Source organism: Crotalus tigris, unplaced genomic scaffold, assembly GCF_016545835.1.
Source record: "Crotalus tigris isolate CLP2741 ecotype Arizona unplaced genomic scaffold, ASM1654583v1 scf7180000024437.13266115, whole genome shotgun sequence".
Lineage (NCBI taxonomy): Eukaryota > Metazoa > Chordata > Lepidosauria > Squamata > Viperidae > Crotalus > Crotalus tigris.
The window spans coordinates 6,109,472-6,245,794 of NW_024100606.1; the positions used below are offsets into that span (position 1 = coordinate 6,109,472).

The 136,323-nt window shown below is 40.2% G+C and overlaps 3 protein-coding genes and 3 pseudogenes across 4 annotated transcripts; 3 read left to right on the forward strand and 3 right to left on the reverse strand.

The window, feature by feature from the left end:
* The first annotated feature begins 12,236 nt into the window (after window positions 1-12,236).
* AREG (amphiregulin) lies at window positions 12,237-29,205 on the forward strand. 2 transcript variants are annotated; one of them, XM_039331584.1, is made up of 6 exons: window positions 12,237-12,953; window positions 14,621-14,803; window positions 21,779-21,965; window positions 23,336-23,494; window positions 25,836-25,933; window positions 27,401-29,205. In XM_039331584.1, exons 1-5 carry the CDS (start codon window positions 12,950-12,952, stop codon window positions 25,921-25,923), a joined length of 621 nt encoding a protein of 206 aa, XP_039187518.1. In that variant the 5' UTR covers window positions 12,237-12,949; the 3' UTR covers window positions 25,924-25,933; window positions 27,401-29,205. The 2 variants fall into 2 exon arrangements, with proteins under 2 accessions (XP_039187518.1, XP_039187517.1); XM_039331583.1 differs by having other exon boundaries at window positions 12,238-13,137.
* A 33,737-nt stretch (window positions 29,206-62,942) lies between these two features.
* On the forward strand, window positions 62,943-70,102 carry LOC120302691 (annotated as a pseudogene).
* A 2,653-nt stretch (window positions 70,103-72,755) lies between these two features.
* LOC120302692 lies at window positions 72,756-74,932 on the reverse strand (annotated as a pseudogene).
* A 22,924-nt stretch (window positions 74,933-97,856) lies between these two features.
* LOC120302735 (uncharacterized protein K02A2.6-like) lies at window positions 97,857-101,362 on the forward strand. The gene has a single exon (XM_039331594.1). The coding sequence runs from the start codon at window positions 100,066-100,068 to the stop codon at window positions 100,918-100,920; it is 855 nt and encodes a 284-aa protein (XP_039187528.1). The 5' UTR covers window positions 97,857-100,065; the 3' UTR covers window positions 100,921-101,362.
* A 12,010-nt stretch (window positions 101,363-113,372) lies between these two features.
* On the reverse strand, window positions 113,373-115,985 carry LOC120302696 (uncharacterized protein K02A2.6-like; the record flags this gene model as incomplete). Its single annotated transcript, XM_039331520.1, has 4 exons — window positions 113,373-113,406; window positions 113,509-114,458; window positions 115,097-115,242; window positions 115,310-115,985. Coding segments are annotated over 4 exons (1,806 nt in total), but the record flags the coding sequence as incomplete, so codon positions are not given.
* Window positions 115,986-118,340: 2,355 nt separating this feature from the next.
* Window positions 118,341-119,198, reverse strand: LOC120302767 (annotated as a pseudogene).
* Between the last annotated feature and the right edge of the window lie 17,125 nt (window positions 119,199-136,323).

Genomic DNA, 136,323 nt, shown 5'->3' on the forward strand with positions numbered 1-136,323 from the left:
CACTCTCTGACAAATTTATTCATTGTACTTGCTATCTTTTCTTCACTGGAAAGGCTTCCATTTTGTACAAAGGAAAAAGGCGAGGAAACTGGGAGGAGATGGATATTGTGATCGTTGTTTAAATTTAGTCTCCTCTAAAAGGATAAGGATTTGAAAGACAATAAAGATGGAGGAAACCGGCATAGATATTACTTATAAATATATTTTGGACAAAACTTTGGAAAATACGGAGAAGATAATTGCTTGCTCAAAGGAGATTTCTTTGTATCGACGAAGCAGAGCACAAGGACTAAGTGAAACATCAGCTTATGTTCAAGAGACTTGTTCTCCACTTACTGAGTTGGAAGAAGTTGGATCATCAATTGATATTGGAGAAAAGACTTGATGCCAATGGACAAATAATCCACGATAAGGAAATGGAGGATTTTACTTCAGAAGAACAAGCTGGCTTGCAGACGCCATTTGACTTTGTGATAGAGAAAAAATCATGGGAAGAGGAGCAGGGTTTGATCAAAGAGGACGATATAAAAGAAAGGATTCTAATTGAAATTTATACATTGCTAAAAGAAAGGGGAAATGATGTTCTGCCACGAGCTATTCAGACTAGCTATAACTTTTATATTAACTTAACAAAATGCACAATGGGAGTTTCTTTTTTGGTGTGAATAGTGTGGCAGGCAGAGGCCCGATTATGGAAACCTATTTAGAATAAAAAGAAGCCCAGAATAAGATATAAATATTAAATTTGATTATAGTAAGATGGTAAAGGTTTCATAGCGATCCAGACTGATTTGGATTTGGAATTTGTTAGAAGGGCTTTATATGTTTTTAATATTAAAAATGGTACAATGAGAAAAGGACTGAAATATGGGAAAAGAGGGAATTAATTATTGGAGATTTGGAGACACAGTGAAAAACAATAGAAGACTGGTAAGAAAGAGAAGAATTTATTTTTGGAGTTAATAATGCTTAAATAAATAAAAACCACTTGGGGCACCTGAATAGTAAATGAATATATTAGCTTAAGATTAAATATTTGCAAAATTAAGAAAGCATGATACAGGATTTTTGGGATGGTTAATGAGTTTGTAAATTCTTATTGATTAATGAAATTTATACAGAGTGATATATTCAATGAAAATTTGTTTTAGAAATGTTTTAATGAGCCTATAACAATATAAATAGACAGAGAATGTTAGTTTATTTTTAATTATATAACTTGGGTGAAATGTTATATTAGTGAATGAATTGGTTTTAGAAGGATAATGACTTGATTATAATGTTTTTAAATAAATTGAGTTCATTAAGTTTAAGTTTAAATGTGTGAAGAAATATAGGTTTTTATAGATTAAAATTTTTATTGAATAATGCAGTTGATTGTTAGATATAATAATGAATGAATTCATTTGAAAATGTATTAATTTGATTATAATATTCTATACAGATAGAGAGGGAAATTTTTTAAGAGGTATTGGTTATATATGTACTACGTTATTGCCTGTTTTTTTAAAAAATGGATCACCATGTTTCCACGTGGGTTCTTAAGCTGTGTTGGTGTAATATGGAAAACTAATAAAAATTGTTTTGAGAAAAAACTGGACAAAACTTACAAAACCCCTAGTGCAGTTTCTAAACTAGCCAGCATTTTGTAGAAAACTGGGTAAAGGCACATTTGCTTTGTCCTAAATGTGAAAAGCATGGACAGAGAATACATAGATACAGATCATAATTTCATTTATTTAGTGGAATCATTGCAGAAAATTGCTGATATAAAAGTACTTTATCTTGTGGCTCTTTTTAAGAAACTGTGACCAACAAGCTGCCTTTCAGGTTAATTCATAAAGATAGGTATTCTGTTAAGAGTATAATAAAAAAGTTATAGAATGTTTTTGCTTTATTCTGGAAATAAAGAGCAGGATTGTTTTCTGAGTCAGCTTGTTTGGGCTGGGACAAAAATATTAGTTAAAACTAGATCATTTTAAAACAGATTTATTTTAAAATAAAGTTACAATCTCCCTGTTCTATTAAAAAAAGACTATATTTAGTTGACAATAATTAATACGGTAAAAGAAACATACCGTGCAGTGTTTAGTGTACTGTACTTCCTAACTGCCATTATTTTCCATCAAAGTCTTTAAGAAACAAAATATGTAATATTTTCTAAAATTTAATATCAATATTTTATGGGAAACCAACTGACATGATAGTGGCTGTCTGTCCAATCTATAGTGCTTTAGATATTAATGTTTACACTGAGAACTAGAAAGTTCTGTTCCTCATTGGGTATTGAAACAATACCTTCAATTGAGGGTTATCATTTAATTGAAGCTCCAAGGATGACCAAACCTTCTCTCATCTGAGATAAATGAGGCAAGATATCAGAAGTTGTGAGAAATTAATCAAGGTTAATTTCCACTGCATTAAAGACATTATTGTCATGTTGCAAGGTTTGAATGGAAGGCTGAATGGAACAGTGGCCATGATTCAGTAGTCCAAATTTTGGCTGTATAGGTTGGTTTTGTACATACTATCTTCATCCTAAATTGACCCAAATCTCTCTGCCTGGGACCATGGACAGCAGCTGTTCATCTGAGTAGCTAAAAATGGCCACACTACAGAACCAAGATTGTGCCAGCCATAATCTTCAATATTCAGTGAATACTATAAACTGTATTATCATTATTGAGCTTCAGTCACTTGGTCAACTTCCCACATGAATATTGCCAATTTTATCTTAAATTGCTTAGATGTGCTTTCACAGTAAGGCCTTAACTTAGCTCAGGTTACATTCAATCTCTGTTACAGTAGCTGCAATAACATGTCCATGCAATTTTCTAGACAAAAGGATTGAAGTGGTTTCCCTTTGCTTTCTTCTGGGATATTTATTCAACTTCTTAATATAGCTCTCAGGCTTGGGATTTCCTTGTTGTCTCCCAGCCAAATGGGCGTTTCCCTTTAAAAGTTATTGCAATTTATTTCCTACTTGCATTTCCAGTATTTTACTTTATAGTAAGAGATGCAGTTTGGATAATACACAGAGCTTGTTTTAACAGTGAAAGCAAAATCTCCCATGCTGCTTTATAATTTCAATTGTGCTTTACTGATGCTGTCATGCTTTTGCAGAATCTTTTTGAACAGTAGATAGTGAGGATTAGCTGTTGTAGCAAACATTACCACCAGATTAATTCTGCAAGAAAATGAATTCATTGCCTGCACAAATCCTATAAAAATCTTGATTGAAAATATTGTAGCCTGGTAATTTCTTGACCTAGATACCTATTGAAAAGATTTGGTGAAGGGAAAATTAGGGAAAATTGCAAGTTAATACTCCTCTCTATTATCTTTTAAGAAAACAGAAAAGGGCTTCAAGGGAGTGGATTGATTCTCTTCTCCCATCCGATATTGACATAGGTGGTAGGGAAAAATCTGAAGAAGTCACACAACTTATGGCAGTGGTGGCGAACCTATGGCATGCGTGCCAGAGGTGGCACTTGGAGCCCTCTCTGTTGGCATGCACACCATACCCCAAAGATGGCAACCATCCCTCTTCAACCAGCTGCCCATTAACTCACTGAGGTCCTACGTGCCTGGATGCATCCAGCATGGCTGGTTTGCCTCCCCCCCCGTCCCATCCCTCCTGGCTCGCATAATCTCCTTTTTCTGGGCACGACCCACTACACGGCCTCCTCAGCTGTCATCTGGCCATCCAGCTCAGAGGTAGCTTCTCTGAACTACTGGTGGCGGGCTGCGGAGCCCCAGAGTGGGGCTGTGGCTGCTGTTGGCCCCCATACACTCTCTGGTCTCTCTGTGTGGGGGCTGATAGTGTCAGGCAGTAACCGCCCTGACCCCTGCCTCACCTTGCCCTGCGACAATGGCACTCCTGCCCTGCCTCGCCTTGCCTTGCCTCACCTCATCCCACAGGACGAGCTTCCTGCCCATTGCCCCACCTGCCAGAGATCCCCTGGATCTCCCCCAACCCTGCCCGGCCCCCACAGGCATCCCTCCCATGAGCAACATTGAGGTGACCACACCTACCTTGGCCACACCCAGTCTGCCATGACCACAGCCACGCCCACCCAGTGGGCCAAGCCCACCTGGCACCCGGAGATAAATAAGTGGGGTTTGGGTTGCGATTTGGGCACTCGGTCTCTAAAAGGTTTGCCATCACTGGCTTATGGTATTTCAGAAGTAGTTATCTTTATAAAGGAGGGGAATACCAACTGACTTCTTGTGCTTCTCCAGGCCTTAATAATTTCCTTTTTCTTTTCTGCCCTGGTATTGTGCTTGTTTAAGTAAAACATTCTTTCTTGCTCTCTTTTGCTGACATTTCTTCTTCTCCCTCCTGTCAATAAATGGGTCTTCAGATACTTCTTTTTCCACTGGGGCAGATGCTTCTTCTTCATCCTCAGCATGCCTTATTTAGCTGGACATTAGGACTGTGATGTTGAGTGTGTCAGCTACTTATCTATAAAATTTGTACATTTATCTTTAATACCTAATTTTAAAAATACCAGATATAGCAAAGTCTTATCAAAACCTGTTCTAAACATGAGGTAAGGAAATATGCCTTGTGAGGTTTTCTTGATTCCATACCTGGAAGTTTCCACCCATCATATGATTCTTTCAGGCCTACAACATTCAGAAAGTTGGGGGTATCATACACTCCAATTTTTAAACACATTTTCTTCCTTGTAACATACTTCCTCAGTATTGGTGCTGCTAAGATTAGGTTAGTAAGTCCTATGTCATTGAAAATTAGGAGCATGGACTAATAAGTTATGATGGGAGACATGGAAAATTAGGTGAAAGTCTAAAGATAATATTTAGAAAAGCTCTAATTCTGAATCATAGTTTAGCAGGTTTCCTCTATCTCATTTGCCTTTAACCGGAACAGTGAGGAAGGATAAGTTATGTTTAAATGCCAGGTCAATCATGTGCCACACCTGAGGACCTTCAGTTCTCATCTACATGTTCAAACAAACTTATCTGTATGCACTTGTTTCATTTCCTTTCATTTTATACATTCCAAGAGTAAAACTGAATAATTAATAACTTCATTAATAACTTCATTATGTAAGCACAAGCAATAGAACTCAGTCAAACTAGAGTCTTGGACTTTAAGAGAGCTAATTCCAACAAACTTAGAGAGACCTTTGGAAGGATTCCATGGATGAGAATCCTCAGGGTGGGAAACAACTCAAGAAGCTTGGGAAATTTTGAAAAGTGAGATTATAAAAGTCCAGTCTAGCACAATACCAATGAAGAAGAAAAATAATAGCTCTCAAAAGAAATCAGCATTGCTGCATAAAGAACTCTATGATAAATTGAAAGACAAAAAGGACAAGTATAAAAAGTGGAAAGAGGGGCATATAACTAAAGCAGAATATCAGCAAATAGCCCGAGCCTGCAAAGATGAAATGAGGAAAGCTAAGGCTCAAAATGAACTAAGGCTTGCAACAAAAGTCAAAAATAACAAAAAAAGCTTCTTTCAACATGTAAAAAAAAGAAAAAGGTTAAGGAAATGATTGGTTCACTAGCGGGAAAAAGTGTCAAGAAGGTGACAAGCAACAGGGAGAAAGCAGAACTACTCAACTTGTTTTTTTGCATCCGTATTTACACAAAGGGAAAAAACAGTCCAAACTATCAAAAATAGTACCGTAAAAAACAGATTAGAAACACAATTTAAGATAGGCAAGAAAATGGTAAGTGAGCACATATACACCCTAGATGAGTTCTAATCACCAGGACCAGATGGACTACACCCCAAGGTTTTGAAGGAACTGGCAGATGTGATCTCAGAACCACTGAACTATATCTTTCAAAGATCCTGGAGCACTGGGGAACTACCAGAGGACTGAAAAGAGCTGATGTAGTTCTCATCTTTAAAAAAGGAAAAAAAGTGAATCCAGGAAACTACAGACATATCAGCCTGACCTCAATCCCTGGGAAGATCTTGGAAAAAATAATCAAGCAACGAACACCTAGAAGCAAACAAAGTCATTACCAAAAGCCAGCATGGGTTTGTCAAAAACAGATCATGCCAGACAAATCTTATTGCATTTTTTTTACCAGGTGACAAAATTAGTGGACCAGGGGAATGCTGTGGATATAATTTACTTGGATTTCAGTAAGGCATTTGATAAAGTAGATCACAACCTACTACTTGATAAGATAGAAAAATGTGGTTTACACAGCATCACCACCAGATGGATTTGTAATTGGCTGACCAGCTGTACTCAGCGTATGGTCCTCAATGGAACTGCATCTACATGGAGGGAAGTGTGTAGTGGGATGCCCCAGGGCCAGTGCTCTTCAATATCTTCATCAATGATTTGGATGAGGGGATAGATGGGGAACTCATCAAATTTGCAGACAACACCAAGCTGGCAAGAATAGCCAACGCTCCAGAAGATAGGCTTAAGATACAGAAGGATCTTGACAGACTTGAACATTGGCCACTATCTAACAAAATGAAATTCAATGGTGAAAAAAGTAAGGTTCTACATTTAGGCAAGAAAAAGTAAATGCACAGGTATAATATAGGTGGTACCTTGCTCAATAGTAGCAACTGTGAGAGAGATCTTGGAGTCCTAATGGACAATCACTTAAATATGAGCCAGCAATGTGCCGCAGCTGACAAAAAAGCCAACACAGTGCTAGAGTGCATTACAGAGGAATAGAAACAAGATTACGTGAAGTGTTAATATCACTTTACAATGCCTTGATAAGGCCACACTTGGAATACTGCATCCAGTTTTGGTCATCACGATGTAAAAAAGATGTTGAGGCTCTAGAAAAAGTACAGAGAAGAGCAACAAAGATGATTAGGGGACTGGAGGCTAAAACCTAAACAACAGTTGCTGGAATTGGGTATGTCTAGTTTAATGAAGAGAAGGACGAGGGGGGACATGAGAGCAATGCTCCAATATCCCAGGGAAGAGGGAATCAAGCTATTCTCCAAAGCACTTGAAGGCAGGACAAGAAGCAATGGATGGAAACTAATCGACCATTTTACGGGGGTCGCGAAACAACGCGATCCGCCATTTCCCCCCCCAGTGGGTGGCGCCGCGCATGGGGGGCGCTGCACAAGGGGGCGCCGCGCATGGGGGCGCCACGCAAGGGGACAGTGCCGCGCATGCGCGGCGCGTCCGTGTGACGGGGTCGCCGTCACACGAAGATTGAGAATCGCTGCTTTAAAGTATCTCAGGCACTTCCCAGAATTAGCTTAGAAATACCCCGAACAATCCTTTAAAATAGGGGAATAGCATATTCCTTATACTAGATAGAGACCTGGAACTTTTTGGCTTATCTAAGGTCACTAGCAAGTTCACAGGTGGAACAATTGACTTAATTCACAGGTGCAACAATTCACAGTTCCTTTCTGTGGTTCACATCACCATTTACTTTAGATGAGCAGAAAATACTTCAGGAATAGAAAAATTAAGGACAAAAGGCAAAAATAGCACTGGAGGAAAGAGGTTTTTAAGTACTAGCCCCATTTGTGATTCCCTCATTTGCAGCCACACATTTCTCTGAGTTTTCCCTAAATTAGATTCTTAACTGTATGCTTCCTAGTATATCTGGTGACCCCATGAAGGAAAAGAATGATGCAACCAGCCTGTGGGTCAGCAGTTTGACACCTCTACTATATAGGAATGTTTACTGACCAATAACACAATTGTCCTTCGAACTAAATAAACTGAGAAGTTTGTTTAGGAACAACTTACTTCTCTAATGTGGCACCATGAGTGAGTACAACAAACTGACTTCCAAATGAAAATTATTATTCACATGGTGTTTTGAATGTGTGATAAAATTCAAATTCTAAATGGTTTTGTATAACTAACTCTTACTGTTAGGAAAAGCTTTGAAAAATATGATAATATATTACATGCCTCAAAGACAATATATTTATCATTAAGATAATAAACTTTGAAATACCATACAAAGTATATATATATTTAAAAATACAGTCTTATAAAGCTCAAGGAAACTTTGATTTTGCAGTAAAAAAAAATTAGGTAATAATTTTCTGGAATCTATCTTTGAGAATACTGGCTCCATTCATTTACTGAGCCAGGTGTTTTTAACCATGCTTTGTTTATAAGCCCTAGCGACCAAACTGATCTTGAATTTTTGAAAAACTGAATTTTGATATATTTTCTCATGCTAAATCTGCATTATGAGCTAACCAGACTTTAAAATTGATTTTTAACAAATATGGAAAATTTGAATATACGCTGGGATTGTTTGCAGACTAATTAGTTTCACCATTTCCTGTGCTAACTACTGGTAATATTTTCAACTAAAAATATATTGACATTTAAATTTGATCAGAAGCATTTTTAGCTCTAGGAACACCAACAAGGATTAACAAATTTTATGAGATCAAAAATCCCACAATTAATTTTTGATAAACTTTATCAAACTTTACTGATGCTGAGATAAACACCTAGGAAAAAGCTTATTTCCAATGGGAATTGGAAGGACATGTAATAATTATATTGAAAACACTGGAGATATTCTACCATTAATCTAAAGAAATTAGAATCTTAATTAAGCATACAAATATTTTTCCATACATTTTGTAGAGCAGACATTGAGCATCCAGGAACAAGTGTGGACTTGTGAATGAATGAAGGAGCTATTACAAATTGCAGAAGACTGTTCTGCAGTTTCAGGGGAGGAAGTCAGTGGTTTTATTCACAATACAATCAGAATAGGAGTAAGAATTGGAGTAAGAATATACTTGGGAAAGATTCATATTCCAAAGCCCAATCTTTTCAATCTCTGAAGAGTTAGAGTGCATTGCTTTCCTATCAATTTAAATAGATAACCAGCCATCCCTAAATCACAAATTTAAGACCAGTCATCAACACCTTTTACCTAGTCAAGAGTTTGCAGCTGACCATGATATGATTTTCAGAAAGATTTTGACAATGGAATAGTAAAATTATTAAAAAAGAAGCTATGTGCCATTTGTTGTCCTGGAACAAGTTACTATTAAAACTATATGGTAAAGGTTAATAATCAGCAGTTTCTATTGTTCAGTTCTGAAGGTGAATGAGGCAGGGATGTCCCGTCATCCCTGCTGCTTGCTTCAATCACCAAGTATTTGACAATAGCCCTTAGAAAGAATTCTTACATCAAAGAACTGTACTGTAAGAATGCCAGCCTAAAGTCAACATTTATATGGAGTTGTTTTACAGCAACAGCTTGGCCATGGCTCCTTGACAACTTACTAAAGAATTTGGACCCTCCTGAAATATAACTGAAACGTGAACAAAAACAGAAACATATGATTATTTTATGAAGAGTACTCAAAATCACTATTAATTATATTTCCTTGATTTAACAAAATTGAAGCCATTTTACAATTCAGTTCTTTTGTTTTGCAATAGTACATACATACTTATGTTTTTATTCTGATCTATTCACCCTAACTTAATGTCTCTAGATTGCAACTAGCCACCCTCTGTTGCCATAACCTTGGGAAATTGGGCATGAAAGATATACTCTGCTTACTTTGCATTCCAGAGATATAGAATTATTATTACACTAGAATTCTCTTTTTGTTCTTAGAAACCAATTTAACTGACCAGGATCTAACCAAACAAAGTCTGTTACATTTTATTTTATTTTTATTTTTATTAAAAAAAATTTTTGAGTATGTCAAAGCCCTGGGCTGAAAAGTAATAGGTTAAGCTTGATAAATAAATGCAGTATATTAATGCCTACTTTGACAGAATATTGATGCTGCTTTGAAAATTCAAAACACACACAATAACAAATATGGCATCTGTTCATCCTAAATCTTTGATCCCTCCCCTTCGCAAATTCAGTGTTTCCATTTATAGGTGAAGAAAATGTGGTAACCTATATCTAGAGGAAAATGACACAGGAGGAATGGAAAAGAGAAAGGTGCCTCATATAAATGAAGCTCCTACTTACTCTGTCTATTTTGGCTGGACTTTCTAGGGCTACTAAAATGAATCTTTCCTAACCGGGAAAGAGATGAAAGCCATTTTGTATGCATCAAGTGTCTGTGGCCATTCTCGTTAACCTCAAGGAAAGGTGAAGGAAAGTTTCAAGAACAAAACAATAGGGCTTTCTTTTTGGGATGCTGGCTGTGGAATTCTGGGAGTTGAAGTCCACATGCCTTAAAATTGTCAAGGTTGAGAAACACTGGACTAGATTAAGGGATTATGAGATTGCCTGCAAAATGGCTAGGATCTGGTCTGCTGGTCCCCTGTCCTTTTAAGACCTCTCCCTTAACCAGTCCAGCACATATGTTTCTATAAAGGCTGAGTAGAGAGGCAGTTGGGAGCTGCCTGGTCTTAATGTGAGGGAAGACAATTTGTGTTAGTTTGGGGAAACTCAAACAGCCTTCAACAACACAGGCAAATGGAAGAGTTACTGTTCTCTAGAAACAGGTTTCATAAAGAGAAATAGTGGAAGAACAGAAGTTGTAGTAGAATAGGGGAGCAGTGGTATAGTAAACTGTGAGTTCTAGCCTTTAAACACTCGTGGGTGTGTTGCCCAGAGGCCAGGTGGGATTGGGTTGGCTCTCTTGGAGTTTTGGAGCTCATTAACGTGTATACATAAAGGAACCCGTGACAAGGTGCTACAGATTTTCCACTCAATGAAGATTGGACTCAAAAAATAAGAGTCAAGAAGGAACTAAGATGGGGGGGGGTCAACTATAAGGGCCCAGTTGAAGTCTAAGACAAGGATGGAACAGAAACAGAAAGAGAAGGAACCTAATATACATAAAAGGACTATCAAAGAAACAGCAGAGAATGGGAGCAATGTCAAATAAACCTGACCTTGGCACATAGGCATGTTGCTGGAATCACATTGTTTGCTTGTATCCTGATGCTCAATACAGCATTGTTACATCTTGAATGTATAAAGAGTTAGAATTAGAGGATGACCAGCCATTATGCTATTAGATATAGAGGCCCATTATTTTTACTTTACAATTTTTACACATGCATGCACACACACACACACACACACACACACACACATGCAAAACTCATATGTATTTCATATGTCTAAGAAATAATATTAAGTGGTGCTTATTTTCAAATAAAAATGTATAAGAACTGAAACGTCAGGATAGCAAAAGAAACGAAGAACCTTGAGTGGAACTAAATAAACTAAATAAATCTTCCAATAGTCAAAATAAGTCTTGTAACATTGGAAGCAGATACTGTACTTAGGCAATTGCATCCAATTTCAGGGACATTCTTTGCGAGATGTATATGTGTCAACAGCATCAAAAGCTATCACGGTCATTTATAAATTATAAATGCTAAATTGCATGTGCTTCAAATACTAATACTATGGGTCTTTTTTCTTTGTCAAGTTACAGTACTGCCTACAGAACTGGAAGAAAATAGCAACAGCACATAGACTTATATATTGCTTCACAGTGCTTTACAGCCTTCTCTAAGTGGTTTACAGATTCAGCATATGGCCCCCAACAATCTGGGTCCTCATTTTACCAACCTTAGAAGGAAGGAAGGCTGAATCAACCATGAGCCCGTCAGGATCAAAAATATACCAGAATCACATATGCTGCCCCCATTGCCAGTTCTTATCTTAGCTCAGTTGTCTCTTTCCAGTACCTGTAGTGCCCAGGTAGAGCTTGCATATGACAAAACCTGAAAGGTTTTATGCACCTTCATGCTGCCTTTGGATAGTTTCCTAATATGGGGAAAACATTATTTTAATGTTGCAGCCAGGGACATCCTGATGGGGAGGCACAAAAATCAAACTGGCAGCTGCAATTAGGCCATTTTTTACACTCTCATGGCTATCCTTGGGCCAGGTAAAAGTTATTATGGCCTGTCTCATTCATAGACTAGAGCAGTGGTTCTCAACCTGTGGGTCGGGACCCCATTTGGGGTCAAACAACCATTTCACGGGGGTCACCAAACAACGCAGTCCGCCATTTTTTTCCCCCTTTTCCTTAGCTGTGCCACTCCCTTTTATTCTATTGGCTTTTGAAAGCCAATAGAATAGACTCTCTTGAATAGAGTCTAATTCTATTGGCTTTCAAAAGCCAATAGGAATTGTCCAGGCTGTCTCTGCCCTGATGAGCCCACCAAAAGTCCCATTCTGCAAACGGTGCTGCACCAGTTGAGTAGTCCTCGACTTACGACCGGTTGGGGGGTCGCGGCATTAAAAAGGTTGAGAACCATTGGACTAGAGAGATGAGGGCAACATCCTGACAAGGCAGCCAATGATATTACCAGGCTATAGTTGTACCATGATTAAGTGCAACTCAGAACATATCTTATGCTACTATGCAGTGGATGATGAAAAGTGTGATGTGATCCTCAACTACAGTGCAGCTGCCTCCCACAGGGAAATAATGTGAAGATTAGGTTATTTCTTCCTTCCACTTTTTTAGTCATTTCAGATTGCTTCTTGAGTTATAGGGCTGCATGCTGCCTGGGGAATTCTGGGAGCTAAAGTCTATGCATCTTAAAATTGCCAAGTTTGAAAACAGTTACTGTTTCCACAATGCCAGAGGGAAAATGCCTGGAAAGGAAAATGTGGCTGGAATCTCCCCAAGTCCCATGACAATCCATTCTGAACATAAAAGGGCTACTGGACGGCCTTATCCTTCAGCTCCCTGGGTCTCATCTAGTCGATCTTCCACTTCTGTATAGCTGAGAAGACGTCTACAGCCATTGGAGACTACAAGTAAAGAGCGTGACCCTAGATGACTCATCCGACGGCTTTCCATCTTGCCGCTGCCGGTCCGCCTCCGCGACTTGCTCGCTCTTTGCGCCACACGCAACTGGGTGATGTCTACTGACCCGAGGCGCACCTGTTTCCTTCCCCACCCGGCTGACGTCGAGCTTCATCTGACCGCCCTGCCTGACTGCCGGCCTCTCAGTGGTGGCGGCGGCACTGCATATATATCCCTCACTCTATGGGTATGGAGTATCTCGCCGCTCCGAGCTTAAAATACGCCAGGCGCCAAGGAAGTCCTCCTCAACCGCTTCAGCGCGCTTTTCGCCCACTCTTTGCTAGGCAAACTGGTCCCCGAGGACGCTCCTTTCCCCTCAATGCGTGCCCCGCTCTTTCTCCTCCTCCTCCTCCCCCTGCTCCAGAGTCCAGGTGAGTGGGCGGATAGGCGAGCGAGCGAGCGACGGACCCTGTCGAAAGGCGGGGCAGAGGGGGTGCGAAGCTTCGGCGGCCACATCAAGGGCGCTTGACCTCAGGATTTGGAGAGTGGTGCGTTGCTGGGATTAGGATCGTAGCTCGCTATAGTTTTCTGAATTGGGCTCTGCTTTCTCCGGTTTTTTCACTCTCGGAAAGTTATGGTGGAACTACACTGCAGTTTGGAAATAGGAGGCGCCCGAAAGGCTGAGGCGCAGCGGCGGCGGGGGGGGGGGGAGGAAGTACCTTCTGCGTTTTCTGCCAACTTCTTCTCTCTCCCCCACTTCTCAATTTGTCTGTGTCGTTTTAGGTATTTGAAAAGTCGCTTAGGTGCAATGGTAGCCTCTTTGAAACTATCCTAGAAATCTCGTTGCTGTATTTGTTATTCGGTCTATTGAGTTTATATCTATTTTACCTCCCGTTTCCATACCTCCCATTTCTCTCTTTCACCTTATGGTCCAAGGACCCTCTTAAGAACAGCTTGGCTAAGTCACAAAGTTGGAGATCTTTTTGCTGAATGCGGAATTACAACCCAGCTCTCTCTTAGTCTGATCCTACCTAAGTTTCCTTGTACCCTTGTAGGTTTTACAATAACAATATTTTTTCTGCGGATACTTCTTGTTTATTTTCCACAAATTAAATCACAAAAGGATGCAATCTTATTTTCCTTTACTTTAAAAAAATCAGGGTGATGAGAGCATATTGTCTGTAGCAGGATTTGAATTAAGAGGCATTGTTTACACCTCACAGTGTTGAATGGAGCTTAATTCAAAGTGATTCTTAGTGAGTCTTCAGGTTTTAAATGGTAATTTCATTTCTAGAGGAATTTTAAATAAATGATTTTAGATTATGATTTTAGAAAAGGATAAAGCATGTTGCAAACTTTAAATCAGAATGACTGGGTATTTATTTGTGTGGTCAAATCCATTGTGTAAATATAATTTGGTCCTGTACAAGGATGCCTATTTGACTGATCAATCTCTCAGAAAAATAATATCCTCTCTGAGGATATTAGTGCAGAACTACAGCCAGCACTTCACATTTCCAAGATGGGTTGGGTGGGGGGAAATGGATGAATCCTCTGGGGATCATGATTGCCACTCCATTCTATGTTCTCCGAAGCGGTTTTGTTAAAAGTATATGTTTAGCTCAGGTTAGTACTCACTGTAGGAGATTGATATTTCTTAAAAAACCATTGCTAAGATTCTGGTTAATGGAATGCAATAACCTGGAAGTTGGCCAGGTAATTTTAACATTCTGGGACAATCTAAACAAATTCACATTAGAAAAACTGAGAGCTGTTTTCTGAATGACTCACTGTGGGAATAAGAGTAACTACATGTGCAATAGCTGCCAAGTGTAATTTTCAGATAAACACCTCTCTGCTAGTTTTGCCTGACTGGCTAGAATGGTATCCATTTCTTTCATTTCTCTTCCACAGTCTTCCAGCATGCTTCTGGATCAGAGCTAAATGTGAGAAAAGATGAGCAAAGCATGCCCAACTTCAACACATTCAACATATCTTCCACTGATCAATTATCATCAGGAATTGAGGCTGAAGAGACTAAAGATAATGTGAAGGAAGTGAGAGAATCTCAGTTCCTTGTGAATGATGCAGGAAGAGGTAGGTTAAAATATAGAGTGCCTGCCCATCATGTTCCTCTCATTTGGGACTGAGGCACCAATGCAATTTTTATAAAGAGCTGTTGCTTTGTCTCTTTTAATAAGGCAAGGGCTTTCTTAGAATTTACTCTTGTAGAACCCTATTCTTCCTTTATTTTTATCCATGCAATCCAGATAAAATGGATTGCAGATAAAAATGGATGTACGGTGGAAGAGAATATTTATAGCCCAGGATTGAACTGAGGAGTCCTTGATGCTCTCTGAACTTGGTGGTTTTCTTGAAGATGTTTCATTACTAAACTAGATAACTCAGAGTACTTCATGCTTCTCAGAGCATTGATGATGTTATCTAATTTGGTAACGAAATGTCTGAAAGAAAACCACAAAGCTCAGAGAGCACCAAGGATCCCAGAAAATGGATATGTCTAAGAAGGTATTTAATAAACTTATATCTGCACAATGGAGTCTTTATGAAAAATGCTGGGGTTTTGTTTCTTTTTCCCTTTCTAAATAAATCAATAGTCTCATGCTTGTTGTTAAACAATTATTATAATATTAATCATCTGAATGATTGGGTAGCACTTTCCAAGAATTTGAAGATTCTTCTATAGCATATATATCATTGGCAAGTAAGAAGGAATTTTGGATGAAAGGATGAAGTTGGTTTCTGAACCCCAACCATACCTCTACAATATAAATTTAAGATAATGTTACAACCAATCTATTTTTCTCAAGATATCCTGGGAACTTTAGTATTTGGTACTTAGTATGTGCTTCAAGAAGCTCTGACAAAATATGTCTTTCAAGAAACTTTGGTGAAGCTAAAAATCCCAGAACATTTTTTTTTACAAATAGTTAATAGTATACAATTACTGTGTTCACGATGTAAGTTTCAACTTCTCACTGTAGTAAAAATGGCTTTTTGACCAAAATGAAGCTTATTTACTGAGGAAGAAATAAATGGATTTTACTGTCTCCTTGAGATTTAAATCTTCAAAAAACAAACAAACAATGGAATACTGAAATGAAATATAAGGAATTATTCTGTTTTTAAATAGTCTGTATTGTATTAGATCATCCAACTTGCACTATAAACATACTTTGTCCAAACCCCCATGTAATATGTATTGGAGTGAATGGAAATTTGAAGACATAAAACAAGCCTTTTTAATATTACTATATTGTTTATTTTGATTCTTCAAAATCATAATAGCGCTAGCAATAGCACTTAGACTTATATACCGTTTCATAGTACTTTACTGCCTTCTCTAAGCAGTTTACAGAGCCAGCATATTGCCCCCAACAATCTGGGTATTTGTTTTACTGACCTCGGAAAGAGGGAAGGCCGAGTTAATCTTGAGCTGGTGAGAATCGAACTCTGGCAATCAGCAAAATCAGCCTGCAATACTGCATTCTAACCACTGTGCCACTACGGCTCCAAGTTAGAAAGAGATAAGCATCTGCCAGCAAAACAAAGAGGTGTATAAAGTATATAAAGGAAACTTCTCTGCTGTAACGCTGGTTCTGCAGAACATTTTAATTCTTCCTCCCACCGTGAGGTTGCCCCCATCTTTCTGTCCTGAAGATGCGGGTCTGCCAGTTGGCCTGGGAACCCTATGGAAGAGAATCTCACTGGAGATGGTTATTGGACTAATTAACTGACCCCACCTCCCGCCTGCACTTCCTGCCCCCCCCATCTAACCATCTTTAATTCATATTGTTGTACTTTCATTGTTTATTTGTATTGTTTCATTACTTTACTATTGTCATGTTTACATTTTTATCAATTCTTCTATTTTACTCTTGTAAGCTGCCAGAGTAGCCCCACAGTGAGATGGGTCCCAAATAAATTTAACAAACAAATAAAATATGTCAATAAAAATAAATTTAATTTGAGACATGTTCAAATAAAACCTGAATTTATTTCCTCTGATATAACTTTAGGGGGAATTAACTTTTTTCTGATTTATATTTCTTTTGAAGTAGTTTAGTATCAGCCATTCCATTCTACTTCATTTGGGCTTTCATTGCAATATTAAGAAGGAATTAATATTCATAGTAAAATGGACTTTTTTCCATTTTTCCATTTTTCCCATTTCCATAAGAAAAAGGCATATTTTCTCTTTGAACTTATTGATGGATACTTAATGTGAATGAAAAAATTAAGAGTTTAGATATTAAAATCAGATTGGATCAATTTATCAGAATGTAGAAAATCAGAAATTCAATCAAATATTATTTCTTAGGAATATGAATATAATTTATTGTCATTAATATATACTCATATTTCCCAAGCCAATGTATTTAAGCTTCAAAGTATTTGGTTCATAATTTTTTTTTCTAATTGAGTCAAATTGAATATCTTTCTTATAAATCATTTGAGTTAATAATTGCATGTTTATGCTGGTTGCGCTACAGTAGTTTTAGCAGAGCTGGTCCTGGAGCAGCATTTCCAACTGCTTCATCTTTGTTTTTTACCTCTGTTTTAGAAACAAGGGGAAACATTAGCTTTACTCCCATTCTATTCACAGATGTCCAATATTGATGGCAAAAACTGAAAAAGGAACAGGAAGTATCAATTAGTGTACCAAGATTTTTGAGATATCAACCAAAAAGGAGAGGGAGTAGCAAACCACAGATGGCCCTGGTTTGCTATGTTATTTGTTGTGCATTCACTGGGTGAGTGCCACAAGCATCATTACTACTTCTCAGTCGTGCTTAGGATACCCGTGAACATGGACAGAAGAACAGGCAGTGAAAACACTCAGAATTCTTAGGATCAATGTACATCTCTAGCCTAAAGCAGCTGTGGATAAAAATATTAATGTTGCCCAATAAGTATTTGTCAGACAAAATGCAAGAGAAAAATGATATGAATTTTAATTACAATAACATAAAGGAGTCAAAATGTGGTTAACCCAAGGCCCACACAACCATGGGGTTGACTGGCCCCATGCGAAATGTCCCCTTCCTGTTTGTATTAAAAACTGTTAATCCCCAGTCTTGGAATGCTTCATCTTCTGAATTTTTTATAATGTTTTAAAAATGTTAAAGCCTTTAATCCTACATTATTCTGATTTTAATTTAATTTTATTGATGATAAAGGGTTAGAGATGGGCAGTTAAGAAAAATGACGTATAAATAAATATTTGCAGCACACTTTTTAAATCATGGACATTAACTCAAGTAAATATTTTTGTTGAATAGGTTAATTTAGTTATCTTATTCATGTAAAATAAAGTTTTAACAAGGAATTAGTATCATTTATTTTAGGATGACAAATTATATTATTTGTATCTTATTACAAGTATATATATATCACTTTTCTTCTAAGCGATCAAGATGGCGTCTGTGGGAATTTTCTATCAGGTTATCCATACAGTATTTAGGTCAAGAGCTACAAATGTCACCAAATAGGATCTAAGTAGTGCAGGATCAAATGAAGACTTAAATCTGATCTCTCAACTTTTAGTTTTGTTATTTTAATTGCATGGCATAAACCCAGTTGTTTAGATTGCAAGACCCTGCTATTTTAAAAGAATATTCAGCATGTTGTTTTATGATCTATTCTGATTATACTGTGTAATATACAAAAGTTTCTGTAGGGTGACTAATCTGGATTACAATATTTAAAAATATTAAAAGCAAATGTTTTGGAAGTTCTTTTATACAAAAGCCAACTTCAGCTGATTACCTAATATTTGGGCTTACATAGAAACAATTCCTGTAGTTCCTCAGTTCAGTCCCATTGGAAAACTATACTTACTTAAAGATAGACGTTTCTATAATGTTCAATTATTTAAGTAAAAGAAGGAGCTAAATATCTCTTTAAACTGAGATATGTTTGCTTGAATATCATGACTGAATTAAACAGTTAAATCAAATTGCAGAGTAAGTAGATTTAGTTGGATGCTTTAGAAATTATCAATGTGTTGGCAAAGGTGCTATTAATGCAGAATATGCATGCAAATTTCTTTGTACTTAATTGAAATTAATCAGACTTAAGTAAAATTACATAGCTGGAATTATATGCTTAATAGAATATTGCATGTAACCTTTGCTCTCTGATGCTTGAATTTTGTAATTTGTTTCATGGCCTTTTCTCACTACTCATTTAATGCATCACTTAGCCTTAACTATCTATATCTATATCTATATCTATCTATCTATCTATCTCTGTCTCTATCTAATTATATATACTATTTGCCTGTTATATATTAATGTTTATCCCTTTGGATAGTGATTAAGTAAACCAGGATAACCATAGTTCCTCCCTAGATGTACGTCTCATCACAGGTTAGTTGACTTCCTTCCCAGAAAGAAGTTATAAAGAGTTATGGTGTTTACAGACTTTATTGATGTGGTAATTTAAATAGAAAAACAGATTCTTTTCTAGAACAAGAAGGTTTGGCACAACCCTTCACATTTTTGGGCTAGAGCATAATAAGCAGAGTCTGTATGATCAGGAAGGAGCTCTTGGGTTGCCAGACCTGTTCCTGACAAACTGCAAATAAGAAAATGCCTCCTTCACAGAATACATTTTTGGCACATATCAGATCAATCATGCTCTCTAAGTCAGATATAACATAAAGGGCTGCTATGAAAATAAAACTGAAAAAAAAACTATTCCATATTACTTTGGACTACTTGGGAAAAATGGATTCAAGCCTACAACTTTGTGATTATGCTCATATGTAATGAGGGAGAATTCTGGTGTATTATTCATGAGTTCCTGACTCATTCTCTCCTATTTAGGTCCTTCTATTATAGAAAGAGCTTAATCAGCCTTTATATGCCCTCCAGTTGAGTAACAGCAAGTTCCCATCATTCCCCAATAGTTACACTGGAGTTATAATTTAATACATCTTGAGGGTATTAGATGTGAGGAAGGTAGGTTAAAATAACTGAGATTAAAAATTCACTAAGGTTTTTGACCCAATATGCCTCTTCCAAGACAAGGGTTGTAGGTCCTTGAGAACCTGTTCACGCAACTTGATAAGCTAGAGGAGACAACCTGGAGTCCCCAGATGTTTTGAACTACAACCTCCATAATCCTTGCCATTGGCCATGCAAGCCTCTTGGGATTTCAAGTCCAAAACATCAGGAGGCCCTCAGGTTGCTTGCCCCTTGTAGTTTAACCACTCCTGCTGATGGGAAAAGCCAAATGGACACCATAAGGGTGGTATATAGTGCCAATATATAATAACCAAGAATCATCAAAATGTTAGAGTTCCGCTGCATGTGAATGTAGGTAGTGTTGTGAGTTGGCCATAAAGCTTTAACATTAAAGGCTATTAAACAAAACCAGAAGTTGTTTCATTATGATTTCAAATCACCTTTGAGCTAGAGAATTGACTATACCCTACCTGTAAGTGGAATCATGTCAGGGAGAGATGAATAATTCATTCAGACTGTTTATGCTGATTAGAAATGAGAAATCTATTGCAAATCATAGTCTCAATCCCACAATATGCATTTTTGAATAGGCAGATCATTGTGAAACCATGTCTAAAACCACATAATTATCTACTCTGATTTTTTAAACCCCTCTGAAATGCAAATATCTTTGGGGTTAACCATATTACCACACCTCATTACAATTGTTAAATGTCTATTTAATTTATCTTATTGCTGAGCAGTAGTGTTTATATTATTAGTTTTGACTTTATTGCACAGAGAAATAAGAAAAGACTGCCTATATTAAAATGTTTTGCACACTGACTTTAATTACATTTAGAAAAACAGAAGTTATTACAAATCCCATTTCTCTTTCCTGCTTTTGAAATTTTTAAAAATGTGAAATAATTGCACCAAATCAAAACTTTACTTAAATATTTATCTTTATCAAGATCATCAATGAATTCTTCTTATTCTTGTTCACTCCAGAGATATAGCTAACTCTTGCTTCTAATTATGAGAACATGATATTTCACTGACTAGAATAGCAAATTGACTTTAGCATGTAGAAAACTGCATGTTTTCTTGAATTTGTTTTCTTGTTGCAGTAGAATTGCTGGCACAAACCATAGTTGCATAATATGCTTAACCCAGTTAACCATTAGCAATGGTTCTGGCAATATGTCTTCACACATCAGAAGTCATTTTGGGAATGCAGATTCCCATTAATTTTCTTCTGGAAATGCCTGCTATTCCATGAGCTTTCTACAAACCATTGTCACTGCTGATCGTGGTCCAGCATCCTAGGGAAGAAAACCAATAGCAAAGGAGACTGCTATCCCCAATCACAGTGACTCACTGCGTTTAAGATAAATGTTGTAGAGGAGCTCCAAGTTGTAACTTTGTAGATGAGGGTGGACAACTACTTTTACTAGGCTACAGTGTTTGCATAAAATAGCTAATGGGGCTAATGGTTCATTAAGGGCTAATTAATACAAACCTGGGACTGTTTAAGGTAAATCCCAGAGTTGACTAAAATTTATGGATTTTCATGACAAATAACCACTACAGATGAACATAGCCATTGTGTACATATATGCTTGGTTGCAATTATGACAGCTTTATAACTGTACTTGCAATCAAAGTATTATTATGATCAGAACAACAGCTATCTGAGATTAAAATCTTTCTTCCATCTTTCAGCCAATCCAAGCCCCTTTCTTTGAATTACCTATATAATAAGGCTAGTAGATGTCTTCCGGTGAGTTCACTGCAGCAAAGACAGATGCCAATTTAGTCTGTTGTTTTTCTTGGCATGTTTCCCTCATGCAGGGTCCACTTGTTTTTGCACAGTGCTCACCTAGTTTTTACAGTGAAGCTGTCAGTGGGCATTTGCAACAAGGGTTTTGTTTATCAGGCAGATTTCTACTCCTTTGGGCAGAAAGGCTCAAGGTCACTCAGGTGGTTTCTGTGCCTCAGGGATTGCTATAACTTAGGTCCTCCTTCTCTTAGACCAGCATTTTGAACACAATAGCACTCTGTGTCTCTGCAGAAATTAAATATAATTAATATTTTACAGAGAAACCACCCATTAAGAATCCGGCAAATTTAGATGGTGGAAAAAAGAACCCTAACAAACCCAAAAGAAAAGGACATGAGAAGAAAACTAAAAGGAAAATTAAAACTCCATGTGAAGGAAAATATAAAGGTTTTTGTGTTCATGGTGAATGCAGATACATCGAACAATTTCTAATACCTGTTTGCACGTAAGTTAAATTGCAAATATTGATAAAACTGTTGGTATCTCTATTTTGGTAACTAATATGTTGCCATAGATGGCACTTGAAAATATTATTCTCTCACAGAGTTATTAATAGAGTGATGAAACAGGATATATTAAAAATATTAATTCCCTAACCACCAGTGTTCTGGAAGCATAAACAAAAAGTAATATAGTGGCTCTGGTCACTATATTGCTTGTATGTATACATCCTCCATTAATCTGGATTGAATTCACAAGGTGTAATTTTTTTGGTTGGTGTATGATGAGTTATGTGCAGCAGGCATTTATGGCTGTAAACTATGGTTTATGACAGTGCAACAAATGAAGTTTATCCCGAGTGAGCTGCAATGAAACTTCAGGAATCTGGAGATGAGTGCTGCTAGGCCTTTGCTCAGATAAATGGCATATACCCCATGAAGTGAATTTCTGTGATTTTCTCAGAACTTCTTGTTCCTCAGGGGCAAATCAAAGACCTCTAGAAGCCCAACGAACGTATACCAGTGACAGAACCAAGTTTCCGGGTTTTTTTGGTAGGGGGGAGGAGAACTAACATACGTAAGCTCCATGCACTATTCTGTAGCTGAAATGCTCCTGTTGTTATATTACTACAGGTAGTCCTTGACTTATGACCGCAATTGGGACAGGATTTCCAGTCGTCAGTCATTACGGTTGTAAGCTGATGCACCCACGTGATTGGGCCTGATTTTACAACATTTTTGCAGTGATTGTTAAGCAAATCACTGTGGTAATTAGGTAAATCCATGATGGTTAATTGAGCACCATGGTTGTAAGTGCAAACATATTCTTCTGAATGACTTCCCCCCCCCCAGAAACTAGCAAAAAAGTTACAAATCATGTCACATAATCATGGAATACTGCAATGGATTATAAAGGCAAATCAGTTGCCGAATTCTCAAAATGCAGTCATGTGACTGCAGTGTGTGTGTGTGTGTGTGTGAGAGAGAGAGAAACATTTTACAATGGCCTAAAGTGGCTACAAAACTCTCATTCCGGGCCCATCATAATTTCAAATGGTCATTAAGTTGCTGGTTATAAGTCAAGGACTACCTATATCCCCGATTCAACTAAAATGTCCCACTATATGCATAAAAGATCATGGAGTTGTTGCATTATGGCCTCATATGAAAATGAAGTTGCCTTTCCTGATGTTTTCCACCAAAATTATCAAGAATTGAAACTATTGTTTGAATTTGAAATTAACACAGAGGGAATTAAGCAGTGGAATACAGTGGATGTACCTGGAGATACTTTGAACATCATTTCAGTTTTCTATATAGGTTTAGACTAGCAGTGATGCACAAAATAATTGTGCATTTCATGATTTACTTTCAGATGCCACCCAGATTACTTTGGTGAACGTTGCGTGGAACAATTTTTGAAGACAAAAAGGACCAATAATGAAACTAGCGTCTTAAAAATAGAAGTTGTGGTAGCATCAGTTTTCTTTGCGGTGGTCAGTTTTGCCATCATTATAATTATCATCACTGAACAGTAAGTCAAGTTATTTAAACCCCCTAGTTAAACCAAGGAAAATAATAAAAGTAATAAAATAGTGGCAAAAAGACTGATAGATATCTGTGATACTTAATGTACTCAACAACAAAATACTAAAGTTTTGTAAAATTGCTTGCTAGAATTAGGATTTTTGGTGCTAATCGATACTTTCTAAATATACATTTATGAAACATGGTCACTATATTCATACACTGGTGACTCCATTTTGTGAATATTGCAGTACACTCGAGTGAAAAGTATGTGCTATAATATATATATTAAGAAACCTTTCACAAAAAATAGTATTTTAGAGAAAACGTACATCACAGTACATATATAGGTTGAGTCAGAAATAGGATACAAAAATGTAAATTGGAAAAATGTGAAACTGAGTTCTATCCTTAACTTTAATTATATGGAGTAATACATTGGGCCAATTTTGTAAAGCAGTATTTACCTCACTTTACCTCCAAGAGCCATTTGGAACATCATAAAATAATGAATAGTGTAAGCGGACAGACCAGTATGGACACACTGAAATTCAGCATATCATAATCCTGGAGATTAAACTATATTTAACAGGTGATTATTTCATTAAGTCAATAAGAAATGAGCAATGGAAACAGCTAATGTATCCTTTTGATTTTATGAGATATATTAAGCTTGAAATTGATGAAACTTAACATTTAATTTTAATTATTTCAGAGTGTTTACTCTAGCTATGATTCAGTTTGGATCTAGTCCTATGAAGTAAATGTATCAGACAAGCCTAATTAAGGTATAATAAATGGTAGATTGGTGACTTCCAAAATTATTAGCAAGTATGGTTTTCAAATAATTAACAAATTAAGGCTGTTGTGTTTTTGGCTGTTGTGTTTTACTGTGGAAAAATAGTCTTGTAACAGAATTCAGTGGCAGGAGAAAAGTGAAATTTCAGCACTATTTAATCTTATTTAACTGAGCTTTATGTTTGGGACCATTAGCAAATGCTTATTGCTTTAAGTTTCACTCCTGTGAAATAATGTTTTAGCTGCTATCAGCTGCTACCGATCTTAACAGCACATCAGGTTCCCCATATCACCATTATGTAAAGTCTGTTACTGAGCTACTTCATGTGAGGTCCTGTAGATTTCATATCAAGGACCACATAAACTAAGTTTCCATACTGCAGAACTATGACCATTTTATGTTTGTGTGTTTGTACATACACAGACACACACAATGATATTTGTAACCTATAGCTCACAGATGAAATCTCCACCTCAATTAAACATTCATCTGGTGACAATTGCAATGGCAAGGATTTGGCCCCTATCATTTCTCCACCACTGCACAGCTCTCATCCTAAGAGGAATTATACTGCACTTGAACCTGTATCACTTCCTTTCCCCAGTTGCCTCCTTTTCCCAATCATTTGTGTTAATATTTTGCTCAAACTGTAGCCCATTTTATAGCAATTTGTGGCACATGCAGTAGTCCAGTCTCTATCATCTAAATGCTGGCCGTGTGACAATATTATGCATGTAACACATTGCCTATCTTAACATTTAATAAATAATTTTGACTTAGATTCCGATGTAAATTGGTCATTACAGTTTGGAAGCTTTGGTTCTGTGTTGCTGAACTTCCCTACCACCACCCCAAATTCCTAATTTTGCCATTAAAGTATGACTTTAAGGTAAAAATGCTAAAGATGAGGGATGGGAATGTGAGGTCCCGCAGAAATAAAATGCTTCCATTCCCTTAACTTTCTTGAAGTCCCAAAATTGTGAAACATTGGAACAAAAATGTTCTCCTCAGGTGATAGCATTGTGTCATTGCAAGGCTTTTTTGAGACTTATTGATCATTTGAAATCTAAATTACAGGGCCATAAGTAGGAAACTGCTCGCCCCATTGTTCAACTGGACGTACCATTCTATTTATGCAGAAATTCTGAAACTTTAGTCTATTTTAATTCTTGCAAATTTAATGTCTGGTTTGTTTGGGGTTTTTTAGAGAAAGAATGATCTACTGTTTCTTTTGCTTGTTAAACATGCCAAACTCTTTTATATCCAAAATAGATGCCCCCCAAATTTTTAGGCTTGGAGGAGCATTTGAAATGTTGACAGACTGTTGTAATAACAGTAGTTGCATGGTTAGATGAGGTTTGCTCATTCAAAAGCTTTGTACCATGGTGGCTTGGCGACTCACAAATGAAAAAAATTAAATGGAGCACGGAACCTGATATGTCACAGTTTTTCTTTACCATGCCTATAATTTAAAATCATTTTGTCCTTGAACAACGTAAATGCAAAATAATTCCACAAAGTGATGGAGATGGGTGTTTTTATTATTCAGGGTAAGAAAAAAATGCACTAACTATAATGAAATTGAGGAAAGGAGAAATCTCAAAAAAGAAAATGGAATTCCCAGTAGTAATGTCTAAAAAAATGAAGGTAAGGATTATTTTAACTATATCTTACACTATTCTTCCAATTCCAGAAGTTTATAGCTATTTGTTTTTTCTTTATCAATGCTCTATCATATTATGAGGCTATGTGTTACAGCTGACACAATTTAGTGACTGAGCTACATATATCCATACAAGATATCCAAAACAGAAATCTTGTTACTTTTTAAAACTCATCCAATGAATTTAAGAAAGTCATTATCTTTTAGCATGAACCTATTTTCTAATACTACCGTATGGACATATTTCACATTTGAAATAAAGAAATATACTCTTTTTCTTACAGGTAGTCCTCAACTTACAACCACAAGTGAGCCCAAAATTTATGTTGCTAAATGAGACAGTAGTTAAGTGAATTTTGTCCCATATGACTCCAGGACACTGCAACCATCATAAATAGGAACCAGTTGCCAGGCCTCTGAGTTTTGGTCACATGACTGGGGGTGCTACAAGGTCGTCGGTGTGAAAAACGGTCATAAGTCACTTTTTTCACTGCCATTGTAACTTCAAATTATACCAGCTATCACTAAACAAGCAGTTGTAAGTTGAGCACTAGCTGTACTCTACTTGCCTAGTATCCCTATCAATTATTCCACCTTCTTGGAGATGAGCTTCATGAGAGGCATAAGGGCCTTACTTAGGATACAAATAAGTCTTTCCTTTATGTGTAACATAGAGCATTTTCTGAAAAATTGTAGAAGCTATACAATCAAGCACTATAATTGCAAAGATACTTGATAAGTCATCAAATGTACAACATTTCTGAGGCTTAAAAAAAACAAACTCTCTACCCAGCTGACTGATAACTGCATCCAATAATGTCTATCCTGCCAGCCAGAATTCTGACAAGTTTTGCAAAAGGTTCTTGGTTGAGATGGATGGGCAAAAATTAGATTAGTTCAGAAATAAATCATTTTCATAATTCAAGTTATAATATACATAAATACCATATTTTTAGAGTTTGTTACCTGTCAGTATGTAAGCACAGAGATTTCTATTATCATAAATGTGCTTTTTATTGAATATAGTATGTTCACACAGCTGAGTGGCTTGATAATTTTAAAATTTTATATACAGGGGAAAAATTGAGTTATGATAAGTTTATCAGATGGTCCCAGATGATGTTCAGTTTGCACAGTCACCTCCCGTCCCATCCATTCATGTCAAGAGGCACCATTTAAGGTGCTTCTGGATTGAAAGGATTAACCATGACATCACCATTGCCTGGGGGATGCTCCTGGGGGCTCCTTTCATGTCCAAGTCAAGGAGTTGGAGCAAATGACAGGAGCCTACCACCATGCAGCAGCTCTCAGGTCTCGTGTGTGGGCTTTGCTAACCTCCAACCATAACACCATGCTCCTTGTATAGTCACCCAAATCCCTGAGTTATCCCCAAGATCTTTTAACAAAATCTAAGTTTAGTAGTGTATGTAATGCATGCCTCCTTTGTTCAGCTTTCCAGAAATCAGTGTCCCATCTGCTAATGCCATGATTGCCTCTTCCAAAGAATAAAGAAGCTGTCGCTGAAGCACATACTAATTCATGGAGGCATCTCTGAAAAATTCAAATCAAGAAATCAGAGCAAACCTGAAACTTTGTTTGCCATCAAGCCAGAGGTGTGCTGCAAGGAGGGTGGTCCTTTCCCCTCCCCTTTCTTGGCGATTGTCAGCATGCAACTGCATGTGCAGGAATGAACAGCTTTGGTTTCACAACAGCCAGCACACCAGCCAGCACTGCTCAATTGTGGGAGAATACCAAATGGCCGCTGCCCCATATACTTCTCTTTTTTTCTTTTTCTCTCTTTTTTTTTTTTTTGCACATGTTACCTTTCACAGAAATGAAAGGTATGTGAGAAATGAGAGAGTATGTGAGAAAGCATTAATCTGAAAGGCACTTGTGATTGTATTCTTTGCTGTGTTCCACACACACCCATGAAGGTGAAAGGCAGAAATGGAGCTGCTTTGAGTAAGTCTCTCACGCTGCTTAAAGAGCTCAATGACTCCCAACCGGGACAAACGGTACAGGGCGTGCCTTGTTTCTCCCACACCTCCAACCCTGTCATCTGGAGGATTCCCGCTTGCTCGATGAAAATGTGCCAGGCCAGAAGTGCCAGTGTTGAATGCAGCTTTGTCTCATTAGAAAGTACATAAGCAATTGGAGCGGTTTCCAAGTTGCTGCTCTGGTTTTAAAACATGTGTTTGGGGAGATGCAATCAGTTTGCAAAACTACCAACCAACTGAGTTGTTTGTTGGTGGCTTTGTTTCCTGAGATTAGTCTAATCCTTAAGATCTGCAACATAGCTATTCCAGAATATTCAATTTTCCCTTTTATGTTTTAAGGTATGTTTTCAGCAATAAGAATTGTGAGATTTGGTTAATGTAAAGACTTTATTTTAAACAAATGCACTGTTATTGTTGTTTTCTCATGCTTGTTCCCCCTGGCTCTTATCTACTACCATATCAATATTCTAGTAATTTCACACGTAACCAGTATCTGCATGGCCAACCTGTCTTTTTCTCCCACTTAGCTCTAAGTTAAATCCTACATCAATCCAGCCACCACATGCTTTTGCTTGAGTGAACTGCAGCTGATGAAAGCTTATGCCCATTAATAACCCCTTTTCCAACTAAAAAATTCTATCAGACTCCAGATTTCATACCAAACAAAAAAAATTAACTAACTAGTGAGAACTGCTTCTCCCCCATCTTCTGTGGGATGAAAGAATTGCTGTGAGCCAAGCTTTGCTGAAATTGAGTATCTTCTACCATATAAGAGCAAATAATGAAACTATGGAAATATATATTACAGATACAATATTTATTAAATAAAACAAAGATCAATGTGAACATACTACTGTACTATCAACTTCCATGGGATTTTTCTATAAAGAGTATTAAAAAGCAAGATAAAGCATCTTGAATTTAGTTTGCAATATTATTAGCTTCAATGTTTTCTCTACAGATCTAAACCGCTTCCACAAAGAGGTATTTTAATTCAAGTTTTAGTTCTATGCACATGTTTAAGTAAACTATGAAATGTAATGGGAGTTATATCAAAATAATCTACATAGCCTTATGTTAGCTGATAGTAACTTGTATGTAAGATAAACATGGTTTTTAGATTTTTTTTTAATGTAAATATGTAAGTATAGAGGTTTTCTATTATTGTAAATGTGTTTCTTATTTAATATATTCACACAACTCAATGACTTATTTATTTTATAATTTTTCTACAAATAAAAAAACTGAGTTGTAATTTATATTGTTACTTGGTCCCAGTGCTCTTTTCATTTGCACTTTCCCAAAGCAGCACTTCACATTAATACAATCAGCACAATTATTGATTTTCATATCAGTTCATCCACCACAAATGCATCCCCTGAGACTGTTTATTTGCAGAAGGTGGTAGAGTTGCTTATCTTACCACCATTTCTTTGGTCTCCTCTTCAGATTCCAGGCATAGAAAAGAATAAATCAGTTTTTTATGTGTAATATAAGCATATATAAGGCAGAAGGGGGCAAATCATACCATGCCCCATGACACTGTGTAAGAGATATCACTGATATATCTGCATCAGGTGTGGGAGTACAAGCATAACATGATAAATGTATCATTATTTTCATGTCTTTATGCTTTGTAAGAGTCCTCTGTTTAGATAAAGTTTATTCTTAAAGAATGGAAGTCTTTGCTCAAAAGCCATTGATAGAAGAAACAGAAAACCCTAACTACATTAAGATTTAGCAAATAGCCAAAACATTTCTATTTTCTTAACCAATTTTTCCAAGACCTCAAAAAAACACTTTAAAGAAGGAATCCCAAATTCTCTGAGTAAATGTATTCCTTAAGTTACCAAGACAGTTGGGATTGGGATAGCCATCACTGAGCGATATGGTTATAAAGTGCAATATCATGTGACCACATTACTTAACAACAAGCCCGGCAACCCCAGTTGTAACTCCAAGTCACACAGGTCGTTAAACAGAACAGGGAACGCAAGGTAAGGAACATGGAAATGTTCAGGGGGTGGGGGGAGGCTTCAATTGTATGCAAGTTGTGGTGCTGAAACATGAGCTCAAGGAGGGCAGCAAAAGAGGGTGTGGGGTGCATGTGGCATGTGTGCTGGGAAATGGGCCCAGGGTGTGTGTTGTGAGCTCAGGGAAGTGAGAAAGGAGATGTGGGGTTTGTGTGAGTGAGTGAGTACAGGGAAGCCATGGCATGACACTGATAGGTGCAAGCAAGCAAAGAGGAAAGAAGGATGCAATTCATGCAAGCAAAGGAAGGCCTGTGAGGGGAGATATACTCTAGCAGCCTTTGACTTTTCCTGCCAGCTTCCTCATTAACTTTGCTTGTGGAAAGCCAGCAGAGAAGGTCAGCAAGAGCAATTACATGACTTTGCGATGTTGCAAGGTTGTTAAGTACCAAATTTTGTGCCTCTGACTGCAGGGGCACTGCAATGGCCAGAACTTTGAGGACTGGGTATATGTAACTTCAAAAAAATCTCTGAATGAAGGATAATAACTTGAGAACTACTTGTATTTGAACAACTATGGTACAATAATTTCTGGCATTGTTTCGTTCCCATTCCCTGTAAAAATGATAGTTCTTTTGTATAGTTCTTATGCATTGTAATGGAGCTTATGGAAGAGAGTGTGCACTCAGAAACCAAAGAATAACTGGGAACAGCCGGCACTGTGAAGCATTTAAAAATTCTGATGGACAGTGACTGTGGTGAAACTTCCCCAGAGCTATTATTCTGATACTTGTAGTCTGGCTTGGTTGGCTCACCCTGCGTCTCATCAGAATGATACTGTATTATGGGGCACCAACCCTCTCTTAAAAGAGCAAGTAGAACAGGAAAAACAGAAGGTGAGCTGCCAATTACAGTGTTTCAACAACTTTTTCTCAAGAAAGCCACAAATAGCATTTCAAATTAATAGTTGTCATCCTCCTTCAGCTTGTTTTGGACACATCATGCCATTGGCTGGAGGTTGTCTCCCGTATAGAAAGAGTGGCCTTGTTGTGGTAGAAGCCCTTTTAAGGCTGAAAATCGTAGCTCATTTGCTTCCCAGAAGTCTATTGATTCTAGGATAGTGGATTTTCTGATGCTAATCTATGGCAGGTTGTCTAATTAAATAAATATTTCTATTCTTAATAACAACAGGATAATTCTTTCTCCAGTACATTCCCAAGAAGTGAATCAGCTGATCTAACATGAGTAGTACTGCAGAGTGCCATTTTCTTACCTTTTCAAAGGTGAATTACAGAAATTAAGATTATTGAACTGGTGCCCAGGGGAGCAGATAGGATGGAGGGTAGGCATCACAGAAGCAGAACCAAGAAAAGGGGGTGTTACAAATCCCTTTTTCTTGGTTAATTTGTTACAATTAATGTTACAAATTAATTGTAAAATATCAAAATACCAAATTTGAGTTGCTATTTTTAAAGACTTTGTTATAATAAAGTCACTTATGAAACCATAAGCTAAAAGGCAATGATTAAAGATTGGATTTGTTTGGATGTTACTGAATAGTTTAAAATGCAACCATTAATATTTATGCATGCAGAGATATGTATTCATTGTGCCTGACTGGCTATGTAAAAATATAGTCTAATACTGTTACCCATTCCTTGCATTTATCTATCACATACAAATTCAGACTTTGAAAAATAATTCTGTATTTTAACTGATCTCCATTAACTTAAATCTCTCTCATTATATCTTTGTTGTCTTTCTTCTTTGCTCTAAGAAAGAAAGTTTATTTTCAGTGTGCATTGGAAACATCTGAAGGCTGTGGAGATTTACCCAGGATCAATTCATTTCTTCAGTACATTAAGCAGGTTCTAGTGAGAACATACTACAAACCAGTGGTGGGATTCAAATATGTGAATAATCGTCTCTCTGTGTGGATGCTGCTTCTGGAAGTCCATTCTGGGCCTGGGCAACAAAAAATTAGCTACCGGTTCTGCCGAACTGGTGCGAACCAGCTGAATCCCACCAGTGCTACAAACCCTGTAAAATGGCATTCATACTATTCACTCTTGTTCCAATGTGAGGACCATATTCTGACCAGACTTTTGTGCAAGTCTAACAGTACAGCATGACCCAGGCTACAACAGAAAGAAGCACGTTTTCACTGAAGACCTATATTTCTGATAATGTAGCCTTCTGCGAATGAACTTTGTCTTCAAGTTAAAGCAATTTCTTGGCCAGATCCCAACCAGGGGACTGTAGATAGACTTGGAATCCTTCTGCAAAATAATTTTAACTATAGTTTCCCTGACATCAACAGTTCTACTCTTTCATGTTTAATCTAACTCTTGCTTCATAATATGATGTTATAAATCAAACAGTAATTATCAGCCAAGGATTTCCATACAACTATATGAAGACAGTCCAGTATTCTAGGAGGTGTTTTATATATATGTGTGTGTGTGGGTCTTTGGTTATTCGGGTTTTCTCCTGTGTAAAATTGGAAGTGTCTTGGCGATGTTTCGACGAAGTCCCATTCGTCATCTTCAGGCTGGAGAAACTGGTATCTTGAATAGAAATCCATTGCATTAATATTTTTTGTGGACAAAAATATTGTTAGCATATAGTAATTAAGGCATTTCATAAATAAATGCCTGGGGAAATGCAAGACAGGATCAAAGGAGAAGATTAGGCTGCTTGGTTCCCATAAGAAATGAATATTGGCCCAGTGGACTTTTACTTCTAAGCAACTGCTTCCTACATTTCACGGGGAAAAAGTAGTTTTAATTCATAAGAAAGTAGGAAGAAGGATTCTCTTTGAGAAAAACAAAAAAGAAAAATAGAATTAATCCCATCACTTTTGGTTCATTGTTAAAATAAGGAGCTGATTGATGTTTTGCTCTGTAATTGTTTTTCATCTCAGTAAGTTTTTCATTTCATTCCAGGATGATTTTTATCATCAAATCAACCACAATAAATTTCTCCTGTTCCTAGGTTATCTTTCATTTAATTATAAATATTTTCAGGCCTTTGATAAGAGACTTCAATAAAGAGAACAATGTGGGATAGACAGTGATGAATTTGCAGTGCGTTGACCACCTGCACTCAGCATGTTATCCTTAATGGAATGTCATCTGCATGGAGAGAAGATGCAGTGGGGTGCCTCAAGGTTCTATCTTAGGCCCAGTAATCTTCAACAACTTTGTAAATTATCTAGATGAGGGGATAGAAGGGGAAATCATCAAATTTGCTGACAAGATCAAGAGGGGTGGGTGGGAATAGCTAACACTTTAGATAATAGACTTAAGATTCAGAAGAATTTTGACAGGCTTGATCAAGGGGGGGATAGCTAATACTTTAGATGAGTGGTGGCGAACCTATGGCATGGGTGCCAGAGGCGGCACTTGGAGCCCTGTCTGTGGGCACACATGCCGTTGCCCCAGCCTTGCCTCTCCCCATGACCTCCTCTCCAGCAGCCCCCCTGAAGGAGAGTTGCCCTCGAGTGTGGCCCACACGGAGCAGCGCAGCCAAGGACATGGCAGCCAGGCAGCGTAGACAAGACTCTGCCCTCACACCCCATCATGCAGTTGATGCTGCAGGGCGCGGACAGAGGGTGTGGCCACCATAGCACTGTTGGGCTGCCTGGGCGATCTGCGGTGGGCCCTGGAGGCGGTGAGTGGTCCTGTGGGCAGGTGGGGTGGGGCAGGGCGGGGCATGGGGAGCAGAATGGGGGCAGGGCAGGGGGGTGGAGTGGGGGCAGGGCCAGTTTTTGGGCACTCGATCTCTAAAAGGTTTGCCATCACTGCTTTAGATGGTAGACTTAAGATTGAGAAGAATCTTGACAGGCTTGAGCCTTGAGTTCTATCCAACAAGATATAGTTCAGAGGTGAAAAAAGTAAGGTATCTGGCTCAACAGTAATAACTGTAGAGAGATCTAGGTGTCCTAATAGACCTAGTATGAGCTAGCAATGTACTGCAGTTGCCAAAAAAGCTAATGCAGTCTTAGGCTGCATCAATAGAGAGATAGTGAAGTGAAGTGATAGTACTACTTTATACTATACTGTTGAAACATTTGGAATATTGGATCCAGTTAGGGTTATTATAATGTAAAAAAGATGATGACATCCTACAAAGCGTGCAGAGAAAAGCAACAAAGATGATTAGTGGATTGGAGGCTAAACCATACAATGGATAATTGAAGAAACCGGGTATGTCTAGTCCAGTGGTGGCGAACCTATGGCATGGGTGCCAGAGGCAGCACTCAGAGCCTTCTCTGTGGGCTCATGTGCCATTGCCCTAGCCTTGCCTCCCCCCACGACCCCCTCCTATCCAGCAGCCCCTCTGAAGGAGAGTTGCCCTCAAGTGTGGCCCACATGGAGCAGCGCAGCCAAGGACATGACAGCCAGGCAGCTAGACAAGACTCTGCCCTCACACCCCATCATGCAGTTGACGCTGCAGAGCACGGGCAGAGGGTGTGGCTGCCATAGCACTGCTGAGCTGCCTGGGCGATCTGCGATGGGCCCTGTATGCAGTGAGTGGTCCTGTGGGTAGGTGGGGCAGGGGATGGGGGGCAGAGCAGGGGCGGAGTGGGGGTGGGGCAGGGAGGTGGGGCAGGGGCAAGACCAGTTTTTGTGCACTCGGTCTCTAAAAGGTTCACCCTCATTAGTCTAGTCTAACAAGAAATGGACTAAAGATGATACAGTGGCAATCTTCTAGTACTTGAAGGGCTGCCACAGAGAAAAAGGGGTCAATCTATTCTCCAAAGTACTCGAGGGCAGAACAAGAAGTAATGAGTGGAAGATATTTAAAGAAAGATCCAGCTTAATACTAAGGAAAAATTTCCTGTCAGTGAGAACAATCAATAGAACATCTTATTTCTATCACTGAAGGTTTTCTAGAACACCATTTGTCCAAAATGATATAGGGTTTCCTGCTTGAGCTTCTGCTTCCAAGGGTCCTTCCAACCCTATTATTCTATGTTCTATGAAATAGCAATTTTTTTGAAAAAACTAATGCCTCAGATGGTGAAGGGACATTGATGGTTTTATTTCTATTAATTCTGAAGAATGGGTGAAAAATCCTGCAGAATGGGTGAAATGCTAGATAACACAAGGAGGCCAAATGTTCTTATTTTCAAAAAGGAAAAGCAGGAAGTACTGATCAATCAGTTTTGTATTGCTATCTGGAAGGATTCAAGAGCAAACGTAACACTATTGTTCCAGATATTTTGAAATCAATGAAGTAATTATAAAAAGAATAGATTTGCTAAGAATACATTTTACTTCATGTTGTTTCTAATCTTGTTTCATTTTTCTTTTCCAATTTTCATAGTAGATTTGTTTGAATGCTATTGAAGTACAAAATTTGACTTCTATAAACACTTGAGAAAATACCATGTGGCATTCTGATAAGCAAATTAATTATGAACTAGATAGATGTGAACTGAATGGTTCTGTGATAGGCTTGATAATTCATATACAAATCCATACTCATGAACTTTAATGGTTTCCCATCAAACTGGAGTGAGGTATCAAAATGTGATAGCATATAGTTCAGTCTTTGGTTCAATACTTTTTAATATTGTCATTAATTATTTGAAGATAAAAGAATGAAAGCTTATCAAATCTACATGAGACTTAGTCCTGGATGGGATAGCTAGTTCAAGATTATCTTGGTTAATATATTAGCAGCATATTCTAGAAATAACAGAATGAATTTTAACAAAATGTAAAGTTTTTCATCTATAAAATAAAAGAACAAAATCAAATCAAATAAATACTATTTTCAGGGTAAAGTTGGTCACATGCTGAATCTAAACCAGTAATGTGACATGGATGTTAATCACAGTTTTGAATACATCAATAGAAGTATAGTTTCCAAAACAAGTAAATAATAACTCATGCTTCAATTCATATGCAGTATTATATTCAGTTCTTGACTGTATCATTTCAAAAAGATTCAAAAAAATCTCGAATAGATGCAAAGAGAATTGGATAGACATTAGGTTTTATGAGGAAAGACTAAAGAAACTTGGAAAGGATTATTGAAGGGAGATAAGATGATATTTTTCAAGTATTTGAAGATGTCATGTAGCAAAAGATCAAGATTATTATCTGTTGTCCCCAGATGCTGAACATGGAATATAAATTTAAATTAGAGGAAGACAAATTCCAGCTGTCAGTTAACAAGGACCTCCAATAAGTAAGAGCAATTTACAATTGAACCAATTTCTGAGGTATTTGGTTAGTCCTCCTCACCAGATTCATTTAAGCCAAGGTTGAACAGATTTTGGGTTGTCTTAATGGCAGGTCGCCCAAAGCAGCCCAAATGGTTTCTTCCAATGGTATAATTCTTTGCTTTATTTGCACAAAGCAGAGCTTTGAAGGGTTCCTTCACCTCATGAAAGATTTCTATGAAACACTCCTTTGAGGCTTTCTTTGTGAAAGAGGTGCACCCCCCTGAGTTTTTAAAGAAAAAGGGATACATTACTTTGGTTCCCTCCCTGCAAGCTTTGACTAAGGTAACTATTCCAGTTGTCAAAAGAGGCTTCTGATCATTTATTGCCTATCAGTTATGGCTGTGAAATGATTTACAGTGCCTTAGTGAAGGCGAAATGTGAAAGTCTCATGCATCCACAATAGGTCACTAGTCCTAAAAGTGCTCTGAGCTTCTTTAACATCTCTCCTATTTAATTTATTGGATTTTCCCTTTCTCTGCTGTTCATTCTACTAAAGTCCTTGTGAAAAAAAAATGTTTCTTTCATTGTTGTTCTGTAAGAGAAAGGTCTTCTTTTCTGCTGATTACTCTTAACTGTTTTTTATTTATTTAAAACACTTTATGCCATATTTCAGTTGAAAATACTTATATAATATATAATAACAAAGCAATAATGAATAAGACAGTTTCTTCTCTCATTCCTTCAGAAAGTTATCTTTCCAGAAGTTGCTTATCTTAAAATGGAATACAGGAGTCCATGGGATTAAAATAATATTGTTAATACTGCTGGGAATTCTTTGTCCAACATAACTTACAGTAATATTAGTTTTTTTATCCAATGAATCACATTACATGATATGATGTGATAGACTTCAACAACGAATTACTATTTCCCATCCTCCTCCCCACAACATTTTCATACAATAATATTGGAATTATATACATACACACATACACACAAAAGCTATGATGGCGCAGTGGTTAGATTGCAGTATTGTAGGCTAACACTGCTCACACAGCCAGGAGTTCAATTCTTTTGATCCTGAATGGCTCAAAGTTGATTCAACCTTCCATCCTTCCAAGGGCAGTAAAATGAGGACCCAGATTGTTGGGGGCAATACGCTGACATTATAAACTGCTCAGAGAGTGCTGTAAAGCAGTATGTAAGTCTAAGAGCTATTGCTATTGCTGTATTATCTCTCTTTTGGTCATGCTAGTTTCGTTCAATTTCATTTCCGGTACAGAAGGCTAGAAGGTTATCCAGTTCCTCCTGTATAGCAGTATAAGGATCTTCTGGTATGTGCCAGCTTTGTGGCAGGAAGAAATTTCATTAACATGCTCCAGTCTTTGATGCCAGGACCATTAATTAAAATATTGTATAAGATGGGTCTCGTAATAAATTCCTGAGGAACCTGCTTAGTAACTTCTGTTTGGAGGGAAAAATCATTCTTCTGTTATTTAAAAAAGTTGTCATAGTCTCATCAGCTGATTCTTGCCTGGTCTTAAAATAATTTATTAATTTTTATGTTTCCAATTAAGTACAGATTGATGTTCTTTTATTTGTTGAATTCTAGACAGAAATAGCTATCATAATTAGGTCTCTTGGAAAAGATAGCATGACAATTATATTTAACTACGGTACTTAGTGAGCAACATACTTACTTGGGGTGTTTTAGGATTATCCGACATAAATGAAGTAGTGTTGGGTTCCAGCAGTGCAATCTTAATAACATTTGTAAAAATGAAGAACTGCAAGGCAGAGTATATGTACCATATAAGGACACTATTATAGGCAGCATAAGCAACAACTTCACCCATGTCACTTTAAATTGCATTTGAGCAGCTTAGATAATCTGATGGCACAATCATGTACGTCACATTTAGAAGTCCAGGTTTCTGAAGTACTTGTAATTGGGCAGGGTTGGAAATAATACACCTTAGGTTTTGCAAGCAGTAATAATGTGGTAAATAAAATAGTAGGAAAACAGACTAGGCCTCAACTATGAAAGCTGATGTTTTTGTTACTTCATCTTTTGCAGTGTGAACTCCTGAAAGCACCTTGTTTTTCTATAGTAATAGCAGGCTCAAAAAGTATTGTAGAAGATCCTAGGATTAACTGCAGATACACACTCAAAGATGTGAGTCAAGGAACATGTGCTCTCAAAAGGAGGCATGCTAGTCTGAAGACATAGGCAGATATATCTGTATCAATGTGCTATGCTGCAGTGCAGAAAAATATGCCAAAATAAATTGCATTGCCCTGTTGCATTGTCCATAACACTACTCCAGTTTTAATGAAGGGACTGGTTTTAATGAAGTTGGTGAATTCTCCTGGATTTGTCACCCTTCCAATAAGTTTCACCTGCTTTGCAGGAAAACCATCCACCAATCACTCTTCTTAACATATTTTGGGCAGGATGTGAGTGCCTCGGAAAAGGATGAAGGAAAGAGTACAAAGCTAATGCCCCCAGATAGCTCAGCTACTAGGTCACAGAGGCAGAAGCAATGTAAACAAACTTTATCCTGGCTGGGACTAAGAGCACCTAGATGTATCTGATGGAGAAGGTGCAAAGGAATATAAGAAGGCAAAATGACAAATCCTTCCCCAGATAATAAAACAACAAAAGGTACAGCTATGAGAATGTCTCTGTTGGTGGAAGCAGGATTTATACAACTAAAACAAGAGTAATGGTTAAGCAAGCTTTTAGCCTAAGATCCAATACATTATATCCCATCAGATTCTCTTCCTCCTCCTCCTCCTCCTCCTCCTCCTCCTCCTCCTCCTCCTCATCATCATCATCATCATCATCTTTCTTCTCCAAATAAAAAACAAATTATGATTAATTTAAATTGTGGCTGTCCAGTGAGATGCATCTGAAATACATTCAGGCAATAGTAAGTATAAAAGAATTACTGACAGGGTCAGAGAATATCAAAGGTGTCATGCAGAGCTCAATTGCAGCACAGCAATTTTAAACCAGCTTTATATGTGATCCATCTTAAAAATAACAAACTTTAGAGATCATAAAGAAACTTCCACAGTTTGATAACTTGCCATTAGCAGTGCTGGAGAGTAAATACTGTGAAATCTGATGTGCTGAAAAGACTCTTTCCCTGCATAAATAGAAACACTCTATCATGGGATTAGGTAAAAATAGATTATATTTTTACCTAAAACTTGTGGTGAGTTATTAACACATCTTCATCCATTTCCAGGTCAAACAAAGAATTCTGTGTACAGCTTCTTTTGGCAATAAATTCTTTTGGCAAATAAAGATCTCAGCTCTTGGTGTTGCAAATTGTGTAAACTGTAGAATTTGTTGACAATAAAGCACACTATGCACAACTACAAGCCTTTTTATCATGCATTCTGTATTGTAATTTGTATTAAGGTACATATTGTATTTTAATGAAGTCTAGGCCAGTGACCTGTAATATGGTTTGAATGAATTGATTAAGGATGCTAAATCATTTCAATAGCAAAAATTATGTTGAGAGAAGAGGGAAAACTTGCATTAGAATTGCAACAGCTAACAACAGTTTTAACCTATTTTTGGTATTAGTTGAAGATAAGACTCAGGCAACATCATAGAGATATATCAGATGAAAATGGCTGGAAAATATTCATGCCATGGTTAAGGGAATGTTGGGATGAGCTTCAAGATAGCAAAGCATTATTAATTTGCTAAAAGAGGCACATGATTGTTGTGCAATCATGTGCAAAATATTTCAGATTACCATCAGGTGGCTAACAAGAAGAAATGAACCCATGTTTTCTTTCAGCGGATAGAGACAGGTATATCAGGGATATGGAAGTTACCAGATTTATCTGGAGGAGTCAAACCTGCTTCCTAAACTTTCAAGCTTTGCCTCTTGAACTTTGATCTTCTTTGCCCTGGTTCTCAGCCCACAAGGTCTTCACCATCCAACTTTTCTTGTAGGAGTGGTTTGGTAATAACTTTATTTTAAGGAAGGGATGAGTCATGGAATAAAAAAAAAAAATGCATAGCAGCAAAGTGTTTGTGGTCTTCAGCCAGATTCATTAGATGTTTATTGCTCAGAACATATTGAAGAATCAGGCTACATTAGAACTGACCCCCCAACTTATATACAAAGCAAAATTGTCAGGCAATATGGCTGGAAAATATAGATGGCAGTGAAAATGTATTTGGTAAAACTGGATGATTCCGCAGATCACTTAAATGAAGAATTTAATATAGCTCTAAAATGAACACTTCTGTATTAGACCAAATATTTCAAAGCAAGTATTAAAATAACTGTATTTTTAATAAAGTCTCAAATGTTTAGATGTTGGAAGTTTTAGAATCTATGAAAAAAGCCTGTATAACTTTACATCTCAAATCCAGTTAATATTTTCAGAGGTCTTATTGAGATCAATACAGCTTCTTTCTTAATAAACATGTCTAAGACTGCTGTTAGGCAAATTAACCCTAAATTAAAGTCAGAATGCTCATGCACTGAGACATCATAACATGTCCCAAACTCTACTGAAAACAATAGGAAAAGCAGGTTCCTTCCTAAATTCAGATTAGAATCTTAATCAATAAAAGAAAACTATCATTTCTGGTAGAATACCATATCTTATATCTCATCAAATCTTATTGGGAAGCTGATATGAAGATCTATCTAACGATAGATAGATTTATAAGTCCAATATATTAATGGCAACTATCTCTAAATAATGATCTCAATCTACATCCTCTAGATGTGTCTGGCTATTCTTCACACATCTCCTGTTCTTTAAAACCATAACTTCTGAAGGCAAGCCATTATACTGGTTGATTGTTCTCAATGTCATGAAATTTCTCCTTAGTTCTAGGTTGGTTCTCTCCATTCATTCCTTCTTGTCCTGCCATGATAACAACAGTATAAAATCAGTAGGGTGCACCCTTTCCTAAGGCTTGCATTAATAATCATCAAGAAAAACTCTTACAGTCTGTGGGATGAATGAATCAGCAGCAAAGAACAGATTAATAATATTCTGGTTAAAGATATTTTTTAAAATTAAGTTTGAAGTTCTGGAGAAAATGAGATATTTATCAGACACCAAAACCAAAGAATACATTCTGTGTAAAATTCTCTGTGGCACATGCTGTCATTGGCTTGCCAGAAACCCTTTCATTTCACCAGCCTATGGCCAAATGTCACTTATATGGTCATCCATATTAAATTGTTTAAGTGGTCTTCCTTCATTCCCAGTGTGTACTTAAGTTTTTGCATTCTTCTTTTTTCACATGTTTTTGCTGGCCTAACTTCTGATTTGACATTTATCTAGACTGCTTTTTGTCACCAACACATGGGTGGTATGCTAATCCTGATTCTAGATATGTTCTTGGTTACAGATACATGGAGTTTGTGTTCCTGCTGAAAGAAGCCCATAAATATTAATAAAAGCTGCTGAGTGGTACCATAGAAAGAACAGGGAGAAGAAGTAATTGAGACGAAAGGCAATACCTTAAGTACAAATGTAAATGGAGCACTCTCCCCCACAGAATTCCTATGTAATTGTTTCCCAAATCACAAGAAATAATTTAATTAAGATATCTTGTAAATTCCATGAGTAATTTAGAGGTGAAGAAAGGAACTTGGAACACATCCCACAGAAGAAAGCTTGATAATAATGTGTGATTTCAATTACCATAAAGATTGAGTAAAGAAATAATTGGATTATCACAAAGACATAGTTATAGAACTCCTAAATGAGTATTCTGTTAACCTGATTGATTTTATGACATCTGTTTGGAGACCTGAGTCAATGTATTCTTGTGCTCTGGCTCATTAGTGCTGCAAAAAGAGGCTTCTCTTTTGATTGCTGCAACTCTGCACCCAAGATGGCAATCCATTTTATCATTAATGGAAACACTTGCCTTATCACATCTACCAGCTTCTAGGTTCAAATTAATTATGACTCCCCTCTCCTTCCCTTATGACCCCCCCCAATTAAAAAAGCTCAGTGAAAATTCTTGAAACTGATCGTTTCCTTGTCATATTGTGATCAAAAGCTCTTTTACACCTAGAGAGCTATGTCTTTTCTTGTTTCTTTTACTATATACAGGTATAACTATGGAAACTGAGGGATAGAGTGTTCAAACTTCGCCATCTGTCACTTTCTCTACCTCTCTTCTAGAGCACACATTATTTAGAATCTAGCCCTCCAATCAACCACAATTGTAGTTCTGCAATTTTTGGTCACAGCTATTGGAAAAATCATTGCACATATGAGGGACCAGTATAAAAAATGCATTGAATTGGTTAGATCATGTAGAAAAGAAGAAATGAAGATCAAACTGCAACACAAATATAAGAAGAAATACAAGAGAAAGAGAAGATCAAAACAGTTGTGATTGAATAGAATTGATTAGCTCCTTTAAAAGAAACGGTGAAAATTTTAAGGAACAAAAGGAAGTGGTATATGAAAAGATGTAAATATGAATAGTTCAGAAAGATAGAAATGTAGGCTTCAAGTTTGCGATTGTGGCGCCAGTGGATGTGCGATGAGACCACTTTCTCCACCATCCGGTTTTTCTCCGTCGGAAGACCCTGGAAAGGGTCGAAAGTCACCTTGGAGGGGCGACCACTGCTGAGGAGGACCCTCGATTAATTACGGAAGGGCGGCAGCCCTTCCGTTCGATCAAAGTTAGCTCCTTTGGGCTGACGAAGAAAAGATCAGCCATTAATATGACTGATCACCAAGCCGTTCCAGCCAAAAGCACTACTAAGCACGACAAAAGCAACGCGGAGGAGTTGGGTGAGATCTTACCTTACATTTCCTGCTTCCCAACTACTTTCCTGTAAAAGCCTTTGGAAATACCTTTTTCTCTCTTCAAAATTCTGCAGCTCCTGCCTATTCTGGGAATATAAAGTTAAGGGGAAAAAAAGAACAACTAAACTAATTACAACTGGACTTGTAATTTCTGGATACCTGGGCTCCCAAAAGGTTCTTTATTCTTACAGAGACATTATTTTACCTATTTGCTAAGCTGGAAAAAAAAGAATATTTCTGTTTATCTTTTTTAAACTGGATAAAAACTTAACTTTACATGTTACTGGGGACATCTTGTGGTGAAATTTGATACATCAAGTGAATTTTATTTTTGATTGGGAACTTGTGAGACTAAAATTTGACCTTGACATTATCAAAAAAGATAAGAATTTGAAATAGCTGGGTGGTGAAAATAATTCTCTATAGTGGAGGTGGACATTTATTGATTTTTTTAAAAAAAAAATAGCCTCCACTAAAGGACTATTTGTAAATACCACAGAAATGGAGGAATACCACCCATAGCTTAACTTCAAACTTATACTTGAAAAAATCTTAGAGGCTACTAAGCTAATGAATTCCAGACTGGAAGATATACGCGCCACTTTAAAGCTACAAAGCAGCCCAAACTTCAACAGATGAACTTACAACTCAAAAGGCAACAGAAGAAGAAGAAATTAACACTAAATTGGACTTTAAAGAATATCAGCTACAATCTACTCAGAACTCTGATACCCCAACCTTGATTTCATCTAAAAAAATCTGCAATATCAATAACAACAGAAACTGAAGAAAGCAACACTAAAACGGAAGGTGCTGAAGACTTACATACACAGTACACTGAGAATTAAGATAACCCAGATGACCAAATAACAACTATAACATTAAATATGACTTTTTATCTAAAAAATAGATTAAAAAAAAAGCTGAAACCAGAAGAAGAAGACTAGCCTGATCTCACGACAAATATACTAAGCCAAATATGGAGATTCAAACTATCAGGCCAACAATCTAATGTCTATGAAGGGACTAGCTTCCTTGACAAGTTGATAACTGGATGGTCTCCCTTGATTCAAATGACACATGCAGGAATGAAGGGAAATCCACCCGAGGATTAAAGTCTCTACTATGGACGCCTGTTTGGCACAAAAGAAAGGCCAGAGTTAGATTTAAAAAATGGTTTTCTTTATGTGACCTTTAATGGAAGAGCCTTAAATCTCACTTAATGGACCAAGGAGATTTTAAAAGACATTAATTGATTTAATATTCAGGATTTAGACCTATAAGGGAAATAAATTAGTTACTAGAATAATAGTTTTGAATTATAATATAGAAGATGGATTCAGAGGATAAAAGTTATTTTATTAGTAAGTGATGATATTAGAATGAGAAGTAGAATATGATTGTGAAATAAACTAAGAATTTATTTTAATAAATAATAAGTTTATTTTAGATATGATAACTATTTTGTAATGAACTAAGGGAACCGTGGGCTATCCGAAACCTAAATACTATGGATATTAAGCCAACTGGAATACTGTAATTGAAATCAGATAAAAGTTAAAAACAGGATCTGGAGGCATATAAGTCAAAAGTTATTGATAAATGTTTTATATGATTGAGTTATAACTAGCAATGTATTAATTTGAATGTGGTATAATAACTAAGGGAAACAGAGAAGAAATTTTTGACAATGTGAATTGATATATGTATGGCAAAGCTTGTTACTGGACCAACCACCATGTTGCTTCCCTAATACCTGAAGCTTTGTAAAAATGGAAAATTAATAAAACTTGTTTAAAAAAAGAAAGAAAGATAGAAATGTAGACACACAATATTATTACATTACATTACATTACATTCAGTTATAGTGAATGCTGTTGGTGAAGTAAAGTTAGCTAGATTTCCCTTTGTTGTTCTCTTTATCTCCTACCTTTAATTACTTTTATTTATTTCTTACTCTTGCTGAACTTTGTACAATGTTGCATGCCTCAAAAAGTAATAGCTGCAAAATAACTTAGATGATTTTGTTCCATCTCCACAAATCGCTGGGTTTTTATATATATATATATATATTGTATCAAAGCAATAACAGTTCTCTTCAGCCTAATGTCTAAGACAAGGGTAGGCAACCTTGGCTCTTTTATGACTCGTGGACTTCAACTCCCAGAATTCCTGAGCCAGCCACGCTGAGGGGAAAGGGAGAGGTTTCCAAGCTGAGCCATGCTGGGAGTTGAAGTCCACGAGTCATAAAAGAGCCAAAGTTGCCTACCCCTGGTCTAAGAGCTTAAACTGTGCTCATTTATATAAGCTGATTTGATTTTTATTTTATTTTTTGGATTTCAGAAATTTATATGCCTCCATTTGTTCTCTTTTTCCTGACAAGCACCAAAGCTCTTTCCAACCCTTTGTTAAAAGCAAAATGTGCATGAGTATTACCATTACTCTGAAGGAATGAATCATTAAAGAGAACAAAAGAATGTGCCTGCTTTTAAGCATTGTTGCCACCGAGGATATGAATACACACCCAGCCATTAACCCTTTAGCAAAGAGAATAGACTATTGTCAGCACAATGCAGGCTTAACTTTATTACATATATAAACACTAGAAAACTCTGGTATGTGCTGCCTATAAGCAGAACAAAGACAAATTAGCAATATTTAGATCAGGGATATCAAATGTTGGCAATTTTAAGAATTGTGGACTTCAACTCCCAAAATTTCCTAGCCAGAATGGCTGACTGGAGAATTCTGGGAGTTGAAGTCCATAGATCTTAAAGTTGCCAAGTTTGGACCCTCTTGATTTAGGTTATCCTCCTTTCTTATATCATTATTTTATTTAAAAGTTAACTATAAGTTAACTTTGAAACTTTTTATTTAAAAATTAACTATAACTATATCCTGAAATAGCACTGGGCACATTTTGTAATTAACAAAAATAAATAAATAAATAAATGAGGGATACTCACTATGTTATTAAACCAGCCTAAGAAACATTCATCTATTTTGGCTAGTTGTTTAACTTTGCTTGATATTTTCCCTATAATGTATGCTAATTTAAAGCTTTAGTAAACAAACAGGTAGGATTCTTCTCTTTTTCTTAGCCTGAAGAGACCATTAAATATTTCACCAATTGAATAGGAACAAGGATCCCTTATTGAAAAAGACCCCTCATTTCTCATCATCAGTCACATTAACTCCAAAGGAAGCTCACATCCTATAGCTTGCTTTCCTTACAGAAATCTTAGAAAAGACAGCTATTTTCAGCAGTTGTCCTTAAGTATTAGGTGAACACTTTTCTTTTTCCCTATTGAATTTGAATTGCTCCACTACCTTAATGTCTATCTCTCTTTTTGCTTCAGTACATTTTTAATTGCTGGAATTTCTTTTCAATTTATTGATCAGCTAGCGCTTATGAAAAATTTCCAAACAGGATTGGTGCAAAATAAGACATCTCCAGATACCAACAGGATATATATTTTTCATCTTTAAACCAAAAATGGACCTTGCCTTTGGGGGAACAAAACTGACTCCTGAAACTATGTATCTCCTTTCAAATAGAATCTGAATCCTTTGTACTCTCCACAGCAAATTGATTGAAAAATGAATTTGTTTACTATAAACCAGATATTGTCTTGTGATATCATCATCAGGCATTCTTCCATTATTCACAGAAATATCTTCCAGTTATGGAGCTGTATGGAAAGGTTTTTGTATTGGTTATCCAAAGAATGAGCTAATTCATGCACACTGGCAACAAAGTATTTTCATGACTTATCCACCATTTATGGAAGCACAGTTCAGTTTCAACAGATATTTGATTACATTACAAAATCAATTTTAGGGATTCCGGTAAATGGGTGTTTGCATTATTACACAGACAGCATGCAAAGTATTATTAGGAAAGCACAAGGTTTCAGAGCAGGAAGGAAATAATAGACATGGCTAATATTAACTAGTCAGTTCTCACAGTGCCAGTTGCTCAGATGATACTATTGATATGCAGGAGAGAGGGATTAGCTTGAGAATTTGCAGATGTACAAATAATAATAACAATTTAAAAAACTCCTTCCAAATATTCCATTGATGACCAAGCAGAGCAGCTGCCACAGAAAGCTGACAATATGCAAGGGCAGTGCATTGGTGGAACTTGGGATGGAGTATTTTGGAACAGAAGTAGACTTATAGCCGTCATCCTTCAACAGCGGTTCATCGGATAGCTCACTTTAACCCTCTAAAGGACAAACTTTGGTAGTTGATAAGTGGCCTATCAATTTAAAAATGAGACAAAGCACTCAAAATCAAAACTGTGGTTTCTTTGCACATAGAATACATATGCAAAATATGCAGATCTGTAAATTAAATGAAAATTTAAAATTTAATTTAATAGGAAGGACATAGGAAGATACAAAACTTCAGGTTAACAGGCTGAGGTCAAGGTAGCCTACAGAAATAAGACATTTATTTAAAGATAACATTCTATCTCTACAATTCTTATTCAGTTTAATTATTTCTCTGTTTTGTCATGTTTGATTTATTTTAATCACTGTAACAAAAATGCTTAAAATGGGATGGATCTTAAACATTTTATGTTGGTGTTTTCTTTAATTTATTTAATCAGGTCATGACCAGCTACATTTTCGTTTCAAATAACCTAGATAAGTGATGGCAAAGCTTTTAGAGACAGAGTGCCCAAACTGAAACCCAAAACCCACTTATTTATCATTGGATGCCAGATGGGCGTGGCCCATTGGGTAGGTGTGTCCAATTGGCTGAGTGTGGCCAATTGGGTGGGCATAGCTGCAGTGGTAACAGCAGACTGGGTGGGACTAAAAAGTTCAATCAATCAATTCCAACTTTGTGAGATCTTTTTTTTCCCCACGAGAAGTTGAAATTGATTGATTGATTGAACTTTTTTTTTTCCACACAGCAGTGGAGGACTAAAGTGAAAAGGTTTTATAAAACCCAGCTGAAGGCCTAGGATTGGGGTGACGGCACATGTGCCCACAGAGAGGGTTCTGCACATGTGCCATAGGTTCATCATCACAGGCCTAGATCAATAAAATTTTGGAAAAAAATTATTATTGTAAAAATTCTTAATATGGTCTTGAAACATAATCCTAATGCTGGAATTTGTCATTAAAAGTTTTTGCTCTACCAAACCTGGGGCAGGCAAAGAGATACTTTTATATAATCTCCAGGAAAAATGGTGCTTTTTTCCTCTTCTTTTCATTGAAATGTTTAGATTACTTTAATCATCAGATTTTTTTTCTTTATTCTGTAACCCACACTTTTTGTTCTTTTCACATTATAGGATTTTTTATTCTTAAAAATAAAGCAAAAACATCCAAATATAAAGCTCCATTTTATTACCTTGAACATTTTAATATTAACAAATATTTTCATTTGTTTCATTTAATTTCAGTTATTTATATATAATAGGAAACCCAAAGGTTTCACTTTACAAAACTATTGTCACTTATTCCTATACTCTGCTTTTTCCTTAATCAGTCAGTCCAGAGGAGATGGGTATATTTTCTTGGGATCTTTTGATGAAACCTTTCCTTCCTTCCTTCCTTCCTTCCTTCCTTCCTTCCTTCCTTCCTTCCTTCCTTCCTTCCTTCCTTCCTTCCTTCCTTTGTTTCTGTCCTCCGCCTCCCCTCTTCTTCTTCTTCTTCCTCCTCCTCCTCCTTCGCCTATCACTTCCAACAGCAGTTATAGATACCTTTATACTTTATTCTCTAAGATTACATCATAATTTCCTTCTCCATAAGCTACTGTTCCTAATCTTCAACCACATAAATCCTGAATTTTGTTTCTTTTTTCTTTAAATAAAAAGTAATTTTGGGGTTTCCAGACACCAATAAATATGCTGTTGATCTTTTCAAGACCATATTGCCATATTTCCTAATTTTGTCATTTCCATCATCAATTTCTACAGTATGGGTATTTTGGAGTCTTCCCACTTTTGTGCATGTGGTAGTTTCCTAGCAATAATCATATATAAAAATAATCTTCTTTGGCTCTTTTCTAGTTGACTATATATTAATCCCAACAAGAAAAGTTCTGGCTTAAATTGATTGTCACAATTTAGAATTCTTTTGTATTTGAACCAATAATATTCTAGCTTTTTTACAAGTTCATCAGGCATGATAAAATGATCCATTGTATTGTCCAGATTTCCAGCATAAATTTGAAATAGCTTTATATATGCTAGACAATTTTTCTGAAATCATATACAAATGGTAAATCATTTTATAAGAATTCTCTTTTAAGTTATAATATAATGTGAATTTCAAACCTTTTAGTCACATATTTCCCACTTTTCCATCAAATGTCCAAATTTCTTAGCTCATTTTATCATAAAGACTTTTACTTGTTCTTCCATTTCAAATTTTAATAAAATTTTATACATTTTAGCAATTACCTGTTCATCGTGTGTACATATTCAAATGCTGTCTCAATTCCAAATGTCTTTAAATCTTTCTCTTAACTATCTATATAAAAACCAGTTGATTGAATAGCTCACTTTGAACCACCAGAGTAGGAATTGTTAATGTTTTTTCTGGATCACCTGCATGTCCTTTTTCAAGTCTGTTTGCTTCAAAATTGATTTCTCTAATATTTCATCAATACATCAGTCTCAATGGAGCCATCCAGTTTCTGTTACTAGCTTCTCTGCTTGGCAAAATACATTTGTTTCATCCATGAATCCTATTGATTGCCTGAGGCCTCACCACTAACAAGGAGATTCTTTTTCTAGATCATACTTTGGATCCTGATAAACCTGTGTTGCAACTTGACTCCAGAAGAATGCCTGGGAAAGTAGGTACGGCCAGTAGGAACACATACCCATGCTGCACTATAAACAATGTATCCCTTTTTTGCTTGTGAATACTTGAGGTGTTGACTTCCTTGGATTATTGTACTTAAGCAAGTTTTGCTTTCAGGTCAGAAAAGGACAACTTCCTTGAAACATATATGGATGGATGGATGGATGGATGGATGGATGGATGGATGGATGGACTGATTCTAAGAAGAATGCATGCAAGCATATGGATGCTCCAATCCAAAGATGGTAACATAAAGGTTAGCAAATGGGGCTTTGTACCATTACCCCAGCAGCTCTGTACTTTGGGCTCCTAAGCAACCAAGCCAATATTCTTTTAGCTCACCTGTCCCAAGCAGAGGTTGCAAAACTATTATTTGAGCTCCATGGCTTGAGAGGTGAGCTTCTTTCACACTGGCAGGAATTTCCATCAGCTCCATGCTCTCTCATCTGTTTCAAACTGACCAGCTGTCATTTGTATTTTTTGGAGGGAGGGTATTTTTTCTCTTTTAATAAAGAGTCCACTGTGGACTGAGATACCATCAATATGTTTATGGCACCCAGCTATATGTCTTGGCCCACGGAGAGTTAAGTGATGCCATGACCTCCCTCTAGCAGTTCCTGGAGGCTGTTAAGGGCTGGATGGGGAGCAATGGCTGAACTAAGATCAAATGTGCCAGACCTATCCCAAGACCCTAGGAAGCAAAGACTCTCAGCATTTGGTTGAAGTGAAAAATTCTTTTACTAAGGATTAGTGACTGCAGCAAAAGGCTAGATCTGAATATTTCCTCTTTCCATTACTCTCCCCCCTTTGTTCAGTCCATCAATGTCCAATAGCGGGCCGCTTGGATGTTTTAGGAACTGCTTGGTTTGGCACTACTTGATGCCTCTATTCCCAGGCTAGGTGTCCTTGGTGGCTGGATCATTCCAGTCGTGGCACCTTTGATTTCTGTCAAGGCTGTCTCCCCCTCCCACCATTTATCCTCACATTCCCATGCCAAACTTTACTATAAATTCCTTTCCCCCTCTCTTCTTCCCTTTCATTTTATGGTAGGATACTAGCAGAGCATAGAAGCTGAAGGTAGCAGATCTGGGTTTGGGGTACTTTGGTCCATGGAGAATTGCCATTTCTGGTCTTGGATGGGGTGGCACTACCTCAGACAGACCCAGTGTGAATTTGGGGATTCTCCCAGATTCATGACTCCACGATAAGCAGATGGCAGTTGTGGCCAGGATGGCCTTTGCGGAACTGCAACTTGTGCATAAGTTATGCCCTTTCCAGAACAACAATCCCTGCTCACAGTCACTCATGTCCTAGTCATCCTGTCTCAACTATTGCAACAGGCTCTACATGGGGCTGTCATCTAAAACTACCTAGAAGCTCCAATTGGTTCAAAATGCAGCGGTCCACATGGTTCTGTGCATGCTTAGATGTGTACATGTGTCATCTGTCCTGCAGGAGCTGCACTGACTGCCAATTTGCCTTCAGGTACAATTCTAGGTGCTAGTTGTCACCTTCAAAGCCCTATATGGCTTGGGACCAGATTATCTGAAGGATCATCTTTTTCCAGTCTCATCTACTCAATCACCAGAACCGGGAAGCAGGGAATGTTACAGGTCTTCTCTCCTAAGAAGTACATTTGGTGGAACCCAGATGAAGAAGGTGACTCCCTCCCTTTGGAATATCATCCCTGCAGAGATTAGATTGACCCCCACTTTGACACTGTTTCACAAGGCTCTGAAGACCCAGTTTTGCTAACGAACGTGGATGGGATGGAGTGGGATGGAGCCCATCAAGTGGCTTGTTTGATTGATTACTGTTTCCAGGGGGAGGGTATTGTTTATTACTGTTTGTACTGGTTTTTATTTTTGTAAGCTGCCCAGAGTCAGTGAGAGTGAGTGGGCTGCTGTACAAATTTTCAATCAATCAATCAATCAATCACAGGACAAACTTCTGAATAAAAGGCTGATTTTTTTTATTTCATTGGACAGATAAATACTAATAGGTTCATTTGGACAGTGTTTAAGGGTGATACAAGATACATAGACAAAACAGGAAATTATGGGAACGTTAGTGCATAATTATAATTTAGTGCCTGTTCCTTTATTACACCAATATAGATTCTTCCCATTATTAAATACATATTTAATGCAATCTGTCTGCATTATAAAGAAAGAAAGACAGAACCTGTGGGGGTCTAGATGAGCCAATTAGAATCTACCTTCCTCTCTTTCAATTGCCCAATAGGAGACTCCAAAAAGAAATTAACCAATCAGTGGCCCATTTTTTTTCAGTTTTTACTAATCCTGGAGCCCAAATTCAGCAACCACATATTCTTACTCCAAACAAAAAATAAATATAATAAGTTGCTTTGTCTCTCTTCCATATTTTTAGCATCTGTATATGTGTTAATTTGATTCATAGTTACGTTATTTTCTTTTTTAGTCTTTTTCTGATTCTGGAATTTAGTCCTGTTATCTTACTATATTCTGTCCCAATTTTTAGAACAAGTAATTCCTTAACACCATTAGATTGTACAACAAATGGGGCATGTATAATTCTCCATTTTGTGAATGAACAAGTAGAAAAAAACCTATATACTTCTATCAGTTAATATGACAAAAAATAATATACTTTTCATAGAAGAGAATTTCTGTAGCACAGAGTTGAACTGTGGAGCTATGGTATTGGTGCTTTCTGAGATCATGTCACACCGATGATGTCTCTAGTTGAGTAATGAAAAATCTGCAAACAAGCAACCAACTCAGAAAACACTAAGAACTCCACAGTATGTTTAGTTCATGGACAACTTGGAGCTTTCAATGATGTCTTCTGCTATTTCCTTTATATCTTAATTCCTCTTGCTGCCTCTTGCCATCCTCTTCCTCCCAGCAGGCCATCAATAGAATCACAGAATTATATAGAATCACGGAATAATAGAATAACAGAATAACAGATGTTGTCAGAATAACAGAGTTGGAAGGGACCTTGCATGTCTTCTCAACAGGAGACCTTATACCATTTCAGATAAATGGCTGTCCAATCTCTTCTTTAAAACTTTCAGTGTTGGAGCATTCACAACTTCTGGAGGCAGGCTGTTCCACTGGTTAATTGTTCTAAACTGTCAGGAAATTTCTCTTTAGTTTTAGGATGGTTTCCTCCTTGATTAGTTTCCATCCACTGCTTCCCGTCATGCTTTCAGGTTCTTTAGAGAATAGGTTGACCCCCCCCCCTTCTTTGTGGCAGCCCTTCAAATATTAGAATATGGCTATCATGTCACCTCCCCCTTTTCACTTGACTAGACATACCCAATTTCTAGCCTCCAGACCCTTGATCATCTTTGTTGCTCTTCTCTGTATTCGTTCTAGAGTCTTAACATCTTTTTTACATCATGGTGACCAAAACTGGATGCAGTATTCCAGGTGTGGCCTTACCAAGGCATTATAAAGTGGTATTAACACTTCACATAATCTTGATTCTATCCCCTGCACGTAGGACTATATTGGCTTTTTTGGTGGCAGCAGCACACTGCTGGTTCATATTAAGTTATTGCTTTGAGCCAGGTTCCACATATTCTCTACCTGTGCAATTGGCTTTTTTTTTTCCTAAGTACAGTATAAAGCATGCTAATAGTGAGGAATAGCTTTCTTCTGCCACTAGAAAAATTCATGGATGAATGTAATGACTGCTGCTATTTTCCAACACAGAATCAGAGGAACAGCCTTCAGTAAAGGATAGGCTTCTGACTGTGAATTAGTCATGGCAAAATTGATCTGTTGGTTTAGAGAAAGTTCAACTACTACATTTATCAATGGAAAACCCTTGTGGACTTTTTCCTGAAAAAATAAAAATGAATTTATCATTAGGAAGATTAGGAAGGATAGTTTATGGAAACAAGAAAATTATGATGTAGCAAAATATAAATGTATCTATGAGCACTGACAAGAGGAATAGAAGCCACTCGTTTATAATTTTTCTTTTTCTTTTCTTTCTTTTTAAATTGCTTTTCTATTTCCTCTTCTCACTATTTTGTATTTTTATTATCTTTATTTTTATATGTTTTACTTGTATTTATTTATTTATTTGAATTATTTTCTGAAAAAGAAGAAAGTGGATAGCTCCCTGTCTCCCACTTTATAACTTGCCACAGAATGTTGTCTCTTCTCCATTGCCAACTACAGAGAGATAATGATTGTTTTGACAGGAATCTGGGGGGAGGGGGGCAGGGCAGAATATCATTCCTAGAATCCTAGAAAACTGGCTAAACAATGCTCTCTTGTGAAGGCAATAAACAACCAGCACTCAGCAGAGGCACCAGAAAATGGATATTTTTACTATTACTATTCCTAACAGCTCTGCTCAGAATTACTGCCAAATTCCTAAGAGGGATGGAGATGAATGGGTTGTCTCTATGCACACAGAGATTATTCTTTGCCAAGACATCTCAAGAATACCTCAAATGCCCTGATGGCATCACTCGAAGTAAAAAAGATCGCTTCAAGTGCATGTATTAATACTGCATCATAAGAAATGATTTCTTGGACTTCAGAATTGAGGCTTCTGACTTTCCAGGAAGTACCATCTGAGAAGGACATTTCCAAGTAATTTGGAATCAAAATAAGGGCACAAACCCTGACTAGTTGACTTTAAAGGTAAAGGCAGCTGATTTAAAAAAAACTAATCCTGATGAGAGACAACAATAGAACAATATAACTGTAGATGAGACTGGAAATTGGCAAAAGGAAATCAGAAGTCAATGACAAGCAGGTGTTGCCAAATAAAATCTACATCAAGATAGCCATAAAGTCCATCATTAATCAAACTTAATTTAAAGATGCTATTTTCACATTGAAAAAAATAGGACTATCTGGGAGATCATGCTCCCAAAACACAAACCAGGGAACAGAGACCCATCCTTGCCAAGCTTTATGGGACAACTTTTTCTGCTTTACCAATTTCATAGTTTTTGATTGGGCTTAGTTTTGCTTTCTGTAGTTTAATGATACCTCAGCTTCTAATTTGGTGTGACTTCTTCAAATGCTTTAATATACTTGGTCCAAAAGCTGGATGATAGATACATTAATAACGGACATTTCCTTTCCCTAAGAATATCTGTGAATTAAAGTATTGGAGGAGGTTAGAGGGAACGTCTAACTGAGGTTGATATTGAGAATTCTTGACACTTTCTGAAAGTTACAGTTACAGTATTTGGGCAGATTGAGAAGCAAGCATGAAGACGGCTGAAGACTGTAATCATACCATGCATAATATATGAAAATTACTTTTGTTCAGATAATTGGGTATTGGCTCACACTTATGGTATATTCAGGCTTCCAGAAGTCCACATTTACAAAAGCAAATTTTATCATTTCCGAAGAAACACATAGCACATTACACAATTTCCGAAAGTAAGTTTGATACATAATTTACAAAAATGAATTACTCGTATGTATTTTTCTCAACATCAGTCTTTTTCAAACAGACAAAGAACTATACTTCTGAGCAATTTTGTCAATGATTTTAATTGTCTCTTAATTATATAATAGCCCAGTTCTCCATTATCTTCCTCCTTTAGTCATATTGTTAATGTGGTTATGTAGATATATTTTTCAAAAAACATCAATTTTCAAGCCCAAAGTAGGAAAAGAACTGTACAGCATCAAGGCTGATTTGATAAGTTATAGAACAGATAGTTCCCTAATGTAAATGTCTGATAGTATAAATAAACATTTTGTTTTAGTAAAACAACTTGCTTCTTCCTTCCTTCCTTCCTTCTTTTCTTCATTCATTTGTTCATTCATTCCTTCCTGTGAAATTTTCTTATGTGGGGAAAACACAGTATCTCCTTCCTTCTCTCATTTTGTTAATTTTAGGCAAATTTCTATTCTGCTCAATGCTAACCCAGTTGCATTTCATCCTGATAGATTTAATTAGTCATTTGTCCTGATAAAATTAGTTTTGATAATGATTTAAGCCTGCTAAGTTAAAATAAAATAATAAAGTGAGCAAAGTGAATAAAATGAAAAATCATTTTCGATTTTATATTTTAGTACTTAGTACTTTTTTGAAATGCTGCCATCTTATGTTCATCTGTACACATAACATACTAACCTGGAAGAATTACCTTGCTATTTTAACTGACTCTTAACAACAAAGTATCTTTTCGAAGTGAATTGTTCTGTTTTCAATAATCTCATTTATAAAGTATATTCAAATATTCTGTCACTTTTGAACTATTAGTTCCACAATTTCATAATTTTTAACATTGTATCATGCCATAACATATTGTTATGATGTGCATTATATAATATAGACTAAGATATACCTTTGCAATCAAGGAATATACTATCACAATTTTTGCAATTAGACTTGAGGAAGGCAGTAAATGAAGTTTGTTGGGCAAAGTTCTTACTTGTTTTGGACAAACTCCTTTGTAATATTGTAGAAGAAACGTCCCCATTCACAATCTGTTATGCAATTTGATAGCAATGAATTCAAAAGCCCATTTTGATTTCCTCTTAAATGTTAATTAGTTTTTACAAATAGGAGATATATTTATAAAAGAAACAATTGTCTTTTATTAATAATTTTCTGCCACCATCACAAACCACTTTTAAACACTTAGCAGTTGCAGTATATTGAAAACTATTTTCTTTTCTCCAAAATGATAAATATGTTAACACAGAGCATAGAATATTTTGTGATAAAATAATGTTGGTAGACATAACTTCAGAATTTAGTTCATAAAACTTAGATGCAGTTGTGAAAAAAGTTATTATCTTGGCCAATGCTCCTAATAATTAGTAGAAATTCACAAAAGCACCTTAAATTTGTAAGGGGATATGGTTCTTCTTTCACATTCACACATGTGCCAATATTTAGTCAACTGAATGATTTACAAATAGGACAGGAGATGGTTAGCATTTGGATGCTATAGCCATAATACATTCCCTGAAGCATGGTGGTTTCAGATTGCCTTATGGCTTATACTATTACAAAATCTAATGTGTAACATTTTAGAGTCTTTGAAATACTTCCTGTGCTGGTCCAGTATATAGCTAGCTTAGGAAACTGTGTGTATAGCAAAAAGCATTTTAAAGGTTAAAGTGCTGCCCCCTTAAGGGTGGCCTTCTGGGAAATGTAGTTTAGTTGTTACATGGTTATATCTGTGTTCTAATTGGCCACTGGGAGAGTCTTGTGTCTTTTATTACGGGACATCCTGCTATGTGCCAGTTTATTATCTCTCTCCATGAATCCTAGCCACAAGACTGAAAGCTCCGTAGAATGGGGAAAAATGTAACCAGAGCAGCATGTGAGATTTATGAAGATGGAGGAAAATTATTCTCTTTTTACCTGTGTGAATGGACAGAATATGAAACATGTGACAGATGAATCTACAATAACTGTGAGTTAATGCTTAGAATTCCTGATCAATAAATATTCTGCATGTTACCATTCTGTGGAGTTATTCTTTCTGGATTGTGGCCAGAGCAACTGCCTACATTCCAGAATAGTAAAAAGAGAGTATAATTTCTCTTCCAAGAAAAGAACTAGCATTCCTGCTTACCAGTTTCATCTGCCTGCCTTAGTAAAGGAGAATATTGCTTCTCTTCTATGCTCAGTAAAGGAATGCCAGTTTCATCTGCCTGCCTTAGTAAACAGAGATTTTAATTTCTCTTCCATAACTAGCCAGCATTTCCAGTAAAATCTTCTCTGCCTGGCACACTGAAAGGTGCATTTTGCCATCTGAAAAAACTCAGCATTTCAAAGTGAAAAAGAATTGGGTCTGTGTAGTTAACAGCACACCTCTCCCCCAGCTTGTAAACCAGAGCAATTAGTTGCCAAGACAACAGGGCAATTTCTCCCTGCCTGCTTATTTGCGAAATTTGCCTTTGAAGAATGCAAGCTATCCAGTCGCCCCCCTTGACTAACTTAAGGAGAAACAAAGGCCGCTAAACCTCATTAGGACTGCAGGCTTTTCACAGCCCAATTTGGAATTTCAACCTCGGAAAAGCAAATATTTAGAAATTCTAGAACAAGCTTTCAGCCTTGTAGCCCTGATAAAAGAAGAATTAGCAGACCTATTGTTTCCAAGTAAAGTCTAGGCGCAGCGCCCCCCGGTAGCTGATCTTCAAATAATAGGCTTGCATTTATGCTACCTGCATACAGCACACACCCTGGTGGCTGATCTGCAAGTAACAGGCTTGTATTTATGCCACACAAACAGCGCACCCTGGTGGTCAAAGAGTGAATTTCACTGAAGTCTTTACCCATGCAGATAGCGCATCCTGGTGGTCAAAGAGTGAATTTCACTGAACCCATTCAAATTGTCTAGGAAAACTTCTGAGTCTTCCCTAGTCATGGTAGAGAGTCCCAATGTGCTCAATTTGTAAGGACTACAAATAGGAAGCCTGTATAGCCATGTCAAGGCCTACATGGATGACCAAAATGTGCTACAACATGAGCAAGCAGGAGCACCACGGTTGACCACAAATCTCCCAAAACCAAGTGAACAAGAGGGAGAATCTCAACAACCAGATGTGCAAACCAACCAGAAAGCCAACATCACACCATCTAGATCACAAGACCTCCCCTTCAGTCCATCAGCAACAACGAATACTCCTAACCAGGAGGGCACACAAGGAGCTGTGATGCCTAAGCAAAACGCAAAGGTAAAGGAATTCCAGCCAGACCTTCAAAGCCCCTCATCTGCACCACAGGAAGTTACCCTCAACAAGAAGTATTCTGAAGAAAACCGCCAGCTGTCTGTGTACATTTCCCTGCTTTTGGGAGCAATGCCTATGAGGATCAATTAGAAGCCACTGATTGTGCTCCTGACGACCTCAACACCATACCAATCCAGCCTGGTGGCAACTCCTGCACAGCACCAATGGATCATCCAACATCCTGGAGAAGAAGGTTGGATTTGGGGGAGTACAAGGTCTGCTTCAAATGCTGTGAGTCTATGGAACATGTGGCCAAAGCTTGCACAACTAAGGGGAAGTGTCACCCATGCAAGAGTGACAAGCACCCAGGAGCCCTGCATCCAGACTCTGAGCAGCTACAACAAGCAACTTCTACTCCTCTTTCAACCAAGAAGCCTCAGCTGGCTCCGAAGTGCACCCAGAGGTGACCACGAGCGTCAACTGCACATCAGTATGTAGCAACTCACCATTTCCAAGTGAACTCCCAAGTGAAGAAACACCCTTCACAACATCAATGTGCACTGTCCCCCAGAATACGGCGGGGAGGAAAGTCACTGGACTCCGCATCCAGTCTTTAGATGGGAGTTCACAGTTCCCACTGCCGCCAGTGCTAGAATGGGTCTCCTTAGCAGTTGATCACAGTCAAATTCCAACACTAGAGGTAGCACACACCATACCTCACCTGAAGACATGGCTAATCACCTTCCTGCCCTAAATCCTGAAGCCTAAATCCTGCCTCTGTTGGGAGTAGACACTCCTGACACCTTTGCCTACCACAGAATTATCAGAGGCCCAACAGGCCCCCCAATTGCCTTTAAGGTGGAACTTGGATGGGTCATCTGAGGAACGGTCTGTGTTGACCAGCTGCAAACTCCAAACCAGGTGAATATCTCAACGATCTCCATTCTTAGTAATGGGAGAGCATCCCATCTGAAACCATGCCAAGAACACTTCATGCTTTCGACAACCAAACCCGTTTTGGGAGCGATAGTGTTCCAGACCAGCAAAAATCACAATGACTTAGCCTTTTCTATAGAGTACAAAGAATTTTTGCAGCTACGTGTGCTCTCCCAGAGCACCACATACTGGGACGAGCCGCTTCCACTAGAAAAGAAGCAAGACTGGGAGACATGACATACATCCCTAAGTTGTCTCCAAAGCATCCATGTGCAATGCACATATGTCTCCATATTACCCAACACCGCTCAAAAGAAAGCTTTGCACGTCTTCTTAGATGCATCAATGAAGGCGATAGCAGCCATAGGATACATCAGAGTCTATGGCAAGGAGAGCATCATTTACGTCAGTTTTATCATGGGATAGGCAAAACTAGCACCACAACAAAGTCACACCATACCAAGGTTGGAACTCTGCGGTACTGTATTGGCCATAAAACTCGCGAACCTGACAATGAAAATGATAGACCTTGAGCTACAATCCACACTTTCTACATGAACAGCAAGGCTACATCCACAACCAAAGCAGACGCTTCTACATTTATGCAAGCAACCAAGTAGAAAGGATTAGAAGATCTTCAAATCCTGAGCAATGGCAGTGCCAACAGATCAGAACCCTGCGGACCAGGCCACACAGTCCATTCTTGCATCACAGCTGGTGGAATTGATCTGGCTAAAGTGTCCTGACTTATTGGCTCGTCCAGACAGCCTGGGTCTAGAAGCTCAACACTATGAGCTTCTAGACCCAGATCAAGATGCTGAGCAAATCGCTCAGACAGGACAAGAAAACGACCATCCAGACCATCTGCTTGTCGACAATGGTCAAGGAGACAAAGAAACCACCCTCTAACTGTTTCCTAAAACTCTCTAACCATTTCCTAGAACCAGCCCACTTCAAACGCTCCTCCAAATGGAGACCCCGCATATTGGGCATAGCAGTGATCATCCTATTCACATGTCTTAGCATCCAAGGAACTAACTTTGTAGGAGCCTACAAAGAACTACAGATTATTGAAGGCATTTGCCATGACCCAGTAATTGACAAATACCTAAAAGCCCAAAATTGTGTATAGATGTTCAATCCTCCCCAGGCACCCACTAATTCACTGAGGCCCCACATGCTCTCCTTTTCCCAGGCACAACCCACTGCATTGCCTCCTTAGCTATCCGTCCAGCTCAGAAGTGGCTTCTCTGAACTGCTGGCAATGGGTGCAGAGTGCACTGGTCGAGGGGCTGGCAGGCTGTGGCTGCTGACGGACACTGTCGGCTCCCATGCACTCGGTGGCCTCTGTGATCCCACAGGTGTCCCTCCACATGAGCAACATCGAGGTGACCATGCCCACCTTGGCCACACCCACCCAGTCTGCCATGACCACCACAGCCAAGCCCACCTAGTAGTCCATGCCCACCTGGCACCCAGTGATAAATAAGTCAGTTTTGGGTTGCAGTTTGGGCATTCGGAGGAAGAGGACTGACAGACAAGGGCAGAGAGAGAGGGAGGAAGGGAGAGAGGGAGAGAGAGAGAGAGAGACCGACCCTTTTGACATCTAAAATGAAGATAACACTGAAGATATATATATATATATAATAAAGGTAAAAAAGGATATATGCAGTGTTGGTTTCATTTTAGATGTCAAAAGGGTTTTGCGGCTCCCAGTGTTTTGTGTTCAGTGGTCATTACATTACATTACAAGTGTCTTGAATAAATAATATAATAATGAAATATATGTATCACGAAGTTTGGGAATAAAGTGATGGGTGGCACCAAACCTTTTCACACAGTTGAGATATGGGAAAAAGACCGGAAATAAATACAGATACTGTATTATGGCTAATCTATGGAGTGCAAAGCTTAGGCAGTTAGCACCATTTCTTCTAAGTATCTTCTTTTCTCTTGTAGAATTGAATCAATCTCTTGAAATAGCTTACCAGGGAACTACTGGTAAGAGTGATAAAGCAGAATGGGATGTTAAGTGAAAATGGAGGAAGTCTCAGAATGCATCAGATGATATATGAAGTTAGGTCTTTCTAAGGTCCATTTGAACTTTTATTCCATGATCATAGCAGTAGATGTTTGCCTGGCTCCATTGCCTACTTAGAATAGGCAATGCTGGTATACTGTGCAACATTTTCCTCCTGTAAGGACCTATCTCAGCTAGGTCTCCCAAGAAAGCAGAACTCTTGAAACAGGCATTCTTTCAAAAGAAACTTTTATTAGGAACTAGTCACAGCAAGGAATCAAAGTGGGGACTGAGGAAAAATCCCACACAAGTAGTATATCAAAAGCAATAATTGTTACTCCTCCCCCAGGGTCCCAGAGTCCATTTGAATCTCAGCCAATCCACAGGTGGTATATTGTTTTGGTTACAGACTCCTTTTGGCTACAGACTCCTTTGGCGGGCTCTTCAAGGTCTCCGTTTTGTTTCCCTCTGGTTCCAAGCGCAAACGGTCTTCCAGATAAGAGTGATGTTATTCAACTGCATTCCTTCCCCTGGGGGAAGGGCAGTGTGTCAAGGCAATGTAAAGCATCCCCCAAAGCATTCCCCCTCCCAACCGAATGGCAGGCCCCCCAAAAAACGCTTATACGGGCAAGTATAAGATAGATGAAAAAGCTATACATTTCTTTGGGGATCTGACACCTCCTTTAAAAAGCCAGACAAAGGGAATAATTGGTGATGCATTGATAACAATTTACATTGTCTTTATGGCCAAAGCAGATTGCATCACTTCAATTTGGATTCCAGAATTTTGATAGGCCCGCTTATTCTGTTGTTCATGGTGTTTTAGAGTCTTTGGGATTTGTAAATCTCAGTGGTGTGGCAGGCTTGCATATTGATCTGTATTTCTCCTAGCTATTTATATTGGCCAAGAGGACTTTGGTTCCATAATTAAAGAAATTGATCAATGCCTCTTTAAAAGAAGTATATTGAGAAAAGTAAAGAATATTATCTTGACAAAAATGAGGTGAGATCCATTACAAAGCCATGAGGGAGAAAGCAAATATTAAGTACAAAACAACCAGAAAATATGTGGAAGGGGCTCAGACATACATTTGTAATTCATATAAGTATAAAAGGGTAAGAAGGTAAGTGTTGTGTCCTGGGCCTGCTGAGGCAATTCAGCAGGCCCAGAAATGTTGCAAATGGTCCCGGGCAACCTAAAAGCTGCCCGGGACCAGACTGGTTGGTGCCGGTCTTGCGCGCATGAGCAAGGTGCAAAAAAGGGTGCTTGTGATTGGTTGGGTTTTGGACACTATAAAAGGCCTGCATGCCTGTTTGTTTGCTGAATAGTACAGTGGAACAAATAAAGAAAGAGCTTGGTTAAAACTTGTGTGTCGCTTCAATGCCGCTAACCCCAATACGTAAAAGTAGCAATGAAAATGGGAAGAACCTAGCCTCTACAAAAAGAGCTGGAAGCCGGGAAGTCGGTGCCCAGATCTGCACTCACCTGCCAGTACGCAAACACTGGAGGTGGGCTTGGCAAACAGGCCTTTTCCCTGAGTTGCAGTGAGTTGCAGTGAGGCTGAGAGAAGCTAGCAATGTTGAAGATTGGCCGGTTGTCAGAATTCGACATATCTCACCTGGAGCACTGGAACTTTTACGTGGCCCAGGTGGTAAACTACCTGCGAGTTAACCAGGTTCGAGAAGATGGTTTCAAGACAGCAACCCTGCTGTGTGTCTGCGGGTAGGACACTTTTGATGTGACCAAAAATTTAGTAGCTCCTGTGCCGCTTGAGTCTGTAACTTACACAGACTTGAAGAATATGCGAAAGGACCATTTTCATCCGAAGCTATCTATAATTGCGCTTTTGAGCAGAGGAACCAGAAGCCTGGTGAGTCTGCTGCGGAATTCATTGCTGCCTTGAGACAAGCTGCCAGGCCTTGTGAGTTCAAGCACCCAGAAGAACGCTTATGAGACTGTTTTGTCTGCAGCCTTAGAAGTAGAGAGCTGCAACAAAAAATCTTTGCTAAAGCTGAAGTCACATTCCAAGATGTCTTACGCAAAGTTGCAGCTGAAGAAGCAGCTGGAGGAGCTGTGAAGGCCTTGCGACTCGCCAGAAGCTCTACAGCAGTCACGTCCGTCCATCAAGAGGTCGCTCAAAAAGTGCAGGATCCGGATCCAGAAGAAGAGGTGGAAAACTTCACCAGCCTGCAGTACAAAGGCTGCGAGAGAAGCCAGTCAAGACTCCAGCAGCCCTTCAATGTCTCAGATGCGGAGGATGCCACAAGCGCTCAGACTTCCGGTTCCGCTCCGCCATTTGTCGGGTATGTGGTAAGCATGGCCACATTGCCATTGTCTGTTTGGGTCGCCAGCAGGTGCAACCTCGGGAAGAATTCCTTCAGAAAGGTACCAGGGTCCCCAGCCAACACAGGGTGGGTTTCTGTGCGTCGCACAGAAGCATTTTGCGGACAGGGACACACAAGCCCCTTAAGAAGAAGCTTTGTATTGGTGTGAAGCTATAAGGGGTTCCCTTGTCAATGGAGCTGGACACTGGGTCCTCTCTATCGATCATTTCACACAATACCTTTAAAAGGATTTGCAGCAGTAGTGGCCTTCGAGTCAAACTCAGGCCATCAAAATTAATCCTCACGGATTTTCAAAATTCAAGGGTTAAAGTACTTGGAGAAGTTACACTCAAAGTGCAAAGTAAGGCTTTCCAGGGTCTATTAGATGTGGTGGTTGTTGGGAATGAGCATACGAGTCTAATTGGACTTGAGGGGTTCGAGGCCTTAGGAATCCAAGTAACTGGCATATATAGACTTCAGGCCTTGCAGAAGTCTGCAACGAGTTTGCAGATGTGTTTAGCCCAGAGCTTGGGTCCTACAAGGGGCCTTCCATTTCCTTGTGATTAAACCCATCCATCATACCCATTAGAATCAAGCCCAGAAGGGTGCAATTCGCCTTAAAGGGCAAGATTGATGCAGAGCTGAACAAGCTGTTCCGCCTTAAAGAGCAAGATTGATGCAGAGCTGGACAAGCTACTCCAGCAGGGCATCTTGGCACTGGTGGACTCAAGTCCATGGGAAACCCCCATTGTGACATCTTTAAAAGCTAACGGGGAAGTCCGAATTTGCGCGGACTACAAATGCACCCTGAATACAACTTTGCAATAACACGCATATCCTGTACCGGTAGTGAGTCATATTCTGACCTCCCTCAAAGGGGGAAAGCTGTTTGCAAAGCTTGATTTAGCACAGGCCTATCAACAGTTACCTGTTCACGAAGCAACTGGGGAGGCCCAAACAATAGTGACCCATAGGGGCACTTTTAAGGTAAAGAAGTTACAATTTGGGGTGAATGTTGCTCCTGGTATATTTCAGAGCGTCATGGAGCGCACGCTCAGGGGAATACCTGGGGTTTGCTCCTACTTTGATGACGTCCTCATTGTAGGGGAGTTATCACAAAATTTGGCAGAGAGGTTAAGGGCTGTATTGTTGAGGTTCCGCCAAACGGGCCTCAAATTGAAAAAAGACAAATGCAAGATTGGAGTCACTTCCACAGAATTTTTAGGATTTAGAATAGATGCCCAAGGCATCCACCCTGCAGAATCCAAACTAAAGGCCATTCAGGAGGCCCCAAGTCCCAAATCTAAAAGTGAGCTTCAGACTTTGTTGGGACGCCTCAATTTCTATCACCCATTTCTTCCCCATAAGGTTGCAGTGGCTGAGCCATTACATCGGCTCTTAGAAAAGCAAGCTCCATGGCAGTGGACTAAAGTCCTGACAAGAGCTTTAATGAGGTCAAGGCCTTGCTCTCATCAAATGCCGTATTAGCGCATTTTAATGAGCAACTGCCTGTGTGCATCGCATGTGATGCATCCCCTTATGGGGTGGGAGCAGTACTTAGTCACCTGAAGGCTGACGGGACACAAGTCTCTATAGCCTACTATTCAAGGACTTTGTCATCTGCAGAGCATAATTACGCTCAGATTGACAGAGAGGCCTTGGCCATAGTGGCTGGTATAAAGAAATTTCATGATTTCTTATATGGCTGCCACTTCATGGTCTATACAGACCATAAGCTACTGCTGGGTTTGTTTACTACTAACAAACAAACCCCACACAACATTTCCCCACATATGCTGAGGTGGTCCGTTTTCCTGTCAGCATATGACTACATGCTTATTCATAAACCTGGGAAAGAAATGGGCCACGCAGATGGCCTCAGTAGGCTACCTCTCACACAAATAGAGGCAGATCCTGCCTCTGCTGTTAATATTCTCTCTATTCAGGAGCTGCCTGAATCTCCCTTCAATGCTAGGGACATGGCTGCAGAAACTGCCACTGATCACACACTTACACGTGTGCTGACATGGGTCTTGTCAGGATGGCCTGACACATGTCCAGATGCTGCATTTCAAAGCTTCTGGCAAAGAAGGCACGAACTGTCTACATTTAAGGGGTGCCTGTTATGGGGTAGTAGAGTAGTTATCCCAGCCTCACTGAGGTCTAGAGTCTTGTCCTCTCTGCATGAGGGACATCCGGGCATTGTGCGCATGAAAGCGCTTGCACGCAGCCATCTTTGGTGGCCTGGGCTTGATAAAGCTATCGAGGCCCAGGTACACGGGTGTCAGGTGTGCCAACAGTCACGGCCTGAAATGCCTCAGGCCCCTGTACAAGGTTGGAGGAGACACAAACCCCTTGGTCAAGAGTACATTTAGATTATGCTGGGCCCTTTCAGGGGCAATTCTTCCTTGTCCTGGTTGATAGCCTCTCGAAGTGGCTAGAGGTTGTCCCTGTCTCCTCCACTATTACTGCTCGGATCATCCAGGTGTTGAGATGAATTTTTGCTACTCATGGACTTCCTGATGTCCTCGTATCTGATAATGGGCCTCAATTCACTTATCTTGAGTTCCAGGCTTTCTTACAGGCCAACTTGATCAGGCATGCAATGTCAGCACTCTTCCACCCTTCCACCAATGGGCAAGTAGAAAGGATAGTATGCACAATGAAGGACACACTCAAAAGACTCACGCATGGTAGCTGGCATCACAGGTTAGCTGATTTCCTTCTTGCACACTACACCACACCACGCACTGCCACAGGGAAGAGCCCAGTGGAACTTCACTGGGGTCACCACCTCATCACAAAGTTGGACAGACTGCACCCAGACTGGGTGGCTTCACAGGTGTCACAGCCACGGGCACCTAGGAGACTTCAGGTGGGTGATCCAGTCTGGGCAAGAAACTATGGCCCGGGTCATCTTTGGGTCACTGCTGTTGTCTGCAAGGTCTCAGGGCTGCTATCATATGAAGTGACCTTGGGAGATGGTCGCATCCTTCAGCACCACATTGACCAACTGCATTGGCAGATGTCCAAGCATGTCTCTGCTCCTGGCTCTGCTCTCGGGGGGGGGGGACCATGAACAAGCTCACACTTCAGGTCAAAATCCTGGGAAACAGTCTTACAGTGCCAGTGGATTTTCGCAGGCTGCTGTTCATGTCCCAGTGGATGAGCAAGGACATCCTCAAGGTTCAGCTATTGCTCCGAACAGGGAGTCTACAGATCGGGGGCCATCCCAGGGTTCCGCAAGTGCTCCAAACAGGAATTCTCCTGAGAGGGGGTTTGCCATAGAGGCAGCTCCTGACTCTGGCACCTTGGGCCTTCTATGGGCAACTGGGGCACTTCTGCATCGCAGGCCATGTCTGTTGCCGGTCGCAGGCTTGAGGGACAGTGTTCCCAAGAAGAGTCCATTGTGGACTGGGAGAGTTCCACTCCACCATGGGGCTCAGAGATTTCCACCCCTCTCTGGGGAACTGGCTGGAATTCAGAGGTTCCAACCAGCCAGCAGTGGGGTGAGTTACCTAGAATGTTGAGGCATCAAAGTCCTGGTCTATCTAGCCCATCAGACAGGCAGGTAGGCCAGGCACCATTAAGTAGAAGTCCTGGTCTCCCTGACTTTGCAAAGGTCACAAAGGGCTAAGGGCCCTCCCAAGCATCTGGGAGACTATGTGAGATTTGTCATTGCAGAGGGAACCTTGCTAGTCTGTAACAGGATGATGTTGACTAACACCCGGTAAAGTGTAATATATACCAGTTATGATTTTGGGGAGCGTTTGTTTAAGTTAAACCCATTATTTTATAAAAGTACTCTACCTATGTGCAGGCCAGAGTAATTCCACTATTCCCAGCCTGGAACAAATGTATTGTGTGTATAGTTATGTGTGCTTTATCCAGGGGGGAGGGGTGTTGTGTCCTGGGCCTGCTGAGGCAATTCAGCAGGCCCTGAAATGTTGCAAATGGTCCCGGGCAACCTAAAAGCTGCCCAGGACCAGACTGGTTGGCGCCGGTCTTGCGCACATGTGCAAGGCGCAAAAAAGGGTGTTTGTGATTGGTTGGGTTTGGGAGACTATAAAAGGCCTGCGTGCCTGTTTGTTTGCTGAGTGGTACAGTGGAACGAATAAAGAAAGAACTTGGTTAACAACTTTTGTGTCGCTTCAATGCTGCGAACCCCAATACGTAAAAGTAAGCATAAACTAACATGCTAAATTCTGTTCCTATACTGTACTTATTCTGAATAAAATTAGTCATAGTCTTCCTGAAGAAGTGATTTGGGGGGAGATTTTCTGGTTTATCTTCTGGGACTGACAGATATGTTCTTAAAGGAGGCAGTAGTAAGAACTTTACTTTTAGAAATTCTTAATTTGCACAGAAGATTTGAACAACTATAGATTACTTTCTGGGAAATGTAATTGAGAACTTGTTAGCCTCATCATATCAGATATACCAGAAAGATACTGACTTTCTGGATCTATTTCAAGAATATGGTACTGAAACTATTTTGGTCACCATTGTGGATGATCAAGAGATAAACTAGATAGGGTGGGGGAGAGACCTCAATAATTCTGCTAGATCTCTCTCAGCTTTTAATATTCTCAACCAAGATACTAATCATCTGGCAGAATTGGCCTTGGAGCATCATTTTATCATTACATGTTCAAAAGATTTATGAAAGAGAATATTGTTAAATACCTAAATTGCTAATCTTTACTGTCTCATATGAATCCATTCGTCTTCTCCTGCATGCTGTTGAGCATCTGTATGCAATGATTAGGAGATATTACCTGAAATTTGGAATAGTTTTTATCTTGACTAAATCCAACTCTAATATATTTTCCTCCTTAGCACCTAATTCCAAGGGAGCAATGCATATTCTTAAAAGTTGCTTCATTATGGACTGGATGATGAAAACAAACTAAAATTCAACCCAGAAAAGATGGATGGATAGTAGAAAACAAGAACATTGGACTCTGAAGTTGGGGCTCTGCTTATTTTGGATTATGTTGCCACCCTCCTTGAAAAAGCAAATTGGTTCACAATCTGAGAGAGAACTCTTTGGTCCTCAACTACCTCTGGATTTACAAATAATGACTGTGACAATTTTCAAATAATTAACATTACTGCATCTACAGTTCTTAAGTGATATACAGTTGTTTGTGCCTTTACATCTCATCCAAACTACTGTAAATTTAGCCTTTAAAAGTGTTGAGATGTTATTGTTGGTACAAATGCAGGATTTGTGTGATGTCGTTCTAAAAAATTGGAACCGGTCATTCTTACCATGGATTGATAGTGAACCTATCTTAGTGATTAGGCAAGTCCTAATTGACTAATTTCTCATATTCAGGTTTTGTTTGCAAACTGCAAACAAAAAAGAAAGCAGAAAAGAAGAAAATCAATCATGCAATCAAGACAAACATGCACAAACATGCAGTGCGGCAAAGAATGTTATCTGCAAAGATAATATTATAAAGAAAAAGGAAACATGTAAAGCAATATCTCATGTATAAGGAATATAATAGTACTAAAATACCACTGATGAAGGATTGATTGTTGTAATATGCTATCTGAAGCCAGTATTAATGTGTATTTTATTTATTTTGTAATTATATTGACTGCTGCACAAATTTTATCCTATTTTTATTGTAAATCCATATGGATATAAAACAGTTCATTGCTTATTATATTATGCCATGATTATACCCACAAATGTTTTTAGAGGTTTATTTTCCTTAGCATTTACATTGCTAATTATTCAATTACTTATCTCTTGCTGGATTGTGATTTTTTTTTTTACCCAGAATTTTTGTTCATAGTACATTCCTTAATCAGGAATATTTCTCTGTCTGCCATCTTGGTTTATCCAAGTCAATTCATTCATGGGAATAGGGTGGAGAAGAAATTGAGTACTTTTAATTAAACTGTTACTTCATTTAAGGTAGTTAAACAGGAAGAAATCTAGAAACATAACTACTTAACTTCAATCATAGTTAACACATTGCTTCGTAGATCACCTCTTCAGATCTTATTTACAAATTAATATTCAGGTGTATTCTGGATTGGTAATGATGTTGATGAAATAATATTTATGCACTTTTAATCTATTCTGAGGGAGGATTTGATTTTCCAAATCTGAAGCTACAACATCAAATATTGACAGATATTAAATATTGGGAGCCAATAATTGGCGCTAATTTTCCAATTGGATAACTTTGAAATATACATATAAAGCACCTTTGGTTAGATGCACAGTATTAGGACTCAAATGCACTAAAACTAAGTCTAAAGTTAGTCTAAAGTTAATCAGCTAGAAAGTTATGGACATAATGTCTAACAAAATATTTGACAATTTTTCCCATGCCATATTGATTTGATGCTGATGGTGATATGGAAAAAAATGAATCACGTTAAGTGTTAATACCAGTTTATAATGCCTTAGTAAACTTGGAATACTGCAATATATAAAAAACATTTTAAGACTCTAGAACAGAAGTCCCCAACCTTTTGGGCACCAGAGACTGGTTCCATGGAGAGAGGTTTTTCTGTGGACCAGAGGGGGCCGGATTTTCTGTGCTGCCTGCATGGGGCTTTGCTTGTTTGTGCGAACCGGTTGCTAGCATGCAGTGGCCCGGTACTGTTCCATGGATCAGGGGTTGGAGACCCCTGCTCTAGAAGGAGCTCAGAGAAGAGCGACAAAGCTGATTAGAGGACTGAAGGCTAAAACATACCAAGAACAGTTGCATGAATTGGGTATGTTTAATGAAAATAAAGACCAGGGGTGACATGATAACAGTGTCCTAATATCTAAGGGGCTGCCATAGAGAAAAGGGGTCAACCTATTCTCCAAATTATCTGAAGGCAGCCCAAGACATAATGGATGGAAACTAATGAAGGAGATAACCAACCTAAAATTAAGGAGAAATTTCCTGATAGTTAGAACAATTACTCAATGGAATGACTTGCCTTCAGAAGTTGTGCGTCTCCAACACTGGAGGTTTTTAGACGAGATTGGATAACCATTTGTCTGAAATGATATAGGGTTTCTGCTTGAATATGGGGTTGGACTAGAAGTCCTCCAAGGTCCCTTCCAATTCTGTTATTCTGAATAGAAACAGAGATATTGACTTTGGACCAATTGATAGATGATGGAGATGAAATTTTAACATACTTTATGTTAAGAAATAAACATCTTCTATCAGATATAACCCAGTAGCATTATTTGCAATTACATTTGTTAACAAAATGGTTTGTGTTGAGTCCGTGGCGGGAAAATAGACACGAGAAGCAGCTGGAGTTCTCAGTTTCTTTTATTCAGCGTTCAGCTTACAGGAAGATGGCTTCAGCCTCGCCCAAACGCCTCGCAGCCTCTTATATAGGCAACTCCCGGGTAAATGGGTTACTTTTCCCGTGCCAGCACCCGCGCATGCGCACGGCGCTGGCGACAGCCTGTTTGGTCCCGGGCAGCTTTGCACCTGCCCGGGACTGCCTGCAAACGCCCGAGCCGTTTGTAAGGCTCGGGACATAACAGTTTGGATCACCAGAATTTTCAGCTTTAGAGACCTGAGATACTAGAACAGCTTGTTAAAACTTTTAAAACCTACTATTACTTTTTATAGAAATTCGTTATCAGTAAATAATTTTGATATGCAGGTGTTAAGAAATGAGTGGAGTAAAGAATTAGAGGTTTCAAAAGACAGTGGGAGAAAGTCTTAAAATCAATAGACCTCAAATTACAACTTATAGAACAAAAAATAATATTTTGAATTTACTGGACTTCAGTGCATTTGTATAGATAACACTGTCAAAACAGCATTTTTGTTGGAAATCTATATAAATAAAAATGTAAATGTTCATTTGTTCAAAATCTTAAATCTCCAAAATTTCTCCATATGCTTTGCACCTGCCCGGGACTGCCTGCAAACGCCCGAGCCGTTTGCAAGGCTCGGGACATAACACCCCTTTCCCCCGGGCTAAAACTACTACCAACATACAACATTTATTTTATACGACAATTTGCTCCCCAGTGCTCCCACTGTTTACTGGCTTTTGCCTTGCCAGCAATGTTATGTAATCTTCTAGGTACTTAGGAGATTTCTTTGCTCTCTGTGACCTTCTTAGCTCTGGGTTACTGGCATAAGTTCCCTGACTGGAGGGAGGCGTGAGCCTGTTCTCTCTATTGTGCCCTGGTGTCTTCCAAGGACTGTGCCCCGATGCCTGGCCTGCTTGCTTGCCCACCGGGCTCGTCAGGCCAGGGCTTCTGTTGCTTTGTGACCTGGTTGTCCTACCTAGCTGTAGACCCTCAGGCCCCTTGAAGTGATAGCCACTGCTGGGCGTCTCTGTAGAACCTCCTAGGTCAGTCCAAGACCTGTCAGGAGGCTGTCCATTCCCTGAACCCCATTCTGTGTTCGGGCTCGTGTGGGTTTCTGTACTTTCCCAAAACTCAGGTGTTCCCTGATTTGTGCTAGGGTTGTTGTAGTCGGGACTTGGTTCCTCGACTAGCTCTGTGTATGTTTGACCCCCTGTAGGATTTGGGGTAAGGTCAGGCCAACCTTGGGAATTGTGTGCCAGCTCTCTTGCGGGGAATGATTTGTTGGGATGCCCCCGGGTATCCTCCGTTGCTGGAGTGCTGTGTGATGTGTGTGGAAAGTGAGTATGCCCCCGGGGTGACTCCCTGGCTGGAGTAGGCGTGAGTGCCTGTTGTGTGGGTAAGCTCCATGACTTCCTTTTCGGAGCAATTGCGGAACCCTGGGATGGGCCGTTTGTGGCTCCCTCAGTGGAGATGGGCAGTAGCTCTTGCCCTTCCCTTTGCTCCAAAGGGTCCCCCTCCCCCCTGGAAAAGACCCAGGAGTCTCAGCAGAAAAGTCTCGCCTAGAGCGAAGTTGGTCGATGTGCCGACGCAGGACACGACCGTTGTCCAGGGCAACCTCGTAGGAGAGAGGACCTGTGATCCTGGACACAGAAGCGGGGACCCATGTATGACCAGGCCCGTAATTGCGAGCCCAAACCGGGGCACCCACAAGTAGTTGTCTAGGTGCCCTAGGATGTGAGGTAGATGAAGGCAGTCTGTCCGGATGCAACCGGTCAAGTCTAGTAGTAAGTTGGCGCCCCCAACGAAGTTCAGCTGGACTTCTCCCTGTAGAAGTGGACGGTGTGGTGCGATAAGAAAGGAGAAAGTCAGCCAACCTGTGATGCCAGTCCCCGTAGGTGAGTCTCTTCAAGGCGTCCTTTGCGATGCGCACCATGCGTTCAGCCATACCGTTGGTGGACGGGTGAAAAGGCGCAGACGTGGCATGACGAATCAGGTTTGCCTGTAAGAAAGCTTGGAATTCGGAGGAGGTGAATTGAGGGCCGTTGTCGGACACAATGACATCTGGCAGCCCGTGTGCAGCAAAAATCCCCCTCAGTACCTGAATAGTCTTTGCAGTGGTGGTGGATGAGACAGGCACAACCTCAAGCCATTTTGAATGGCTGTCAACAAGGACCAAGAAGAACTGGCCCTGAAAGGGCCCAGCGTAGTCAATGTGCACCCTAGACCATGGGGACTGTGTTTCCTCCCATCTATGCACAGGAGCTTGGGGCATCTCTGGGCGAGATCATTGGCACAGGTGGCATGCGTGTACCGTAGCCTCAATACCTTTATCTAAACCAGGCCACCACAAGTGGCTTCGTGCAAGAGCCTTCATACGAACAATGCCAGGATGACCCTCGTGGAGGGATTCTAAGACCCTAGTCCTCATTGAGGTGGGAATGACAACTCTGTTTCCCCAAAGCAGACAACCTGAGAAAGGGACAGCTCGTTCCTTTTGGACCAGAAACTCTGAAACTCAGGACTAGGGCAGTGCTCAGGCCAACCAGACAAAACCCAGGAACGGACACGTGAAAGTGTGTGATCTGTACCTGTTTCAGCGGTAACATCCCTGGCACTAAGAGGGAGCTCGGGCAAGGCTTGGATTGATAGAATGTTGACAGCTGGCGCGGGTCAGCTTCTACTACTGGCAGAGGAGGCAACCTACTGAGGCCATCAGCATGGCCCATTTCTTTCCCAGGCTTGTGGAGTAATGAAAATAATATGCAGACAAAAAATAGACCACCTAAGATTCTAGGGGAAATGATGTGGGGAGTCTGCTTACGTGTGGTAAACAGTCCCAGCAGAGGCTTATGGTCAGTGAAGACCGTGAAATGCCTGCCATATAGAAAATCGTGGAATTTTTTAATTCCAGCAACAACAGCCAGAGCCTCCCTGTCTATCTGAGCGTAGTTGCGCTCGGCAGAAGACAATGTTCTGGAGTAGTATGCAATAGGAACCTGAGTTCCATCAGACCTGAGGTGACTCAGGACAGCTCCAACCCCGTAGGGGGACGCATCACAAGCGATGCACACAGGAAGAGACTCGTCGAAATGTGCAAGAACACTGTTAGAAGTGAGCAAGGCCTTGACTTCTTTAAATCAAGCCTCATGTGCTTGTGACCACAGCCACACAGCTTGTTTGTCTAGTAGCCTATGAAGAGGCTCAGCTACACTAGCTTTATGTGGAAGAAAAGAATTGTAGAAATTCAGGAGGCCTAGGAAGGCCTGAAGTTCGGCCTTAGACTTTGGCCTGGGTGCTTCTAAAATAGCAGTTAGTTTGGATTCAGCAGGATGAATCCCAGCAGCATCGATTTTGAATCCCAGAAATTCAGTAGAAGGCACCCCAATCTTGCATTTGTCTTTTCTGAGCTTGAGGCCTGATTTCCTGAATCTTAACAGGACAGCCCTAAGCCTTTCAGCTAGAATGTGTGTGGAGTCTCCTGCAATCAAGACATCGTCAAAGTAGGGGCAGACCCCTGGTATACCTCGTAGTGTGTTTTCCATTACGCTTTGGAAAATCCCAGGAGCGACATTCACTCCAAACTGTAGCCTTTTTACCTTAAAGGCTCCCCTGTGGGTCACAAGGTCTGAGCTATAGCAGCATCATCATCAACAGGCAGCTGTTGATATGCTTGAGCTAGGTCAAGCTTTGCAAAAACACGCCCCCCTTGAGAGAGGCCAGGATGTGACTGACCACAGGAACAGGATAGGCATGTTGCTGCAATGCCTTATTGAGTGTGCATTTGTAATCAGCACAAATGCGAATGTCCCCAATTGCCTTTAGAGGCGTGACAATGGGGGTCTCCCATGGGCTGGAATCAACAGGTTCTAGGATTCCTTGTTGGATTAGTTTGTCTAATTCAGTGTCAATCTTACGTTTTAAAGCAAAAGGGACCCTTCTTGCTTTAATCCTAATGGGAGTGACAGTGGGGTCTAGCTTTAAGGACACAGGTGGTCCTTTGAATGTGCCCAGCTGGGGGCTGAAAACATCTGCAAATTCTTTGCAGACTTCCTGTAGGTCGAGTGTTTGTAAGCTGTTGAGTCCTGTGACGTGTATCCCCAGGGCCTCAAACCAATCGAGTCCTATGAGACTCGTTCGTTCACCCCCTACTACTAATAAGTCTAGTGGACCTTCAAAACTCTTGTATTGCACGTTAAGGGTGGCCTCCCCCTTAACACACACTCTTGAGTTCTGAAAATCTGTTAATACAATATCAGAAGGCCTTAACTTGGCCTTAGTCCCACTACTGGAACAAATCTTCCTAAATGTATGCAATGAAATGATGGAAAGGGCAGACCCTGTGTCTAGTTTCATAGATAATGGAACCCCTTGTAGCTTCACGTTGAGTGACAGCTTTTTCTTCATGGGCTTGTGTGTGCCTGTCCTACAGATGCTTCTTCGCGAAGCGCAAAAACCTACCCTATTCTGGCTGGGGAGTCTGGTACCCTTCAGGCGTTCTTCTTGGGGTTGTGCCTTTCGTCGGCCCCCACACACAGCTGCAATGTGCCCTAGTTTGCCGCATGCCCGGCAGGTAGCGGAGCGGAACTTGCAGTCGGTTCTCCTGTGGCGACCTCCACAGCCGATGCACTTGAGCGGAGCCGAAGAGCTTCCCTTCTGGTTTCCTTCCTTCGCGGGGTGTAGACGGTCGACTTCCTCGTCCGGATCCTCGGAGTTTCGTTGGACGTCTTCCTGGTGCACGGACGCACCCTCTGCACTGCTTCTGATCGGCCGCATGTTCTTGACGGCGCCGCCTGCTGCTTCTTCTGCGGTGACTTCCCTTAAGGCGTCTTGGAAGGATAATTCTTCCTTAGCGAAAAGTCTCTGTTGTAACTCTCGATGCCTTAACCCGCACACGAATCGGTCCCTCAGTCGTTCCTCGAGGTCCTTGAACTCGCAGGGCTTGGCGGCCTTCCGTAACGCGGCGATGTATTCCTTGGCTGACTCACCGGACCGTTGATCCCTCTGTTCGAAGGTGTGGCGCCATGAGATAACGGACACCTTGGGGTGGAAGTGCTCTTTCAGCAGCTTCTTCAGGTCTGCGTAGCGTACAGACTCTACTGGAACAGGTGCTGCAAGATTTTCTGCGATTTCGAAGGCGTCTTGGCCGCAAACGCAAAGCAGGGTGGCGGCCTTCAAGCTATCTTCCCTCACTTGGTTTGCCTTGAAGTAGTTCTCCATTCTGGATACGTAGGACTCCCACCGCTCTGGATGTGAGACGTCGAATTCCGAAAGCCTTCCGATTTTCGCCATCTTCGGATCTTCAGGAGACGGGTCTATCAGCCAGCCTACCCCCGAATGCACACCGGATTGGCGGGCAGCTGCCGAGTCGACGCCGTTCCTCTTCCGCCACTCAGGACTCCTTGGGTAAGCTTACACTTTTTCCTTTCCAGGTAGTGCAAGGCATCCCACCTTCGTCGCCAGTGTTGAGTCCGTGGTGGGAAAACAGACACGAAAAGCAGCTGGAGTTCTCAGTTTCTTTTATTCAGCGTTCAGCTTACAGGAAGATGGCTTCAGCCTCGCCCAAACGCCTCGCAGCCTCTTATATAGGCAACTCCCGGGTAAATGGGTTACTTTTCCCGCGCCAGCACCCACGCATGCGCACGGCGCTGGCGACAGCCTGTCTGGTCCCGGGCAGCTTTGCACCTGCCCGGGACTGCCTGCAAACGCCCGAGCCGTTTGTAAGGCTCGGGACATAACAGTTTGGATCACCAGAATTTTCAGCTTTAGAGACCTGAGATACTAGAACAGCTTGTTAAAACTTTTAAAACCTACTATTACTTTTTATAGAAATTCGTTATCAGTAAATAATTTTGATATGCAGGTGTTAAGAAATGAGTGGAGTAAAGAATTAGAGGTTTCAAAAGACAGTGGGAGAAAGTCTTAAAATCAATAGACCTCAAATTACAACTTATAGAACAAAAAATAATATTTTGAATTTACTGGACTTCAGTGCATTTGTATAGATAACACTGTCAAAACAGCATTTTTGTTGGAAATCTATATAAATAAAAATGTAAATGTTCATTTGTTCAAAATCTTAAATTTCCAAAATTTCTCCACCAATTGGTTTGAAATTTTGACACAATGTTGCATTCGAATATGCGCGTGTTTTTATATACCTATATTATATAGATGTCACATCTGTGACAGGTAAAAACATTCTTTTTACCGGTAACAGATAAAAACATGCTTTTTAAAAAAACAGCGCCATCTGTTGGACATAATCTATATCTGCACACACAATGGAACAACAAAAAATATTGTATACCCACAAGCATTCTGAAATTAAACATATTACAAACGTGCGCTTTCTCTTTTCTTTCTTTTCCATTTAACCAGACTGAGCCACAGCAACGCGTGGCTGGCTCCAGCTAGTGTAATAATAAGAATGTTTCTTTAAACACATGTTTCTACAATGTCCTATATTTATTTCCCAAAGTTGGGGGGCAAGTGATTAATAAATTTGATTGTGCAACAAGAGCTAAAAATTTCAGAAGACAATGTTCTTTATGTAATACTTGGAACTTCACAAACAGACAATGTAATTGATTCTCAGTGCCATTATGGACAAAAGATGATATGGCAATGATATTGCAGCACTGAAAAAATAAATGTATGGCTTTTTTTTACTCATTGGATTGAGTAACTGATTGCATCTGCCATTTATGAGAGAATTGCTATAGATGTAGACTTTGAATAGACAAGTATAATGATATATGGGATTCATTTATATAAAATAGGTTAAAAAATTAATTATATAAGAAATATATATGTACTTGAATAATATTTACATTAGACAAATATATATAGAATGGTAATTGTTATTATAAGGATATACTATTTTTATTGTCATATTTCTTTCATTTTTTGTTAAAGCACTTTTTGTCTTGTTTTTTATCCTTTTCTTTGACAATGTACATGTCTCCATTATCTTTGGGTTTTGCTTCTTTTTTCTTTTCTGTTATTAATTAAAAGGAAAAGAAAAGAAAAAGAAAAAAGGACAAGACACTGTGAAAGTAGGAGTGTATGTAAAAATGGCTAAACTAGCTTGTTTCATTATAAATGGACAATAATTATATTTATAAAAAAACTACAAACCTTTTATGGTCTTTTATTGAAAATAGATAAAAATGAATTGATATATAATTGAAAGGGATTGTTTATGGAAAGAAGGGAACCAAAATATGTAATTTGGGTGAGTGAAGATGACAACTATTATGTTTACAACTGCTACAAAGATGGTTTGAAAACACTTCTTTATATAGCTTTTCTTTCTGTTTTCTTTATTTTTTTGCTGTCCCTCACTTCTTTCATCTTATTTTATATCTTTATATTTCTGTAGGGTTTTTTTAATCCTGTGTAAAGTTCTTTTTCAATGAAACCTATATATAAAAAAGAAGGAATGCAGCATTTGCAACAAGAAATAAGATTTAACATCAGTGTAAAACCATCATATACCTGGGAATTTATCTAACTAAAAATATTTTTTTTAAATGGAAAAAAAAAATCTTCACTGATCTAGAAAAATATAATGGCAGTTATGTTAAAATGTTAAAAGTTAAACTTATTTATCTTGGCTAAGAACATCAAAAGTAAAAATGAATGTCTTAGAAGGGATTAATTTCTATTACAAATTATCACATTAAAAATTAAAGGAAAAAAAGAAAAGACAAATGAATAGCAAAGACAAATAACTAATTTCATTTGGAAAAACAAAAGACTGAGAATTCTACAAAATGCAAAATAATGAGTTATAAGTGAAATGGGAAGTACAGATCATGTTAACAGATTGCTTATTCCAGTTTGAGTCAAATGATCTTAAAGAATCAGAATAGGTTAGAAGAGAAACTATGTAATGAAAGGTTCTTGCAGAGTCAAGTCTTTTAAACTAGTTAAATACTCCAGAGGGAAAGGACAAGCAGTAAGATTACTATGTTTGCTGATATCATCATTTACAGGTTCATTAAAAGGAAAGCAAAGAGCTTCTGACATTTATCTTATTGAAGAGCCATGGTGGCACAGTGGTTAGAATATTTACAGGTTAATTCTGCCCACTGTTCAATCCTCACCTGCTGAAGGTTGACTCAGGCTTCCATCCTTCTGAGGTCAGTAAAATGAGGACCCAGAATGTTGGGGGCAAAATGCTGACTCTGTAAACCGCTTAGAGAGGGCTGTAAAGCACTGTGAAGCTGTATATAAATCTAAGTACTATTGCTATGTCCAAATTGGGGAAATGAATCTTAAAGTGGAAAATATGAATTAATGTAAGCAAATGCAAAATGATACATATTGAGGCAAACAATCCTAACTTTCATAGGTCCTAACTTGATATGATGACCAGGATTCCTAGGTTAGTGATGGATAGCTTGAGAAAGACATCTCTCCAATGTGTGATCATTATGAAAAAGTCTAATTGAAAAATCAGTGCATTACTATAACATCTTTGCATAAATTCATGGAGCAACACACTAGGAATTAGTAAAAAAAAAAGTCACTACATATTCTAAAACTGATTTTAGACCTGGAAAGAGTGCAGAAAAGCACAAGAGAAATGACTGATGAGTTGAGCATCTTCCTTGTAAGAAAAAGTTTCATGACCTTAAGGATTCTTTCAATAAAGAAGATAAATAAGGGATGGTAGAGCTATATAAATGTGGACATACTGAAAACTGATACAGGAAAAAAATTTTCTAGAACTGTGAAGCATCCCAAGAACCTGAATGAACATGGACAGAAAGCATTTCTTTAAACAGTGCACATGTTACAGGCAATAGTTGGCAGCATTTAATAATCTTTGCCAGTCTTAAAAAACTAAGTGTAGTTGGATCTGGATAAGACTTGGATAGGAGATCTCCAGGAAATTCCAGAGTTGTAGATTAAATTGGGAAAGTAGAACTGTACAAATTTGCAAAGTTATTTGCCACAATTTTTTTCCCCTTTTGCCTGCCTAAGTCCATTACCTGTGGTAATGTTGGTTCAGTCATCTGTCAAAACTGTGCAACATTTTAAATTTGGTCCTGATTGGCTACTTGAAAATATGATAAGCCTAAGTAGCAGTGTTTCCATGTAGTCATTGGTTCAATTCAAGAAAGATTTTCTTTCAGTTAAAGGTGCTTCTCCACTTTGGCAACCTTAAAATGTGTTGGCATGCTGGCTGGGAAATTCTGGCAGCTGAAGATCACACATCCTAAAGTTGCTGAGGTCAAGAAATACTAAATTAAACTATGGAATTTATTAACACAAGAGGCAGTGACAGCTATCTGTTTGGACAATGTTAGAAAAGAATTAGTCAACTTCATTGCTAAAAAGGGCTTCTACTTATGCTGTTTATATTAGACCCTTCCTTCTCGTAAACAACAGCATCAGCTGATATGTATAAGTGAAAAATATATGCACCCAGCCCTCTTATACTTGGGCATGTGGGGTCAGATTCTTGGATTTTGCTCTCTACATATGGTCATTCACTTTAATGATGCATGTACATAATATTGCCATTCAACCACAATCCTTTAACAATATGTTTTTCTTATGCTTATTATCTCTCATTTTAAACTACAGAAAATGCAACTTTCCTAAAAAAAAAACAAAAAACCAAAACCAAAAAACATCAACAACAAAAAAACCAAGATAAGATCATAACTTCAGCAAACCAGCCAGCTGTCTCATTTTTCCCCTGCTTTTTCAAATGCACACAAAGAGTTGTATATCTCTGGGAAATAAAAATGTCCAGTTTTTAAAGCAAATAAGGACTGAGTATTCTGCTGGGTTAAATGTACGTACCTTTTTTTTAATCTCAAATTGTTGGAAACACACACAGACACATAAACATACAAAGTCAATCCTTCAGTCTATGGCAGGGGTAGGCAACCTTGGCTCTTTTATGACTCGTGGACTTCAACTCCCAGAATTCCTGAGTCAGCCATCCTGGCTCAGGAATTCTGGGAGTTGAAGTCCACAAGTCATAAAAGAGCCAAGGTTGCCTATCCCTGGTCTATGGCATAACCATTTGTCTTGTATTCTTCAGAAGTTTAAACATGTGGGATGGTTTTTTTGGTCTTTTTTTTTTTTAAGAAAGGTCCAGCTAGAAGTAAAACAGCTTTTGATTCTTGAAGTGCATCACAACACAGGGACTTTTTAGCATAACTTCAGTATTTCAAATAATGGCATTGTATTGTAGGTATATACATGTTTGATTTACCTTTTAATTTATTCTAAAGTTCATTTTTCTTTTATAAGTTTTAATAGTATTGCCATATATAGGCAATAACATATAAATAACAAGTCTATAAGTAATTGTTTTAAATTTGATTTTAAATGTTATGCTGATTTCTGTGTCAGTTCCATTTTAGCTCATTTGAATTCTTTTCCTTGATCTTTTTAGTGAATGTTAAACTATTGCAGAATACTGTCTAAATGCATGTGGCCAATTTACCAAGTTATTCTAGCAAGGAAGCAACAGTAAGTAATGGAATATTTAATAGAATTTTGTTAAATTGCTACTGGGAATAAGGAAAGAATATGCTGCCCAGCTCAGAATGTGTCAAAACTGTAACAAAAATGTTAAAAGATCTCCTGTTTATAATGTTTTTGACATAAATGTTACAATACCATTTAAAAAAAAGAGATTTGCAAACATTTTTCCTAATTCAGCTTGTCATGCATATTCCAGAGCTCAAAGACATTTCATTTCTCACTAAGTGTTGGCAAATATTGTATGCATTCTTATTTGAATAAATAATAAAATACTTTCCCTGGTGGATGTTAAATGTTTGCTTGTGAGTCTTTGAGTTGTGTGATTATTAACCCATGCCTTGAAAATAAATAGAACAATTGGCTTTATAGGTGTAGCAATCAGGTCACAGGTTAAAAACAGATTAAAGGAAGTACAAGAGAGATGCAGACTCTTTAAATCAGTGGTTCTCAACCTTTTTAATGCCGCGACCCCCAACCGGTCATAAGTCGAGGACTACTCAACCGGTCGTAAGTCGAGGACTACTCAACTGGTGCAGCACCGTTTGCAGAATGGGACTTTTGGCGGGCTCAGCAGGGCAGAGACAGCCTGGACAATTCCTATTGGCTTTTGAAAGCCAATAGAATTAGACTCTATTCAAGAGAGTCTATTCTATTGGCTTTCAAAAGCCAATAGAATAAAAGGGAGTAGCACAGCTAAGGAAAAGGGGGAAAAAATGGCAGACTGCGTTGTTTGGCGACCCCCATGAAATGGTTGTTCGACCCCAAATGGGGTCCCGACCCACAGGTTGAGAACCACTGCTTTAAATGATGGCATTAACTAGCAGGTAAAGCCATGTGATACTTTGGATGGCATCTGGAAACTAGAACCTTGCCTGATATTAAAAATAATAAAAAATAAAAATAATAATCCATCTCCTACAGGGCTCCATGCAAGGAATTATTAAGTAAGGGCAGAATTTGACCAGTCTTCTTAGGCCAAACCATAAGTCATTATATCTTGCTGTTGAGAGCCATACAGATTAGCAATAGGATTTTTTTTCTTCCTCTCCCCACTTTTCCTTTGGCAATTTAATCCTGAGCATATCCATATCATTGACTAAACACTTTTTGATATGTTTTTTGTCAATTCCTTTAACAGTCTACTTGCATCTCTTTTTCTATGATCACTTCTTTTTCTGGTATCCACCTCTCCCCACCTTTGAACTTTTGGAAGAAGTGAAACTGGGTGGAACCAAGCTGTGGAGAGAAATGCCTGGGAAGCATACTGTATCTTCCAGGTGCCTCCTTAGAAAACAAGTTCATTCTGATTATTTTTCCCAGGCCAGCAAAAAATAAGCACTTTGATGTGGAGTGCACACAACAGAAAAAAAGGGGAAATAAGCATAAAAGAGGGGTTGTAGAGCTAATAAACAACTGTTCTATTCTGCACTTTATGTAAGCTGATATTAGTGTGCTTCTCTAGATTGCTTTTCATTCACATATGCATGAAGGTCCCATTTTTGTCAGTATTTCCCCAGTTTAATATTCCCACAGAGAGTAGTACAGAAAAAAAAACTGATAGTAATGATTCTGGACTCCAAATTACTAAGAATTGCAGTCATGAGTTGAAGTTGCCAGTAAACAGCCAGTAGCAGCAGTATGAACTCCAGTTTCCCTCCGGTGATTTCATTGTCTTATTTCTCTCAAAGGAAGGAGCAGAGCCAATGGATGGCTCACCACTTCAGTATGCATTGGAACCTCCCATGCTAGTGGCTGTCCTTACCTAATAAGCAGATGACTAATTGCTTCAACTATCAGATCTAATATGTGTTCATGGCACTTAAAATGCAGTAAACAAGACCATTGAATTCCATGTTTAAAATATCACAATCTATTCTTCTCTATGTGCAATTTAGCTTGGCTTTCACAAGTGATGTTCATTTATTACATGGATTCCTTCCATACACTGGTGTATAATCTTCTACCATACTATTAGGCTGTTATTAAACATGTGTCCAATAATTTATCTATAAAGAGGAGTGTGTGTGTGTGTGTGTGTGTGTGTGTGTGTGTGTGTGTGTTCCTGCTGGTCAAGTTACTTTGATCCGAAGTACAGGTAGTCCTCGACTTACAACAATTCATTTAGTGACTGTTTGAAGTCATAACAACACTGAAAAAAGTGACTTACAACTGTTTTTTCATGACCCCAAGATCATGTGATCAAGATTTAGATACTTAGCAACTGACTCATATTTATGATGGTTACAGTGTCCCGGGATCATGTGATCACTTTTTGCGATATTCTGATTGGCAAAGTTAATGAGAAAGCCAGATTCACTTAACAACTGCATTACTAAATTCACAACTGCAACAACAGCAAAAAAGCTCTAAAATGGGGCAAAACTCACTTAACAAAAGCCTTGTTTAGCAATAATAATTTGAGGCTCAATTGTAGTAATAAATTGAGGACTACCTGTAATAGACTATAGGTTTTTTGGTCTTTCTGCCAGCAAAAGTACGTTGTTCTTTTTTACTTTGGAATAGGTGAGCCAACATAAATTGGAATGACCAGAGTATTTAATACAAAGTGGCAATGATAATTCCTAGCATGTTCTTGTATAGAACATAACATGAGTTTCAATCTGGATATGGAATCAATTCAATTATTCCATCACCACATGGATACAGTTTCTGTTTGAAGGATATATTTTTGTATCTTCCTTCAGTAATGGCTATTGGAAGGGCATTGAAAAAGCCCTTCTGAATTAAGGGATGGTTATGTGGTTGAGATATCTGGCTGGCTGGAGAAGGTGTGCAGAGTGCCTCAAGAAGATTTTTCTGGATAGGACCAAGAAGTCAGCTTTCAGCTCTAAATCAATGGCTTGCTGTCTGAGGTCAGTTACAGCACATTTTTGCCCAGCAAGGACATGGTTGATCATGAACAGCCATAAAGTTGTAGTTTGGCTTGCATTGCCTAGCTTTAGGAGCACTAGAAGCTGTCAGTCATTAGTAGATCAGTCATACCTACTGGGAAAAATGGGTCTTAAGCCAGTGGGAGAAGATGTAAATCAGGTAGAAGTTTCACTTTTGAGAAGGCCAGCTTAATGGGGAACAGATGGGTTCAAAAAACAGCATGAAAGGTGCTAAATTCTCAGAAATTTAGGCTGAATTCTTTTCAAGGGAAGAAATTAGCTGTAGCTTAGCTCCAAAAAGTCATTAGGCTCAAGCCTTAGCTGAGAAAACTTTAATCAGTGCAGTTTTATGCTGAGTTCCTTTGGAGAAGTAAAAGAACTGTAAGATTGACACTGTTTTGTGTGCATTTAAAGTGATGTAATCAGCATGAGATTTGTGGTTACCCATAGCTTGGAAGACAATCCCCTGATTTTTAAAAGTCTTGATTTGCTCTATTAGATGGTTTTTTTAATTGCCAGGCATGCGTCTTAAGGTGCTTAGCAAAGACCATGACCTTGGTTTTAGTGTAATTAATTTCTAGGCATCTTGTCAGTGCTCAACTACCATTTAGAGTGCCCATTTGAGGCCAATTTGTTTTTGGGAAAGTAGGACAGCATCATCTGCATACAGAAGAATGGAGATTTCCCAATTTTAGTGGATGAAGAGATGAACCGTTCAATCTGTCAATAAGAAAATTAATATATATAATAAAGAGAAGGGAGGCTAAAATAAACTCTTTCATCACTTCCCACTTAACAGGAATTCCTTTGGTACAGTGTCCATAGGCATTGCAAAGCATCTTCATCCAGGAGTTCTCATACAACTTATGTACTGTATAATTACCAATAGTCTTTCATCCATTGAGGAAGTTTAATTTCTTTCCTAGTTTGAGTCTGCAGATGGAGTCAAAAACATATCTAAGGTCAATAAACTCTACATAAAGTGATGAGCATGCTCAACTATTTCTCAACTAGATTTTGGAGAGTTAGAGCATGGTCAATCATTGAGCAACCTTCTCTGAAGCTTGCCTCTCATCAGCCAAAATATTCTCAGTTATGACCCAGTCCAGGAGTTTGTAATACAAGAATCTGGCATATAGTTTGCTATCCATACTGTACTTATTGAGAAGGCTGATGGGAGTAGAGGATGAAATTAATGGATAAGATGAAGAAGACTGAAGAGTTATACATTTCCAGAACTGAACTGAATTTTTGAAATGAGTGATAGAGATTAATTGGTTCTAAGACTTTATCGGGGAATATCTCTTATTTAGATGTAATAGCTGTTTATATTTCCTCTTGAATAGAAGGTCCTGGGTTGAGTAGGTGAGAGAATCCTTTTTATATTCCTTAAAGCAGGAAATTAGTTGTTTCTTAGTACATAACAATCACCATTGAACCAGAGATGGTTAAAAGAGGTCTGATTCTTGTTAATACTAAATGGATAGGTAGGGAGAAGTAGCTGAAAATGGACTACCTGAATGTAGGATGGCAAGACCTGTTCAGGGGACATGCCATCTACAATATTTGTATGTAATATGTGGAAGTGCTCTATTGATGGAGAGCATTTGAGTTAATTTGTCCTTTGTCTGACAGTCCTTTCTGCGTGTATTTGTCCCTTGGGGATATTTTCAGATGGGGCAGGATAGGGCTAGAAAGGGGGCAACAAAGGTCTTCAAAAGCAACATGTTGGGACAACAATCATTCTCAGGACAATTGTGAATATGAAATTGAAGAATTGAGAAAGGTAAGTTTCTTGACATGATCACATAGTTAATCAGAGAAGTCCTTATACTATGTGGGAACTCTATTGGTTAATAAATAATAAGTGGTGTCATTCAAAATTTGCAAATCTAAATTATAGAATGTCTGCAATATCTGTAAGCCCCTGAAATCTCCAGTGTGATCATGAGATTCTCTGGTAGGAAGGGCGGAGGGACAGTCAGGAATTTTAGAAAAATTGGCAAATTGGCAATTATCATTCGGGTCTAGACTGGCATTAAAGTCCCCTGCAATCACGACATGGGCTGTGGGAAAGAGTAATTGAAGAGCATTAATATAATTTGACACTTTTCACCAACTTTCAACAATGCATGGTCTAGGGATATGAGGAGGTATATAGAAATTAATGAGAAGCAGTTTCTGTCTAGAGAAATTCAAAATAACTGTTTATACAAGATTCTCAAGTGTTCTATTGACAAAATCTCAGTATTTAAAATAGTTGAGATATGAGTGCTCAGACCTGCATGATATCTCCCCTGTCTCGTGCCAGGAATTGCTGCGAGGGACAATGACATATATCCTTTAATAAACAGATTGTTTTTTGACCACATCTCTTAGAACATAAAGATGTTAAATTGGGAGATGTAGCTCATAATAGTAGGGTCTTTATTTCTGGCTTCCCATCAGGAAAGCAAGTGATTCTAGTGTGGAACTTTCTTGTCTGTTGTTTGAGGGGGTGACTAGTGTTGTATTGTGGTCTATGGATGGTTGATATGACTCATGGAGTCACAATAGGGATGAAATGAGATCCAAAGTTCCTTCAGTATCTGGGAAGATATAATAATCCCCCCCCCCCTTTTGCCATTCTTGTGCTGTTCTATGGAGTCAAATAACTTTGATGAAGGTTGGTGTGGCATGATGGACATTAGAAGATAGTTTTTTAATTTCAGTATAACTTGTTGGGGAGGTGATTCCACTTCCTACCTTGGGGGCTGCCAATGCCATAGGCCCACACAATTCCTCGGGCAAAGATTTGCTCGAAGTCTGAGGTGTGTGGCAGTTATTGGGTATATTAAACCACAGAAGTCCATGTTATGTTCCTAGTAAAGGCCATTGTCTGACTCAGAAGGTGATTACCTGGGTGTTAGGCAATCAAAACCTTCCTCTTGTATATCAGCAGCATTTGGTTAATTATTCTCTGGAGTTTCTGCATGTTGTGGTACTTTGACTGGGCACAGGGTGGAGGGATTTGGATCTGCTCCAGGGGACCCTATATTGTTGAACTGCAATTCTAGGTTCCCTAGGTCAGAGGAGGGGGCCACATGACTACCGGTCTTTTCTCAAAGGGCTGGTCACTGTCTTGAGTGATTAGTAAAAAGAAATAAATTAAAGCTCTGGCTGCTTTACGGGTTGCCACTAGAGTTTCTCTCAAGTCGTCCAGTCTTTGTATAATATGAGATGTTCTGAAGCTGTCAGGGCATTGAAAAAATTAATCAGTTTTTTTTTTTTCTAGAAGGTCATATGTGCAGTGTCTTGCTGTAAGAGAACAATTTTTTTTTGCCTGAGCAGTCATCTTTCAGGGGCTGAATTAATAAGGTGTCCTTGAGATTATCTGAAATTGGGTGGTCATGTTTAGTCTTTAAAATAGCAGTAGTCTTGGGCCCAGATTGGCACAGGAGTAGGCTGAGTTCCTCTGAGCAGAACGCACGCTTTAGAAATATTGAAAAAGTATGCAGAAAATGCCTCATTTTAAACAACTTGTCAGGAATCGGGGATTGCCTAAATGTAAGTAGAATTGGCTCTCGATCTCTGCTAGATGGAAGCCACCCAGCCTGTTGTAAATCAATCCTCCTCTCTGTGTTGCAACTGTCTTAAAGATAAAAACAATTGCTCTTTTTGCTTCCCATCAACTTCTATTTACTATGTTATTTAATATTTGTAAGGTGATTTGTTTGTAAATAATATTTACGTACATAATATTTATGATTTTTAAAGTCTCTTTCCCCTAATTATCTGCCCACTGGAAGCTGATCAACTCTCTCTCTCTCAATTATTTATGTCAAACAGCTTTAATTTTTTCTTTCATGATGATCAATAGTGTCCTAGAACTTTCCCAACACTTTCCAAGTTTTGAGGCCTCCAATAAAACAGCAGGAGGATGGTATGATAAAGAAATACTCCTTCTGAGAAGCTCTTTATAGTGGTTGCAGCCTCTTCGCCATCTTGTCTCCCCTCCTTAGGAAATGTGGATTTTGTCAGGAAAGGGCTGCTGATGATTGGGATGGGGACTGTCCTAAAATACAAAAAGGCAACTGCGGCGCAATAAACAAAGTTAAAGAATTATTTTACCAAAGTGCTCTCTGTTACTTCTCCACCCTCTCTTTTTCTCCTACCCTTGCCTGCTTTTGTTCATTTTTTGATCAAGTGAACTAATTTCAAAGGCTTGAGCTGCAGTAGGACATTGTTACTACATTCTAAGAAAGCTGATGGCACCTGAAGGCAATCATGGAACTCAAGTGGATAGCTGGGATTGAAGACTGCTTTGCAGCCTGCCAGCTTCTCAGTTTTTGAAAATTAAAAAGCAGACATCTATCAAATACCAAAAAAATGTCTTCCTTCCTTCCTTCCTTCCTTCCTTCCTTCCTTCCTTCCTTCCTTCCTTCCTTCCTTCCTTCCTTCCTTCCTTTTCAATTCTTTCACCAGCTTTGCTAAATTAAATGGTTGAAAATTATTTAACTGCTAAATTTCATACATACAGTTGATACTATTATCCAACGATGTGTAATATTCCTTTCATTTAAAAATTTTAAAAACAAAATTCATTTTGTTTTTAAAAATTAATTATGCTTAAGACATTTTGAGTATTATTTGAGTCTAATTTTAGACATCAGTTAAGATTTCAGGCTAAGCCCAGCCTGATTTTTTAGCATATTCCTAATATAAGCCCTTCCCCCACAAATAAGCCCAGGAGTGGGCATAGCTAGCAAAGGAGACAGCGAGCACACGGGTGTCTGCAGCGCAGTAAGTCCGAGCACAGAGGCAGAGGCAGGGGGGAGGCAGGTGATCTGGACATGCTGCATGGCTGCCTGGTCACAGAAGGCTCATGTGGCAGCACCGGCAGAGGCATGGGGAGGCAGGCTATTCAGACATGCTGCACAGCCACCTGGCTCCCACAAGCCTCCTCTGAGCCAGGTGGCCCCGCAGCACATCCAGATTCTGTCTCCCCCCCCCCCATGCCTCTGCCTCTAGTTGCTGCCGGTGCCACTGTGTGAGCCTCCCACAAGCCAGGCGGTCATGCAGCATGTCCAGATCAGACTTACCTGTGCTGTGCCAAGGAGCCGGTGGGCTGCAGCTGCTGCTGGACATCATCAGCTTCTGTGCACTTGTTGCCTCTTGTGCACGTGCTGAAGTTGGGGCACCCGGCCAGGCTGATCACCTTGATACTGTGTTTTCCACAAAATAAGCCCTAATGTGTCTTTGGGTGTTCCCCCCAAAAAAGACCAGGTCTTATTTTCGGGAAATGCAGTACTTTATCAAATGCCTTACTGAAATCAAAGTAAATTTTACCCACAGCATTTGCTGGTCCACTAATTTTGTCACCTTGTCAAAGAATGTAATAAGATATGTCTGGCATGATTTGTTTTTGACAAATCCACGTTGGCTTCTCTTTATGACTTTGTTTGTCTCTAGGTGTTCACAGATTAATTGCTTGATTATTTCTTCCAGAATCTTCTCAGGTATTGATAGCTCTGTAGTTTCCTGGATCTATTTTTTCTCTTTTTTGAAGATGGGAATCACATAAGCCCTTTTTATTTATTTATTTATTTATGAGACTTATATACCGCTTTAAGTGCAAGCACTCTCTAAGCGGTGTACACCAGTAAGCAATGTATATATATATTTACATTGCCCCCAACAATCTGGATCCTCTGGTAGTTCCCTGTGCTCCAGGATCTTTAAAAGATATGATTCTCAGTGGTTCTGAGATCACATCTGCCAATTCCTTCAGAACGTTAAGGTGCAATCCATCTGGTCCTGGTGATTTGAACTTGTCTAGAGTGTGTAGATACTCTTTTACCATTTTTTAATTCCTAAACTCCATTTTACAGTATTATTTACTTTTGTCACAAATTGTAGTTCATTTTGAACCTTAGCTTTCCTAACTTCATTGTCAAAGCAAGAATATCCAATGTTAGCAGGTCTGGGCTATTTACTGATATTCTGCCTTACTTATATGCCCTCTTTTCACCTTTTTTATTTGTCCTTTTTGTCTTTCAGTTTACCAGAGAGTTCTTTGTGTAGTCATGTTGGTTTCTCTTGAAATCTCTTATTTTTCTTCTTCACTGGAATTGTGCTAGACCCGGGCTTTCATAATCTCACTTTTCAAAGTTTCTCAAGCTTCTTGGATTGTTTTCCTCTTGAGGATTCTTGTTCATGGAATCCTTCCCAAGCTCCAAGTTTATTGAAATCAGCTCTCTTGAAGTCCAAGACTCTGTTCTTTGTTCTATTGTTCATGCTTGCATAATGTTGAATTCCAATATTGCATGATCACTATCCACCCACCCCCAAGATTCCTGCAACTTCAACACCTTCTGCTATTTCATCTCTGTTAGTGAGAATTAACTCAGTATGGCTGACCTTCTAATTCCTTTCTCTACATTTTGAGAAACAAGTTTTCTGCTTGGTTTGTCAGGAATCTGTTTGATGTTTCACTAGGTAGAGAGTTTGTCTCCCAATTGATGTCAGAGTAGTTAAAGTTTGTGTATAGGTGTGAGTCCTTTTTAACTGAACCTGTGTTTGTTTTCTACATAACCTGTTATGTATCTGAGTTCCCCTTCATCCTTACCACCTGTTTAATTAATGCACTTGGTATGGTATCTGCTATCATGCATCATAGGGCAACAATTTTTGAATCAACGTATCTCAAATAGGCTAACTTAAAGAATGTATTCAAAATCTAGGAATCATTGCTCTTGCAGGATTGAAATTTGGCAAAGTTGTGGCCACGTTAGCAATGTTATGCCACCATGCTGCTGCAGTCGGCCGCAATCACATGATCACCCAATGCTTTCTGCCAGCTTTCCACAGGGTAATTCAATGGGGAAAATGGCAGGAAATGGGAAGTCATTCCTGTTCCCACTGCTATTTTACCAATCCCATGGGAGTCGTGAGTACCAGATTTTGGATACATTCTAAAAGTTAATCCTTCTGAAGTAGCTTGATTTAAAAATTATAGCTCAATAATGCAGTTTTGCCCAATTAAAGGTTACAGACACAAGAGTTTTAGTAGTATGTTAAAGTATATAGATAAATTTTCAATACAGGATGGTAAATAATTTTGATTCTGCAGACCCCAAAGAAGTTTTGGGGAATCCCAAATGGTTCCTCAGATTACTCACTGTCCATTTGCACTTGTGTTTCCTGCCTGTAGTTATCAAAATCCCTCTTCCTGTTTCAAGTTTAGAGCCTTATTTGCTCTTCCCAGTAGCTGAGAGAAGCATGCATATGTGTGGAGGGGAGGGAGTGTTTGTGATAGCTATGGGGGATGTGGCAAAATAGCTGAGAAGTTTGATGATGCATATATCTACAATGAAAAGCCAAGAAGAAAATGGAAAAGATCAGAACATATCCCTTTCAGTAGCCAACACCTAGATAAGCAGAGATTAGCAACAGACAAACAATCAAGGAGAAAACAATACCCTCATCAAGGAACTACCAAGGAGTAAAACTGCACTCTCACCAATACTGGCAGAGCAAGCTATTGTATATAAATAGGGAGCAAATCCCACCGTCACTAGCACTGATGATATTACCTAGTTGAGTAATGAAATGTCTGTAAGCAAACAACCAAACTCAGAGAGTACCAAGGACTCCACAGTTCAGCCCTGAGCTAGATATTAGCTTAATGAATTCTGTAAATCCATCCAGCCCATGTCATTTGGTTGAGTTCAATGCAAGCTTGAGTTATACAAATACAAACTATATGGGCTTATAGCAATATTTTACTCAACCTTAATACTGTCATTAAGCTTTTAGTACACCATTCAGAGGTGAAACTTTAGCAAGCACAGCTTATATATACCGGTAATACAGGCCTTTTGATAGCAATAAAATGATATGAAATATATAGTTTTCATAAGGATATGATCTGTAAGTTGTTAATACTGCTGCTTTATGACCAAATTCCCCACTGCTTAGTCTTCACACAGTTGTAATAAACTCCAACTTTATTGCATGGGTGGAACTTCCAGAGTCCTCTCCTCATTCTGGAAAAACGCTCTGAAGAAGAGTGTGGCAGATTTGCTTCTAAGCATGACTGTAATACTGTGCTAAACTGAGTGGTAATGATGATGCAAGATAGGAAGGCTTGGTTCACAGAAGCACAACTATTTCCTGTATTAGCTGCCACCGTTACACAGGACACAGGGTTTGTGGTATGTGGTTGGTGTTTGTTTTTTGGGGTTTTTTGGCTACTGCTCTCTTTGTATTTACTACATTTTTAGTAAGTGAAATTCATGATATCCTGAGCAAACTATCACATATCCTAGACTAGTCCAGTAGAGGTGAACAGACTTCAGGCTTCTTTTCCTACAACCAGCCAGCTACAAAAGACACACAATTAAACAAGAGGACACCAGACCAGAATTGTATTCCCAATCCCTTCATAAATAAGTCTTTTCTATTTCAGCTATATCATTTAGTAGAAAATATCATTCTGGGATTACTTGTTATGTCCTGGGCCGGCAGACACAGGCTGCAGCGATTGGCCCAGGCAGACCATGTGGATGCCCGGGACAAGAAAGGCTGCTCCCAGCCTTCCATGCACACGCACAGCGGGAAAAGATCCTTTGCAATGATTGGCCAGCAAGATATTGTGCAGGGGGGCTATAAAAGGGGGCCGCACCATTTTAAAATCTGTTCTGTTGGTGTTTGCAATAAAGGAGAGCTGTTGGAACTCGTTGCTTCGTCTCAATGCCTCTTTTCCTGAAACAGAACATTACTAATAATGAACAATCAGAGTTAGGAGACTTTGCCAAACTTCCTCAACTCATCCAAAAATCTAGAGTAGTTTCCAAATATTTTAGTTGGCAGCAAAAAACAAAACAAACAAACAAACAAAAAATCCTTGAGTTTTCTGTATCTCATGCTGATGTCCAGTCATAGAAATGAGAGACATTCTGAACAAACAGCAGTTCGCTGGTTCTAAGTACTTCATTTGTATTCTCCCTTTGGGTAAAGAAAAGTCCAACATTATATTTTTACACATATATTTTATGGTGCAGTCATTGTACTAGTTCTATGCGGAGGCCAATAAGAACTATAAAGAGATGGTTTTCTTGTGTAAATACACTGATTGAACATTGTGTGATAAAGATGACAGGTCTCCAATTACTACAGGAAGCTTTACTGTTAGCAAAGCCATATCACCTCTACAAGGATTCTTCTTATCCATACTATATTTAAATAGTGCATATTTATTTATTATAATTGTATCCTGCTTTCATTCAGGAGCAAAAGATGCTATTCACAGCAGTCACTTTTTCCATTTTCCCTCACAGCAAGGTAGGTTGGGCTGAGAGACAATGATTGCCTTGACTCACCCAGTGAGCTTCAGTGGCTAAGGAGGGACAGGAACCTGGCTTCCTGGGTGCCAGTCCAACTCCTTAACCTCTACATCAGGCTTCTTGTTAGAACTTAGACAGCTACAGAGATCACAGAACATGCCCTGGTTGATTTATGAGGTCTTCAATCCACCAGTACTTTTCCATTGAGGCCTGCAATAGCTTCACAAAGAGCTATTATATGACTGCTATGCAAATTTCCCAAAATACCCAAGGGCAGTGCTACATCCTGATACATATTTAAATTCAATAATAAATAAAATATAAGAGCAAACCTGTGATTTCATTGAAATGCATTTGCCCAGATTTCTCCATATGTGCAGCTGTCTCTGTCCATAATCATTAGCAATTGTTGGGTTCGCATTGTCTCTTGCTATAACTGGCTACCTATAAGGATCATTTTGTCTTTGTATCTATCAGAAGTTACTCTGTAGAGATGCAGAGAGATGTAGGTAATAGTAATAAAGTTGGAAGGGACCTTGGAGGTCATCTAGTCCAACCCCCTGCTCAGGCAGGAAACCCTACACCATTTTGGACAAATGGCTGTCCAGTCTCTTCTTAAAAACTTCCAGTGTTGGAGCATTTACAGCTTCTGGAGGCAGGCTGTTCCACTGATTAATTGTTCTCACTGTCAGGAAGTTTATCCTTAGTTCTAGGTTGCTTCTCTCCTTGATTAGTTTCCACCCGTTGCTTCTTGTCCTGCCTTCAGGTGCTTTGGAAAATAGCTTAATTCCCTCTTCTTTATGGCAGCCCCTGAGATATTGGAATACTGCTATCATGTCCCCCATTGTCCTTCTCTTCGTTAAACTAGACATACCCAATTCTAGCAACCGTTCCTTATATGTTTTAGCCTCCAGTCCCCTAATCATCTTTGTTGCTCTTCTCTGTACTCTTTCTAGAGTCTCTCAACATCTTTTTTACATCGTGGTGACCAAAACTGGATGCAGTATTCCAAGTGTGTCTACTAGGACTCCGAGGTCCCTCTCACAGTTACTACTATTGAGCATGGTGCCACCTATGCTGTACTTGTGCATTTGGTTTTTCTTGCCTAAATGTAGAACCTTGCTTTTTTTCACCATTGAATTTCATTTTGTTAGTTAGTGCCCAGTGTTCAAGTCTGTCCAGATCCTTCTGTATCTGAAGCCTGTCTTCTGGAGTGTTGGCTATTCCTGCCAGCTTGGTGTCATCTGCAAATTTGATGAGTTCCCCATCTATCCCTTCGTCCAAATCGTTGATGAAGATGTTGAAGAGCACTGGGCCCAGAACAGAGCCCTGGGGCACCCCACTACACACTTCCCTCCATATAGATGCAGTTCTATTGAGGACCACTCGCTGAGTACGGCCGGTCAGCCAGCTACGGATCCATCTGGTGGTGGTTCTGTCTACCCCACATTTTTCTATCTTGTCAAGTAGTAGGTTGTGATCTACTTTATCAAATGCCTTACTGCAGTCCAAGTAAATTATGTCCACAGCATTCCTCTGATCCACTAATTTTGTCACTTGGTCAAAGAATGCAATAAGATTTGTCTGGCATGATCTATTTTTGACAAACCCATGTTGGCTTTTAGTAATGACTTTGTTTGCCTCTAGGTGTTCGTTGATTCGTTGTTTGATGATCTTTTCCAGGATCTTCCCAGGTATTGAGGTCAGGCTGATAGGTCTGTAATTTCCTGGATCCATTTTTTTTCCTTTTTTGAGGATGGGAACTACATCAGCTCTTTTCCAGTCCTCTGGTAGTTCCCCTGTGTTCCAGGATCTTTGAAAAATATAGTTCAGTGGCTCCGATATCACATCTGCCAGTTCCTTGAGAACTCTGGAGTGTAATTCATCTGGTCCTGGCAATTTGAATCATCTAGGCTGGGCAGGTGCTCACTTACCATTTTCTTGCCTACCTTAACTTGTGTTTCTATTTTGTTTTTTATGGCACTATTTTTGATAGGTTGGTCTGTTTTTTCCCTTTGTGTAAAGACAGATGCAAAAAATGAGTTAAATAGTTCTGCTTTCTCCCTGTTGCTTGTCACCTTCTTGCCACTTCCACCCACTAATGGACCAATCATTTCCTTCACTTTTTTCTTGTTTTTTACATGTTGAAAGAAGCTTTTTTTGTTATTTTTGACTTTGGTCGCAAGCCTTAGTTCATTTTGAGCTTAGCTTTCCTCGCTTCATTTTTGCAGGCTCGGCTATTTGCTGATATTCTGACTTAGTTATTTCCCCTCTTTCCACTTTCTATACTTGTCCTTTTTATCTTTCAATTTGTCAGAGAGTTCTTTATGCAGCCATGCTGGTTTCTTTTGAGAGCTGTTGTTTTTCCTCTTTGTTGGTATTGTGCTAGACTGTGCTTTTATTATCTTATTTTTCAAAATGTCCCAAGCTTCTTGAGTTGTTTTTCCCTTGAGGATTCTCATCCACGGAATCCTTCCCAAGCCCTCTCTAAGTTTATTGAAATTAGCTCTCTTGAAGTCCAAGACTCTAGTTTGACTGTGTTCTATTGGTTGTGCTTCTATAATGTTGAATTCTAATATTGCCTGATCACTTCCTCCCAGGGTTCCTATGGCTTCAACACCGTCTATCATTTCATCTCTGTTAGTGAGAATTAGATCCAAAATGGCTAATCCCCTAGTTCCCTTCTCTACTTTTTGGGAGACAAAGTTGTCTGCTAGGTTTGTCAGGAATCTGTTTGATCTTCCACTTGGTGCAGAGTTTGTCTCCCAGTTGATGTCAGTTTGTTGAATAATGGTGAGCAAACATTCAGCCAGCACTAGTGAGTTACTGCTATCTGGCCTCTATTTTTTGCCTGTCCTTCTTTAGTGGTATGATATTTATTTGGAAGTATATGTTAGGATAGATATTATTTTACTTTCCCTGATAGGAAGGCATAATGGAACTCTGGATATAGTGAATTATTTCATTTGGTAGAAATCTAATTCTTCAGAGTAAGGTGGTACTATCAGAAATATTAGTGGTTGCTATTCAGAGCTGGCTCTTCAACAACAGAACATTCTGTGTTACCTTCTCAATCCATGGTGGAAAGTTACTTGCCTTACAGGTGCCATGAGCAACAACTCCTACCTCCTTCACAACAAATAATTAACCTGTTTCCCTGTGTGGAACCTGGCGCTTTTCTCTATAGAGAGGAGAATAATTATATTCAGGAGCAGCCAAAACATGAATATTTGCATCTTTTGCATATGAGACATAGAATTCCACCCTTTTGCACCTGGGTGAGTTGTTTTGTCCTTTCATCACCAACTGATGTTTGGGTGGTTTTTATCAAGTACTTATCTGGAGTCCTAAAATAGGGATATCTTAAGGTTGCTGGGAAAGAACTGTTAACAAAAGATTCTGTCTATGAGAAAGACTATTTGTAAGAAGTATTCCCTTGTACCAAGACTGCCTTTAAAGATGACTCAGATGTTTCAGCTGGTAAATAATACAGCTATTTACATTTTTGCTATTGGGCTTAGACATAACAATCACATCGCATCAGCTATCTACCCATTACACTGGTTTGCCAGTGCTTTTCTGGTTTAAATTCAAAATGTTGATTTTTGATCTTTAAAAGTCTAAACAATATGACTTCAGATTATTAACTACCGTATAATGATATACAGTATAACCTTTTTTAAAAATAAGTTTCAGTGGTCCTATTGGAATACAGAGTCAGAACTTTCAAGATGGTATCTTCTATATGATAGAACTGCTCTCATGATACCTGTGGCTGCCCATTAAAATTTACCATTAAGAGGGCATTAAAAAAAATCACTGTGGGTTTTCTGGGAAAGAGATTTATAATATTTGCCCAAATTTGATATTTAAAATTATACTTTATAATTACTGACTTCATTTAGAACTAGTTTAAGTGCACATCCATTATAATTTGTTATTCTGAATGCGTTTAATTGAAGAAACAAAATAGTAAATCAAAAATTATAAAACAATTAAAGAATTAAAAAACAAAATCTAAACTAGGAATAATAACAAATCAAAAAGTAAAAAGAACAGAAACTAATGCATATATGATATTACAAAGAAATATAAATATTGTAATTATTCATATTCAACACATATCCAAAACTACATTTGAATATTTCAAAGGAAATCAATTAAAAATAGAGGGAGAGCTCTTAGTATAGTAATAAATTTACCAAGTCCTCAATCTAATATAAAAAATATTTGGCATACAATTTTGTTATGATATCAGTGATGCTAATCTGTCTCTAATTTGAAGGATCATCCTTATCACCTTATTATCCTTTGATTTTTGTAAACGAGGTCTACAAAAGAGAGTTTCAAACCAGCTAGGATTTGGAAATAATTATTTATATAGGTAAATAAAGTAAAGGAGCCCACCAATCAAAGTGACTGTTGTGTATCAACCCAAGTTTATAAGGTCTGTTATAAAACGGTTGAATAAGATGTTCAATTCAAATCCTTAAATGTCTGTTGTATATATTGCAAGCCTGTGTTTTAGGCAGGAATGTTTGCTTTAAACTCATTGGCTGCCGCCTAGCGGCGGTCCGTATAAATAAGAGTCAAGCGGTTGCTAGAGCTGCTTCTGTGTGGATTGAATAAACTGTTACTTTCACTCCTGTGTCTTCAATCCCTCACCGTTTCCAGTCTACAACAGTGGTGATGAGAGTGGGATTATGCTGCTAAGGAAGAAAGAGCTGGACGACTAAGAGCTAAGAGTCACTAAGGGGTGAGACCAGGCATCCGTGCCCTGGTAGGAACAGCTTCCCCCACCACCACCACCACCTTCTGCCTGCCAGCCAGCAACGCTGGAGGCATCACCATCCTAAGGGATCAGTCCCTAAGATTCGTACAGAAGCCCTTAGCATCATAAGGCATTGGAGATGAAGTAACAGCCAGCCATGGCCAAAGTTGGCAAGCTATCCAAATTCGATGTATCGCACTCAGAACAATGGAGTTCTTATGTCTCCAGGTTCGAAAACTACCTGAGAGCGAATCAGGTCAGGGAAGACGGATAAAGGCTGCAACCTTGCTGTGCGTATGCAGCCAAGCAACTTTTGATATAGCAGAGAATCTAGTCACTCCTGCTATCTTGGAGTCACTTACCTTCACTGACTTGAAAAGAAGACTCAAAGAACACTTTGAACCAAGACTGTCCATCATTACATGGAGACACGCATTTGAGCAGAGAGAACAGAAGCTCAGGGAGTCAGCTGCTGAATTTGTGGCTGCCCTTTGGCAGGCGTCCAGACTCTGCAAATTTCCAGATTTAGAGGATCGGCTCCGGGACCAACTGGCATGTGGCCTGAGAAGCAGAGACTTACAGCAGAGGCTGTTTGCAAAGGAGACCTTGACATTCCAGGACGCACTGAAAGAAGTGATGGCAGAAGAGGCCGCAGGTGGAGCTGTCAAGGCTTTATGACCTTCAAAGAATTTCTCCAGCCAGATAGCCATTCATCATGAAGATTCAGAAAGAGCAGATGACCCAGACGAGGACATTGAGATCGACCGGGTGCAGAAGCTTCCAGGAAGAAGGCAGTGGCCACTTGACAAGGCAGCCTTCTTCCCTAGCTGTCCTGGCTGCGGAGAATGGCACCAGCGTTCAGAATGCAGGTTTTGTATGGCTGTCTGCCGAGCATGTGGCAAACAGGGCCACATCGCTATTGTCTGTAAAGGTCGCCAGAGGGAATCTCCATCCGAAGACTTCCCCAGGAGAGGTAAAGGGGCCCTGGGGCAAAACAGAGTAGGATATTGCTCCGGAAGAAGGAGCATCCTTAGAACAGGAGCCCGTCGCCCCCTGAAGGAAAGGTTTAGACTAAAAGTCAAGCTACAAGGAATTCCATGCTCCATAGAACTGGACACTGGGTCAGCTGTGTCTATAATTTCCTACAAAACTTTTAATTATGTCTGCAGACATGGTGGGAAATGAGTTTAATGAAACCAAACAATTTCAAAGCAGTCAAATCACTGCTGTGTTCAGATTCTGTGTTAACACACTTTAACGAAAAACTGCCTATCAGTATTGCATGTGATGCTTCATCATATGGTATAGGAGCAATTTTGAGCCATGTAATGGCTGATGGGAGGCAAGCTCCCATAGTATATTTTTCAAGGACACTATTCCCAGTGGAAATAAATTATACACAAATTGATAAGGAGGCATTAGCCATAGTTGCAGGAATAAAGAAATTCCATGATTTCCTTTATGGTCACCCATTTATGGTCTACAGACCACAAGCCTCTTCTAGATCTGCTTACTGCAGGCAAGCAAATCCCTCAGATCCTTTCTCCAAGGATGCTGAGATGATCAATCTTTATGGCAGCCTACAATTACAGGCTAGTCCATAAGCATGGCAAAAAAATGGGCCACACTGACACACTCAGCAGGTTGCCCCTGCCTAATTCAGAACCAGACCCTGCACCTGCAGCATGCATCCTGTCAATTCAGGACTTGCCAAAATCTCCCTTTGCATGCAGGGGATGTCATGTTTTGAACTGGGTGCTGAGGGAGTGGCCAGGAACCAGTCCTGGGGAAGAATTTCACAGCTTCATCAGAAGACAAGATGAGCTATCTGCATACAAGGGATGCATTTTATGGGGAAATAGGGTTATAGTCCCACACACATTAAGAGCAAGAGTCTTAGAATCTCTGTATGAGGGACATCCTGGAATAGTCAGGATGAAGGCACTCGTGAGAAGCTACCTGTGTTGGCCAGGGTTGGATAAGGATATAGAGGCTCAAGTGAAAGGATCCCAGATTTGCCAGCAGACCAGACCTGAAATGCCTCAAGCCCCAATACATTGCTGGGAGATTATGCAACCCCCCTGGTCTAGGATTCACATAAACTATGCTAGACCTTTTCAAGGACAAGTGTTTCTCATTGTAGTGGACAATTACTCCAAGTGGCTTGAGGTAGCACCTGTCCCTACTATAACTACTGCCAGGACTATCCAGGAACTTTGCAAGATCTCTGCCATGCATGGCTTACCTGATGTAATTGTATCAGATAATGGGGCACAATTTACTGCTGCTGAATTTCAGTCCTTCTTACAAACTAACATGATTAGACATGCTACCTCTGCCCCTTTTCACACAGCCTCTAATGGTCAAGCAGAACAGATGGTCAAGATGACCAAGGAAGTGCTTAAAAGGATAATGTTGGGTGATTGACATCATCGGTTGGCAGACCTTTTGCTTTGCCAACACACAACTCCATGCACTTCAATGGGCCGTTGCGCCACCACATTGACCAACTACACTGGCAGCAGGCTAGTCAGACCCTGGCCGCCGACAGAGAGCAGAGCTGGGAACTGCCTAACAGCTGCGATGCGTCTGAGTCTCCTGGGTCTGGGGAGACTCACAGAGAAATGGTGAACAACTCAATCTTGGTTGTGTCACCACAGACTGGAGAGACCATGCCCTCAGAACAGAACTTGCTTGCGGACTTGTTCCCCAGTCTTTCCAGGACCTCTCCACTCACAGACACAAGCACTGGTCTACCCGGCCACATCAGCCAAAGAGACACTGGTCTACCCAGTCTGATCAGTCAAAGAGAGACTGGTCTACCCAGCCTGATCAGTCAAAAAGACACTGGTCTACCTGAAGCTAGCAAATTGAGGTGCCCTGGTCTACCCAGCCAGCTAAAGGGATGGGTAGACTGGGAACCTCCTGCAGAGATGCAGCGATCAGAGCAGTCACAGAAGCCACCTGCCTACCTACAAGATTATGTATAATTTCTTGATGTGTGATTTATCTAGGGGGAAGGGGTGTTCTGTATTAACCCAATTTCAAAAGTTCTGTTATAAAACAGTTGAATAAGATGTTCAATTCAAATCTTTAACTGTTGTATATATTGCAAGCCTGTGTTTTAGGCAGGAATGTTTGCTTTAAACTCATTGGCTGCCGCCAAGCGGCAGTCTATATAAATAAGAGTCAAGCAGCTGCTAGAGCTGCTTCTGTGTGGAGTGAATAAATGAGCCGTTACTTTCACTTCTGTGTTTTCAATGCCTCACCGCTCCCAGTCTACAATAGTGACATTTAAATAATTTGGGGTAAGAAAAGCCTTGTTTGGCTTTAAGTCCTCTGGTCTCCTGTTTGATCACTGGAGACTATGGTAAAGTGGAGCAACAGCCTCCTATTGATCATTTTGTGGGTCCTCTAGTCCAGGGCTTTTCAACCTGTGGTACGCGTACCACCAGTGGTACACGAGCCCCTGGCTGGTGGTACGGGGCAAGTGTCTCAATCGCCTTCCTCCCCCCCCGCTCCGCTCCTGCCCTTGCTTGTGGAAGACATGCTGCCTGGTGGCAGCCTGCAGGAACCCTACCAAATGTGCCCTGCAGGTGGGCACACAAAGAGCGCAGGCGCAGAGCAAGGCCTTCCTCCCCAGGGACTCTGTGCAGCAACTGGATTGACTTCTTCTCATGCATGTGGGCCAGCAGGATCAATGTTGCCATTCCCCTCCCTCTTCTTACTTCACAACAAGCTCAAGCCCGATAGGGGACAGAGCTGTCCACTCCCTCAGCAGGAAGGGGTTTGAGACCACTCGTGTCACGGCCCTAAGTGTCAACATCACAACCGCCCCTCCTTCTTTTCCCCCTTCTCTCTCTCTATGTGTTGCAGCCTTACTCTCTTCCATCTTCTTTTCCTTTCCCCCCTTCCCCCCCCCGCAAGCTTGTGATACCCCTCACAGCCCTCATGTTGCCTCCTGGAGGACTCATCCCATGGCAGCAGGTGGGAATCGAGGCCCATGTTTGTTTTGCTAATGTGCGCCAGACGAAGTCAACAGAACACAGATGTGGAGGAAGAAATGTGCCTGCCTGACTCCCTCCCCCCCACACTGTTTTGCAGCATTTAACCCTTACCCATTTCCATGATAGCCGGCCTGCCCGCCCACCAGTCAGTTTCCCCTTCCGGGCTGGGAGAAGTGCACAGCATTGCCTGCATCACGGGCTTAAAGTCTGAAACAGCCAGGCTCTTGGCTGACTGATCACCTTTCTCCCCCCCCCCCCATCTTTTTGGTTTTTTTTTTTAACTCGCCGCTTTAGAGGCAATGTAAAGGCAAAATCCAGAAGGCATGCATGGGATGAGTGTCTTAGTTGCCTTCCTCCTCCCACTCCATTTTTTTTTTCCGCCCTTTCTCAACGGCCTTGAATGTGTGCTGAGGAGGAGCAGGGATGTCCGGCCCTTTTTCTCTCTGCCGCCGCCACCACCAGCGCCATGTTGAAACAACCATTGCCACCACCCTCCCCTCAACCTGCTGCACAGGAGCCCAGGCAACACCAGTGCTTGCAGCTTTTCTGCAGCGCAGACCCAAGGGCTGATTCATTCCCACTCGGCCTCTTGTAGGACCCGGGCTGCCTTCACTGGTGGGAAATGCGGCACTTCTTTTTCCGCAGCGGTGGAGTGCGGATGTCGCTTGGTGGCAACTCTGCGAGATGCGCCTTTGCAGCGGGTTTCCCCTTCCATTAGTTATCGGAGGTTTGAAAGGCAAGCTTCTCCCGGAGTATAAAAGTAGAGGGTCCAAACGGCGAGAGTGACGCAGCTCTCCGACTCTCTGCTTCAGGCTGAAACAGTCTCAAAGGTGGGGACCAGAGATTACTTCACCTGAAGGAAGGGTGACTTGGTGGCAATGCAGATTTATCTCCCTTCCTTTGGAGGAGAGAGAAAAGTGTCGCTCTCTTCCTTCGGGCAGGTGCAAATGTAACTTAAGAACAGTAGCAATGCAGTCAGAAATGGGCATCTCTCAACAGCGCTGGGAAGAGCTATGGGAAGAATGATGTACATGGAGAGGATCGGGGAACCTGGCTCGAATGCTGGGCCCCGGTAGGGGAAAAATGACTGGGAGAAGTAGCCGGTTCGTAATGTACGTGCCTGAAAATGGGAGGTGAACATCCTTGCCCTGCCTCTGCGCGCGCAGAGGCTGAGGTGCACGTGCTCTTCTCTGCCTCTGCGCGCACACAGGCAGGGCCATGATGTCAGTGGTTTATTTTGTCCAGCTGCTCCATGTGGTGAGAATGCGTTGCTGCCTGCCAAAACCAGGCTGGGATCTGGGCAGCGTAGCACACAATGGAAGGAAGGAAGGAAGGAAGGAAGGAAGGAAGGAAGGAAGGAAGGAAGGAAGGAAGGAAGGAAGGAAGGAAGGAAGGAAGGAAGGAAGGAAGGGACAATGAGAGGGAGGGAGTCAAGGAGGAAGGGACGAAGAGTGAGGCAAAGGAAAGGAAGGAAAGAAGGAAGGGACAATGGGAGAGAGGGAGAGAAGTAAGGCACCCACCCCAATCCCATCCCCCTCCACCAGAGACCCACGGATTCCCCCCACAGGCACCCAGCAACCTGAGCTGGCCACGCCCCCCTGGCCATTGATCACAAGACTCCAGGACACTGTGAACATCATACGTATGAATCAGTTGCCAAGCATTCGAATGTAAATCACATGACCCTGGGGATGCTGCAACAATCATAAGTGTGAAAATGGTCATAATTCACTTTTTTCAGTGCCCTTGTATCTTCGAACAGTCACTAAGCAAATTGTTGTAAGTCAAGGACTACCTGTACTTTATCATTTCTTCCTCTCTTTTTTTGGTCAAGTTTTTGACACCTTGCTGGGCGACTGGTGGTACTCAGATATTGCCTTATCTTAAAAGTGGTACAATGGGTGAAAAGGTTGAAAAGCCCTGCTCTAGTACTCTACAGCTTGAGGCAGTAATAATATTCCTCCCATATGGAGGGCAGATATAAAGGTATCCAGGGAGAGTAGATATTCTTATAATAGTGCCAAGAAAAGGCTGGATTTGAGTTTTTGGCTGCTAACTCTAAACTTAACAAGACAGAGGACAAGTGGTGAGACTTCTCGCACTTGACAGTGTTCTTGTATTCTTGTCTGCTAGCATGGCAACATGATTATTATGTTATGCTAAATACATACGTAGCTAGTCTTAATCTTTTTCTCAGATTCTGAATCAAACCAATGAGGACCTTTTATTTGGGACCTTCTAGGAAGGACTTTTTTAGTTAAGAATTTTCTTAGTTCTGTATTTAGGTTTTCATAGGCTGTAAATATAGAACTGACATCTGTGCGAGGTGAGGTAACTATGTTTACCAGTCAGGGCTTAATCAAATCATTAATTCAGTCAAAGCTCTCATGTCCTCTCTGGTCCATTTTACCCTTCTATACTGGTGGATCTCTAGGTGAAGTCAAACTCATCTATCAAGTGTGATTTGGGGTTTGAGATCTAAATGCCCCAGAAATTCATAGCAACTGGTTAATGGTCGCTATCCTCTCTTACATAACTCTGGAAGTCAGAAAAGAAACACATTATTCTTAGAAAAACATATGTAGTCTAAAGTATGAGGTGATTTATTTTGATGGTAAGTAAACAAAACTTTGGACTTTGCCCCTTAAGATTTGCAAATTGCCTTTGCATACCAGATTTAACAACACAGTTCATTGGCAGTGTTTTTTTTTCCTGGCCCCTAAAGGAATATAAAGGTAATTGAGAATAACATTCTTCGGGAATGTTTAGATTACTAATATGATCTCATATAGAAGGTCCAACCTTGCATTAAAATCTCCCAAAACAATTTAACTATATTGGGAGTTTTTGAATTTTGCTCTAACAAAGTTTACTCAAATTCACTCACATGTCAGGGGAATAATATATAGATGTTTGTGGGAGTAAATACACATTTAATATCATAATCACAGGAGATCTATAATAGAATTTAAAAGTTGAGCAAAAAGATGAAGAGGTACCTATAGTTGTATCTATGCCCTTCCTTCCAAGTTCTTCCTTAACCAATATGGCCAGACCCTCTGCTGCCCGGCTTTTCTGTTTTAGTTTCTGTGCCAGAATGACCCAGGATTTAAAGCTAGGTCTCAAAATCCAGCTGTTAGCCAGGTTTCTTGTACTATGATCAAGCCCAAATTGGATAGAAATTTAGGTAAATTGCACAGTTTGTTCTTCTATTCTGCTAGATTCCATGTTTATAGGAATTGTATCATTAGTCATACCTATAGGGGAAGAAGAAGCTAATTTGGGTTGGGTTGTTATGTGTCCCATTCGGTCAGCTTCCTACAGATATGAGATCGAGGGAACCTGATGTATTCAGGTATACATAATGATTGACAACTTGGATTTCCCTTGAAGACTCAGCAAAGCAGATTGCTTGGTCCATTAAATTCTTCACCATATTGATTTCCTTTTTTGTAACGTTTTGTGTGATATCCATGAAGGTCTTCACCTATCACTCCAATGCACTGGTGTAAAGGCCACTCATCTTAGAGTCAGTGCTACAAGAGATCTGAAGATCACTAATATTTGGTTGAGGTGTTTGGTTGCTTGAGGAGTTGCTAAACTGTTATGGCTGTGGATTCATTCAGAATTTGGAAACTTTTCTTCTGGAAAGTCTGCAGTCCAAATGACATCAAGGTAAGTGTAGATACAAGGTCAGCCCCTTTTCATTTGTTAAAATTGCCATTTGTCTTCCTTCTGGTTGCTTTTCTGTTGAGAATCCTTAGTTAAATCAAAGTTTATCAAAGATGTTTGTAGATTGCACACTTGCTCTTGCAACCCTTTGTGTGTAGGGGGGGACACAATTTTGCTACTATAGATATTGTTAACAGGGTCTGTTATAAATTTTTATAACAGTTTTATTTTAAGCAACATGCTAGGTATTATAAAGCATTTGAATATCAGTAAAATTCTTACTTTCCCTTTTAGAGGATGATCATTCCACTGCCTCCCTGTTTACCAGATGAGGTTGGCAGCAGAGAAGTTGACTTAAGATAAAATAGCTCCTTTTGTATTCCAATGATCCCTCTCTATTAAGATCTATATGTAGAGCAATCTGTTTAGTTCGAAGGGTTTGTGTATTCCCAATTTACCTTAACATATGTAAAATAATATATAACAAAAGCAAAATAAATTAAAATAAAAAGATTTTTTAGGAGCACACAATGTATGTGCACTCTTTGCCATCTTGACTCCTCCCCTCTTTTTGAAAAATACAAAAATCTAAGGACAATTTTCAGAAATAAAGAATTGTCCTTTATAATAAAGGACATGTAGTCACTGTATCTAGTGTGATATGTACTGTTTGTCTGTCAGCAATGCCTCTGTGAATTTATGTAGAACAAGAATGCAAAACTTTACATAATAGATCCAGGCTTGTCATCAGGAATCAAAACAAGGTAAAAGTAACATCACAACATTTTAAACTTCCCAGGCACTTTATATAATATATCTGTCAAAGCAATAATATCCTATATTAACAGCATTGACAATATCGCAAAATTGCCATTTTGTAAAAATTAGACTTTAAAGCAGTGGTTATCAACCTGTGGGTCGGGACCCCATTTGGGATCGAACAACCATTTCACGGGGGTCACCAAACAACGCAGTCCACCATTTTTTCCCCCTTTTCCTTAGCTGTGCTACTCCCTTTTATTCTATTGGCTTTTGAAAGCCAATAGAATAGACTCTCTTGAATAGAGTCTAATTCTATTGGCTTTCAAAAGCCAATAGGAATTGTCCAGGCTGTCTCTGCCCTGCTGAGCCCGCCAAAAGTCCCATTCTTCAAACAGTGCTGCACCAGTTGAGTAGTCCTCGACTTACGACCGGTTGGGGGTTGCGGCATTAAAAAGGTTGAGAACCACTGCTTTAAAGCATAATTAAGCAAGAGATTACTGAACTCACATAAAAAGGTTTCAGTCTATCACAAAAGGTCTCTATAAAGGCAATGGAGTATTAGCACATTATAATTGATAAGGTAATTACATATATCTATATCTGCATAACCAGTCTATCTTCACTTCTTTGCTCTCCTTTGGCTCAGTTTAAATTCTACACCTTTTTAATTGTTCCATCCCTTTGATGGGATGTAGCTTTTAATAAAATTGGTTCGTATAACAGTTGCTAACAGACTCTTTCTTTCTTAACATCTTAAGCTCTCTCATCTCATTCTGGCCATATAGTTGAAGGTAGAATACCATTTTACAAATTACAGACAATTTTTAATCAGTGAGTTATACAGCTCACCAAATTATTTAATTTTCACTGAGTTCTAATGAAACATTTAATTTTTTATTTGAAGTACTAGAAAAAGAGATAATATTAAGAATGAATTCATTAGGCAATGATATGATATGATAAAAATGAATCAACTTTCCATGGGTTCCAAATTACAATACAGAAATCTGTATTGCCAAATTTATATTTGTTTTAGGACTTGCTCCCAATGCTATAGAATATTTAACAATAATTTCAATATCACTTATGACATTTATTTTATTCCTTTTCAGAAAGAAAAGGAAAATATCATTTGGTGTTAAATTTTTTATTCCTAACTCTTACAGATATGGTAAATATTCCTTTAAACATAAAATATGTTGCTGATGCCAATATCATTCCTGGCCTCATCTTCTGTACCTGCTATCCTCTTCCTAAAGCATCCGTTATCCATAAATTCCCTGGCTTTTTGCTGGGTTTCACTGTGGAGGATTCTTGCTAATTAGCCATGCCCCACCCTTTAAAAAGAAACCAAGTCTGCTCCAGGTATAATTGGTTCCAGGGTTGGAGAAGAATACATATTTTAGAAAAGGCAGCCACCCTCCTCTGTGTATTAATGATTCACCTGTGGATCAAATTCCTGGGTGTGCAGCTAACAAGTAGGCTGGCTTGGTCACTCAAACAGCGAGACACTGGTGAAGTGGGCACAGCAGCACCTACATTTTCTGCATCACATGAGAAAAGCACATCTTCCTTTTCCTATTCTTACCACTTTCTACAGAAGGATAGCATCACAGTCTGGTTTGGAAGCATCACTGCTTCAGACAGGAAGGCGGTGCAGAGAGTGGTGAGGATGGCTGAAAAGATTATTGACAGTTCCCTCCCTTCCATCCAGGACATAGCATATAAGCGTTGCTTGAGCAGGGTCCGCAGGATTGTCTGGGACACCACACATCCTCTTCAGGACCTGTTTTCCTTGTTACTTTCTGGGAGGAGGCTCCGTGGTATCTGAAGCAGAACATCCAGATTCAGTCACAGTTTTGTTCCATACAGTATTAATCTTGTGAACTCTAAAGCTCCCTCCTTCTATTATGCATTCAAGATGGACAGTGATTAATATTTATATGTTACTTATATGTAAGGGTATAGGTCTATACATATATTGTATATAGTATGTTTAAATATGTGTTATATATGTGTACCCTTTGAGAACAAGCAACTAAATTTCATTTTTAATGTGCGCCATTGTGCCCACAGTTAAAAATGACAATAAAGGTTATCTATCTATCTATCTATCTATCTATCTATCTATCTATCTATCTATCTATCTATCTATCTAACATATGGAATGGGTCAGGAATGATATTTCACCATTGTCTCTAAAAGAAAACATCAAAGAAGTACTCTTTCAGAGAATGACAGTGGCTTTCCTTCTTTTATTTGGGATCTGGTTGAGTAGATTTTAACTGGATAGGTGTTAGAATTGCATTAATCTATTCCCAATATCGATCTGATGGAGTGGAGGAAAAGGTTGGAAGAGCAGCTATACCAGCTATGAATGATAACTTGCTCTGTTCTCTATCAGGAATGAGAAAGGAGAATGTGACCTCATTGTTCACAATATCTTGTTGAAATGTTTCACAAATCTGGGGGTTGGAAGGTGTGTTAGGTGATGATTCTGTTATCCCTCTGGCCACAGGAGATAGAACAGTTTTTTTTTAAAGCATGGTCCTAGGACCCATGGGTTCTTCCAAAAGCCTTTTAGGAGTCTACAAAATCAAAATTATTTTCTACTCTATGTTGAAAAACAATTCAGTATTAAAATTCCATCAAACAATTATAAGAAATAGTACCATTTTAATTTTTAACAAAGAAAATATAAATAAATATAATTCATACAAATAAAGCTCTTTGGGGGCTTTCTATCATTTTTTAAAATGCGAAGGGCCTTAGAGAGAAAATATGCTTAAGAAACAAGAACTGTCCTAGAGAATCTTATAAAGTACATTTTGTTTCCTCTGATATTTAATACTATATGAAACTACTATGAAGGATCTTGCAGGTCTGGTGTTGATTATATATTATCATATTATGGTTAATTGTACAGTCAGCCAGATGTTTAGACTGGATTTGGCATTTTTATTCACCTTTCAAATTCCTCCTAAGGACCTGGGGCAAGCAAATGTTGTTATTTCATTATTTCATTTCACTCATTGCAAGATATAAGCTGTTCCAAATAAAGCTACTTTTTGCAATTGACTGGTGGTCATTTTGTCAATGCCAAGAGTACTCAAGTGGTACTCCAAATGTTTTGGAATTGTATCCACAGAGCTTATAACTCTCAGTTCTATTTTTATTTCTTTTGCCACAATCGTTCTATTTCTATTTGCAGGTCTTTGTATTTTGTGATTTTCTCCAATTCTTTTTTTTTTCTATTTTGCTGCTTCCAAGTATTGCAATATCCATTATCCAGATTTCACTGTCTTTCTTATCAGTAACTGTTAAGGCTTTGTTGTTTATTATGTGTGGATAATCTATAGTTAGATTCACAGACTAAGACTAATGGACTAATTCAAGTCCTAACCAGATTCTAAGAATTATTAAAGTAGTATTTAAGAATATAGGCAATTCCAGGCAGGATGTTTTTTAGTAAAAATAGGAAATTTGGATCTGATTAAAATCAATATTTCCAGATATTGAGAAAGTCCTTAATAACTAAAGTCAGTGCATTATTTTTATTCTTATATATCTATATAAATTCTGGACAATACCAATACTGCTTTTATAAGAACTGCATTTACTATTGGTCTCTTTCCAAATGTTATTAAAGGTGCACGGTATCACTATGTGTCCTAGGCCTCCATATCTTTGAGATGCCAATTCCAGGTAAATACTATTCGAGCAGAAGAGTACTATTCTTGCTTCCTGAGAGTGGTAGCATAAAGGTAAACATTCTTTCCAGGGGGGGGTCTTCTCTCTAGAACAGCTGGACCACGCCCACTCCCGCACCAGGGAAGAGAGACTCCTACTCTCATAATCTTTTAGTTTGTCAAGGCTTATTTTTTCTAGAATGATCTTGATTAATTAGTGGGGCTGTTGCTGGATTGCAGGATATAGTTGATCATTGTTTACTGCTTAATGTATTATTCTATAATAATAATAATAACAACAACAACAACAACAATAATAATAATAATAACGTGGCAGTGCCTGGAGACAGCAGAATAGACGAGAAAGAACTGGAGAAGATAACAAAATACAAAGACCTAAAAATAGAAATAGAAAGACTGTGGCAAAAGCAAGCAAGGGTAGTACCAATAGTCATAGGCGCCTGGGGTGCAATCCCAAAACAACTGGAGCACCACTTGAACACCATTGGCATTGATAAATTCACTATTAGTCAATTGCAAAAGGCGGCCTTACTAGGAACTGCTTCCATCCTGCGACGATATCTGTAATACCATCAAACATCCACATCTGCCTATCCCAGGTCCTGGGTAAGGACTCGATAGGTAGACAAAATGCCAAATCCAGTCTGAACATCTGGCTGACTGTGCGATGATCAATAACAACAACAATAATAATAACGTTGAAGGGACCTTGGAGGTCATCTAATCCAACCCCCTGCTCGAGCAGGAAACCCTATACCATTTTGGCAAATGGCTGTCCAGTCTCTTTTTAAAAACTTCCAGTGTTGGAGCATTCACCGTTTATGGAGGCAGGCTGTTCCACTGGTTAATTTTTCTAACTGTCAGGAAGTTTCTCCTTAATTCTAGGTTGCTTCTCTCCTTGATTAGTTTCCATCCGTTGCTTCTTGTCCTGCCTGCAGGTGCTTTGGAGAATAGCTTGACTCCCTCTTCTTTGTAGCAGCCCCTGAGATATTGGAACACTGCTATCATGTCCCTCCTCGTCCTTCTCTTCATTAAACTAGACATACCCAATTCCAGCAACCCTTCCTTATATGCTTTAGTCTCCAGTCCCCTAATCATCTTTGTTGCTCTTCTCTGTACTCTTTCTAGAGTCTCAATATCTTTTTTCTGTTTGTTTTTTTGTTATTATCTATATCTATGAGATGTATTTCACTTGAAGGCCACTGGATAAAAATAGTATAAACAAAGTTGCACGTCTCTGGGGGAAAGTTTAAAAAAAAAGTAAAGGCAGCAGTTGATTGAAAGCTCACTCCTTTTTGAAAATGCATTGTGTTGAGTCCTTCGCGAAATGGCAAGACACGAGAAGCAGTTGTAGTTCTCAGGAAACTTCTTTATTCATGTTTTCAGCTTACAGTTAGAAGACACCAACAACGCCCAAACTCCTGGCCTCTTATATAGGCCATCCCCGGGTAAATCTGTAACTTTTGGCGCGCCAGCACTTGCGCATGCGCACAAGTACTGGCGACAGCCTGTCTGGTCCCGGGCAGCCTGCACCTGCCGGAACCGTTTGCAATGCCCCGAGCCTGCTTGCACAGGCTCAGGACATAACACCCCTTCCCCCCGGGCTAAAACTATTCCTTATACCATAATAACACATAACTCATTTCTGTAGTGTAGTGCCATGCTCCCAATACCATCGGCCTCCGTGCCTCTATTGTTACTGGCTCTGTTTTGCCAATAGTGTTATGTAATCTTCTAAGTACTTAGGAGATTTCCTCGCTCTCTGTGACCTCCTAAGCTCTGGGTGCTCGCCACGTACCCCTTGACTGAGGGATGATGCGTGCCTGTCCCCCCTGTTTCGCCCTGGGGATTCCCAAGGACTGTGCTCCACTGCCTGGCCTGCTTGCTTGCCCACCGGGCTCGTCAGGCCAGGGCTTCTTCCAGTGTGTGACCTGGTTGTCCCGCCTAGCTGTAGGCTCTCTGGCCCTTCTAAGTGACTGTCACTGTTGGGCGTTTCTGTAGAACCTCCTAGGTCCATCCAAGACCTGTCAGGAGGCTGTCTGTCCCCTGAATCCCGTTCTGTGTTCGGGCTTGTGTGGGTTTCAGTATTGTCCCAAAACTCAGTTGTCCCCTGAGTGGAGTCAGAGGTATTGTAGTCGGGATTTGGTTCCTAGACCACCTCCCTATGTGTTTGCCCCCTTCTAGGGATAGGGTTGAAGTCAGCCAACTAGGAGGAGTGTGTGCCAGCTCTCTTGCAGGGAATGGATTGTTGGGATGCTCCCGGGTATTCTCTCTGACTGGAGCACTGAGTGATGCGGGTGAGAAGTGATCATGCCCCCAGGGTGACTCCCTGGCTGGAGTAGGCATTGATGCCTGGGTTCTAGTTGGGCTCCATGACTTCCTGTTGGGAGCAATTGCGGACTCTCGGGATGGGCTGATTGTGGCTTCCCCATTGATAATGGGCATCATTCCATGCCCCTCCCTTTGCCCAAAGGGCTCCCCCTCCCCCCTGGAAAAGACCCAGGAGTCTCAGCGGGAAGGTCCCATCTAGGGCGAAGTTGGTCAATGTGCCGACGCAGGACACGACCGTGTCCAGGGATACCTCGTAGGATAGAGGACCTGTGACCCTGGATATAGATGCGGGGACCCATGTATGACCAGGCCCGTAATTACGAGTCCAAACCGGGGCACCCACAAGTAGTTGTCTAGGTGCCCTGGGGTGTGAGACAGAAGGAGGCAGTCTGTCCGGATGCAACCGGTCAAGCTTGGTAGTCAGTTTGCGCCCCCAACGAAGTTCAGCTGGGCTTCTCCCTGTAGAAGTGGACGGTGTGGTGCGATAAGAAAGGAGGAAGTCAGCCAACCTGTGATGCCAGTCTCCGTAGGTGAGTTTCTTCAAGGCGTCCTTGGTGATGCGCACCATGCGTTCAGCCATACCGTTGGTGGACGGGTGGAAGGGTGCAGAGGTGGCATGACGAATCATGTTAGCCTGCAAGAAAGCTTGGAATTCGGAGGAAGTGAATTGAGGGCCGTTGTCAGACACAATGACGTCTGGGAGCCCGTGTGCAGCAAAAATCCCCCTCAGTACCTGAATAGTCTTTGCAGCGGTGGTGGATGAGACAGGTACAACCTCAAGCCATTTTGAATGGCTGTCAACGAGGACCAAGAAGAATTGACCCTGAAAGGGCCCAGCGTAGTCAATGTGCACCCTAGACCATGGAGACTGTGTTTCCTCCCATCTATGCACAGGAGCTTGGGGCATTTCAGGGCGCGAGCGTTGACAAAGGTGGCATGCATGCACCTTAGCTTCAATGTCTTTGTCTAGGCCAGGCCACCACAAGTGGCTGCGCGCAAGAGCCTTCATTCGTACAATGCCAGGATGACCCTCGTGGAGGGAACCTAAGACCCTAGTCCTCATTGAGGTGGGAATGACAACTCTGCTTCCCCAAAGCAGACAACCCTGAGAGGTGGACAACTCGTTCCTTTTAGACCAGAAACTCTGAAACTCAGGACTAGGACAGTGCTCAGGCCATCCAGACAAAACCCAAGAAAGGACACGTGAAAGTGTGTGATCTGTGCCCGATTCAGCGGCTACATCCCTGGCATTCAGGGGAGACTCGGGCAAGGCTTGGATAGAGAGAATATTGATAGCTGGCGCAGGGTCAGCTTCTATTACCGGCAGGGGTAATCTACTGAGGCCATCAGCATGGCCCATTTCCTTCCCAGGCTTGTGAAGTAGGGAAAAATCATATGCAGACAAAAAGATAGACCACCTGAGCATCCTGGGGGAGATGATTTGGGGGGTTTGTTTACGTGTGGTAAACAGTCCCAGCAAAGGCTTATGGTCAGTGAAGACCGTGAAATGCCTACCATATAAAAAATCATGGAATTTTTTAATTCCAGCAACAACAGCTAAGGCCTCCCTGTCTATTTGAGCATAGTTGCGCTCAGCTGAAGACAATGTCCTGGAGTAATATGCAACAGGAACCTGAGTTCCATCAGACCTGAGGTGGCTCATTACAGCTCCTACCCCGTAAGGGGAAGCATCACAAGTGATGCACACAGGAAAGGACTCATTGAAGTGTGCAAGTACACTGTTAGAAGTGAGCAAGGCTTTGACCTCATTGAAACTTGCCTCATGTGTTTTGACCACTGCCACACTGCCTGTTTATCTAATAGCCTGTGAAGAGGCTCAGCTACACTAGCCTTATGTGTGAGAAAGGAATTGTAGAAATTCAGAAGGCCCAGGAAAGCCTGTAGTTCGGCCTTAGACTTTGGCCTAGGGGCTTGCATAATGGCTTTTAGTTTGGATTCAGCAGGGTGAATCCCCGCAGCATCAATTTTGAACCCCAGAAACCCTGTGGAAGGCACCCCAATTTTACATTTGTCCTTCTTGAGTTTGAGTCCCGTTTTCCTGAACCTTAACAGGACAGCCCTTAACCTTTCAGCTAGAATGTGTGTGGCGTCTCCTGCAATTAAGACATCATCAAAATAGGGGCAAACCCCTGGTATACCCCGTAGTGTGTTTTCCATTATGCTTTGGAAAATCCCAGGAGCGACATTTACTCCAAATTGAAGTCTCTTTACCTTGAAAGCTCCTCTGTGGGTCACAATAGTCTGAGCTATAGCAGCATCATCATCAACAGGCAGCTGTTGATATGCTTGAGCTAGGTCAAGCTTTGCAAAAACACGCCCCCCCCCCCTTGAGGGAGGCCAGAATATGACTGACCACAGGAACAGGATAGGCATGTTGCTGCAATGTCTTATTCAGAGTGCATTTGTAATCAGCACAGATGCAAATGTCCCCATTTGCTTTGAGCGGCGTGACAATGGGGGTTTCCCAGGGACTGGAGTCAACAGGTTCCAGAATTCCTTGTTGGATCAGTTTATCCAACTCAGTGTCAATTTTAGTCTTTAAAGTAAAAGGGACCCTTCTTGCTTTAATTCTAATGGGAGTGACAGTGGGGTCTAGCTTTAAGGACACAGGAGGTCCTTTGAACGTGCCCAGCTGGGGGCTGAAAACATCTGCAAATTCTTTGCAGACTTCCTGTAGGTCGAGTGTTTGTAGGCTGTTGAGCCCTGTGACGTGTATTCCCAAGGCCTCAAACCAATCGAGTCCTATGAGACTCGTTCGTTCACCTCCTACTACTAATATGTCTAGTGGACCTTCAAAATCTTTATACTGTACGTTAAGGGTGGCCTCCCCCTTAACACACACTCTGGAGTTTTGAAAGTCTGTTAACACAATATCAGAAGGCCTCAGCTTGGCCTGAGTTCCACTACCAGAACAAATCTTCCTAAACGTTTGCATGGAAATGATTGAAAGGGCAGACCCCGTATCCAGTTCCATAGCTAATGGAACCCCTTGTAGCTTCATCTTAAGTGACAGCTTTTTCTTAATTGGCTTGTGTGTGCCTGTCCTATAGATGCTTCTTCGCGAAGCGCAAAACCCCACCCTATTCTGGCTGGGGACCCTGGTACCTTTCAGGCGCAATTCTTCCTGAGGTTGTACCTTCTGACGGCCCAGGCACACAGCTGCAATGTGTCCTTGTTTTCCGCACGCCCGGCAGATAGCGGAGCGGAACTTGCAGCCGGTTCTCTTGTGGCGACCTCCACAACCGATGCACTTGGGGAGAGCTGAAGAGCTTCCTCTTGGTTTTCCTTCTTTTGTGGGGTAGAGACGGTCCACTTCCTCGTCCGGATCCTCCTCGGAGTTTCTTTGGACTTCTTCCTGGTGCACGGATGCAGCATCTGGACTGTTTCTGATCGGCCGCATGTTCTTGATGGCACCGCCCGCTGCTTCTTCTGCGGTGACCTCTCTCAAGGCATCTTGGAAAGACAAGTCCTCCTTGGCGAAAAGTCTCTGTTGCAACTCTCGATGCCTTAGCCCGCATACAAACCAGTCCCTCAGTCATTCTTCGAGGTCCTTGAACTCGCAATGTTTGGCGGTTTTCCTCAGTGCGGCGATGTACTCCTTGGCCGATTCTCCGGGTCGTTGATCCCTCTGCTCGAAGGTGTGGCGCCACGCAATGACGGACATCTTAGGCTGGAAGTGCTCCTTCAGTAGCTTTTTTAGATCTGCGTAGCTGACAGAGTCTAAAGGAACAGGTGCTGCAAGGTTCTCAGCGATTTCGAATGCGTCTTGACCGCAAACGCACAGCAGGGTGGCAGCCTTCAAACTTTCTTCCCTCACTTGGTTCACTTTGAGGTAGTTTTCCACCCTGGCTGCGTAGGACTCCCTGGATGTGAGACATCGAATTCCGAAAGCCTTCCAATCTTTGCCATTTTTGTATCAGGAAGGGTCTATCAGCCAGCCTACCCCCGAATGCACGCTGGATTGGCGGGTAGCTGCCGAGTCAACGCCGTTCCTGCCACTCAGGACTCACTCGGGTAAGCTTACACCTTTTTGTTGATGTAAGGCAATCCCACCTTCGTCGCCAGTGTTGAGTCCTTCGCGAAATGGCAAGACACGAGAAGCAGTTGTAGTTCTCAGGAAACTTCTTTATTCATGTTTTAAGCTTACAGTTAGAAGACACCAACAACGCCCAAACTCCTGGCCTCTTATATAGGCCATCCCCGGGTAAATCTGTAACTTTTGGCGCGCCAGCACTTGCGCATGCACACAAATACTGGCAACAGCCTGTCTGGTCCCGGGCAGCCTGCACCTGCCGGAACCGTTTGCAATGCCCCGAGCCTGCTTGCACAGGCTCAGGACATAACACATTGCATGCGTGACAGAAATAAAAAAGGGACAGAGTTTCAATCAAATGGGTACAATCACTATATTGACTTTCTTGATCCCTTGGATACCCTGTGAAATATCCCTTTGAAGCCGTTTTGAGAGGCATCCATTACCTCTAAAGGCAAAGCAGTTGTGCCTCGTTTTGGCAGCATCCTCAAGCAGCCCAATAGCTAGAGGAGATTTTTGCACAGAAACTTTTCTCAGCATTTAAAATCACTCACTGTAAGTACTGGAAAATGCCTCTGCACAGAAGAAAAGACTCCTTTAACTAATGGAATTGCCAGGTGAGGTTTCATGGTGGTGCCAAATGCATCAATGAGATAAATACAGTTCGCACCACTTGAGCAGAATAGGTAGCTAATTTTTTGTTGCCCAGGCCCAGAACAGACTTCCGGAAGTGGCATCCACCCAGAGAACTGGTTGTTCACATATTTGAATCCTACCACTGGATAAATAGTGACTCTCTTGCATACTGAAGCCCATGGGTTCCTTGGGGATTGAAATTCCCCAAGTCCAGTGGTGGGGTGGAATTCCCCAAGTCCACAATGGACTGCTCTTGGGAGCACTGTCCATTGAGCCCTAGGCCAAGCAGCTGGAGTAGCCTGAGTGCCAGAGGCCAGAGCTGCCTCCATGGCAAACCCCCTTTCTGCGGACTCCCTGTTTGGAGCAATAGCTGAAGCCTGGGGATGTTGGAGAGACCGTGGTCCCCAATCATAATTGTAGGTCCTCCTCTCCCCCAAGAGCCAAGCCAGGAGCAGAAGAGTTGCTGGGAAGCCTCCAGTGCAGTTGGTCAATGTGACGTCAGATCACACGACCATCGTCCAAGGCCACTTTGTATGACAGCGGCCCAGAGACATTGCATACCACTGCTGTGATCCAGAGATGTCCTGGTCCATAGTTTCTTGCCAAGACCGGATCGCCCACTTGTAGTCTCCTAGGTGCCCACGGCTGTGACACCTGTGAAGCCACCTGGTCTGGGTGCAATCTGTCCAGTTTCGTGATGAGGCGGCGACCCCAGCGGAGTTCAGCTGGGCTCTTTCCAGCAGCTGTGCAAGGGGTGGTGCAGTGGCACAGAAGAAAGTCCGCTAACCTGTGATGCCAGGTCCCATGAGTGATCCTCTTTAAGGCATCCTTGGTTGTGCACATGATTCGTTCAGCCTGTCCGTTGGAAGCTGGATGGAATGGTGCAGATGTGGCATGCCGGATCATGTTGGCCTGGAGGAATGCCTTGAACTCAAACAACGTGAATTGGGGCCCGTTGTCGGAGAGAAGGACATCTGGAAGTCCATGTGCGATGAAGATCCCTCTCAGCACCTGGATGGTCCTAGCAGTAGTAGTGGAGGAGACAGGCATGACCTCTAGCCACTTGGAATGGCTGTCCATGAGAATTAAGAAGAATTGCCCCTGAAAGTGCGCAGCGTAGTCGATATGGACCCTCGACCATGGGGTACGAGTCTCCTCCTACCTATGAACTGGGGCCTGGGGCATCTCCAGCCTTGACTGTTGACAAACAGTGCACCCTTGGACCTGGGCCTCAACGTCTTTGCCGAGCCCAGGCCACCAAAGATGGCTGTGTGCTAACGCCTTCATCCAGACTATTCCCGGATGTCCCTCATGCAGAGACTGCAGGACTCTAGTCCTCAGTGTGGTTGGGATTACTATTCAGCTACCCCATAGGACACACCCCTTGAAGGTGGAAATCTCATGCTTCCTCTGCCAGAAGCTCTGGAATTCTGAGCCTGGACATATGTCAGGCCATCCAGACAACGCCCGGGTCAGCATGTGTGTTAGCGTGTGATCGGTGGCTGTTTCTGCAGCCACATCCCTAGCATGAGAGGAGATTCAGGCAAGTCCTGAATAGACAGGATGCGGTTGGCAGGTGCTGGATCTGCCTCTATCTGCTGTAATGGCAACCTGCTGAGACCATCTGCATGACCCATTTCTTTGCCTGGCTTGTGAACCAGTGTATGGTCATATGCAGACAGGAAGATAGACCACCTCAGCATTTGTGGAGATATTATGTGTGGGGTTTGTTTGTTTGTTATGAACAACCCCAGCAGTGGCTTATGATCTGTAAAGACCGTGAAGTGGTGGCCGTATACGAAGTCATGGAACTTCTTTATGCCAGCCACTATGGCTAAGGCTTCCCTATCTATCTGTGCATAATTGCGTTCAGCTGATGATAGGGTTTTAGAGTAGTATGCTATTGAGACTTGCGTTCCATCAGCCTTCAAGTGACTTAACACAGCCCCAATCCCATAAAGGGGTGCATCACAGGCGATGCACACTGGCAAGTTCTCACTGAAGTGCGCGAGGACCGCATTTGAAGAGAGCAAGGCCTTGACCTCTTTGAAGCTCTTTTCATGTGCTTGTGTCCACTGCCAAGGGGCCTGTTTGTCCAAGAGCCGGTGTAACGGCTCAGCCATTGCAGCCTTGTGAGGAAGGAATGAGTGGTAAAAATTTAGCAGTCCCAGAAAGGCCTGAAGTTCACCCTTGGATTTGGGGCTTGGGGCCTACTGAATTGCTTGCAGCTTGGATTCAGCAGGGTGGATGCCCTGAGCATCAATGAGGAATCCTAAAAACTCCATGGAGGTAACCCCGATCTTGCACTATGTCTTGCTTAAGCTTCAGCCCCGCGTGGCAGAAACGTAGCAAAACGGCTCTCAGCCTTTTGGCTAAATTGTCAGCTGAGTCCCCAGCGATGAGGATATTGTCAAAGTATGGGCAAATGCCAGGGATATTTCAGAGCGTTCGCTCCATTACACTCTGGAAGATGCCGGGGACCACGTTTACTCCAAATTGCAATCTTTTTACCTTGAATGCTCCCCTGTGAGTCACTATCGTTTGGGCCTCGGCCATTTCCTCATCAACTGGCAATTGTTGATAGGCCTGAGCCAGGTCAAGCTTAGCAAAGATCTGGCCCCCCTTGAGGGAGGCTAGAATGTGACTAGCCACTGGTACTGGGTACGAATGCTGCTGCAGCGCTTTGTTAAGCGTGCACTTGTAGTCTGCACAGATTCGGACTTCACCATTGGCCTTCAGTGGTGTAACTATGGGTGTTTCCCATGGACTACTGTCCACAGGCTCTAAGATACCCTGCTGAATCAGTTTATCCAGCTCTGCATCTATTTTTCCCTTTAAGGCAAAGGGCACCCTGTGTGGCTTGATTCTAATAGGGGCTATGGCTGGGTCTAGCCTCAGAGAAATAGGAGGGCCTTTGTAGGAGCCAAGTTCTGGACTAAACACATCTGCAAACTCCTTGCAGACCCCAGACAGTCCTGTTGTTTGCACGCTGTGTATTCCAGTCACCTGAATTCCCAGGGCCTCAAACCAGTCAAGTCCAATGAAACTTGTACAGTCTCCCTCAACCACAACTACATCCAGTAGCCCCTCAAAATTCCTATGCTGCACCTTGAGTGTGGCCTCATTCCTCATGTTGACTCTGGAATTTTGGAAATCTGTGAGGATGAGGTTTGATGGCCTGAGTTTCACCCGTAGGCCGCTTCTGCTGCAGACCTTGTTAAAGGTGTCTAGGGAGATGATCGATAGAGCAGACCCAGTGTCCAGTTCCATCGACAAGGGGACCCCTTGCAACTTCACGTCAATGTGAAGCTTCTTCCTAAGTGGCCTGTGGACCCCTGTTCTAAAAGCACTCCTATGTGACACGCAGAAGCCCATCCTGTTCTGGCTGGGGACCCTGATACCTTTCTGAGGCAATTCTTCTGGGTAATGTTCCTTCTGGCGACCCAAACAGACAGGCAATGTGCCTTCTCCCTGGAGTCTGATGCAGCTGGTCCACTTCCAATTCTGGATCCTGTTTGGATTCTTCGTGAGCAACCTCTTGATGGACGGTGGCTGGAACTTGAGGGGGCTTGGCGAGCCGCAAGGCCTTCACAGCTCCGCCTGCTGCTTCTTCGGCTGAAACTTCCCTCAGGGCATCTTGGAACGTGAGGCCTTCCTTTGCGAAGAGCTTCTGCTGCAACTCCTGGCTTCGCAGGCCACAGACCAGCCGATCTCTCAGTTTCTCCTCCAAGTCTTTGAATTCGCAGGGCCTAGCTGCTTGTTGCAAGGCTGCAACAAACTCTGCTGTGGACTCACCAGGCCTCTGATCCCTCTGCTCGAACACGTGTTGCCAGGCAATCACTGAGAGCTTGGGTTCAAAATGCTCTCGAAGCATCCTCTTCAATTCTGTGTAGGTGATTGATTCCAATGGTGCTGGGGTGACCAGATTCTCCGCAAGTCTCACACACACAGAGCAGCATGGCAGCTTTGAGGTCATCTTCACGAATTTGATTCACCCGGAGATAATTCTCCACCAGGGCCACTACGAGCTCCAGCGTTCTGGGTGAGCTGTGTCAAACTTGAAAGCCAGCCTATCTTTGCCATCGTTTCAGCCCAGAAACTTTGTCCACACTTCCTGCTGCAAGGATTGAGAAGGGGTCCCCTCACTTCCAGCATCTCAGTGGTGGCAGGCTAAGTCAATCTCCAGGAGCCACACTTCTCTGAGCTGCAAGCCCCCCTGTGGTGAGTCAGCTTGGCTTCCTAATCTGTTTGTCTTGCAGGCATCCCACCTTCATCGCCAATGTTCTGTTTCAGGAAAAGAGGCATTGAGACGAAGCAACGAGTTCCAACAGTTCTCCTTTATTGCAAACACCAACAGAACAGGTTTTAAAATAGTGTGTCCCCTTTTATAGCCTCCTGCACAATACCTTGCTGGCCAATCATTGCAAAGGATCTTTTCCCACCGTGCGTGTGCACGCAAGGCTGGGAGCAGCCTTTCTTGTCCCGGGCATCCACATGGTCTGCCCGGGCCAATTGCTGCAGCCTGTGCCTCCCGGCTCAGGATATAATACAATCTTTAGAGCTTAGTAAACAACACGTTGTCTGGGTTCACATATTTAACATTAACTTCTTCAATATAAATCTATTCAGTACTGCTGATCCTCCTTTCTTCCCCATATTTTTTCATTTTCCCCTCATTACATGGTTACAATTCTTGGTAATATTGATGTATACAAAGTTCGATATAAACATCTTCATTATATTTTACTAATATTATACAAATAACCATAATATCAATTCATAAATCAATATCCTGTTTTTCATGCTCTTGTTAAAGTTTGATTTCACATCAATATTTGAAGTATTATTGTCAGTTATGATTTTCTTAGTATTAATTACAGTTATATAACTAAAAATTTTATTCATACCAATCCTCTTCTTATTTTCATATTTCCCATATCAGAAGAAGAAAAAAATGCTATTATAATTCTAAATCATATCTTTCATTATAAAAGTCTAATTATATCTAAGGGTCATCCGTTCTTTTAATCATATTCAAACAAGTATTTAAACATATAATGGCTCCTCTAATAGGTCAAATCTTTTATTTTTTAATCTAACTCTAGCTTAGCAAGAGTCAAAATGTTAAAGTGTTTAGAAATTACTTTTAAATATTCCAGATTTCTTTGGAAATCAAGGAGGGCTGAATAGACTTTAGATTGATAAGTATGCCAAATGCCTGAGAAAAAGGATCCCAAACATTCAGGAAGCATTGTTTAAGGAAGTAGTGAAGCAATTTCAGCTTATTAGATGTAATTTAGCGTCACTTTCTTGCATAACTTTTTCACCATACAGGAAACTGATTTTCTCCCCTCACCAATTGAAGGCAACCTGAGAGATTATTAAAAATCTCTTCATCAAACTGCTGTCACTCAAACATCAAAAGAATGATGAGTGGGCTATGACAGTCCTTTGAGCAGTGCCTCAATGAACTTTTTAAAACCTCAGAACTTTAGAAAAAACATGGGAACATGACAGGCCCTAACTGTAAATACCTAGATAGTTCAAGGCAGTGCTTTTTTTGTAAAAATAAAAGGTGCCGGAACTCACACATGTCATACAACCCACATTGCCTACTCTACAAGGTTCCATCCAAAAAAGGTGCCGGATATTCTGGGTATTCTATGACAAAAAAAAAAGCCCTGGTTCAAGGCACATACAACTTGTATAATTCAAACTTGTAAGTAAACATACATAAGATAAAATTGCACAAAACAACCAATAGCTACTTGTTCAGATATAATTTTACAGAATGTTCAAAAGTGCTTTCCCCAATTTAGTGCTCTCTGAGAATGTGAAATAACAACTGTCATTAACTGATTTTCAAATTACTTAATAGCAATGGTAATAAAACTACTTTTTACACCTACAGTGAAGAAAATTTGGATAACCAAGAATTTGAATTTAAATGAAAAGACTGTGACCTTACTTTATTTCTGGTAAATTTTAGAGTCTGTATTTGCTCGAAGGGCCTGTTTAATTTGATGTACAATCCATTTCTTCTTAGGTACAAATTACAAAAAAGTTTGTGCATTAATTCATATAAATATATTTCTAATTTTCTACATGCTTTCTAGAGAACCAGTTTGGTGTAGTGCACCACTTCATCAGAAGCATGGAATGGTTAAACTGATATAAAGATTTGAAAAAGATTGGGAGAAGAAAGTGTAGTTATACAGATATAAGCTGCATGGGAGACTGATTATAAATAACTCATCAATTAGCAATTGAAATATGTTAAAAACTAATGGTTGTTAGAACAGCTTGAATGTTTTTAATGCCTATGAGTTTAGTAGTCTCTTATTCTTTAATGCCAGGGCGGTTACACAGTTCTAAAATGGCAACTTTTGAAATCTATTACAAGAGATTAAAATGCTCTGATATTACTTGCTTTGAGTACTAATGTCCATTAATTCTTTTGCAGAAAATTTGGCCTGTTTGTGCTATCTAGTACCTGGAGGGATATTGTCAGCTGATTACAGCGTTTATCACATTTGAGGAAAAGCATGTGAAAATGCCTCTAATTTCATGTGTATGATTGTTCATGCCTGTGATGGTGTTGATGTAATTGAAGGGATAAAGTAAATATCTTAATTTCTTGCAGGATCCAAATTTCATCAACAACCTTTGTGTAAAGGGTTTCAGAAGTAGGACTTGATTAGCTATTGTTGGGGAAGCATGTGCGTGCCTATGTTATTGCCCAGGGTAAAGTAGATATAGGTGAGTATAAGACACACAGTGAGATGGCAGGGTTTGTTGTGTTGCCATCAGTGAAGATGTTCTTGATGATTTGAAATCCATATTTGTAGGTATATTGGTATACAGTGCCTTCATATCCATTGCAGTTAAAATAGTATTCTTAAAAGTCCTGGTGTTTTTATGTAATTGAAAGTGCTAATGATATAAGATTTGGGCAAAGAGTATATGAAACCTGATATTACAGTGTAATGTTTCTAATGCTTGACCCAATGGTAAAGTCTGGATTACCTAATTTGGGTATTTTAAGAAACAGATGACAGATACCTGGTTGGGATTCCTGGAGTATTGATACAGTCTTGTATGTCTTTGGGTAACCATTTCACTACATCGTGGAATATGAGAGGGTTAATAGAACAACAGAGTTGGAAGAGACTTGGAGGTCTTCTAGTCTAACCTCCCCTTTCCCACCTGCCCGCTCAAGTAGGAGATCCAACCAGTATACTATATCAGACAAATGGCTCTTCAGTCTCTTTAAGTTAAGTTTAAGTTCAATTACTTCACTGCTTCGTTGGCATTATATCCTTATACATTTTTCAATAATGAAAATTGCCCCTCCCTGGTCAGCTTGATTATGATGTTGTTTTTGAGGTAATAATAATAATAATAATAATAATAATAATAATAACCCCCAGTGAGGCACTACCTTGACGTGGTTGTGGGGCTTGTGTACTCTGAGGAAGATGAGAGCTATGCCAGAGGTTCAACCATACTGGACAGGTCTCATCAGAGGAGTCAGACAAAGAGTGTCTCTCCCATAAAAAATATGGTGAGACATAAATTTCAGAATGCCATACCGGCTCGGACGTCGCCCGGGTTAACAAGGTCTGCACTAGATATTGGAGTTCCTGGATATCTGGTGAAAAATGGGTTACAGGACTCAGGACTGTTGGCTGAGCAACCAGGGCCAGCAGCTGCAGAACTACTGGAAGAAAAGATGTTTACCCGTCGCAGATACACAGTGATTGAAAACAAAGAAATAATGATCTGTTACTACAGATCAAGTCCAACAAGAAGAGGATATCTAAAACGAATGCACCAGTTCTGGAAAGAACAACATCCAAAATCAGAAATAACAGAACAGAGACTAGCAGATCAACGCCGATTTATAACACGAAATAAAGTATTCACAGAAACAGAATTGGACGAACTGCAAAGGTTTACCCAGGACAAAGAAATCAAAGCCTTACCAGAAGTAATTCAGAATGGAGAGGCAAACCAGGGGGAGTTGGCAGTGAAGGAATCCAGCAGAGATATACAACTGTTCTCATTTGGAAACCAGGCACCTCTTCCTCAGGAAGAACAAAACCCTCTAACTAAAGAAATAAAAGAATTGAAACAAAGAATACTGAGCATCTAGAACAGCACAAAAACAACAGAATAAGGCTGCCTGCATTGAAGCTTGTTCCAAAGAAACAGCTAGCACAAGCATTAAAAGATGCAAATACTGCAATATCAAGTATAAGCACTAATTCACTGCAAGAAATAAACCAACTAATGTACAGCACAGCTGCAGTTATAACAGAATACCTGGGATGCAAAATCAACAAAAAAGAAAAACAAACAAACAGTGCACCAGAAAAATGGAAGGTTAGACTAGAAAATAAGATCAGCAAGTTAAGATCACATGCAAGCAAGCTAGAACAGATGAAAGAAAAGAAGCTGAAGAACAAGAAGACCAAAGAATACCTAATCAAGAAATACCACTTAGAAACAAGGAAGATCAAGGAAGCACTGGAAATAATAAAGCAACAAATAACAGCTATAGCCAGGAAAATCAGTAGATATGAAGCTCGAATTGCAAACTATAGGCAGAACCTCCAATTTCAATCCAATCAGAAACGTTTCTACCAATCCATCAATGGAGAAACTGCAAGGAATCAGTCAGTACCTGACAAGGAAGAAACAGTGCAGTTCTGGAAGCAGATATGGGATAACCCAAAGAAATACAACAAGGATGCGGCTTGGTTAAAAGAGGTGGATGCAAATAAAACAGAAGTTGAAATGAAAGAACTAGTAATAACAACAAAAATGGTAGAAAAAAGAGCAAAGAAAATCAAAAATTGGTCAGCACCAGGTGAAGATGAACTGCATGGGTTTTGGTTGAAAGATCTAACTGTTATACACCCACTCATTGCCAAACAGTTCAACAATATACTACAAGGAGGAGAAATTGAAAAGTGGCTAACAACTGGGAAAACCTACCTAATATTGAAAAATCCAGCAAAAGGGGCAACACCAGGTAACTACAGGCCAATTACCTGCTTACCAACAACTTTCAAATTACTAACTGGTGTAGTAGCTGATGCATTGCAACAGCATCTAGTTGAAAACAATCTCTTTCCACCTGAGCAGAAAGGAAACCGCCCCAATAGCAGAGGAACAAAAGATCAACTCCTAATAGACAAAATGATCTTGGAAAACTGCAAGAAAAGGAAGACCAACCTGAATGTGGCATGGATTGACTACAAAAAGGCATTTGACTCTCTGCCACATGACTGGATAATAAGTGCCTAGAAATAACAGGAGTCAGTAGAAACATCAGAAAATTTGTGCAAAGATCGATGGCACAATGGAAGACACAGTTGCAGATCAATGGTGAGAGGCTGGGAGAGGTTAATATCAAGAGAGGAATATTTCAAGGAGATTCATTATCACCATTACTATTTGTTATTGCACTGTTTCCTCTGTCAACAATACTGAATAACTCAGGGCATGGCTATCAAACATCAAAAACATCTGCCAGACTATCCCACCTCCTTTATATGGATGATCTGAAGCTGTATGGAAAAACATCATCTGAAATAGAATCGCTAATCAACACTGTCCGTATATATAGCCAAGATATTGTAATGGAGTTTGGCTTGGACAAATGTGCCACACTTACTATCAGACAAGGAAAAATAATGAAAACTGAAGGAATCAAGATGCCCCACGAAAATAACATTAAGAGTCTGGATGAGGAAGAGTACTACAAATACTTGGGTATCCTTCAAGCTGACAACATCAAGCACACTGAAGTCAAGAAAAAGATTAGAGGTGAATACATCAAGAGAGTGAAGAAGATCTTAAAGTCCAAACTCAATGGAGGAAATACCATAAAGGCAATCAACACCTGGGCAATCCCAGTCATTAGGTACACAGCTGGAATAGTGGACTGGACTCAAGCAGAACTAAAAGCAATGGATAGGCAGACCAGAAAAATAATGACAATGAATCATGCCCTTCATCCACGCAGTGACATTGATAGACTTTATCTACCAAGGCAAATAGGTGGGCGTGGAATGCTACAAGTACATCAGATGGTTGAAGAAGAAAAAATGGCTTTGGAAGAATATCTGAAGAACAATGATGAAGATGCACTGAAATTAGTATATCAGGAAGGCTTACTGACTACTGGAGAGACCAAACTGGCCTACAAGAAAGACCAAATGAAGAACAGAATAGAGGCATGGGAAGACAAAGCACTACATGGCCAATACATGAAAAAAATAGCTGGGAAAGCAGATAATAATAAAACCTGGCAATGGCTAAGAGCAGGAAAATTGAAGAAAGAGACCGAGGGACTAATTCTGGCTGCACAAGACCAAGCCTTAAGGACAAATGCATACAAAGTCAAAATTGAGAAGACAGCAACAGACAGTAAGTGCCGCCTATGCAAAGAAGCTGAAGAAACAGTGGACCACTTGGTAAGCTGTTGCAAGAAGATTGCACAGACTGATTACAAGCAGCGGCATGACAAAGTAGCAACAATGGTGCATTGGAAGATCTGCAAAAAATATCATTTGCCTGTAAGCAAAAACTGGTGGGATCATAAAATAGAGAAAGTCATAGAAAATGATAAAATTAAACTGCTCTGGGACTTCAGAATTCAAACAGACAAGCACCTGCAACATAACACCCCAGACTTAACAATTGTCGATAAGAAAGACAAAAAAGTCTGGATAGTGGACGTGGCAGTGCCTGGAGATAGCAGAATAGAAGAGAAAGAACTGGAGAAGATAACAAAATACAAAGACCTACAAATAGAAATAGAAAGACTGTGGCAAAAGCAAGCAAGGGTAGTACCAATAGTCATAGGCGCCTGGAGTGCAATCCCAAAACAACTGGAGCACCACTTGAACACAATTGGCATTGACAAATTCGCTATTAGTCAATTGCAAAAGGCGGCCTTATTAGGAACTGCCTCCATCCTGCGACGATATCTGTAATACCATCAAACATCCACATCTGCCTATCCCAGGTCCTGGGTAAGGACTCGATAGGTAGACAAAATGCCAAATCCAGTCTGAACATCTGGCTGACTGTGCGATGATCAATAATAATAATAATAATGACAAAAAAGTCTGGATAGTGGACGTGGCAGTGCCTGGAGACAGCAGAATAGACGAGAAAGAACTGGAGAAGATAACAAAATACAAAGACCTACAAATAGAAATAGAAAGATTGTGGCAAAAGCAAGCAAGGGTAGTACCAATAGTAATAGGCGCCTTGGGTGCAATCCCAAAACAACTGGAGCACCACTTGAACACCATTGACATTGACAAATTCACTATTAGTCAATTGCAAAAGGCGGCCTTACTAGGAACTGCTTCCATCCTGCGACGATATCTGTAATACCATCAAACATCCACATCTTCCTATCCCAGGTCTTGGGTAAGGACTCGATAGGTAGAGTGTGCGATGATCCATAATAATAATAATAATAATAATAATAATAATAATAATAATAATAACAACAACAACAACAATTGACAAATTCGCCATTAGTCAATTGCAAAAGGCGGCCTTACTAGGAATTGCTTCCAACATCCACATCTGCCTATCCCAGGTCCTTGGGAAGGACTCGATAGGTAGACAAAATGCTAAATCCAGTCTGAACATCTGGCTGACTATGCGATGATCCATAATAATAATAATAATAATAAAGTTGGAAGGGACCTTGGAGGTCATCTAGTCCAAACCCCTGCTCAGGCAGGAAACCCTATACCATTTCGGACAAATGGCTGTCCAGTCTCTTCTTAAAAACTTCCAGTGTTGGAGGATTCACCGCTTCTGGAGGCAGGTTGTTCCATTGGTTAATTGTTCTAAATGTCAGGAAGTTTCTCCTTAGTTCTAGGTTGCTTCTCTCCTTGATTAGTTTCCATTTGTTGCTTCTTGTCTTGCCTTCAGGTGCTTTGGAGAATAGCTTGACTCCCTCTTCTTTGTGGCAGCCCCTGAGATATTGGAACACTGCTATCATGTCCCCCCTCCTCCTTCTCTTCTTTAAACTAGACATACCCAATTCCAGCAACCGTTCTTTATATGTTTTAGCCTTGTTCTGGATCATATAGCTCTGTATGATAGAATTTATTGGGTTAAGTGCGGGCTCCTTAAGAGATGACTTATGGGTAATGTAGTTTTAGCTACGCAGCTATATCGTGTTAGCAGGTCAGTGGGACGAGTTTCTAAAGTTCATTACGGGATACACTGGCTATGTGCCAGGTTGGAATGTTCTTTGTCCGAGATAGCATGCAGTCATTGCGTGTCTCAGATGGCTCCACTCCATGTTATAGAAGTAGTATGGAGGAAGCATTAATTTGTCACCTATAAGGATGAACAGATGTGTAATATCCAGAAGCAACAACCATAATTGCAAGTATCTCTGAATAAAATATATCTGTTTTAAAATCATTCTTATTGAGTTTATCTGTCTGACCTGGATTTACAAAGCAACTTAACTCTGAGTCAGAATAAGTCTCAAGTCCCCTAATCATCTTTGTTGCTCTTCTCTGTACTCTATCTGGAGTCTCAACATCTTTTTTACATCATGGTGACCAAAACTGGATGCAGTATTCCAAGTGTGGCCTTACCAAGGCATTGTAAAGTGGTATTAATACTTCACATGATCTTGATTCTATCCTTCTATTAATGCAGCCCAGCACTGTGTTGGTTTTTTTGGTAGCTGCAGCACACTGCTGGCTCATATTTAAGTGATTGTCTACTAGGACTCTGAGATCCCTCTCACAGTTACTACTATTGAGCAAGGTACCTCCTATACTACCGTATTTTCTGGCATATAAGATGATTTTCTAAACCATGAAAATCTTCTCAAAAGTTGGGGGTCGTCTTATACGCCCAGTCGTCTTATACGCCAGAAAATACGGGTACCAAAAGAAACCAAAGAGGTTGGCCACAAACGGTTCAGTTATAAGAATTTGATTTGCAATCAAGAATTTTGCAAGTGGGGCAATTAGAAGAACAAGAACAACCCCAGAAATTATTTCATTTTAAGCGCAGCAGCCCTTCGTGCCACAGAGCGCCGGTTTTCACCAGAAACGGAGAAATATTTCCCAGGGCGGAATGGGATGAGGTAATCAGGCTGCCTTTACGTGCCCACTTCTTCTGGCTGCCTTTACGTGCCCTTACCACGGCTCACCCCAGGCAGGCCTTCTAGCTCCGCCTCTTTCTCCCCAGTGTTTTCTGGGGCTATTTGGCTGCAGGGGACATTTAAACGAGCATCCGGGCTGCCAATTCGCATGGCAACGCATAAGCCACCTTGGACACAGGAAGGTGAGCCAGGAGGGAAAGGGAAGAGGAAGAGGAGGAAGGCGAGGTGCTAGCCAGCAAAAGTGTGGGGAACGGAGAGCCTCGCAGACAGAGCAAGCAAACTTACAAAAAGGGGAGCCCTCCCTCCCTCCATCTCTCTCTCTCTCACACACACACACACAAACACACACACGTGTGCGCTTTCTCTCCTCTCTCTCTCCAAAGGCACCAGAACAAAGTATGTGGGGGGAGGGGTGCAGCCATGCAGCGAAGCCTGATCAGATTGTTATTAACTAAGTCATTGTGGGGGCAGGGGTGGCAGCCCCCCCTCAACCACTTACGAGTACATCAAAGCAAGCTCCCCCGTATCCTGCACCCCATGCTCCTCACCCCTTGGCACGGGGATTGGCTGTCTGGATGAGTGTCTAAGTGTCCCACGCCAATATGCCAATAAAACAAGGCTTCTGTTGCCCTGGAAACACTTCCACCCCCCGCCGGGGAATCCAGGCATCCAGGCTGCCGCTGCTCTTCTGCCTGATGGGAAATCCCATGAAGGAGCTGCGGGGGAGGGGGTGAGACACTTGGCTGTCTCTGTCCTCCCTGCGGCAGGACAGGGACAGCCAAGTTTGCTTGCTCTGTCTGCGAGGCTCTCCGTTCCCCACACTTTTGCTGACCAGCACCTCGCCTTCCTCCTCTTCCTCTTCCCTTTCCCTCCTGGCTCGCCTTCCTGTATCCAAGGTGGCTTACGCGTTGCCATGCGAATTGGCAGCCCAGATGCTCGTTTAAATGTCCCCTGCGGCAGGACAGGGACAGAAGTTGTGGAGTACCCACAACTTCTGGAGGCAAGTTTTTTCTTTAGTAATAGGCACTGCTGTAGAACCATTAAATATAGTTCCAATTCAGCATGCAGTTTTTTTTCCTGTCACTTTTAAGATTAAATGCAAATAAAAGGGGCAACACAAGATGATATTTAAAAAACTATATAAAACCTGTGTCAAAGAGTCACCCATTTTTGGAAAATATTATTTTTTTTAAGTGGGATTTTGTGGTTACCTTGTTTCCTTTTTCCTTAAAAGCATTAATTGCATTAGAAATTGAAACTATGGTGAAAAAGTATATTTCAAAATTCCAAAAAGATAATAGCTATAATACAATTGCATGGCTGGTAGTCAGTATATACTTTTTAAATTACTGTATTTTCCGGCGTATAAGACAACTTTCTAAACCATGAAAAGCTTCTCAAAAGTTGGGAGTCGTCTTATACGCCCAGTAGTCTTATACGCCGGAAAATACGGTATACGGTATACTTGTACATTTGGTTTTTCTTGCCTAAATGTAGAGCCTTACTTTTTTCACCATTGAATTTCATTTTGTTAGATAGCGCCCAGTGTTCAAATCTGTCCAGATCCTCCTGTATCTTAAGCCTATCTTCTGGAGTGTTGGCTATTCCTGCCAGGTTGGTATCGTCTGCAAATTTGATGAGTTCCCCATCTATCCCCTCATCTAAATCATTGATGAAGATGTTGAAGAGCACTGGGCCCAGAATAGAGTCTTGGGGCACCCCACTACACACTTCCCTTCATGTAGATGTGGTTTAATTAAGGACCACACGCTGAGTACGGCCGGTCAGCCAGCTACAAATCCATCTGGTGATGATGCTAACCCACATTTTCCTATCTTATCGAGTAGTAAGTTGTGATCTACTTTATCAAATGCCTTACTGAAGTCCAAGTAAATTATATTCATAGCATTCCTCTGATCCACTAATTTTGTCACTTGGTCAAAGAATGCAATAAGATTTGTCTGGCATGATCTGTTTTTGACAAACCCATGTTGGCTTTTAGTAATGACTTTGTTTGCCTCTAGGTGTTCGCTGATTTGTTGTTTGATTATCTTTTCCAGAATCTTCCCAGGTATTGAGATCAGGCTGATATGTCTGTAATTTCTTGGATCACATCTTGAGAACCTTGGGGTGTAATCCATCTGGTCCTGGCAATTTGAACTTGTCTAGGCTGGACAGTTGCTCAGTTACCATTTTCTTGCCTATCTTAACTTGTGTTTCTATTCTGTTTTTTTGGGACACTATTTTTTGATAGGTTGGTCTATTTTTTCCCTTTGTGTAAAGACAGATGCAAAAAATGAGTTAAATAGTTCTGCTTTCTCCCTGTTGCTTGTCACCTTCTTGCCACTTTCACCCACTAATGGACCAATCATTTCCTTGACTTTTTTCTTGTTTTCTACATGTTGAAAGAAGCTTTTTTTGTTATTTTTGACTTTGGTCGCAAGCCTTAGTTCAGTGGTTCTCAACCTTTTTAATGCCGCGACCCCCAACCGGTCGTAGGTTGAGGACTATTCAACCGGTCATAAGTCGAGGACTACTCAACTGGTGCAGCACCGTTTGCAGAATGGAACTTTTGGCGGGCTCAGCAGGGCAGAGGCAGCCTGGACAATTCCTATTGGCTTTTGAAAGCCAATAGAATTAGACTCTATTCAAGAGAGTCTATTCTATTGGCTTTCAAAAGCCAATAGAATAAAAGGGAGTAGCACAGCTAAGGAAAAGGGAAAAAAATGGCGGACTGCGTTGTTTGGCGACCCCCGTGAAATGGTTGTTCGTCCCCAAATGGGGTCCCGATCAACAGGTTGAGAACCACTGCCTTAGTTCATTTTGAGCCTTAGCTTTCCTCACTTCATCTTTGCAGGCTCAGGCTATTTGCTGATATTCTGACTTAGTTATGTTCCCCTCTTTCCACTTTCTATACTTGTCCTTTTTATCTTTCAATTTGTCAGAGAGTTCTTTATGCAGCCATGCTGGTTTCTTTTGAGAGCTGTTATTTTTCCTCTTTGTTGGTATTGTGCTAGACTGTGCTTTTATTATCTTATTTTTCAAAATTTCCCAAGCTTCTTGAGTTGTTTTCCCCTTGAGGATTCTCATCCATGGAATCCTTCCCAAGCCCTCTCTAAGTTTATTGAAATTAGCTCTCTTGAAGTCCAAGACTCTAGTTTGACTGTGTTCTATTGCTTGTGCTTCCATAATCTTAAATTCCAATATTGCATGATCACTACCTCCCAAGGTTCCTGTGGCTTCAACACCTTCTATCATTTCATCTCTGTTAGTGAGAATTAGATCCAAAATGACTAATCCCCTAGTTCCCTTCTCTACTTTTTGGAGACAAAGTTGTCTGCTAGGTTTGTCAGAAATCTGTTTGATCTTCCACTTGGTGCAGAGTTTGTTCCACCATTACTATTGTGATGTGCTTCCTATATATCTTAGTTAGCTGACTAGCAAAAAGTTCATCTATTTCCTGTTTGGTTGGGTGGCCTATAGCAGTGGTGGCGAACATATAACATGAGTGCCAGAGGCGACACACAGAGCCCTCTCTGTGGGCACACATGCCGTCGCCTCAGTCCCATGGCCCCCTCCTCACCAGCAGCCCCCTGAAGAAAAGTCGCTCCCAGGTGTGGCCTGCATGGAGCAGCACAGCCAAGCACATGGCAGCTGGGTAGCAGGGACAAGACTTCAGCCTCCGGCCCCATTGCATGCAGATGATGCTGCGGGGCACGGGCAGAAGGCATGGCCACTATGGCGCTGTAGGGCCACCTGGGTGATTTGAGGGCCGTTGAGGCGATGGGTCGCCTGTAGGCAGGGTAGGATGGAGCAGAGCAGGGGTGAGGCAGGGCAGTTTTTGAGCACCCAGTCTCTAAAAAATTCATCATCACTGGCCTGTAGTATGGCAATGTCATTTTTACTCCTTTTTATATTGACCCAAATGCATTAGATTACTTCTTGTATGGCACTGTTGAAATTGTTGCATAAGAGGCAGGTGTTTTGTATGAGTGTGTGTGTGTGCATATGTGTATTTTTATGATTATGGCATGTTGTAGCAAAAACATTCAATGCAGAAATCCAACTCAATATTACATCCATCTGCAAGCATTCGTGTAGCATTCTTTTAATGCAAATGGGATTTGGTGTGATATATAGTTGTATAGTGTCCCAGGAAGCACTGGGTTATATGTCTTGCTTCCTATCAAAGTCTTAAGCAGCAAAAAAAAAGTTTAAAAGAGTTATACATTTTGTATATATGCTCTGTTTCATCTGAATTTATATTTGTTAAGTACATGACTGAAATTCCTATTCAAAAATATTAGGGCTATATCATGATTAAGGTGTTTATAAAATGGGTTAGTGTGTTTATTGACCTATATATGCTTTTCATTTATATAAAAGTAAATTACATATATTTATTATCAGATTTTTATTCCACTTTTATTTTTGATCAAATAAAGGTAACAACATGCCTAATGATCCCAACTCCTATCGTACCCACAAGAACCCTGTAAAATGGTTTAGGATGGGAGAGAGTGAGTGGGCCAAAATCAGCCAAGCTGTCTTTCATGCCGAAAGGAGGAATTTAAATGCATGGTTTTCTGATTTCTAGTTCAGTATGATTAAATATTTTTCATTAATGATATATTATCTTTCAATTTGCTGGGGAGGACCCTAGATTGTCTTGCAAAGGGAGCTGTTTAGGCAAATGCCCCACAGTGGAATCCTTGGTTGATGCCAGTATCTCATATATAACAGAAAAGATTTTATAGGTTAATCATACTATGTCTATGTGACTTTAAACTGCCTTTCTTGCTTACAGTCACTGTAAGACATGATTACCCATTTAACACATGCAGATTCTGTGATAACTATTCACTATTCTTGAACTTTATTCATGAAAAGAAGACAGAAGGCCTTTTCGCCCAACCAAGTTATAGTTCAGTGATGGCAAACCTTTTAGAGACGAAGTGCCCAAACTGCAACCCAAAATCCGCTTATGCATCGTCAGGTGCTGGGTGGGCGTGGCCAATTGGGTGAGTGTGGCCTATTAGATGGGCATGGCTGCAGTGGTAACGGCAGACTGGGTGGGACTAAAAAGTTCAATCAATTCCAACTTTGCAAGATCTTTTTTTTTCCCTGCGAGAAGTTGAAATTGACTGATTGATTGAACCTTTTTTTTTTTTGCACATGGCGGCGGAGGCCTAAAGCAAAAAGGTTTTATAAAACCCAGCTGAAGGCCTAGGATTGGGGCGACAGCACGTGTGCCCACAGAGAGGGCTCTGAGTGCCACCTCTGGCACCCGTGCCATAGGTTCGCCACCACTGTTATAATACCAATCCATCTTTGAGCCAAAACTATATTGGCATGAGATATGTTGTCTCCACTGCCAATCTTTAGCCCAGCAGTTCTCAACCTGTGGGTCGCGACCTTTTTGGGGGGGGGGTCGAATGATGCTTTCACAGGGGTCACCTAAGACCATCGGAAAACACATATTTCTGATGGTAT

Bases quoted from the DNA above. Each gene is read 5' to 3' on its own strand.
- AREG (XM_039331583.1), top strand. From the start codon at position 13,086: ATGCGTGCCCCGCTCTTTCTCCTCCTCCTCCTCCCCCTGCTCCAGAGT. The intron at 13,138-14,620 runs GTGAGTGGGCGG...TCTCTTCCACAG, and splicing joins CCCCCTGCTCCAGAGTCCAG to TCTTCCAGCATGCTTCTGGA. The intron at 14,804-21,778 runs GTAGGTTAAAAT...AATATTTTACAG, and splicing joins TGTGAATGATGCAGGAAGAG to AGAAACCACCCATTAAGAAT.
- LOC120302735 (XM_039331594.1), top strand. From the start codon at position 100,066: ATGGCAGCCTACAATTACAGGCTAGTCCATAAGCATGGCAAAAAAATG.